Source organism: Rhea pennata, chromosome 9 (assembly GCF_028389875.1).
Source record: "Rhea pennata isolate bPtePen1 chromosome 9, bPtePen1.pri, whole genome shotgun sequence".
Lineage (NCBI taxonomy): Eukaryota > Metazoa > Chordata > Aves > Rheiformes > Rheidae > Rhea > Rhea pennata.
In genome coordinates this window covers 12,118,228-12,254,717 of record NC_084671.1, presented here as the reverse complement: position 1 = coordinate 12,254,717, position 136,490 = coordinate 12,118,228, and the positions used below count along the sequence as shown (strand labels likewise).

The window sequence follows — 136,490 nt, the reverse complement described above, 5'->3', positions numbered from 1 at the left end:
TTCTCACTTTTTCTTTCTCCAGATGAGGGATTTGATGACAGATACAAAATGGTTGTGCAGGTTGTGATTGGAGAGCAAAGAGGAGAAGGAGTAAAGTAAGTTCTGCATGTTCTAATTGCATTTCTATTGCTATTGCTGCAGGATTTGATTTTTTTCTTTTTTCTTTTTTTCCCCTCTGGGAACTGCTTCTGACTTTACATTTTAGCTCCTGCAGAGAGATTTCTGTATCTAGTAAAGCACTTTCTTTTCTTTTTAGATAGCTTTAAGCAAGTGAAGGCTTGGAGATACAATTTCCTTACTGCAGCTAATTAAGTTATTATGAGTCAGTTAAGCTGTGATAATTGACTGTATGGTGCTATATTCTTAGCAAGGTGAAATGCTGAGGAGCAATTGTGAGGAGTGTTACAGGAGGACATTTTATCTTGTATTCATGATGGAGTAGAACATGCGTGCAATGTTATCAAGGTGCTGCTGGTGCACAACAGCCATGGTAACTCTAAATCATGATTTAAGGCTTGATTTCCAAAAATACTTCCCTTCCATTTAATCTCCCCCAAATAAGCTTTTTTCACAAGTATAAATTTCTATAATCCCTAAGATGTGCTGTCCTGGAAATTTAGCCTCGGCTGTGAGTATTAAGCACTTAAAATCTAGCCCTGGATGCCTGAAGTCAGGGAAAAAAAAAAAAAAAAAAAAAAAAAAGTTCTCCTTGCTGATGTAGTGGGCTGTAGCGTTCCATTACTGCTGAGTAAGGAGAAGACAAAGGGGAACAGCCCACGAAGTGTATGTGCTTTATCTGCTGGGCTTATCTTTGTTATTGTGCCTGGGTACTTGAGTAGAAGATAAGTGCAGCAGAGCAATAGTCAGATCTGCTGCTTCAATGTTCTGGAGGTCAGGCAGGAACACCTGTACCTGCTGTTCAGGCTTTTGCCAGCTATGTCCATTTGCAGGGATGCTGCTCCAGAGGCACTGTATCACAGTAAAGGGTTCAACGAGGTGGTCTGATTTGAAACATCCAGTGCAGCAAAATGGATTGTAAGGAGCAGTTGGGGAAATTCCCTGGTTTGCAATAGGCAGGAGGCTAAACTTAAATCATAATTGCTAATAACCTCAGTGCAAAATGTTGGATAATCCAATCTTCCTCTGGAAAGTCTTGAATATTGGACAGAAAAGCAGGATGACTCTGAGGCATAAAGTAAAGGATGAAATTCAACGATAGAAATCAGTCATACATATAGGGACTAGGAGCAATACATTGCACAGCAAACAGGGAGCCTGTCAGCTGAGACTAGCTGGGGCAGACAAGGAGTTGGGCGATTGCAGTAGAGAAAGTGGAGTGTTGATGCCATTAGAGAGGGCAGCAGTTAGATCTCATGACATATCCTGTGATGGTCTGGTTGCTCATCTCCGAGGTAAGGCTCAGACTGAGGCAAATGCAGAAAAGGGCCCCCAGGATGGTCAGGAGGCAGAAAGCTTACATATTAAAAGGGTGGGAGAGCTCAGCTCACAATCTAGGAACATGAAGGCTGCCAAGCAATACGATAGTGACCTATAAATAAACTGGGAGTACGCACTACAAGGGTGCTGAAGGTGAAGGACAAAAACAAGTAAGCTAAATTGGCCACTGATATGCATAGTCCAGAAATGAAAAGATTCTTAAGCACCAGAACAGTGAGGTTTCAAGACCTCACTGCTGCACAGTGGAGATGGCGGGGCTGACAGCCAGCGAGTTAGGATGGACCTTGATCAGTGTACAGAGGAGGTTACAGAACGTAGTGGAATTCAGCAGTAAGGATCTAGACTCAGGATTCAGGAAATGCTTCCAGTTCCTTTAAGGGAAGCTCAGGTTGCTTTTCAGGGAAAGAATCTGTGATCACTTAGGTCCTTACTCATGGGACTGTGTGGATAACAGCTTTGCTCTATCTCCTTTGCCTAGTATGGCTGCACGATGTTTCTGGGATGCTGACACTGACAGCTATGCTCATGATGTTTTTATGAATGTAAGTATTGGCTGTTTTACCATGGAGAAGTATAAAGCTACTGCTTCTTGTGTGACAGACAGAGTGACTTTACAATATGCCACACATAAAAGCAACCACTAGACCATTTGGAAGGAGCTAATGCTGTGTCCAAAGAGATGTACATTCTCATTCACAAAACTTACATAGATATAATACCCAATATAGTAAAACTAATTTCTTGAGCAGATCACACAGTACTGTACAAAAGTCAGTATAGTCATCCCAGTTTTACAGATGGGAAGCAGAAGAACTGGAGATGCTGAAACATAAATCTTTTCTTGTATGCTTTGCTGAACACCTATAGAAGAGTTTGGCTAGAATCCAGGACTGAGGAAAAGTAAAATTTTTCTTTTAAAACCTCCTTGCTTACTATTCTGGGTCCATGGTTAGAGTACTTCCCAGGTTAAATTGTTTCTGAAAAGATTCAGATTCTGTTCTCATTGCCTAGACAGTGCTCTCGGGTACTAGGCTATGCAGTATTCGGGAATTAGAACATGCTTTTCATGAGCTAGAGAGTACAAGCAGAAACCTTGCCCTTTGGTGATTAGGGCATTCGTCTAGATTGGCTTTCAGTCATTGAAGCAGAGATTTTTTCATGCTTTATGCAGTTCTTGGGTCATCATTGCTTCTTTCTTGAGCTGCTGTTGAGCAGCTATGGAGGATATGGTGGGACCCACCACAGCAATGCATATGGATCCTGTATTAGGAAAGATGCTCTAAGAACACCGTTGAGGTGGAGCCCAGGGGGGGACACTCAGCTTTGGGTCCTGGAGAGGTGAAGGCAGCAGGCAAAGGTTAAGGTATTAAGCTCTGACAAGACTGAGACGTTTTTGAGTCCACACAGAAACAGCACCTTGACACCTCTGGGTATTTGAAAGGAGTAAATTGAGGTATTTTTGACGTTGAGACACACAGATCTGGGTTACTCAGCAACTGAGGTGAATGACACCAACTAAAAGACAAAATCTTACAATATACTACAATACAAGGTTATTAGCAATTTTAAATATCCGTGTCAAAATGTTAGCTGTTAGCCTTTTCAGTTAGGCCAGCAAAGAGTCTGCCTTTCTTAACACAGAGCCTTCCTCTGTTTTTCTCCAGGACAGCCTGTTTTGTGTGGTAGCTGCATTTGGCTGTTTCTACTATTGAAGATGGTGAAGGTTGCACAAAAGGACTGGGGGAGAGGAAGAGGGGATATTTTAGGATATTTTTTGTTAACATACTGTAAAGCAGCATGTCCTTCCTTTTTTAGAGTAACAAAGTACAGCTCTGCAAAGCACATCCTACACCTGTTACACTACAACATCCCTTCTTCCTTGTTGATATCAGTATGGCTTTCTTGTTGGTATCAGTATAGCTTTAAACAGGTTATTATGTCCTTTATTTAAATCACCCTTTGTTTTATATAAAGTCAACTGGTTTTGTTCTAAAAAAGCATACCGCTGATAGCCATTGTTTCTAAGATGAGCTAAGCTTTTGTCTTGAAAAGGTTACTTTTAATTTCCTGAGGTAAATGAAATATTTCTAATAAATGTAACATAATAAACGTATGTATTTACTTTTTGTCCCATATGCGTATACTTGCTGTTTCTACCATTTGTCCCCTTTTCTTCCACTCTACCCAATGCACCAACCTTGAATGCTTGTGTGAGCTTCTCAGATAACCATTTTCTGAGGATTCCTTGTAAACTAATCCATAAAGCTGACCTTATATTCTGGTTATCCAAATTTGTTCCCATGGCTCCTGTAAGAATTGGGCTGTCAATCTCAGCTAAGTGTCACAAGAGATTATGTTAATTTATAGGCAGATGAGATATTTATAACACTAGGAGAGGCCAGTAGCCTGCCCACCCACTGACTGCTGATACTCCTCTCTGCTGTAACTCCCCGTTTGGTCAGTGCACTTTGGCACCTGTTGACGCTGTGAGTAATCGGTGCCATTGCCAAGTTCAGTAGATACGGCGGTGCTTCCTCAGTCGTTCCCTCTGTGTAACTATTTGGGTTGCAAAGGTGGTGCTCGGTGTCCAAATCTGTTAGAGCTGTAGCCTTTAAAGGAATGTTTGTTTTGCTACTGTAAATCGGAAAGGGAGTGTTAGTCTCACCTGCCCGAGAGTACGCCATTCCTGAGAGAGCCTTTTAGACTGCTCAGGCTGGATGAGATGGTAATCCTGAATCCTATTCTCACCAACTGTTACAGCAGGACACTCTATCTGTGCGGCTTTTAGAAGGCCCAGAAATAACATGTTGTGATTTATCTTTTGGAATCATTCTCTTGCCTATAATCCTGGAACTAGCCCATTCCTGCTTCTGTCATATGTTTGTTTGAAAGCATGTTCATCTGATCTTCCTCTAACGGGATACTGGTAGCGACTTCCCTGGCCGTTCTACCACTGTTTGTGGCTGTCACAAGCTAAGGAAGCTGCAGAAATGATGCGAGAGCGCTGCTCGGGCTCTGTGTGATCCTGAGTGCCAGTTTGGTGAACAGTGAAACAGCCCAATAAAATTATTTGCCAAGAAGTGACAAATAACCCCAGACTTCTGTGTTATATATATTTTCTGTGTGATATATTTTTATCAAGTGACAGTGATGTATGGTGATTCTCACCTCCCACCTGCTCTGTTTGGGGGAGGTTTTTTTGGTTTTTTGTTTTGTTTTGTTTTGTTTTTTTTAACAGCTGCTTCACGAAGACGTTTTGTGGACCGCTGGTTTCATTCTGTGATAACTGACATGCAGCTAACCTTAACTGTAGCTCCATGGTAGCCTGTGCTGGGTATCTGAGGATATCTTTTTCCCTCAAGAAAGACCAGACTGCTGCTGAAGCAATGAAGACTAGTATCCTTAAGCTTTTGTGGTGAGCACAAACAGTCCTGCGCTGCAGCGTGCTGTGAAAAACTGCAACGAAGCCGCCGTTGTGGCTTCGTTAGATCTCCTTGGGATGGCTAAGCAAGCCATCTCTAGGCTTGCTTAGCTCCTTCCCTCGTTAAGCTGTGGAATTTAAATTTGGTGTTTGCTGCCTCAAGAAAGTCTATAGGGCAAAGTTGTGAAATGTGTCAGCTGGGGACAACGTGGCCTAAGAAAGTGAGATTTATGCAACGTCTCCTCGGCGTGTTTCCCCACGGGCTCGTCCCACCGTCTCTCTCCCGTTACTTTGGAAGCGAGCGGCCAGTTGCAACCAAATTTGGTAGCGCTTTCGAAGACGAGACATTGGGGCTGGGGGGTATCGACGGTCGGAAGCCGAGGAGAAGCGCGGCCCCAGCGGAGCCCCGGGCGAGGCGGCAGGCGGCAGAGCCCCGCGCGGCGCGGAGCCGCCAGCCGCCCCCCCCCCCCCCCCCCCCGCGGCAGCGGCGCCCCCCGGCGGCGGCGCGGGAGCAGCGGCCGAGCCCGGGCCGCGCGGCGGCGGCCGGAACGGAGGCGCGGGGCGCGGTTTCCCGGGGCGCGGCCGGTCCCTTCCTGCGGCTCCGGCGCGACGCGCGGCGGCTCCGCCCGCCGCCCCGTTGGCGTTGGCGGGAGCGGGGCGGGGCCGGCGGCGGCGGCACCGGCACCGGCAGCAGGGCCGGCCGCGGAGGTGCGTGAGGCAGCGCGGGGCTGGGGGGCCCTTCCTTGGGGGGACGTGGGGCTGGGGCGTCCCTCCCTAGGGGGCTGGGGGGGGCTGGGGGGTCCCCGTCTGGGGGCTCTGGGTGACTGGGGGGGGTCCCTCCTTAGGGGGCTTGAGGGGGCTGTGGGGTTCTTCCCTAGGGGGCTCTGGGTGACTGGGGGGTCCCTCCGTAGGGGCTCGGGGGGGCTGTGGGGACAGGCGTTGCTGCCCGGGCTGGGCTGAGCTGTGGGGCAGGGGTAGGACAGTGGAGGGCCCGTGGGGTGGGGGCCCGCAGGAGGTGGGGCACTCGCGGTGAGGCCGGACAGGTGCCGCCATGGGGAGGTGGGGAGGTGATGGTGGTGCTGGGCAGGGGCATGTAAGGGGGCTGAAAGCACCCCAAGGAGTCAAGCAGGGGCAGTGGGGCCCGGGGTTGGGGACCCTGCATGGGGGGCCAGGAGGAGCTGGCTGCAGATGGGCAGCGGCCCCAGTGCACTGGGGAGGGCCCAGCTGCAGGTGCCCCCCTGAAGAAGTGGGGCTGCTATAGGGTGCCGGTGGTTTGGGCGCTGGCTCTCATCTGGGGTGGACGTGGGCATGGGGCTGAGCGGGGAGGTGTGCCAGGGGCTTGCTGTGGGGCAGCAGAGCTCTGGGGAGTGTTGGTTAACGGGACTGTGGGGTGGCCAGACGTGAGGGGAGCACCTCCAGCTGCGCAGCAGGGAGAGAGGGGGCGTCGTGGGGGCCCTGAGCAGGGTCTGCTGGGGGCACGAGGCGCAGGGGACACCCGGCTCCGCGTGCAGCCTCCCCCTTTGGGGAGGGAAGCGGGAGAAGGCAGCGTGCAGGAGCCCGGCCGCCCAGAGGGAGAACCGCCCTGGGAGCCCTGCGGCGGCTGGGTTGGGGCGAGCTGGGCTGCCTGGGGGGCAGGCGCCCTGGGGGTTTGCCGGACTCTCTGGTACAGGGCAGCAGTTGGGGCCGGGCTGACAGGAGACAACAGCAGATGCTTCAGGAAACTTTTAAGTACATCACTGGGGCTTTGAGTGCTGGGGCTACTGGAGGCATCTTCTGACCTATGGGACACAGCCAAGGGCTGGGGAGAGAGGAACTGAACAGCTAGGAGGTGGCACTGCCAGGGGAGAAGGATGGTGTGACCCAGCTGCCGCACAGGCGTGTGTCCGCCAGAGTCTTGGCCACACTGATTAACGGTTTTGTAATTAGACTTAAAGTCCGCAGTAATTCCGAGAGCTTAGATGCTTCTCGCTAGTGCTTATTTTCTGTGAAGGGAGGTACAGACTGTTTCAGGTAGCTTTCTCTCCTCTTTTTCTGTCCCCACCCTGTCTTATTGCAACACCAGGTCTCCCAGCCAGCAGCTGGCTGAGACTGGCATTGTCAGATGCAGATACTGGTGGGTTTTTTATCCACAGGACTCCGGGGCCTAAAGACAGCCACCATTTTTACTTCTGAAATTCAGATAACAAATTCAGCCAGCGTTATCCTGGAGAAATGTCACATATGTAGAATTACTAAAATTGGTGCCTTGGACATTTCCTGATCTAAGATCTTGATTGCAATTGTCTTGAAATTATTGTCAGGAACAGACTTTCCAATGAGCCCCTAAACAGTAATTTTTAGAGCTAAGATTTACTATTTATGTGTAAACCTACTAAAGGAGGTTGCCTCCTCAGGTTTCAAAAGCCTCTGTATTTGAACCCTGTAGCAAATACAATATAATGCAAAACAAAAGTCAGGACAGAATGACTGCCCATCCTTGTACTTTAATGTCACTGGGCAAGCTCCAGATCTTCTCTGATGTTCTGTGTGAACCCTACTCTTGCTGCGTTGCTAACAAGGGAGACTCAGTGCCTTGGGACTGTGGGGTACTTAGGAGGGCTGTGAATTCATGGAGAACATCTTGCTGGCAATCTTTTTTCTGTATTTCGTAGCAGCTCTGCTAAGTGATCATGCCGCACTGTTTTCAGCTGTGGTACTGTTGGAGGGTTATCTTGAGCCATTTGGGACTTTGTTGGTGGAAAACAGTATCTTTTCATAGCTGCAGAACACAGGTACCACATTCCTAAGGAGATTTTCTCCATGCTTAATGATGCTTGGGTTCTGCTTGAAGAAATACTATCAGTCTGCCTATAGTAATAGGGGATATGAGGCTTGGAGGTTTTTTAGCAAGTATAGCAAAGATCCTGGTCTGGATTCTGTTATACAGTGCGTGGCACTGGCTGGACTGGAATCACTTCTTCGTTCATGTGACTGTTAATATGCAGCAGGATAACTACCTTTGCTGAACCAAAATAGCTGAAGCAGCCCATATTTTAAGTGTAAATAGGATTCGTAGTGCCAGACCCTGCAGTAACTTTCGTGGTGGGTTTGAGGGCTTAGACGCATCTCAGTAGAGCTAAGACATTGTGGGAAGAGCAGCCATGCTGCAGAAAGAATTGCAGTTTTCTCTTCAGGTGAGCAGCCTGGGTCACTGCCACTGTGCTATTCCCCCTCAACTTTCACATAATCTTTAAAAACACCCAAACCTAGTGACTAGATGATAGACAGATGCCCTCAGTCTAGGAAGTCAGAAGGACCTGGACCTCACAAGTCTGGTCTGTGAATTAAATTATCTTGGGGAAGATTGTTTAAGTATAGAATGAAGAAAGATCCTGATCTCTCCCAGTCATTATGGAGAGGTTAACCCTAATTCTGCAAACAGGCTTTGATTAGTTTCTAGAGAAGTCTGTGATGAGTCATTAACTTCTTCTGACATTAACCTCTTCTGAGTCCCTCTGTCTACAGCAGATCTCTACCGAGGTACATATCAGTAAGATTAATCACAGACTGAAGGTTGGAGATGGAGGAGAGCTGAGAAAAGAGTTACCAGAGTCTGTTCCCTGTATGAATGAGGAATGCCGGGTCATATGGATGCCTTACAGCCTGGCATGGTAAATTATCTGAAGTGACAGGACTTCTTCCTTTTCCCAGAGGATCTCACTTAGGTGTCTTCCATGTGTCACGGCTATTCTTCATTGCAGACAGCTGGCAGAATGCAAAGTTTGGTAGTATTTGCCTGCAGATGAGTCAGCAGAGGAGAAATAGCTTGCTTCTGCAAAGTGGAATGATCTTGTAGGCAGAGCAGCACATGACAGTGACATCTGATTATGCTAACACCTCCCAAGTTCAGAGGGATGGTATGGGAGCCTGAAAGTAGGCTGTGCCGTTCAGGGAACTCGGGAGCTTTGGTATCAGAGAGGCCTCGCTCTGCCAGTCTTGCACTGACTCAGTTCTCTGCTGGGAAATGCAGCAACTTCAGACTGGAGTGTTTACCAAGTTGTTGTACTCACCTTGTTTTGCACACACTTTGAGATTAAGTAGCAGGATTTATTCTGTCTCTTCAAGTAAATCTTCAAGTAAAAAAAAACAGCAGGAGTGACACAAGAAATTCTGCTTCTTCATGTAAATCTGCAAACAATAATATTCTTTAAGAAATTCCTTTGGACATAAAAACGCAAAGAATGCAGATGAGTCAGGTCCTCATTCCATCGATGTGCTTTGGGTGCAGAAATATCAGATCTGTTTTGTTAGTGTACTGTGAGGCAAATAGTTCTCTGACACCAAAAATGCATATGCTCAAGGCTAAACAAAACATCAGTACTGTTCGTGAAGATGCATTCATTGAGATAAGCCTCTGGCCAAGCAATGAGATTTACTGCACCTATTCTACGACTTTTTCCATATGCCAGAGGTGTTAGCTTTGGTGTTGTGGTTAAATTCTAACTCAGAATGATGCTGTAGTTAGCTCACAGGAAAAAAGTCTTAAATTCCATCCCTGCCTGTATAAATACTTGTCTGTGTGAATTGATGCCTGTCATTTTTCCCTCCCAGAAGTGGGTGCATTTTTATGTCAAATGACTTGAGCTTTGTGGCATTACTCTCAGCCCCAGTTTAAAGAAAATTCCTATTTCTTCCCTCTACCACTTCCCTCCTCTGTTCAGGATCTACGTTTAGGGGCTGAATGGAGTGATTGCTTGGCAAGGGGGGAGACTCTCCACCCGCCTGACAATCAGCTGCTCCTCGCAGAGCTCTCTCTCCGGAGCTGAGCTCGCTGGCAGGTGATGCAAGGCGCTTCTTCGATATAGGATGTGAACCAAAGAAATGAGTTTCAGAAGCAAAGCCCCAAGTGTCTCCTAAGTGGCACAGAGACTGTGATTTGCCCCATGGGCCCTTCGCTAATAGTTTTTTTTTTTTTTTTAACTTTGCTCCTGGTGCTCATATTCAGCACAGACTCAGTTATGCAAGAGTGATGTCGTAGACCAAAAAGAACAATGCTGATATTTTCCAAGAGAGCTCTTTCTTCTGATTAGGCCAAATTTTTATCTTTGAGATTTTCAAAATGAGCTCTCAAAGGAACCTTTTCTTCCCCCTTCCCCATCTCCTGCAAATATAATTAATTTTAGAACAGTCAAGTGTTTTGCTCATTTGGGGAAGCAAAGAGAGTGTATACTCATGTGTTAAACTCAGTTACAGATGCTGGTCCCGTTGTTACTTAGTAATTGTTTAGGGTGCTATTTTAGTCCTTTGAGTCAAAATAAAATATTGTAAGATTAGTAGCTTTATTGCAGCGAGGTATAGTTTATTTTTTTAAGAACAAGTTGTTCCCTTAATGAAGGCTGGTTTTGTGCTGGGAAGACGTCTGACAAATACGCTAGCCACAGGGTAGAGGTTTTAAAGCTCTGAAGAGTGGTAAAATTATTGTTTAATTTCTGCATTAATGTGAGTAATTAACAGAGCTGCGTCACTCACGAAGCACCCAGCCCATCTCTCTGGACACTGCAGCGGTTCCTTTAGCAAGATCTAGCCTGTAACATCAGAGCAGAGAGAGCATATTTACACCGTCCTCGAAGCAGGGATGTCTCCCTGGGTGGTTTGCAGGTGGAGTCGCGCCGGCTGCTGGCAGGCTGGGCGGCTGCCTTCCCCTGGGCCCTCGTACCAAAGTAGAGCGGAGAAGTGCCACCTCCTAGCTGCAGTGTGGCAGCACCTCTGATCAGATTGCCTGTCAGCTTTTAGTGCCTGACCTTTGCTGCCTGTGTAATACACAGCAAATCCATTCACTTGAGCTATTGTTTGCTATCGTTTGACCCTGCACACCCGGAGATGTGGGAAAGTGAGTTAAGGCCAGAGGAAAGAGAGTGAGTGGGTGTGGAAGGGGTTGAAAGAGGCTCTTGGAGATTTCTGCTGCGCTTGGACAGTGTTTCTGTACAGCAGCATAAAGCATGATGTCGTCCTGTGCTGGCACCTACAGTTCGTTAGCTGGTTGTGGCCAATGCACTTAGCAGCAAAATGCTGGTGGTATCTTGGAAAGAGAGCATGCTTGTGGGCTTCAGATGCGCAGAGATGTCTGGTTGCTCTGATGCGCCAGGCTAACATGGAAACAACCTTGCCTGTTGGTGCATGGAGGCTGATATATCTGTGCTTTAGCACCAGAAATGGTGCTTTTTAATATCTTGCTGAGGGATTGCTCTGCAACGTTGTGGAGTGAGTGCCTTCAGCTTGTTAACAGACCTTCCAGTTGTCTCCCAAGAGAAGGAAAGTGAGTGGTCAGGGAATGAGGTGACTTGGAGCATAGTGAAATCATTTTGACCAAGTAACAAGAAAATCTGCAGCTATTTCCCCTTATATTGTCCATGAATGTTCAGGTTACTTGAGCCATAGACAGAGGTCTGTTTGTTTTACTTGAGCTGAGTGGTTTCTGGTAAGACCATGGTGGTGAAATAAATCACTGATACAGAGTATGCTTGTGAGACGGTACTGTGCAAAACCTAAGAAATGCTTATTTCATACCCCATGTTTTGAAAGGCACTGTGGAAGCCACTGTGTTTGTAGCATCCCTGTGCATGATTGTTACACTGAAGCTCCAGAGTTACTTGCATGACAGCTAAATGTTTGCTTAAGAGTTTGAAGACATGGAGCTTAGGGCTGCAAACTCTCTGTGCCTGAGAGATTGCTTTTGCACACTCCAGTATGTTTGTTGTTAGGAAATAGTAAATAAATTACTGGAGTAGGGGAAAGTCAGCAAACTTCACTCGCAGGCATTGTGGCATGGGTGCTGGCTGGATCATCCAGTTCTGAAATGTCTGTGTGACAGCCTTTCCACTGATCCCTTTGGAAGAGGGTTTGGCTTTTCCAGCTATTCTTCACTGTCGCTTTTGTCTGAGTTTTGTTTTTTGTTTTTTTTTTTTTTTTTTTTTTTTTTTTGTCTCCTGAGTATTTTTTGACTTCCCAGTCATCTGAGATTGTCTTTTGTTTTTCTTAGTGGATCATGTTGGGTCTAACGTAGTGATTTGGCATGCCTCTACGCATGTAGCCCAAAGCCAGTTCAGCTGCGTTTGGCCCTAACATGGTTTGTGGAGTATCCTGTGGATTCTAGGTGGGGAGGTGTAAAGGAAATCTCTCTCGTTTTGGTTCACATGTTATTAAACTGTGCTTGATTTCTTACTTTGGAACATTCCTTAACTTGGAGTCATTTGTGCTTGATTAAGTGCGCTCATTCAATCTGCATCTGAACAGTTCTCTTTCCATAAAGTTTGTATTTCTTTGTCGCTGAACACTGGAGATTTGCCCCATTGCCCTTACTGAGGACAGTCTCACTAGTCCTGAGCGGGAATGCCTGGCAGGGAACGGGGCAGCTGCGTGGCCCGGAGGAGGAGGATAGCGTTCAGAAGGGCAGCTGCCCTCTTGTGCCGGGTGTTTTTGCCCCACCTAACACGTACCAGCACACCCGCTGTGTGTGGGTGGGGAGAAGCTTTGAATGCCGCGCAGCCCTCGTCGTTTGGGTGTAGAGGCATGCACGTAAGCATCATTCCTGGGTGGAGGGGTCATGCTGCTCTCGGGAAAGGCAGGACAGGAGTGCTATTTGCTGCCCTGGAGATCTGTATGCTTCAAGTGAACAAGTTGGGTAATACCTGGTTGCTACTCTTTAGTCTTAAACTTTGCAAATACAGCATCTGTTCCTAACTCTTGCTGCAGCAAGAGGCTGCATCACCAGAAAAAGGTAACGTTTGGTGCCATGCATTAGTATAAATCCCTAGCTTTCCTTCAACAACATGAAATGCTAGGCTTCCTAGTGGTGCATAGGCAGGAAGGCAGGGCTATTGGAAGGTAGCAGTGTATGAGGACTCCAGTTCAAAAGCAGGGATAGCTTAACTCCAGATAGCTGTTGTGATTTCTGTCCCAAACTAGCTGCCTGTCTCTCCATTCGCTAGAGAAGCAATTTAGTTGAACCACCCCTAATTACAATCTGGTACATAAAGAGAAGCCAAAATTAAGTATACCCCAATGTGTCATCCATAGCTGCTTCACAGCCAACTGAGTCACCACTGCAGTGGGAACAGGGGACAAGAGGGAAACATGGTGGCAACCCCCTGAGGTGAGCTGTCCCTCACTGTCACACAAACAGCAAAGCAAACTGCAAGCAATCTCGTTATTTAAGTTGTGACTTGAGGTTGTTCTCTCTTCCCTCATTTCCCCACCCTTATCGTTCTGCTTAAAATCACTGCCTTCTCTCTTCAGGACTGTTCAGGGACCTCGCACACCAGTCAGCTGGTTGGTCCTGAAGAGGGGGAGGGCAGAAGGGTACAAGAGTGTTTGCATTCAGTATCATCAAAATGAGAGCTGGGGGAGGGCTGAATGTGGACTGGGCATAGCTTAGGCTGCCTTTCAGATGCTAAAATAGCATAATTAGCTTTGTACTAATGATTTATAACTTCCATTGCAACTCTTGTGCGAGTTTGTCTCCAGCCAGCTGACTGCTGCATGCTTCTCCCTGCAGAGCAGCTCTGAGTTGCATTAAATGATTCAGTATTCCCACCAGGCACCGTTTGTCAAGCCTTGGCAGCTGATGCCAAATACAACTGGCTAAGCCTCTTGTTAGGTGGTTGTGTCTTTGGGCTGACCTTCGGTACACTGAGCCTGTTATTGACTGATTTTTGCTTTGGAAGAACTGAGAAATACATATTTTTTTTTCTTTTCTTTCTTCATTTTGTTCTAGTTCTTACTGAACGTGCTTGGCAAGATGGAGCCACCAACTTCCTCCAGGCTGAATTCTCGAAAGAGAAGAAAAGATGGATCTGGCCCCAATGGAGCAACAGAGCCGGATGGAATCCCTCCAAAAATGCCCCGTCGCTCATTTGTAAGTACGCAAAGATGCTGAGCTTTGGGTGCCTAGGAAAATTAGGATATTGAAGTTGTAACAGCAAAAAAGAGAGAAGTGGGGGTTTTTTGTTTTTTTTTTTTTTTTTGTTTGTTTGTTTGTTTGTTTGTTTTTTTGGTGAGGACACAGAAAACGAGGGGGAGGAAAGAAGCAAATGAGAGTAGCTATCCTTCTTGCAAAGCCAGTTTGAAATCTTCCTTTGGCTCATTCTAATAACATACTTACAACATGGGCTTAAATTAAGTCTGAGGCAAGCGTCGCTAAGCTGCTTTTGTGGTGTGTCCAAGTTGTTTGTAGTCACTTAATCTGTGCCCAGACTAGCATGCATAACAGCAGGCATACATAACAGATATGCACATACTACAAATAGGGAATAACAATTGTTTTTTCAAAGGTAGGTTTTCTTAGTGACCCAGGGGAGGGAGAAATACTCAAACCGAGCATGTTTTTACACATGCACTTAATAGGAAGTGTTCAGTCTTGTTCGAGTTAGGGGAACTGCGGTTGAGCTTGAAATTTGTGAGCACCTGCAGAAGAAATCTACTGAAACCACTGTTCTAAACACCAGGAAGATGACTTTGCTTTTAATTCTCCTGGTCTGACAGGAGACTCTATTTGTGTTGTAGATACTTCAGGATTGTTCCAAAAAAAAAAAGTCCTTCTAGATCAAGCTTGGGATAGCTTTTTGAAGATAAAACCAAAGTGTGTCTAGAATTCTAAAGACTGTGTCAGTTAATTCCAGTGTAAAGAGTTGACTTTATCTTGTCCTTGCTGCAATACTGTGGTGATGAGCTTTTTACAGCTCTCTTCCTGGGGCTCTCATGTGAATCACATGTTCTCTAGTTGCTCTTTCCTTATCTCTATCAGAAGCCAGCTGCCATCCAGTTCTCGTCATACAGGGTCATAGTCCTTGGTAAAATACAGTGACGTATTGAAGCTTTCCTCTCTTCCGTAACGGAATTTTACTCTTTAGGACTACTTCAGTCCTGTCCCAAGGTATTAGACAGATGATAATTAAATAAAAGCAGCATCAGCCTGCAGATTGCAGTGAGAATTGTTGGGGGCAAGCATTGGGAATGAATGCTTGAGCTTTTGAAGTGACTTATCCCACAGAACCTTAGTATCCTTGGCTTATGTCAAAACCCACTCTGTCCCTCCTGGAGACTCCATATGTTTCAGAGATGAAAGAGAGACACAAACATAACTTATTCCATGGGATTCTCTTGCTCTTGAGGTTGATGTCTGGCTTGTGTTAGAAATGAAGCATCTGTCTGGGAATGGAACAAAACAAGTAATACCTAGTCACCTTCCGAACTTCCCGGCTGCTTTTTTTTCTTTTTTTTTTTTTTTTTTTTTTTTTTTAACAACAAGGCTAATGTGGATCTCCTGACGAAAGATTTTTTTTCTTCCTTTTGTGAAAGATGTATTTAATGTAGCAAGAATAGTAGAGCTGCCTAACTATAACATTACCTCGAAGCCCTTACAGCTCCTGACTAAACAGCTGGCTGATGGAGTGTTCCCCTGAAGCAGCAGGGCTCTGCAGCAGATGGTAGTAACAAGCCTGCTGACGCACAAGCCTGTTGTATTGTGCATGTTAGGTTGTGTCCTGACCCTTGTAGGCAAAGCAGAGGAAGGGCATTATTGATAGGAGCTTTTGAGGACATTTTTTTGTGATCCTCTGAAAGTTTTGATAGGCGTTTGTCGTTTTATTCCTAGCTTCATATCAGATATGTGACAAAAGCAAAGAATCTGATTTTACTACCAAGTCCTAGGTGTAATGGCTGTGATGAAAGGAGAGGAGCACAGGCCTTACTTAACAGTAAAACTGCAAAAGTGAAAACAAAAGGTATGGAAGCTAGGCAGTTCATCAAAAAGCCAGTAAGACTGGATTGGGCAGATGAATTTTGCTCTTTTTGAAGTAAAAGCTTAACGTTTCTGAAGTACAAGCAGGTGTATAATGTTCTCCAGAGTTCTCCAAGAACCTCATGCAGTAAAATTTGGGATCTTAATAGAGAAGGTGATATATAGGAAACACGGGTACCAGAGCCTCAGTAAATGCTCTCATTATTGTAGATTTTCAGGAACATCACTTCACTTGAATGCAGTGGCCAGTGGTTGCTTTCCTGTGCACTTCTCTTGGAGATCTGTAATAATGAATAACATTAACAATAAGAGCAGCAATCTTTCTGGCTGCAGTGTTGCTGTGCACCATGGCAGGATGCTGTAGTGGGTCGGGAAATGAGGGAGAAAACTGCTGATTAGATTAGCTTTTTGCAGCTTAAAGGTGCTATTGTAATAATCTGCAGACTTGTTTCCTAGTCTTCTAGTTCAGGAAAGAGCAATCCATTGCTGCCTCCCACCTTCCCGCTAGAAGGAAATTGAGCTGTTTGTTCCATTATGGGAAAGGCAGACGTTTTGTTCCCATTCAGAGGAGAACATACTCAGAAACAATACCTAAACTTCAGCTGCTGATTGAACATACCACTGTATTCAAGGCAGTAGATTAGAGGAGATTTCCTAAGGCACTTGGGTGAGTTTTGCCACAGATCAAGATCAGTCTCTCGCTGTGCTGGCCCATGAGATGTGTGGTGTTGCACACATTCCTTGGGGATTTGTGCTGCTCTTGGTGCTGTTCTTTTGCTGGTTCATATACTCAAATCGAGGAGCCGTTAAAATCTGTACATCACAGCGCAGGCACTCGAGCGCAGTAAAGTGGCTGTCTTGCCTGGGTGGGCAGAGCTGAAGCTGTGACGGTGAAGTTTGCTGAAGCTTGACTTCTGCTGTTGTGAGCAGCTGTTTGTCAGAAGTAGCTGAGCCTGAAGTCTTTTTAGGGGTCCCAGTGTGAAATACCATCTCCTTAACTTTCTCTCATGCATGCTCTCGCTCGCTCTCTTGTGCGCTCACGCTTCCTCAACTCAAACTACTCACCCTGCAGAACTGTTCTGAGGTTTAACGCTAACTAGTCTTTCAGTATATGTATATGAATCTTGCAAAGACACAGTGAGTGAGTCACTTAATGGCACTGCTGTTGTATTGCTGCCACTACATAATGCATTCACCTTTGCGTTCTCATGACTAACCTTCTCTGGCTGTTTAGGGACTGAGGGAGCCAGCTCCATTTTCAGATGAAGTGGAAATCGATTACAGCAAGCCATACGTCAGAGTAACATATGAAGAAGCGATGAGAGGGACCCATTGTAAGTAAAACCATACTAGAAGGGCATTGTATAAATACTGAGTTTTGGCAGGGTGGTGGTTAGGGATGACTTGGGTTTCCCTGAGACTGATCCAACCTTATGTCTCAGACCATGTTTGCCCCCAATGATTTAGTTAATGCTCTGGTGATGGATGACTGTTTCTGTGTCAATTTGAGCATGCCAATCCCAACTGAAATTAGAGCCTCAGTTTGTGAGGAGTTGCACATACACCTGTAAACTGATTTAATGCAAATAAAAAAAAAACCATATTTTAGCTCTTCCTGTGCCACTGACAGCTACAGAGTAGCATCAGAGCTGAACGTTTTTCTGTACTACTTTGTCTGAGGCAGCTTAAAGTTAGGCAGCAATTTAGAAGTCATCTATTTGAAATGGACAAATGAAACTAATGTACACCTTTTCCCAGAATATCCTCTTCTTGCCTGGATTTAAATTAAAGTCAGTGTCATTGATCACAACCCCATAAGAACATGTCATTTTATTCTCTGAAGGAGACTGAGAAAAACACTATTATCTTTGCAAGCCCAAAGAGGGAGGCAGAGGGCAGGACTCACTCCATCTGGAGGGTGGCTACTCTCTCTTGTGAAGCAGAGTGTGCAGATGATGCTGTCTTTCTTGGCCTCTCTGTTACAGAGACCCTGAGACAATAAAAATACTGCACTTCTAATTACCTGACTGTTGCCAGTGTTGAGAGGTAAGCCAACTCTGACGGGGACCTGGCAGTGGTCTCTCTGAAGATCTAGTGCTCTTTGTAGTCCATATTAGTTTCCCAGCCAAAAATCTCCAGAGCCTGCACAGAGGTCTCCAATTTCAACACCGATGGCTCCTCCCACCTGCTGAGATTAAAATACACTGCATGCTTCCTTGCTGCTTTTTCTGACTGTGCTCAGGAACTGTAGCTGTTGCAGGTATGGAGGAGAGGGGAAAATGTCCCAAGCCGTTTTTCGAAACATGAATGCACTTTAATAAAGGCATGCAAAGACCAGCCCTCTTCTGGCATGCAGGAAGCTTTTACAGTCTTCAGGCATTCGATCTTTGGCTCTTTGGAGCCTCCTGGCACTATCAAACTGTGGTATTGTTGCCAAGTGATTGTAAGAGGCTGTCCTCAAACTGACTCCTCTGCTTAGCTTGGACCTAACATCCCTTCATTTCCATCAAGGCTTCCTCTTGCTGCCTCACGTGCTCTGCCTCTAGGCACCTTCAGGGCCCTACCTAGGTCTATGAGGGTACAGGTCTCCTGCTAGTTATCTCTACCCCCTTCCTCATTGCAGCTCTGCTGTCTCTCAGTCTGTGCTGCCCCTCCATGTCTGCTGGCTGAATTGGGCCACAAAGCAGACCATTCCCAAGTGTGTCAAATACCAAGAATGTGCAACTTTCTGTTATTAGCAGCAAGACAGCTGGAGTCCTGTGTAGTCCCAGGAGACCAGCAGTCCCTGAGTCTCCTGTTATTATGTGGCAGTACTAGACTATTTCATTTAACCTCAGTGCTGACTTTAGAAAGAAGAGCTGCCTTGACAGTGGTGATTGGAAGAAAGCTTTGTTCCTCCTTATTTATTTATGGATTTAGTTGATAGCTCCAATAGGACAGCAGAATGGGATTTCACATTCTTTCTGAATGGCCTACCTGGGTTTTCAGGTGCAGCTACATACATGCTTCATGGGACTAGAGGGAGCCCCTGATGCTGGTGAGGAGCCAAAACAACCTGGTCCCTTAGACTGGTAGCTGTGGGAGTGAGCTGCAGAAAGGAAGATGCTGAGAAGGTTCTTTGAGATGCCATCTCGGCTGGCAGGAGAAAACATTTTGGCCAGTTCCCCTCTGGTAGCTCACTGCTGTGTGGAAGTTAATGCTGCATTTGGATTTCTATAGGAGAGGATGATCGGAATTTGCTTTCCTTTTGATCTCCCTTCACCTTTTTTGGTGGGTATGTGGTAGGTTTTGAATCTGCTTTTGAATGTGGTTGTATTTCAGCTCTGTGCTCAGATGCATTTGTTTCCACGTGGGAAGGAAAAAAGAGACAGCCATTTCTTTTCTCTAATCTTTCCTGGCTATGGCTCTGCATTCTGACAGTTTTCTGAAGCTCCCTTTTGAGTTTCAGAAGGTCCCCAAATGCAGACACGAGCAATAACTGCTTCTCCAGCAATGGATCTTCACAAATGTGTCTGTCTGTCTCTTTGGCACAGTGGATCGCCCTGTCAGAGTTTATGCTGATGGAATATTTGACTTGTTTCACTCTGGACATGCCCGGGCCTTGATGCAAGCAAAGAACCTCTTCCCAAACACATACCTCATTGTGGGAGGTAAGGAGTGATCTTGTTGACTTTGGCTCTCTTAGGAGTGCCTCCAGTGTTGTGCATACAGATGGCACAACTGGGTTTTTGTCTTTTCTTTATAGTCTTGGTGGCAGTAACAATTGTTACAACTCCCACTCTGCTGTGGGAGTCTTGTTGCAATGTGTTGAGAGACAGGAAGTCTGCAGAAAGTAATCCTGTAGCAAGCGAGCACAGGAGGAAAAGACCTGTGACCCAACTGTTCTAACTTGGCCCCTCTGTTTTGTCACAGGTGGTGTTGAGTTGCGCATCTGAGTATCAAAAAATACTACAGGCAGTTGAGCATCTGCCTCTTGAATGAGACAGTTAATGAGGAACAAATTCTCCATAGCTGGTTGAGCTTTGCATAATCTTTACATCCTGCACATTCCTCTCCTTTTCCAGATCTCTGCTGGATTTTGCTTATGACCAATTCAAAAAGAGCATGGAGAGATAATAGTAGTTCCTTGTGCACATGATTGGCCCTGGAGAAGTCTGTGAGATTCCTTTTCTCCAAATAAAAGTTTCTCATTCTGTCTATTAGGCTCCAAGCTCTTTCGATGATACCAGGAGTAATCTGTGACTCCCTGAGATAGCAGAGGTTTTTCAGCCAGACCCCTTCAAAAATATACAGGGAAAAGAAACTTTCTTCTGGCTTCTGTCTTGTGCCGACTTCTGTCGGTACAGTGCCTCTATAGCCATGCTTTGATCCACCTTTCTGGTATGTGGTACCAAAAGCATGTCAAACTGTAGGTGTTGTCTATCACAAAGTAACCTCTAGTCAGTGTGCATAATAATAGTAAGATATCAGAACTGGAAATACGTCTAACTAGTTTTCTTAACTACCACTAGGTACCGGAAGCAAAATGAGACTCTGAGCTGTAATATAGCATTAATAATTTCTTCATGAAGCTTGTTTCCTATCACTGTTTCATTCATTGATGAAGGTTATTTGTTGTGGTGCTTCTTATATGTTTTTTGTGTGAGCTACAGTAGTGCCTAGAAGGGGATGGGAGATAAGAGAGGTGAAACAGTTGCTCAAATCTGTAAGATGCTCCGAGTTTAGAAATCTTGAAGGCTGAATGGCAGCTCAGTGTACATAAATGTTGTATATCAGTCAGAAAAATAACTTCAGGTGAAAGTATTGTTAACGTGTTAGTGTAACAAGCTGTGTAGACATGCCATCTGCCTCTGGGAGTCTGGTGAGGAGACAAGGAGCAATGCGCGCTGCTTTCCTCGCGCTAGGAACTGAGAGAGACAAGAGGCTACAGCCCAGGTGAATGCTGGCTTCAAGCTGGGAGCAGTCTCACCCTCTCTTTATCGTCTGTTTGTCCGGAACATAAATACATCCAATACCAGTGAGACTAGCAATGCCTTGTTTACTTTTAAGTCTGATAACTGAATAAAGCTCCTTTCTTAATGTCTTACATGTGGATTAAGAAGAGTTATTTGTTTACTTTCTCATAAAACCTGATCATTAAACTGGCTTGATTTGCTATGAACTTGCTCTTTGTTTTAGTATGTTTTTTCCCAAGAAATATGATATGATATTTTGTGAAATCAGAAACTGAAACCTAGGGAGGTTGAGAGTGAGGGGCTTTCCAGTTTCCAGAAGAGACATTCATAGGTAAAAAAGCAGGTTTATGCTAAGTAGAGCCCCAGGTGCCACTTCATACAGAAAGAGACTGGTTTTCTTGGTAACCATCATAGGCTGTAGAGTCCTGGAGGGTTTAGGGTATAGATCCCCAACTTGGACAGAAATCCCTCAAACACATGGCCAATTTCCTGTGATAAACCTGAGCAGAATTGCCCAACAGCTTAATGCCTTGCCACCACTCCCTGTTTCTGGTGCTTTGTGGCTGGAAGAATCAGGTTTGAAGGTGCCAACTTCTGTCAACAGCTGGAACTGCCTGGCTTGGCAGGTACGGCAGGGGTGTAGGCGGTCCTTTAACAGGAAAGCATTGGAGTAAATATCCTGGACTCACACTTCTCTGTGCCTGTTTCTTCAGTCTGTAGTGATGAGCTGACCCATAACTTCAAGGGCTTCACAGTAATGAATGAGAACGAGCGGTATGACGCTGTACAGCATTGTCGCTATGTGGACGAAGTGGTGAGAAATGCACCATGGACGCTCACGCCGGAGTTCCTGGCAGAGCACAGGGTAATATGGGGTATCTCATCTGTTTTGAATTTTGATTGTCATGCTCTTTGCAGCAAGAGTTTATCCATGGGCTCATTCTCTGTCTGAGCAACTCATTTATGTTTAAAATCCTTAAATACAGAATGAGCTAGGTTATGGGAACCAAGTCAGTTTCATGGGAGATTAAAAGCATTTACTGATCTGGAAGGCAGTGTTGAAATAAAATAGATTGTGACAAAGAAAAGAGGCCAGAGTGGGCAAGACAATTCTCACTGTTTTAAGAGAAGTTGATGCTAGTGACTGGTGTGAAACAAGCAATAGGGAAAGGATAACATGGGTTGAAAGAAATTCCTGGAGGTCATCTGGTCTAACTGACTACTTACAGCAGGGCCAGCTTAGATCTGTGTCAGCTTCCCTACAACAAGAAACTAGGCAAGCTCTCTTTTCATCCCTATGTCAGTAGGAAAGATAAAGTGAAAGGAACCTCTACCATTTGTTGACCTGCTTTGGGAGGTGAAGGAGTTAGGGTGTTCAGAGGAGCTTACTTGGTTTCCCTGGGGTACCATTAACAAGTCATTTCTTTGTGGAGTTTAAAGCAGCTGTACCTTACTCCCAGCTTCTCTTTGTTGTGTGCTTACCAGCTTGATGGATACGCAGTTGCCAGTGAGAACTTAGGACTGCTCTGCATTGCTTTTTCATTAATCAAAAGCACCTTGCTGTTCTACCTCATGCTCCTGCATGGAGTTGAGCAGGAAGCATGAAACCTGCATGTGCAATGTAGAATTGTGACTCACATTGCTCTCTTAATTTTCAGATTGATTTTGTGGCACACGATGACATCCCATATTCTTCTGCTGGCAGCGATGATGTTTATAAGCATATAAAAGAAGCAGGTGGGTCTGGGTCAAGTTCTCTAGGAAATCTTGTCAAAGATCTAAAGTTTCTGTTGTGCTCCTGTCAGGCAGAATTATGTCAGAGGAAGTGGCTGGCACTCTGCAAATGAGGTCCTCTCCAGGGAGCTCCGGGGCCAAGAAGGAGCCCAGATTTGGGCCCTAGTTCATAAGGCCAGGATTGTTGCACCTCCCAGGCTGCAGAATTGCCCTACATTAATTTCTGCTTCTAGTCTAGTTGTCATGATTGAAGTAACAACCACCTTTTTGGAAAAATATTCTGGCTTAGTTTACAGATTCTCACAAATGGAGAAATGGCATGAACTTTGCAAAGTGGTTCCTCTAGTTGATTGCTGTAAAACTTGGTGGAGGTGCAGCTTATTTAAATCTAGCTTCAAACCCAGCCACCAGAGCTCATTACATTCCCATCTGCTAAATTGAGAGAACCCCTTTCTCTCCTGTCCTTGTCTCCACACTGTTCCAAATACAGTGGGTTATAGATAATAGTCTTTAAACCAGCTGAAGTAAAGAGCTGTAGCTTTTAATTAGAAGGTATATTTTGACACTTGCTTAGGTCTTCCTTAGTTTCTCCTCATCCTCCCAGAAAGGAGGACCCCAGTGTAGTATATTCAAGGGCAGAGACACGGTGGGGTGAGGACAGTTGGGAAATGTGCTCTTGACAAGAGAGGTTCTTTCTAATAGAGGTGGCAGCAGCTTTTTGCCATCTATCTCGGTACAGCTCTCCAGAGTCCTGTTCCCCAACTTTAGGCATGTTTGCACCAACTCAGAGGACTGAAGGGATCTCAACATCAGATATCATCACCCGGATTGTGCGGGACTATGATGTTTATGCCAGAAGAAACCTGCAAAGGGGCTACACAGCTAAAGAGCTCAATGTCAGCTTCATAAATGTGAGTTGAAGTGTATCTTGCAACAAGCTGAATGAAGCAGAGTCTTAGTGTGTGTGATTGGAGATCCTTGCCTAGTGGGAACACAGTCCTGATGGTAAATGGCAAATCTGCACAGCTAAGCAATTGCACCAAATGATGTCCTTGTAGTAGAAGCCAGGCTTCTTCCTCCTCTTAAACTTTTCCTGTGAAGAACAGACCCACATGGAGGAACTGGGGTTTTGTTAACGCTGTCCAATTGTCAGAAATGACAATTTGGTGGAATTTTACCTGTTGAGAGAATTGAAGATGGGGTGAGATATATGTTTTCTTCAGTTGTGTGGTGTTGGTTGTTCATGGCAGCACCTGTTGTGTCCCATATCACTTCTCTTCCCTCAGCTGTCTTCATAAGGAAGAGTCATTCTTTTTAAGATTAAATCTGATCTTGTTCTCCTCCTTGAAGCTGCAGGAACAGCAGTGCTTGGGTAGAAGAGAAGGGCATGCTCTAGTGCTATACTGTGTAGCTCTTAGCACACAAGCAGGATATGGGGCAGAAGGCTTTTCTAATGCTGGAAATAAGGTAGTAAACATTTCTCTTATCACTAAGACAGATACCATATCTATTTTATAATATAATCAAATGCAAAAATAATGAAACTGGAGAGGTTATGGCTGCCTGGCCTGTCTTTAGAGTATATCTCTGCCTCTGTTTAGGAACACGCAGCAACCCAGCAGCCAGCAAAGACTTGTGCTGTCGTGATATGCAAAGTGACCTACAACAGGTCAGAATAGTCAAGCATGTTCTGTTTTTTCCTGACTCAAGCCTAATCTATATATTGTATAAATATTTTCCTCTTCCATGCATTGCTCTTAGATAGTGGTTATCTGTGGGTTTAGTCTCACTCTGGTCTGTGCCAGTGCCTGCAACAAAGCATCTCACAGCCCCACTATGTGTCTGCCGTGTAGTCTAGAGAAGAAGTCTTTGAAGTGAAAGAGAAGTGTCATGAAACTAATGGCGATGCTAAGTCTTAAGCAACTGTTCAGTTTAATAACATAGAGCAGCGATGGTCACTACTCAAATCTGGTGAGCCGTATTCTGATCCACCATTTCTCTGCAGGAGAAGAAATATCACCTCCAAGAACGTGTGGATAAGGTGAAAAAGCGGGTGAAGGATGTAGAGGAGAAGTCAAAGGAGTTTGTCCAGAAAGTGGAGGAGAAGAGTATTGATCTCATTCAGAAGTGGGAAGAGAAGTCCCGGGAGTTCATCGGCAATTTCCTGGAGATGTTTGGCCCAGAAGGCGCATTGGTAAGGCGCCTCTCTGGGAAAAGGGGGAAGGGAATTTCAGAGAGCTTAGCAGTCAGAGTCAGTTCTTCTGGAGCCCAGGCTCTGCGGAGCAAAGGCCTCCAGTTTGTCACAGCACTTGGTGTGTCCAGACATGTCCTGCCACAGGCCAGGGCAGCGTGGTTGCAGGGAGCCTTGCCAGCTGCCTAAAGCCAGTTATGGCAATAGCATAAGAAGTCCACGTTTTCCAGGAGCTGGTCTATAAGCTCCAGCATGTGTCCTGCAGGCCACTGAACAACCAAGAGTTTGGCGGTCACTTTGTCACTTACCTCGAATGGGTCTGAAGGTGTTTGTGATACACTGCTTTGCCAGTCCTGCAATGCTGGCAAAATATCACAGGCAGTTCATGCTAGAGGTGGTGGAAAGTGGGTGGTGATAAAACTGGCCAGTTTCCAAAGGCTTGAGCTATGCTTGGGCTTTTCCATGCTTTTATATTGCACGAGGTATTGGGGTGGGGGGTGACACCTCAAAATGTGACAAGAGCTGTAGGTAATGTTGTTTTGCATTAGTTCTTGAGCCATGTTAACTGCCTTCCTGCTTTCATCACTAGAAACACATGCTGAAAGAGGGCAAGGGCCGGATGCTGCAGGCAATCAGCCCAAAGCAGAGTCCCAGCAGTAGCCCCACGCATGATCGCTCCCCATCTCCCTCATTCCGCTGGCCCTTTTCAACCAAGACTCCTCCTTCCTCACCGGCCAACCGTGCCAGGAATGAGTCCACAGTTACCTATGACATCAGTGAGGATGAAGAGGATTAAGCTACCAGCTGGGGTTTGCTGCGAGTCGCTGATCGCCGAATCACAAGCCCAGACCCACTGGGGAACTCTGAATGAGTAAGAGAGCCATAGGAACAGGGCTGACGTTGGGCACAGGGTCCTGGAGGCACCCGTCGCTCTTAGCAAGGGCTGCTGCCTGGAAGCACATTCAGAAATCTCTTCTTCCCTTCTCCCTCAAACTCCCTTTTTATTGTTTACGTTCTAATGGTTTCCAGGGGAAAGATGGTTTTTATATTTTAAGAAAATACTCTTTTTAAACACAAAGAATAGCACTCAAGTGCGGCTCTTGTTTTGGTTTCTTTTCCCCTGTTAAGTCTCCAGGTGAGAGGGAGAGTGGGATGCTATGCCCAGACCCTTCTGTCTCTCCTTTTCTTCAACTCCTCTGTCTGATTCCCCCATGCCCAGGCAGTATCTGTGCTGCTGCCAAACGAAAGATAACATGGTTCCTCAACCAGTGTGACCTCGAAAGCATGCAGGAAGCAGTTGAATAGAAAGGCTATTAGGAAATGGAGACATCTCTGCTGCACTGAAGCTGATAGGGATCTGTCTGACAGTTTCTGTAGTGCTCTAGTGTCTCTTAGCTGAGCTTACCAGCATGTTGCAGTGAAAATGCACTGGGGAGTGGGATACCAACTTGGCATGCAGGAGTTAGGCCCTGTAAGAAGTTGCAGCACCACAGAATCCTTCACCCCGTAAGTGTGCAGCATTCACAACCCCACACCTGTGTGAGGGCTGCAAAGGAAGGGCCTTTCCAGCTTGTCTTGACAAGACTGCTAAGCCTGGAGCTAAAATTGAGCCCTCGGTTGCTGTTGGAGAGAAGAGCTTGAGTCTTTCTTTCAGAGCACTTGCTGTCTGCGTTCCTTGAGTGTGTGAGAGCCCACGTAGGAAATGAATGTATGTGCTTCTTTAAAAAGTTTCTTGTTTCAGTCTCTGGTGTGTAATACTTCTTACTGTCTGTCCAGAAGGCCCCTCAACACTGTGCTCAGTACATGTTTGCCTGCATTTTAGTTGCTGTGGTCTAAGGGCTGGAGCAGTCCTTTATACCGGTGCCGTGAAGTCGTTGCTGTAAGGACAAAACGTGAATTCATATGGCCAATTTGCTGTCTGTGTTGATATGTGCAGTTGGACAGATGAAGGGAATGTTTTACCACAGTTAAGGGTGATGGTCCCATGTGACAGTTACCTGGGTTGCACGTTAAATGCAAAAATCTATGCTCATTTATGCCAGCCCTTAAGGGAGGGGGCTGAAAGAGCATCAGAAAGAGCTGCAACTTTTTAAGATTTTAAACATATAACCCACTTGTTTGAAACCATGGTTCAAGTCCTGCCTGCTGTTGTGCGTAATAAATGTTGAGCTTTGTGTCCTGGCAGTGGCCTGCAACTTTGCACTGGGAGTTGTGCTCCCTGCAGTGCACGCCTGCATGCTGAGCAGGCCGGTGCCCTCAGTTCCGGCAGCCAGCGCGCGAGGGACAGGGCTCGCTGTGTCGTAGCCATGAAGCTCCCGCTTGCTTTTCAGTTACGGTTTGCCTATGGCATCCATTGGCTCCAGCTGGAGCTCCTGGGGTGAGTTGCCGGTATCCTCCTGTGAGGCTGGGAGCAGAGGAGGACGGGCTCGGAGGACAGTCAGCGATGCCACGGGGGAGTTTCAAAGCAGGAACGTAGGGCCCAGGGAACAGCGATCCCCAGGAGGTGCCTCGTCGATGCTGCCGCGTGCTCTGCACCCCAAGATGCTTCTAGGGAGCGCGAGCGCCCTGCGGGAGGAGCAGGCTGCCGCTTCTTCCCACTTTTAGTCTTGCTCTTTCTGTGTCACACCAGCCAAAGGGCTTGACAGAGACTAGTGAAAGAGACACCTCTTTACACCTTGCTTCTGTTGAGACCAGAATTGGTACGGGAAATGGTATTTTGGGGGTTGCTCCTGTGCTGCTTTGGCCTCTTGTCAGCCGAAATGCGTGCAGCTCTGGGAGCATGGCTGACTGCTGTTGGCGTTTAAGTTATAACGAGCAAATGTGGCCACTTGATATAAACCAGTTTTTAATTCCCTGGTTTACGAGTGATAGAGCACTTATTTTATATTACCCACATTCCCTCTTCCCTGATCTTCCCCACCTTTCTTCACCCTTCCTTCGGAATACTGTTAAGTTACTTCCCCGAGCTGGATCACAGAGGCCAGGCTGCCGTAGAGCCTCGCTGCTGTTTAAACCCAGGACACGTGGCGGGGTTCTGCAGGGCCGGTGTTTTGGATGGTGGTTTGTTCCGCAGAGACCTTACAAGTTTCCTGGTCTCTGCAAAACTTCAGGTGCTTGGTAAGAAGCCAGACATGGTTTTACCTATAGCTTGGCATAACAGAGCTGTTTCTTGTAACCAACAATTCCTGCTTCCTCCTCACGCTTATATTAAAATGGACACTCCAATCCCAGACTAGTCTGTTTTTTTTTTCCTTTTGGTTTGTTTTTTTGGGGGGTATAGGGAGTGTATTATTTTCTCCTGGGTTGCTGGACTGGCCACATCTCCAGGGCTGCCCTATCCTGTCAGGAATAGGACAGAGCTTGATCTTTGGGCAAGATGTGTAAGCTGAGTTCTCCAGGTGCATCTTGTCAGTGACGGATTGCTGCTCTGGGGCTGTTCACGCACTCCTAGCCTGTCCTGCTCGCTTTGAAAGAAGCATCCAGAAGGGAGGTGTTAGAAATAGGAATGAAGTAAGAGGCAGAGTGGAAAAATGAAATTTCATTAGCGTGCCTTGAAGAATGCACAGTCCTCATGTGGAGCTCGGTGCTGGTAAATCCAGAGGCATCAACTTCTGTGAACCAGCCCTGCCTCCATTCCTCCTCTGAGTCAGGCACGAGGCCGCTGGCCCTAGGAGCCAGCCACTGAAAGTGCATTTTCTTGTGGCAGGGAACCTGCAGCAGGGCAAAATTTAAAGATGCCAAGGATGCTAGCAGAAGCAGGAGTTAAAGAACGTAGCACTTCAATAGTGCGGTGGTAGGGTCTCAGGAGAAATGTTTTAATCTCTTGGAAAGTATGGCACACACCTGTGCTCACAAGTATTTTTTAGAAAGTTGGGACTTTATTGGGATCTAGTTCTTGTAACCTGAAGCAGATAATGGGGTAGTGAATACAGCTGGCTGTAGCAGTGACTTCGGTGTGACAGAGCAGGCATCTTGCCCCTGCTCTTAGGGAGGATGTCATGCTCCCTTTCGTAAAGATTTTCTGCCTGCTGTAGGTATGAGGCTGGGTCTGGCTGTCCAGCAAGGGGGACAAGTCTCTCATTTTGCTGCTTGTCTGTGTGTTGTATCTCATCAAAGCCATGAGATTTCTGGTGCCCAGCACTCCTGCTGGTGCCTATAAAGCTGTGTCAGTAAGGATCATTCTCTGTTACCATGACTCTCTCAAAACATGTTAAATTTGACAATCTTGTGACTAATCACCATTGTGTTTTCCAGGTGAGCAGTCTGAACACAGTCACTCACAGAAAGCTCAGAGTAGCAATTTCCCCCCCTCCTGGGACAGAGAACTTGCTTTTTCCCCGGAGTGAGTAAATGAAATAGATAATGTTTGGGAGCTTTGGATTTCTGACTCTTCCCCAAAATGTTGCCCTGTCCAAAGGTAACATGACAGGGAGGGATCGAGAGGGCTCCAAGATCCAGGTCACATGAAGCGGACCAGTGCTTCAGTGGTGCCCAGCAGCGGGCTCTGATTTTAGCACTGATGCTTGGGTGTCTACTGTACATGTTCCTCCAAGCTGTTTTAGCCAGGCCTTCTGCTGCCCCTTCTGGCCCCAGCGCCGTGGCTGCCTCGGGATGTCTCTTCTAAGTCAGTATTCGCTGTGGTGGTTTCTCTGTGTGGGCCTGTGTGCACATGCGTGTCTTACTGGCTTGTTCTTGAGTTGTTTTGGCTTTATGTTTAGCCAAATAAATGCAAAAGTAATTTTACTCAGTGTGTGCCAGATCTCTCTGCCCAGTGCAGCAAACTCTCATCCTGATCTCCTCAGCTGCTGTCTCAGGAATGATTTGAGTGAGAAGATGCTCCGTGGAGAGAAAAATGTACACGGAGGTTTCTATGTTGTCATTTCTGATGTCTGTTGCCACCTCTGTCCTAGGTGTAGAATAGGCACTGTTGCAGGAACAGATCCTGGGCAAGGCCAGTTAAAGCAGCATCCACTTAACACCTGGGCTGTATAAGGATTGGTCCCTCCTCTCCCAGTGCCAGGCTGGCAGCTGTGGACGCTCTCCCTGTGCTGTCTGGAGCAGTCCCCCCTGCCATGGGCCACTTGCCCTAGGAGAAAAGCCAGGTGCTCACATGTTTCCCTGTGCAGATGTCATGGAAAATGTGGCTGCCCTGGGATTGCCCTGGCCACCTGAACCAGGCAGCATGACTGGCAGGACCCTGCCTGCAGAATTGTTCCACCAGGCCTTCAGGGTCCATGTCGCAGCTGGTGTTCAGCATCTCTTCTGCCCCAGCCCACCTGTAACATCTGCCTGACCTATGTCACAGCTGTGTCACTCTGGGCTCCATCTTCATCCGCTCTGTGCCCTCCGTGTGCATCATCACCTACCCCAAACTGGAGAAAACCTGAGCCCGCAGTTGCCAATAAAAGATTCATGTACAAATTTATCTTTATTCAGTGCCAGACAGAATCCCCCGAGCTTAAAGGCTGCTTCACAGATGAACTTTGGTTTGTGTCCTTCAAGTTTCGGATCCTTTTAGCCTGTGCTGAGATGCCCTTTTCCCCTCTGTATTACTTGCTCTCAGCAGCTTCCTGGGGCCATACGAGCAGGAGGTGGATGGAGGGGGTGAGCCACCACCCCTGGCCTTGCTGTGCCCCTTGGCACCACCCTTTGCTCCCTCCTGCTCAGATCTTGATGTTGGTGTCTGTAGGTGTGAAGCTGATGGGCTGGTAGCCTGGTTTGTCATCCTGCTTGCGGTAGTATATCCGGGTCACCACAGCTATGATGAACGTTTGCGGGATTATTAGCTGCATATTCATCTCTTAGAGTGAGAAAAAAAGGGTTATTTGAAGCTGCCTTCATCAGTCATGCTTATTCTCTGCTCCCTGCCATGTGGTGGAGGGGGATTGGTAGGGAGCAAGTGACTCTACTCCCTTGTCTTACTACTTACGCTGCGACCTAGCCTTGGAGGAAAGGGGTGGCCAGCAGGCGATGCTGCCATTGTTGGCCAGGATGCTGAAGATGGAGGGCTGCAGTGCCGTCAGGATGAGGAGAACCTGCAAGTACAAAGACCTGAGGTGACCAGGACGGTACAGGTGAATTGCTGCTGTTCATCTTTCCCTGCAGCTAGCCCCAACTCTCCTGCAGCCAGGCATGGATCTCACCAGCAGGCAGCTCCCATCCCACTTTCACTCTCCCCATGTATCTCCTGATCTGCTTCCAGCAAGTTCATGCTGCAAAAAGCTCTTCTTGGTCAGGAAGACGATAAGCAAGGTGACAAATTACCTGGAAGCAAGCAAACTTGGCCCCAATGTTCTGCTCTTTCAAATGCAACCTGGCTTGCCGGAAGAGGATGCCCAGGGCCCACAAGCCAAAGATGGTGGAGACACCCAGGAGTGTGTTGATCCAGAGAGCCACGCTCTTCTCTGAGATCTGGGGGAGGCGTAAAACCGATCTGGGCCTGACAAAGCCGCAGTAGTGCTGGCCACGGCTGTGAGGCAGGGCTCTGCAGAGGCCCAGCCATGCAGGTTGTACGCTCTCTGTCTCAGAGGTGGCCCTGCCTCTCCCCATGCCCTGGCACTCACATCAGCAGGATTGTAGTTCCCATCAGCAGCCAGGACCAGCCCCACGAAGACAGCGACTGCCTTGAAGAAGGTGTACTGGTAAGTCCCCAGCAGCAGCAGTTGGAGCTTTTTCCTGCACAGTAAGAGAGGCCTGTGACATCCCAAGGTGCCCAGGCCACTGCCTGATGCCTCCTCTTCCTCACTGGCAGGCAGAGAGCCAAAGACAGGGACTTAAAAGCATTAGGCTGGCTGGCCTTGCCTGAGCATAAGGGCAGAGCCCAGCCCTGGGCTGCTCCCCGTGAGCCCTGCTCCTCCCAGGGCTGCAGGGCTGCTGCCCGGGGTGGGTGGTGCACCTGGCCCGCTCTGCTCTGAGCACTGCCATGGGGAAGAGGAGGGGGAAGGATAGTGCTGCCACAGGGCTGGAGGAGCAGTGTGTTTCAAGAAAGCCTCTTCTCTAGCTGGTCCCAGAGAGCCCTTGAGCTGTTCCAGTGCCCTCAGCTCCATGCCTGGAGCTGCCTTTCCAGGGGCAGGTGTTTGCCCTGACCCTCCCTTGGCCGACCTTGGGGCCCTTCCTCACCTGCTCATGGTGATTCGGGGCAGGCAGGGGCAGCAGCAGCAGCAGGGCCCGGTGCTAATCACCATGGGCACATCCTTCAGGGTGCTCAGAACTGCCTCCTTGCCCCCAAAGCCCTCCACCATGACCAGCATCAGGAAGTAGAAGCAGACAGCAAAGTACCTGGGAGAAGGACAGCAAGTGCAGTCAGGCTTCATCAGTGCCCCGCTCGCCTGTGCCCATCAAGGGAGCAAATACTCACGCTGTGGTCGCCATCTCCACCACCATCATGGAGCGGGGGATCCAGAGCCCAAAGCAGCTGACCACAGACACGACCTGGGGGAGATGTAGGCTTTGCACAGTGGTGCTCCTGCCTCCTGGAGTCTCGGACCCCTTAGGCAGCCTTGTCCTCGTGGTGCCTGCTTGCCTGCCTGCCATGAGGTGATGCCCACTGCTGCTCTCCAGCCAGGACTCACCGTAGGGGCTGAGCTACTCCAGAGGAGTGTCTTCATCTTGATGGGGCAACGAATCTTGCGAGTGAGGTAGAATGCCTCTTCCACAAAGATGGCAACCGAAAGCAGCGTCAGAAAGGTGGCAAGTCCCATGATGGAGAGTTCAACTACGTCCAGCTCTGCCAGGGAGGAGTGAGAAGCCAGCACCTATCCCATCCCCCCAGGGCCACGGGGCAGGGAGCTCCTAGGGAAACCACGGCTCTGCACCCATCTCCAGGCCCCTCTGTGGTACAGCTTGTGGCTGAGCTTGGGAAGCCACTAGCTGCAACTTCATCGCGTCTGGCCCTGCTCCTGCCGTGTCACCTGCCTCAGCACTGGCCCTCGGTTCTCTGGGTGCTCCCCATTCCCATGGACAGGGATGTTTGAAGTGGGCCATGGGGTGCCGGGCAGCTGAGACTCCAGCCCACAGCCCCACTGCCTTCCCCTCTTCCTCAGGGCTGCTCCCTGCCTGCCCCACTGCAACCACCCTCTGCCCAGCTCCATGCTGGGGGCAAAGGAAGGCCCCCAGCTCCCGGCGGGGGCCAGGCCCTTCCATCCTGCCCGTTCCCCCCCACCTACGTTGCAGGAGCTGCTGGGAGGTGGGTGGCAGGGAGAAGCAGGCTGCTGGGACACTGAAATTTCTTATCAGCATCTCCACGAGCGGCCGGGGGAACCTGCAGAGAAAGAGAGCGCTAAGCTGGGCTGGGGGGACCGTGGGGGCCACCTGGCGCTGCAGAGTCCTTCCGCTGTGTGCCCCCCTTGCCTGTCAGAGGGGATAACCCCAAACCTCGCCCCAGAAGCTGGGATTTGCCTGGCTGCAAAGCGACCCAGCGCCAGCGGGTCCCCACCACCCACCTGGGGTCCGGCGCCAGCTCCAGGGGGGGATCCATCCCGGCGTGCCGCTCTCCGCTCTGCCCCGCCGGCTGCAGGGCCGCTGGGCACCGCCTGCCTCGCCGGCTCCCCTCGCCGCCCGGCGGGGTCAGAGTCCCGGAGGGCAGGGAGCGCACGGAGGCCGCCGCGCCTCGTTCGGGTTCAACCAGCCGCCGGGCCTGGGCGCTCATTGGAGGGCCCCCGCGCGTCCCAGCCCGCCAGGAGCTCTGCCCGTCCCGGCCGCCCGGTTATCGACCTGGCTGCCGGTCGCTGCCGGAGCGGGCTGTCGGGCGTGCCGGTGCTCCTGCCTGTCCCCGGGGCTCATCGGGAAACCTGGAGTATGGGCGGGGTGGGGGGGGCGATGCCGCCGGGGCTGAGCCGGGACCCCCGTGTCCTCCTTCACGCCACCCTGCCCGCGGGGAGCCAACGGCTGCACCCAGGGCTGGAAGGGTCCAGCCCGTCCTGCCCAGCAGGGAAGTGGCCGCTCTCCGGGCCCCGCACAGGGGCAGAGGAGCCCGGGACAGCGCGTGGTGAGTTTGCGAGTGCTCGGCTGCCAGCAGGCTCCGGCTGGGCCTTGCTGAGAGTCGCGCCCGCAACGCTAGAGGGCAGGGCTGGCCTGCGACGCAGCACCGCGGGCACAGCACCGCGGGCTCAGCACCGCGGGCTCAGCACCCGCCTCCCGGCCCCCGCTGGGTTTCCCGGCCCGCAGGCACTGGCTGTGGCAGGGGATGCCGGCCCTGGGAAGGGAGGAGGGGGCACATCGATGTGGGCATAGAGGTCCCCTTGGCTGAGGTGGCCACCACCCATCCTTGTGGGTCCTCAGGGTGCCTGAGGCTCAAACGAGCTCTGGTTTCCACTGGGTCCCCTTTGAGCCCCTTTGAGCCCTTAGGCCCACAAGGGATCCTACTGAGGCCAGTGTGGCACCCACAGCCCAAAGAGGTCCCCAGCACCCTGGCACAGCAACGGCATTGTGCCTCGTGCCCCTACCCCTGCACGCCACGCTCTACACCCCTCACTACGTGTTGCACCTTGTGCCCCAAAACACCTGCGCTCACGCAGCGTGCTGCGCGCCCGCCCTTACGCACCGCTGCGCGCACAGCGCCGCACCCCCTACGCCCGCCCCTGCGGGCTGCGCCCCACACAGCCAGCCCTACGCGCTGTGCCCTGCACCCGGCACGCGCACCCTTGCCCCGTGCAGGCTCTGCCCCGGCACGCGCGGCCGCGTGCTGCGCAGCCCGGGCGGCGCACGCACGCCGCGTCCCGCACGGCCGCTGGGCGTGAGTCTGCTCCCTTGGCTGCACACCTCACTGCCCGCAGCCCGGGTGCCCAGCACCACCCGCGGGTGCGCGCTGCACACAGCAGCCCTAGCCGACCCGTGGCTCTTTCCTCCCTGACTTGCTGCTCTGGCATCCTGGCGGATCATCCTTGCTGCTTTCTGCCTGCACCTGCTGGAGTCCTGGGCCACCGTGTCACCCAAGCACGGCGTGGCCTGGGCCACCAGGTGCCGCAGCAGGGCATGGGGCCAGGGTAGAGAGCACCCTGCCAGCCCCGGCAAGGGCTGCAGGACACGGCACAGGGCCCCCCAGCCCTGAGCCGGGAGGGCAGCCCAGCATAGTGGTGCGCTCATGCCAGGCGCTCCCCGTGGGTGCAGACGCGTGCACAGGAGGGTCCATCCCTGCAGCACCTCGCTGCTCGCAGGGGATTTCCTGCAGCAGCCCTGCGAAGTCCCTGAGGGAGCTTCGGGCTTTACCAGCAGGGGTTTCCCTGCAACAGCGAGAAGTGCTCCCATGGGTGCTGCCCCTCCCTGAGCTCGCTGCTCACAGGATCAGTGCTCTCCAGCCAAAGCAGGCTTGCCCAGAGAGACCCGGGACCCCCTGCACCTGCCTGGGCGCCCACATGCACCACATTGGGCCTGGACCGAGATGGGCTGGACCAGCCTTTCCCCTCACTATGTCCTGGGACCTCTGGTATCAATGCTCTGCCTCCCCTGCCGGGGTCCCCAGAGCTGAGGCCACCGCTGCAGGCACTTCCGAGGCCCTGCCACCGGCCCGGGCACAGGGCTGCTTGCCCGGTGCAGTGGCAGCGTCCCAGGCAAGAGAGGCCCTGCAAAGGAGGTGACGCACACCGGCTCGCCGGCGGACAGCGCTGGGCACTGGGATCCCCCATTCCTGCCCTGACTCCCCTTTTGGCAGAAAGGGGAACCCGCACACTCAAATGGGAGCTCTTTCGCCCCACTGGGTCCATGGCAGAGGCAGTTTGAAGGCTCAAAGGGAGACACGATCATGTCAGCACTGTGGTGGAAGTTTTACTCTGGAGAGCTGGCAGAGGGACCATTGGCAGCGCTGGTGAACCTTTCTGTTTGTTTTCTTTATTTTATTTTTTTTTTTTTTTAGGCCAAGATTTAGGTTTTTCACCTTTGAAACCCTGCCCAAAAAGATCAATCAGACCCCTTTCAGCTTCTCTGCATCACCCACGCAGATGCTTTGTCAGCGTTCCCCAATACTCAGAAAAGTGCTTGGAATACAAATATTTGCATGGGTTTTTCAGACAGTTTTCCACCCATCTCTAATTCCCTGGGATTACAGCCAGAGAGGCCAGCCCGGGTGGGCACAGCAGGATCCCAGCCAACACCAAGCAAGCAGCAGGACCTGCCAGTGCGCAGGCACCCTAGAAGTGGGACACTCCCCATTCAGCCCCCCAGCCTGAGGGTGCTGAAGCCCTTCCCCACCAGGCCTGAGCCTGGTCATCCCCAGCCAGGGTGGGCAGAAGCCCCCAGGATGGGGAGGTGGGTTCAAGAGTCCCCATCCCTCCCGGTGCCTCCATGGCCAGACCCAGGAATGGAACATCCCAGTGTATCTGAGTCCTGCCAGGGATGGAAACATCAGCTGTGCCCTGGCTGGGAAGGACCAGGATGGGCTCTTCTCTCTCTGACCCAGAACCTGGGGGCATAGTAGGCAGCAGGGATACTGAGCATTGATTGGAAATCTCACACCTGCCTCAGGGGCTGCACCTTCTCCTCCACCACTGTCCTAGTGGTGCCCACTATCCAGGGGTCCCTGGAGATGGTGTGCATGAGAAGACACCTCCTTCACCCTGGCACTGAGGTTATTTTCCATCTGGTCAGTGAACAAGATCTTCACCTTGGGCTTCTCTGCCTGTGACTCCAAGACTCTGCCTGTGTCTGGTCCACAGACAGCCAGACCCCTTTTGTCATGTTGTGGAGTCAAGTGCCTGGAGTAAGAAGGTGCTGGGGTGCACTGCTAGTGATGTGGGTCTAACAGTGCTGTGGGACCAGAGGGGGATGAGGGTACCATGGATCATGTTTGAACCCACTGGGAACCCAAAATCTGACAGCACTTTAAAATCAGCCAGAACATCATTAGTGTGGTTAATCAGCACTGTGGCAGGTAAAGGCTCAGGCCGCATGGCCCTGCCTCAGTTTCCCTCTTGTGACCTTCATCTTGAAGGCCAAAACTATACCCATGAAGGGTGCTCCAGGATGCTCCTGGCCAGACTGTGTTCACGCCCTCAGCTCTTTCAGGCCAGGCCAGCTGCCCAGGATGCTCACTTCCAGGGTGATGAGGCTTTTATTTAGGGCAAATTCCTGCTCCTGAAGGTGAATGTGCCTTGCCGTGTTTGGCTGCAAGGTGAGCTGTGATGCCTTGAATTCCCCTTCCATCCTCCATGGGCTGAACCTCTCTGAGGACTGTGAATTTGCCAATCCTTTGGCAGTATCCCATGGGCTGGGCATTGATCTGTGCTTTCCCTCTTGCTCGTGGCAGCCAGGTGGGCACTGAAGCTAGAGGAGCAGTAGCTCCTCAAAGACACTACTTTGCCATCCTGAAACCAGATACTGTGTCCCAGACAGGGACTGGCAGTCACAAGGACGCACCAACACTGCAAACAAAGCCAAACCAGCCACAGAGATAAACAGCCCGAGGGCTCCTGATAGCAACAGAGAGGGGCTAAAGCACTGAGAAAAGCCCCATAAATATTGAGGAGGATGAGTGATGCAGAGTCCCACCTCCACGAGGGGCAGCTCTATCCTGCACCATCAGGTTGGGGTCTAGTGCGGGGACGCAAACGTGGGGCCGGATGAGGCTGGGTCGGAGGAGGCAGAGCCAGTGTCAGGGGCAGCAGGCTGGGATGGCTCATGCAGCGGTTTGAGGCCACTCCCGTGATCAGAAGGGCGGCAGGAGGGGTTGTAGTCACCAGCCAAAGATCATGCTCCCGAAGAGGAACCTGCAGACAAGCCCTGGCCCAGCAGGCACTAGTGCTGGAAGTCTAAGGGCCGTGCAGAGCAGAGGTGAGCACAGCTGCTGGGGCTGCAGGATCACATCGTACCAGCCTCTCCTCCTTTTTTTCCCCAAAGGCCCAGCTCTGAGGACAGAGGGGAACTAACCATGCACTGGGTTCATGATATGCGCCAAGTGCTGCTAGCCACAGGAAGGACAACAAAACGGGCCCTTCTCCACGCTCGGGCCCTGACCGCAGGCTCCTGAAGGATGCTTGGCTTCCTGCTTCTGTGGTGAAACCTCAAGCCTCCAGCAGAGCAATGCCACAACAGGCTGGGCAGCATCGGCAGGCAGGGATTTCAGGGAGAGGCACCAGGACCAGGCTCTGCAAGCAGCAGGGAGAGCCAGAGGAGAGCCGTCCCCACTCCAACCCTGCAAATCTCCCGGCGGCACCCCACAGAGCTGCTGGAAGTGGGAGGGTGGATGCAACTCAAAAGAAACAAATAAAACCTGGAGGCTGCTCAACTTGTGAAAGGGACAGGAAGGCCTTTCCCAGGGCGCTGGCCCTGCTCGGCCTCCCCGGCGCCCCATGAGCATCTCCCCGGCTTCCCGAGAGGAAACCACCAGCAAGTCTGGTGGGAAAGCTAAGAGGGCCTGGGGACCGAATCTTGCTCGTGGACACCCAAGGCTTGTCTACAGCGAGGATGGGGAAGCACAGACACGCTAGCCCTGCAGCAGGGCTGGAGCTGCCCTTGCGAGGCTGGGAACTCCTGCTGGGACCTGCCGTTGGGCTTCTTGGTGCAACTTAACACAGGACCAACCGCCTGGGCCATGTAATGGCTCCTGCTGGATCCCGTGCAATGTGGCATGGCTCTGCCCCCGCCAGGCTGCAGTGGTAGGGACGATTGTGAGGGGGCCCCAACCCCTCTATCATCACTACGCAATGGTCAGAGCGGGGCCATGGCAATGCCCCCCAGGCCAGTGCAGAGGAGATGGGGCTAGCTGTCCCGCAGCACGGAGGCAGGAGACGTCCCGCTGATAGGGAGCCCAGCCCATGGCTGGCCGGGCGATAAAGCCGACTGCCTGCGTGCCGCCCGCATGTTCCCCACTGATTGCCCCTGGAAGGCAGCCCGGCCGGGTGGGAGTTGCCCTACGGGGTACATATGGCCGGGGGGAGTATGGAGCGGGAGAGGGCAACGTGCCTGCCTTGGACGCTGTGACACACCAGCCCCCCGCGGGTCCCTTTGCGTGAGCAGGGGAAGGTGCTCTGCCCCCCGCCCTGGGGGGAAATCTGTGGTGTCTCCCTTGGGACTCCCTTGCAGAGCAGCAGCCCACTCAGATCCCCCCCTTCCAGTGGGGAGCAGTCCCTCTGTAACTGGGAATCACAGCCTGAAGCCCTGCAGATCCACAAGCTTCTTGCCCCATCACCCTGTGCTCGCCAGGAGGCAGGGCACAAGCCCCCCACCGTGCCTCAGTTTCCCTAACTGTAATATGGAGCAAGAGCCCTGTGGCATGAGGGCGGAGATGGCTCATTTTCTCAGCACTTTGGTGTCAGGGGAGAGATGATACCAAGTGTTATTTATAAACCAAGTTGGCATTTCAGATGGGGACGAACTGCCCTCAGAGCTAGCAGGCTGCTTCCACGCTACATCTCAAGGTCACAGCGACAAACACAGGCCTCAGAGGGGCTCGGTGGGGTTGCCAGCAGGGTTGGAGTCCTGCTGGCCTGAGCCTCCGCTTCTGGAGGAGGAAAAACACCCGTTGCCCCAGCGCAAGGTGGCAAAGATCGTCAGGAGCAACGTTTCTGCTGGAGACGCAGAAGTGAGCTTCCTCCTCAGCACCGGCAGCTCCTGCAGCCACCAGCCCCCGGCAAGACCGCAGCTCTGGCTGCAGTGAGGGGACACTCGCATGGCCGGGGGGGCCGCCGGGGCTGCTCTGGCAGTGGCAGGGCTGCGAGGACAGCACGGGGGTGGGGTGGGGGGGCGATGTAGCACCCTAAGGCAGAGCGTCACCGGTTGGGGCTGCCGGAGGGAGGGCTGAGTCACCCGTCCCCCGCCTCACCGTCCCATAGGTGCTGGGGCTGCGAGAGCGAGAGCAGGCAGGGATTTCTGCTAACCAGCTCAGCACTCCACTTCACGGAAAAACCAGCTCTCGGAGGTTTCTTCTCTTCCTCTGGCCTTCTCAGGAGGCAGAAGTGGTGCAGAGGATGCAAGGGCAAAATCCCTCGCTGTAGCCTGCTCGCAGGCAGCCCCAGCTCTCAGAAACCCTGCTCTGCTGTGGCTGCGGGGCCAGCTCCTGCACACAGCCCTGCCTGGCACCTGCAGGTGCTCTTTTGCCCTTGGTTTGCTGGTAGGTTTGGGTGCTGCTATGGATGCCACCACCCTGAACAGGTTCCTGTGCTGGAGCGCCAGGCTGGGCAGGGAAGGTGGGACGCTGGGACGGGAAAAGGCCACCCAGGCTTGCAGCACCCACTGAGGCTCCCTCAGCCCTAAGTCTCATCCAGAGCCCAGCCTGGAGCAGCTCTCTGGACACTCCAGGGCAGAGAAGAGCCCAGGGGCCTGCAGAGGTGAGCCACCAGGCTGAGGGAGACCCCCCTTTTCTGCACAAGCCACCTATGCTGCTACTCCAGCACCTGCTGGATGCTTTCACTGCCCCAGCTCAGGGTCCCAATCCAGAGTGTCACCACATCTGTCCTCCCCACGCTCCCTGGGTCTGCAGCAAAGCACAAGCTCCCCGTGGATCTCCAGTGTGGATGGGCAATGAGCCAGAAGAGTCAGCACGGCGGAGAGGGCTGGTGTCCTCGGAAACGTGAGCAAGCAGGCTGCAAGGCTGTCCCAGGACATTGCCTTGCACCGGGAGCTCCCAGAGAGCTCACATACAAAGCAATTCATTCACAGGACTTTGGTGACCCCAAGTCAGCTGAAATGAATAAAAAATAGGGGGGAGGGGTCAAATACCTCCTCTCAAAACTTCTTAGACAGTTTTTTGACCATATATATATTCATGGAAAGGCCACGGGCATATAGATGTAGAGAGAGAAACAGTCATATATAATATATGGTCAAATATATGTGAATTTATATAATGTATATGATCATATATATTTTATATATATATATATATAGCAATGAGCTAGGATGGGTGTGCTCTTGAGATAGGAACAGCTTACCCTCCTGGGCTGCTTATCATCCAAACCTTGGCCTCAATCACACTTTCCAAACCAGTGCTCCTGAGGGCTTGGCTTTAACATGGGGCAAGGGACCATCCTGCTTCTGCCAAGGTCCCTCTAGCACAGCATCCCATCCTCAGAGATGGCCCTGCATGGATGCTCAGAAAACACCATATTCAGTGCTGTCCTTCACAACACCCAGCTTCCAATCATTTTCTGCTCTGAGGGTCTCCTGGTAGGATATGGTCTATCTGCCCTGTGCCATCCAGCAGCTCTCTCCTCCCCAGGTGCTCTCCAGGTGCATGGCATGTCCCACGAGCACCAAGAACTGCACCAAGGGGGACAAAAGGAGGATGATGGCAAGATCTTCCCTGGTGCAGAAGGGGAACCCACAGGCTAGGGCAGTGATCAGGAAGAAGCATGGCAGAAGCTGGACAAAACCATCCTTCCAGATGGATCAAGGTCATCAGAGCAGCTTCAACTGATCTAGATTTCTCTTCCCTTTTGAACAAAACCTTGCAGATGAGGCACTCGATAACATCTCCGTCTCCATCTTCTGACAAACAGTTTTGAACTCCTTTCTGTTTGCTTTTACTCCCAGAAGACTGATGTCCAAAGGTGTTCTGCTCAGACTGAAAGGAAGAGGCGAAACCACAGGGCTCAGCATCTCAGAGGCATTGTGTCCTTCAAAGGCGACGAACAAACAGCCGTGCTCCTTTCCAGCCCCGTCAGGGATCCTGAGGAAATGCTGCAGTCAACACATTTGGGCGCTGCTTCCTCCGCACACCGAGAGCCTGTTTAAACACTTACTAATGTAAAGAAGCTTTTTGCTGCCGTAAGGCAATGTCTGTATTTCCAGCAGGCATCCTGGTTAAACACTGTGGACTTCTTAGAGTCACAGCCAGCCTCTGAATGAAAAGATACCTTGTTGGAGAGACAGAGGGTCTTTTTTCTTCCCTGGCCACCTAAAAATATTGCACGTCACTGCTTATGTTTTCATTTTGAGAATGATGAGGTAAAAACACAGTCTGCGTGGGCTAGGGACATTTTTTTTGGTTGAAAGTTTTATTTTCTTAATCGTCTGTCTCTTGAATGGAGCTCGCAGGTGAAAATGCTGAGGCTTTTAAAAAGATGTACCTCAGACCAGGACAAATATTTTCCCGGAGAGCCAGCACACACACACAAAGTGTTTGTGGAGGAGGAGTGCTGCTCTTCCTCTTGCCCTGAAGGGAGGGAGTCCATCGCAGACCCTTCCTGCCCCAGTTCCCCACGAGCTGGCCCTGTGGCCTGAGCGAAGTTCACCCATCAGCCTCATCTCTCCAAAGGCAAGACCTGCACCGGCTGTGGGTTAGCAATGCCATCGCAGCGAGCAGGAGAGCGTTGCAGGGCTTGCCTCGAAGCTCTGCTCCCAGAGGAAATCCTTCATGCTGCGTCTTCCTCATCTGGCACCAGTAAGGAGGTGGCAAGGCCAGGCATAACGCTGTCTCCTCTCAGAGCTGTGCCTTTGCAGGCCTGTGGTCACCCCAGATAGCAGTGACTTCGTGAGGATTTCATGAGCAATTCCTTCCATCATAGGTGGGAGGCAGAAAATGTCCTGAGTGTTATTCAAGGGGAACAGAGAAAAACAACTGCCATCTCCTTCCATAGGAGCCGGATCTGTGCCAGAGCACTGGGCAAGCATTCCTGCCACGCTGCCTGCTAGCTCCTGGTTTGGCAGGTTTGGCAGGAAATTCCTAGTTCCCTTATAAATCTGGGCTTTGTGTCTGAGTGTGAGATGGAGGGTGAGGAACCTGCAAGGTTCCTGCGAGGTACCTGCAAGGAGGTGAAAAGCAAAGCAAGGGTGTGTGTGTCCAGAGATGCATGGGTATCCACGCAGGTGCACCTCGTTGCATGTGTAGGGTGTGGGTCTGTAGGCATAGGCACGTACATATGTGTGCATGCATCGTACATGCCTGTAGACGTGTGCATGTACACATCTTCCATCTGGCTGATGCCCATGCTTGCGAGCACGGCTAAGTACAGGATGCAGGGAGCCGAGGCAGTGGGTGGGGGGTATCCTGATTTCCAGGGTAGCCAGCCCTCACTAGCTGACACCAGCGCAATGCTCACTCCCCACCAAGCCTGTCTCCTGGGTCTCACTTCTTCTCCCACATCCCTGCTAAGTGAAAAACAAAGGCATGAGGCCCCTTCCTCTGCCATTTGGGAGGCCCTAATGGCAGGGAGAAGGAGGCGAGGGAGGGCTGGGGCTGTGCAGTACCCAGCCCCCGGGTGGGAGCTCTGTTTCCTCCATGAGAACTGTAGTCCCTCTCCTGCCCCATAGCCATGGGGGCAAGCCTCCACTGGGGCACTCATTCACCAAGCAGGTGTCAGCATGTCCTCGCAGCCAGAGCCCCAGTTGAGCAGCTGCACTGTGACCTTTGTGTTTTTCCCTGCATGTAAGTGGCGTCTCATGGCAGCACAGTCACCTGGACCAGATCCAGCTTGGTGCATTCGAGGGATGCTCCCCAGGTCCCTCTCCTTTTCCTGCCAGCATGTTACCCACCAGAATCGGCCCATGGCGTGAATTTTCACAGTGCCCAGCTGTATCCTCAGCCCATCTTGAAGCTGTGGAAACGAGCTCTAGTCCAGGACTTTGCCCTGCAATGCTGGAGAACAAGCTCCCATCAATGCAGAATAGCAACAGAGACTTTCTTTCCCTCAGGAGTTCATGCACAGAAATGTGCCTTGTAGAGATCTTCACATTCTCCCTGGGCAAATCCTTCAGGCACAGAAAGGGCATGCTGGAGAAAATCTGGGATGGAGAAAAGCTGTCTCCGCCTGCTCCAAACACTGACATGGAGAGAGCTGCCTGCCTGTGTGCAGGGTCTCCATTGCTGCAAGAGTGGGGCAGACAGGCCAGGCTCAAACACAGCCCCGTAATCTCCCTCACTCCCACCAACCACGGTAAATCCAGCTGTCGCGGGGTGCAAGTGCTCAGCACATGACCCACAGCCGTCACTCCTCCTGCTCTGTGGCAAGAGTCCTCTCCTGGGCTATGGGGGCTCAGGGAAAGGGCCAAGACCCCTCTCCTCGGCAGGCAAATAGTGCAGTGGTGGCAGTAAACAGGCTGCAAAGTGTCAGTACGCATCCGTCCGTGCTTTTTGCATCAAAGGGTAATATACAGCCCAGGAGCTGTATTCACATCTGGAGGAAGCTGTAAAAGCACCTGGGACATACTCAGGCAAAGAAAGGCACTTTCTCAAGGAAGAGAAAATTATACCCAATAAAACGCACGGCTAGCTAGAGGCGAAGCAGAGAAAAGAGCCAAGGGAACTTGTGCCTGCGCTGACACAACAGGCTCAGCAGCCCCTAGAGCAATTCTTGCTGACAGACAGAGACAAGCTATGCAAAAGGAGAGATCGGTGTCGGAAACAGTCCCTGCTGACCATTTCCTTATGGGTCGAGGATGACTACAAGTCAGCAGGTCAAAACAAATATCAGACTGCTCATCCCTGAGGAAACAGGGAGGGAGCAGAAAATTTTGTTTCCATTGTCCTGAGCAGAGAGAGTTTTTCTAGCTGCAAGGATCAGAAAGATTTCAACTTTTGGGCTACACCAAAACAAAAATACAAACTTTTTTTTTTTTTTTTTTTTTTCGCCCCAGAGGAAAAGCTTTTCCCATCAAGTAAGCTCCTGAGTCTACTGTGAGTGCATCTTGAAGGAAGCCTGCCAAGGAAATGGGAGACAGGCAAGGTTGTGCTGCTGTGCAACCTGAGATGGACATTTGCTTTGGCACCTTGTGCCTTGGCAATCTGCATGCAGGGACAGTGCCTGCCCAGGGCAGGAGACTGCTGCATGGCAGAATAGCACAGACTGGAAGCTCAGCAATTTGGCTGGAAAGCAGGTCTGCTTATCTCCTATTTCCAAGAGCTGGGAAAGTCATACCCTATCTCCAGTCATACACCTCTTGGGAGATTTGCCCTTGAGATGCTGACCTGCTTCACGCACTACCAGCACCCTGCGGGGACTCATGTTTAAATCATTTGCACCTGCTGCCTCCCCTTCACAGCGTCCCCCTTCCTCCCATCCTGCATCTGGCACCTACAAGCTGGCTGGAAACTGCTGCCTTCAGGTTTCAGTTTGGGCCAGTCGAGCAGTCTAGGGAGGCCTGCAATAGCTCAGGCAAAAGGTATGAGCCCCTCAGGGCCCTGCCAGGCACATTGATGCCATTAGCGGCGCAAGCCAAGTGTGTCTCCACCACTACCTCTTCCAGGCACCCAGAGCCTCCGCACCCAATGCCCTCCTGCACCTGCAGAATGGCTAGCTCCAGCTCCAGCTGCCCAGAGCCAGACCACATGGTCCTCAGCACAGCATCTGAACACTTAATTTGTAAATAAACCTACAGGCCACATGGCCTTGCCTGGGTCCCTGACACAAAGCAGCCACACAGCCAGTCAAGGACAGGTTTTGCAGTCACTGCTGGTGCAGATAAGGGGCAATTAGAGGGTAAGAAAAGAGCTCCCACTTTCCTTGCTGCTTCCTCAGCCTGTCTGTGCTAATCCCACCACAATTAAAGCCCCATCTTTGCTCTCAGCTATTGCTCTGAGAGATTAATCTTCCCCAAAATAAGGGATTTGAAGCAAACTGAAAAGACAAAGAAAACTCTCGAATTGCAAAAGACTCAGGCACCTGCCTGGGAGCATTTAATTACCCCGACAATGACTTCAAAAGCAGAAAAGCCACCAAGACCAAGCCAGCCCTGCAATCAAAAAGCCACAGAAACGAACATTGGCTTAGCACCTGCGCAGCTCAGCTGGCACTATCCAGAAACTTGGGCTAGCGCCTGTAGGTTACAACAGTTTGCCAAGCGCAAACCCACAGTCCATCTCTCCTGGGGTCACTTTTTCCCCTGCAGAGTCTGCAACGCCAGGCAGGGTGCTGACTTCTCCTTTTTTTTTTTTTTTTTTTTTTTTTTTTCTCCCTTGGGCTCATCTTCTGCCCATAGATGTACTTAAAAGAAAAAAAAAGAAGTGTGGACAAGTTTAATCTCCTGAATAAACATGCTCCTTATCGGGGAGGGTGGTTCCCACCTAGCAGCCCCCAGCTGTCATTTATCCTGCTGCAGAAGCGTGCGCATACGTTGCAGAGCAAATCAGAGGCAAAAATTTCTCGAGTTTCCCTGCTCTTTCCCAGGCTATTTTGGGAGCACAGAAGAGAACAGGGAGGGATTGCTACAGGGCTGATTCTGCTGGAGGGGCTGCTCTCTCCCCACAAGGACAGCAGGATGCTGTGAGCAGGCTGGGACTTAGGGGAGATGGCAAGGAAGATGACAGGACCTGACTCCCTGCACAGAGACCAGACGCCTTCTTCAACCTCAGCGTATAGGGAGGTGGACACGGTACATCGTGCAGGCGGGAGCTGGCACTGACGCCTGAGCTGGCTGTGGAGGGAGACTGGAGTGTCGACAGAAGCCACACGTTCTTGGCACCTGTTAACGTCAGGCGTTTCAGGGCACTGCTTCCACGAGGAACTCTGCAGGCCATACACCAGATCACAGCAGGCCCCGACCCCACAGCATTAACTCTGTTACCACAGTAGCATACACACATGTTACAGGCATGTGACAGTATGTTACAGGCATGGTTCTCCCTGGAGCCAGACATGTGTTTCCAGCACAGCATTCATGCTCTCCTGCATGCCAAGATCCACCTAGAACAAATGTGGGCTGTGAGTGCTCCTCTGCCACCATGGCCTGCTCACACCCTCACAGTGCAGATACGATCCTCCACTGTATGTCACCCCCGTGGCATATCCACCCCTCCAACGGGAATCCAACAGGCCAGTACACGCTCCCTTGTGGGACCTCACACGCCAGGCCCATGCCCAGCATGCAAAACACATCCATCATATCTTCATGTCCCAGAGATCATGTATATGGATGCACACCCCTCAGTTTAATATGTTTACTCATGGCTCAGAGGCTCTCCTTTCATTACTCCATCTGGACATCCCTCAGAGCTTGGCTCTCCAAGGCCATTGGGTAACAGTCACTTTCTCTCTGGCTACACAGGCTTCCTGACTGAAACACCACAAATTGAAGACAGCAGCCTTGGCATTCTAGGACTTAAACCACGAAGTCAGCAAGGGAAAAACCCCCAAAGTCCCCATTTGTAGCAATCACAGATCAAGAAAAGTGATTGCAAAAGTGCACAAAAAGCACTCAGCAAAAATGGCCTGAAAGGATTCAAGAAAGGTGCTTGTGAAAGAGTACACAACGCATCAGCAAAACTGGCCTGAAAGTGCAAAAAAATAGGAAAGAGGGGGGCTGTGTGCCATGCTTGAGATACTGATCAGTAAGGGCCAGAACAAAGCGGGACCAAGGGAACTTGTGAGAAACCCATGATCTTGACTCAAAGAAACCCAGGGCTGCCTGTCCCAGCTCTAGTGTCCTGTACTCTTTCCACTGCTGTCTTTTCCCTTTCCGTTTCCCACTGCTCAAACTGTCTGCCTTGGGCCAACATATTTCTGGGGCCAGGTCCATGGGTAGTGATCAAACACGCTGGCTCTCTCAGGGACGTGGAGCAAGACGGGCCTTTGATGTGCCCCAGGACGGCTGCTCTGCGTCCCCTTGCTTTTCAAAGGCCTGTCTTTGGCTATTGTGCTCACATCCTGAGCTTGTTTGTACACTTGTCCAAGGCCCCCAGCCCTCCAGCCCCCCTGCAGGAGTGTGGGTCTCGCAGAGATAGGAGGCCTGACTCAGAGATAAAAGCAGCCAGGCTCACCGGGCAGAGTTGTTATCAGAGCAACAAGCAGCACAGGACTGCAGTGCAGCCACTGAGATAGGGAGAGCTCTGCCATGCTGACCCCACAAGACAAAAGGATCCAGGTCAACCACAGGTCCTGCTCGATCTCCGCCAGCCATGGCTCCCCGCAGCAAAGCTGCCTGGGCATTTTGTCTGTTAGTGGAGTGGTATCAGTCCAGCACACGCCAAGGATTTGTTCCAGTGCTGCTGCTCTCCCCCTTGGCTGCACCTGCAAAAGGCCAGGATCTTGCTAAAAGACATAATTAACGGCCTGAAAGCAACACTAAGGCTACAGCTGCAGGCTGTGGTTTTTCAGTGTGTAGGGTGGAGTGGGATAGTCAGCGTAGAGAGGACGACTCTGCGGTCTGGCTGCCCAGGCCAGAACGGCCAGGGGTCTCGCATAAAAACTGTAGAGCATCCAGACTGGGGTGCTGAGCAGAGCATCCCGTGTAGCCAAAATAGGGGAGAAAGAGGGTCAGTGCTGCCACTGAGTGTGACTATGTCTACCACAAGAGCCAGCAAACACCTCTCAGTCTTTGCTCTTTAGGAATTGTCTTTTCTTCCTGCATCTTCTGAACAGAGATAACCACCCTCCATCCTCTTTGTATGCAGAGTCAGGTCCTCTGGCAGGCAAGAAGCGCAGAGGGATCCTCAAGACTTTGGGGAAACTGAAATCCAGTCTTTGCAAGCAAGGAAGGAGCCAGTCTGTTTTAACCCCACTGGGGCAGAGTTTCCCAGTGTAAGCGTCTTTCCTGGGCATTTACACTAGTCCTTGGCAAGCAGAAGAGTAGATAACAAGCACCAACACATTTGCTTTTCTCCTTGTGTGGTCTGTGATGCAGAAAGGCAGGGGGACATAAGCCTTGTCACTGAAAGAAGGTGGGTATCACTGATGAAGGCAAGTTTGGGTGTCTTGAGGGAAAACAGAAGTCTCTGAGTAGGGGTCCATGGGACACCCCTAGTGCTGAACATTCACTTGAGAAAGTAACTCTGATGTCCTTGGCCTCATGTCCCTCTCTCAGCTGCTCAGTTATTTCTGGTTCCTCTCTGGTTGACACTCAAGGCACACCAGGGCCAACAGAGGACAATGAGGAGTCACGCTGGACCCAGGTGCTTCCCCTGGAAGGATGTGAATACTAGTGCTTACTTTAAAGGGAGGATTGAGCTGTGCCCAGCTCTCAGTGTTACCTGCAGCATCTCCACTCTCTCAAGCACTTTTTCCTGGCCCTGCATGGCCCACCCCTTGCCTCCTCTGCAGCCCCTTTGCTACAACAAGATGGACAACAGATCCGTAACCCTGTGCCTGCCAGGCTCCTCTCTCATCCTTCAGACTGCACAGGAGCAAGCCTGAGCCATGATTAAAGAACCAAAGCTCCTGAGCACAGCCACACGCATCTAGATTGCTGGGAGCAAGCAGGATGATGGTGTCCTTTTCTGATGCAGTGGCTCGGTAAGAAACTCACATTTATTCTGTCAGGCTCATGCACACTTTTTCCTGTGAGGGTCAGTTCCAACTACATCACTCCTCTTTCAGTCCCAGAAATTGAGAAAGCCAGCAGCAAAGGCCAAAACCACAAGACCTCCTTCTTGAGGCACTAGGAAATTCTTGGATCTCACACTTACGGCTGGTGATGGGACACCACCAAATGAGGAATGATCTCCTAGAAGCATGGATGAGCAGTGTCTCTCAGCCTCAACATGGAGATGGGTTGCAGCATGATTCACAAGATTGCAAAAACCTGGCTTTACCAGCTCCCTTCTGAGACCTATAAAAGCTGATTGCACCTCAGTGCAGCCCACAAAGTGAGCAAAGATCATAGCCAATGTATTGCTCAAATCTACCCCCAGAAAGGCAGGAACTGGCACTGTTATTTCTTCAAGTGTCTGTGGCCCAGAGGAACTGGCCCATATGCAGGCCGGAAGACCAAAGTCTTACGTTTGTCCCCAGGTGAGGCACCTGTTGTCTGCTTGGCCTTGCACCCTAGGGTGCCTCACGGCTAGAGGAGCTCCTGTTTTGCAGGGCCTGCAGCCCAAAGGCAGCCTTTGACTGCCTTGTCCAACCTTCCATCTCACAGGCCAATACAGTCTCTGCGACCCTTGGCCTGAACCCTGTAGTGTGCATTTAGCTGAGGCCTCTCTGGCAGCAAAGTTGCAAGGTCTTTGAAGCATGGGGAGGTCACTGCACCCACAACAGTTCATTCTAGACTTTAATCTCCTCTTCTGCTTGCTTTCAGAGGACTTTAGGAAGAGGAGTCTAATTTTCCATTTAAATTTATTTGGCACCAAGTTGCAGCACTTTGTTCATGGCTGTCCTATTCCTTACAGATTAAAGAGCCATGTTAGTCCTAGGATTTCACCAGGATTTTAAAAGTGCTCAGGCAGCCTTCCAAGATTGTTTTTGATAAACAGCTCATAAAGCACAAGGCACCTTCTCCAACCTGTTTATCTCTGTGGCCTTCATTTTCCATATATTTTTTAACTGCCTTCCTAAAATGTGGGTAGGACAGCTGGTCACACAAGCATCAGACATGCTGTAATACTGAAGTGAAACTTCACCCACATTTTGGTCTCATGTTTCAACATTAGTCCTGCAGGAGGGCAAGCATCACATGGTGGAGTATTGCACAAAAGCAGTATAGAGTCATCTGAACCCAAGTCAGGGGGCACCCCAGAAATTCAGAGAAAACAGAGAAAACATCTCCTAAAATACCAGGGCCAAGCTGCAATGAAGAGGAACAACCTGATGGAAGCCAGTCTATAGTAGGATGCCAAGAATAGCACAGAGGCCCCTACACAAGACCACAAGCAGGAGATGGGCTGGGCAAGGAGCAGAGTGGGCAGAAGCAAATAGTTCAGGGTAAGCTGCAAATATCCACAGCATGACACAACAGGGCTCAAAAAACAGTCTGTGGCATCCAGATTCAGAGTTTAAACACTTCTCAAAATCTGGTTTTTTTTTTTTTCAGGGGTTTTGGGAACTGGACTGAGATCTCCAGGTGGATGGCAGTGGCTCTTGATTATTATGGGCTTAAAGTATGCCACAATCATACGCAGACGGTCCATGCTTCTTACTGGACCACTTTACCTCAGCTGTACTAAATCAGAAGCCAGCATTCCTCCATCCATTGGTACCATGTTGCAGTTGAATGATAGTCTCTTCCAAGGTATTTCACTTTTATAGCTAGCTATGATACAAAAATACCTGAGTTTCCAAAGTAACATCTTTTTCCTTTTTTCCTGGCAAGTGTAGAGTTATGGAACTGCTAAGCACATGGTTAAACACATTCTGAGAGGGAAGAGAAAACACTTGCAGCATTTGTCAAGTTAGGCTGGGGCTGGTACTGTGTGGCACACAGCAGCCGCTCTGCTAGAAAGAATAGAGATGACAGTTGAAGAAGGACATGGAGAGAAATAAATCAGATCACCTCTTGCCAAGCTTGCATTTCAGCACCACTCCTCTGGGATCTCCTGCATCTGAGTTCTGCCACAGGTATCAGCTTCTCCCATTGGGCCTTGATAGTCAGATCCTGCTCTGCTCTGCTCTGCTTATTTTCCCTAGGTGTCAGAGCCCCCAGAGGTGATCACAGCCTTGCACCTGGCACTGTGCAATCAGCCACAGTACACAGCACTACAAGCTCTGCTAGACATGCAAAATGTTGGGGGGAAAAAAAGAGAAGAGACCAGTTTTACTAATGGGTAGCTGATGTTACGCCTGGAGAGAGCAAGTGGGTTGCATACATACAAAAACTTTCCAGGAATCAAACCTGGATGTGCCCTGTGGAGGAAAGCACCCTCCTCGCAGCATTGTCTTAGGACAATGCAGCCTTTTAATAGTGTTTGTCTTTTAACGTAACTGTTACCCATGCCTCACCCATGCCTGAAAATAATATGATGTGGATGTGAGAAACACCGTAACAGTAAGGGCGATGGTACTTCTAGCTCCATAAACAGCCCTCACAGTGCAGATTTTACTAATTTCTTCAGGAATAAAATAGCAAATAGGGGTAATACCCTCCCGCTCAGGGCTGGAGCCATTTTCCTGGTTATACCTGCCTGAGCAGCAGGCTGTCTCCAAACCTTTGTGTTTAAAAGGCATCAGTGTATCCATCCTCTAGTAATGATCTAACCCCTTTCTGAGTCCATTTACACTTTTGGCTTCCACAGAGGCATCCTGCAGCAATGAGTACCACAGGGCAGCCACACAGAGTGTGAAAATGATTCCCACTCATGACCAGCATTAGCACACCAGAGAATTACAGCCATGAGTTCTGTTATGCAAGCTCCACAAACTAGAACCTGGGTCTAACCTTCTCCAGCAAACTGAATGCTGGTCCATGTGTACGTTTTGTCAGAGAGCTCCTGGGCTCCATTTTAGGGGAGGCTTGTCTCCAGAGAGCCACATCAAGTTTCAGATCTAGTTAATCCCCCCTTTATCAACGCAGGAATGTATTTCTTTTCACAAAACATAATCCTCTTTGCAATCATGTGTTATGTCAAACTACAAACTTTTTGCTCCAGTCCTGCTTTCCCTGGAGAGAATTTGAGGCAATAATCCAGGCCTACCAACTTATTTCTTTAATGAGCAAGGGAAAAATGAACATAATATCACAGAACATGCACACACCAAAATCTTGAAGCATTACTCAATACTGACACTCCTTTGAGTGGCTCCCCAAGTTCAATAACTGAGGCTGAAAGCAGTAACCTCAACCCACACTGGAGCACTGACAGACAAGGGAGAGGAGACTGCAGTTGCAGACAGGGCCCGTTCATGACGGTGGGCAATTATGAAGACATAAAATGCCAGCATGTGTCTGATGAAGGCGAGATGTTCTGCAGGGCCCAGGCAGATGCCCAGGAAAGTGCAGGGTCTTTATGAGATTAACCTCCAGCAGAAAGGAAGCAGGGCAAATATCACAGCCCTGGTAGTCCTCAGGAACCAGTGCCAGAAAGAACATCTCTGCAGAGCCCCTGGAGAGAGGGGCTGAAGCTGAGGCCCGGCTACACCCCAGCGCAGAGCTCCCCATTTGCCTCTCTGGGGCTTGTTCGCTAATCTCTCCTCCTTCCTAGCCAGCAAGGCCAGCTAGTTCTCAGCAAGGGAAAAGAGCTAAACACCCTGGTCTCCCTGACCTTGGACTTCCCCCCATCCCTGGCGCTGCTCCCACTTTCCTGCAGCCTACTCTAGTTCAGCAGTTATGGTACTGTAGGACCCCACAGGGCCAAGCACAGTCTGGGGAGTGGGGACGTGCTCCCACCATGTAGGGGGCACACACTGGCACCGCAGTGATGCTGGCGAGGCAGTGTGACATCCCCACGCCACTCTCAGCCAGCAATTCAGGCTCTTCCCATGATACATATTGCCTGAATGATCTGTTTGTGTTTCCACTTACTTTGCTTGCTGAAATTCCTCATTGCTCCTGGAGTTAGTGCTTTTGCCACCCACTGAGGCTTAACCTGGCATTTTAGCGACAATTGGAGATAGATTTGCCAAAAATATGGGTGGTTTATGGGTTTCTTAAATTCCTGACATTATACTATTTACCATTTTTACCCTAAAACCACTAAGTTCTCTCTCTCCTCACATGTTGCTTCATTTTGTTAAACATACAGAAAGAAAAAATATTTACCAAATCTCTATTTTACCAAATGACCAATACATTTTAATTCTTCTCCATGTTCCTTAAAAACAAACAGGGCAGTACACAAGCTCACACCTGCCGTCTTTTAGAGACCGAGTTCTACCCCTTCATCCAAGACAGTGCCTGCTATCCCCCAGGAGGTTTATTAAGTCAGATCCTCAAACACTGAGCTTAATAGAGGAGGGCTACATACACCACACTCACTGCCACGTCTCCACCTTCCCACTCCTGGCCCCTCACCTTCCAGCCCCAGCCCAGGTCCAAGCCCTGGCATGCCCTGTCACACTACGCTTCCCCGACTCCCAACCTTCGGCCTTCCCACTCCGTCTCATTACACAGTGCTCCTGCCTCCCAGCCCTCCTCACCCACAGCAGGTTCCCCCTGCAGCGGGTGCTGCAGAGCTCTACAGAGGGTACTGCTGACCAGCTGCTGCGCAAGGACCACAGCAGGCAGCCTCTTTCTCTTATCTGCATAGTCAGTGTAAGCAAGTCAGTTACCCAGCAAGGGTTGATGGGTCAGGACTGGAGCCCACAGCCTCTTGCTCTCAGATTAAGGCATTGCTGATCTGCTGACAGAGGAAATATTGTGGGGAGACACAATGATAAGGCTGGCCTCTTTGGCCCAGCCTTATTCTCTCTCTTCCCCTCACCACTCTCTCTACATCCCATACATACGTCCCACACTACCTCCTCCCCTCCCAAACTCCTCTGCACGCCAGGGACTTCCCATTATGGTTTGGGGTTACTTTGCCTGATCTGAGGAGAAAGGACTGAAGTGAGAATCACTGGTATCTCAGGCTCACACAAACTATCTGGAGCAATCCTGTAATGACCAAGTGAATAGATGCTTTTGCCAGCACAATGCAGGTAGCAAAAGAAACTGCTCTGTGAGTCACAAGCAGCCTGTGGCCTGAACATTCGCTAGCATGTCAATAGGCTCTCTGTGCTTCTTGTATTTATGTACCCCACCTAGCACTGCAGTAGTAAGCTCTCACAAAGGCCTTCCACACTTCTTTCTGTACAAATAAAATAACAATTTCAGGCAGCGTTATATGAAAGAAAGTCATCCTGACTGCCTTTGCTTATTCAAGTATAAAAAGGTAGCCCTAAACATACATGGCTTGGAGGAAACTGAAGATCCCTGCCTAATTCTTCCCAAGAGAAAAATGAGTCCTGTGTCTCGTTTATACCACCCAGGGAGAAAAATGTTTTCCCCATCCTCTTCCTTCAAAATGCTGAGAAAGTGGGAATGATCATTTTGGGAGACAAAATGAATCTGTGATCTGTTCCTTCTTTTGACCCAGTGTACTTGAGTAAAAGCCTGTGAGGAGGTGTTAAATTTGCTTTCATACGCAGACTGCCGTGTCTTTCCCACGTGGGAAACTTGAACTTGCATCAACCCAGTAAAATATATGCCACCCAACAAGTGGCTAGTCAGCTATCCTTGGGGCATCCAAAAGCAATTTAAAATGAATTATCCACTGCAGCTTTCTTATTTTCCTTCCCTACAGCTGCGGCTATTTCATGTAGAACACGCTTCTGTTGGGAAGCAACAAATGGACACAATTTTGCAAACACACAAAGCTGGTGGAAGGAAGGCTGCTCTCTGCTGCTGTGGTATTAAGAGCATTAAAGCTGCCCTAATGAGGCAACTTCAGGTGCTCACAGCATTTGAGCCCTCAGATATAGCCCATTATTATGCTCTCAGTGAGCTAATCCCTTCAGTTCCACTCTTGTAAGCACCATGGACAAGATCCAGGCCACCCTCCTGCCATTTAAGTGCTGATAAAAATAAAAATTGTCTTCTAGCCCCCAAAAGAGAATTATGAGTGTCTCAGTGAGGTACCTGGTATGGGCTGGGGAGAAGATGTTAGTCCCACCTCCCGAGTGTAACCACCAAGGTGAAGGGATGTGCAGGAGTGGGGCAAGGGCTGGTGCCGCAGAAAGCCAGGCACCACTTCTGCCCTAGAGCCAGTGTGCTGTGCAACGTGGGCCTAAGCCAAAGGAGGCTCTAATCACCGAGCTGCACGCTCCCCTCCTCCCTCTCATCCTTGTTTTGGTCCCTGTTGGTATTTAACTGCCTCTCATTCAAAAATCTTGTAATTTCTTCTTTATTTTTGCATAAATTATCACTCAACAGATCAGCCAAAGGATCAATGCAGCCTTGCTGTTTGAGAGTTCCCCTAAAGCGCCTGTGATGAAAACTCCCTTGAGTGAAAATGCGATTAACTGAGTGGCGTGTGGGGGAGCAATGATAACACAGAGCGGGTTTAACCTTGCTCACTCTGACCCTGCTGCAAGAAGCCATGCTGTGGTTTAGTTTCACAGCCTCAGCGGCTGAGGAGCTTGCAGAGCTCCTCACCTCCTGCCGCAAACAGAGAGGCAACAGGAACAGCTTCTGCTCCTGCCTGCTGCGGCTTGAAGCCTATCCCCCAGGCCCGCGGCACGCAGGAGGCAGCCCGAGCGTGCTGGAGCTTGGCCCCGCTGCCGCTCGAGCGCCCCATTTGGCACAGTGGGCTCCCGCCTTTCACGAGGAGCCAGCTTTTCCACACAGCATCTCCCGAGGGCAGAGGCCATGTGCGCACGGGCCGCACCAAGGCAGGCTGCAGCAAAGGGCTGGGCACAGAGCAGAGGGCACACGCCACACTCCCCACTCACTGCCCCCACAGCCCCGCTTCGCGGATCCCCCTCGCTGCCACCTGAGGGGGAAGGACCAAGCCCCCCCGAGTGCCCTCAGAGTCCCTCGAGCCCCCTCACGGAGCCCCCTCAGAGCCCCCTCCGCTGCTTAATGCAGCTGTCTCAGATCTTCCCCTCAGTCCCCTCACGGAGCCTCCTAAGCCCCCTCAACCGCCTCACGGGGCCCCTCGGAGACCCCTCGGGGAGCCCCCTCAACTGCCTCAGGGGGCTGCCTCGGATCCCGCTCAGTTCCCTCACGCAGCCCCCTCGGATCCCGCTCAGTTCCCTCACGCAGCCCCCTCGGAGCCCCCCCCCGCCCCCTCGCGGCCCTTCCCGCGCCCGCACGCCGCCCCCTCGCGGGGCGGGGGGAGGGGGAGGGCAGAGCGTCCTTGGCGCGCGTGAGGCCGCACGGCGGGCGCCGATTGGCTGCGGGCGCGGGGCGGGGCGTGGCGCGGCGCGGGTGGGAAGAGCGGCGCCTGGGCGACCCGTGCCGCAGTCGGGCCGCGGCGCGGCAAGGTGAAGCGGGGGGAGCAGCGCGGCGGCGCCTGCGGGTAAACGGGCGGCGGCGGCGGCGCGCCGTGGGGGGAGGGGCGGCGGCCATCGCCGGGCCGCTGCCGACGTGCGGCGCGTGCAGGGCGAGGCCGGGGCGCGGCGCGGGCCGCACCGGGGCAGGGGGCGGCGCGGCGCGGCGCGGCTGGCGGCGAGTCGCGGCGCGGCGCGGCGGGCGCGCACGTGGCCGGCGGCTGCCATGGCCGCTTGATCCTGAGGGCGGGCCGCGCCGCGCCGTGCCGTGCCGTGCCGTGCCGTGCCGAGGCTGCAGGCCCAGGCGGGGCGCTCTCGGCGGGCGGGATATCGCCGGGCCTCCTTATCTGGGGGGCCGCAGCGGGGCCCTGCCCTGCCGCGATACGGGAGGCCGAGGCCCTCCAGCCGCCTGCCGCAGGGGACGCGAGGGAGGAGGCGCTGTCGCGCTCGCCTGCGCGGGAGGCGCCCTTCGCCCCTGCGGCGGAGGTGGCGGTGGGCTGCGGAGGGTCTCGCGGTGACTTCTGCCGGGGGGCTGATGCAGGCGCGTTCAGTGCGCTCCGGCTCTGCTGCCGCAAGCCCGCCCGGTGCTCTAAGCGCAGGGCATCTCCCCTGAAGCCTTCCCCGAGGGCAGCTTGTCCTCTACCTCCGGTGCTGTGGGGCTCTGGCTGCTGTGGGAGTGCCTGGGCCCTCCTGTCAGTCGGGGCAGGTTTCTGAAAGCTGCCAGGGAGTTTATCTGTGTGTACTCTTGCTCTAAGCAAAAGGTGAAACAACGGATGGCTGCCGTTAACCTTTGGTCTTCTCTGCTCTTGGTAGCCTGCTTATACTGCAGAGCTCCCGAGTGCAAAAATAATCTGTGTGCATCTGAACACTAGTTCAAATGCTCTGCCCGTCTTAAAACTCGCAGATCAGAGTTTCCTAGCAGCACTGCTCTAGGGCATGCTCAGAGTGCGTGCTCTCAACTCAGCCACTTGGCCCAGCTCAAGCTGTCTAGCTACTAATTTGAAAAGCTTCATCAAATATCTTTTCAGAAAAAATGCTTAAGCCAAAGTAACTCAAGTTTTAGTCTATCTTTCAGATAAACAGTTTAGAAAAATCCAAAATATAGAAGTCACTGAAAGACTGGTTGTGCCTTGACAAAAAGGCCCTTAGCTATTCAGGGCAACTGCTCAAATAGTGAAATTACCTTTATAAAGAGAGCAGGAACATAGCCATCTAGAAGGGACCTTATAATTGAAAGACCTCCTCATTTTCTGTAGAGTGAGAGATTGTGCTGCTTCAGTTTACAGCATTGTGCCACTTCTGGCTACTAGTCAAGCTCTTGTTCTGATACTGTCATTGAAATGGACCCCAGGAACCTTTGTTCAGTAGTGCCCTTTGTCACCACTGAGCAGCTGCTTCTTGCTAGCCCTCCCTAAAAGGTATTGGCTTTAAAATTAATAAGACCCTTGGCTGAATTTAGCCATTTGAGATTGTGCTCCTTGTTTTTATCCTCCTTTCCCATTCCTCAGTGCTCAAAAAAAAAAAAAAAAAAATCAGCATGCCCTTCTGAACTTGTATCTGCAGTGGGAGTATGTGAATTTATAGGTTGTGTTTCAAAGGTAATTGATGAGGTTGATGTAGACTAACTGCAACTATTGGGACTTACATGGAAGCATGCACATAACACTTCTGGGCAAGCATCCTACTCATGATGGTGACTGATCTTGGATCTCTTCCGTGGTGGAAGGGGAGCAGCCTGACTTGATGTGTTGTGTTTTAAACTTCTAGGGCTTTGGTCAGGTTGGTGGGAGCTCCTCCAGAAAGCAATGGACCATGCCAGAGCTGCAATTTCTAACTTGGTAAGACCCTCTGCCCCCTCATTTGTCTCAGGTTGGTGGGCTGACAATACTACAGCATCAGAAGAAAGATCCAGTGGAGTCAATGTCAGTCTCATGAGATGACAAATCCAAAGCACTGTTAGATATTATTTGCGGCTTGTGAGTCTGAGCTGCAGACTTCATTTTAGCTGCCTGGCTATGATATGGAGGTGGCTTAAAAGTTCAGTTCTGGCAGGGTTATCATTTATTGCTACAATGTCTTGAGTCTTCCAGGAAACTGAAAAAGTGATAGGGAGGGGAGTAAGCCTTGAACAATGTTCCAGGAGGAAGTACTATTGAGGAAGCTGATTTGATATCTATCAAGACAATCAACATATTCTATTATGTTACTTGGGGGTGGAGGAGAAGGGGAAGGGAGAGGGAAATGCACGTCAACCACAGTTCCAGCCTTTCAATGTGGTCTGTGCTTTGAAACAAGTATTCCAGGAGGCGATAGCTCTCAGCAGGCTTGACCTAACAAGCTCGTCCTAAAGAACTTGGACTGTGAAATGACCCTGGGCTAGGACTGCAAATATGTTGGTCTAGTCCCTGAACAGGTATGGAGGATATGAGGGGTTGAGATATGTCCTCTGCAAAGTGTCAGGGAAGCCAAAGTTCCCTGCAGCTGAGCAGGGAGACTCTTTTTTTGCTAGATTAAAGTGCAGTATAGCCACTCAGTTGTAGGTAGCATGGTCAGGAATGGAACCACAGGTCCGAAATAGCACGAGTTTAATCTTGACAGCATGTGAGCTGAGAACTCTGGATGAGCTACAGAGATTGTAACAGGGCTTGGGTGTCATCACCAGCTGCTTCCCCAGTACAGTGGGAAGAGGCTGTGGGACTTGTTGGTCCCAGAAACATTCGTCTAGCCAATCAACTGTGTATCCCTGCCATGTGCCCAAGCTAGGAGCAAGCTCAGCAGCCCTAATGCTAGTTCTGTGGTCCTAGTTAGTTCCTGGTTAAGTTTGTAATTGAGTTAATTGTCTGTTAATCTAAATTTCTGCACTACATGCAGGCTGCTGTTCTGTGTGCTGCTGGATCATGCATCACAGCTGTTTAGAAAAGTGAGCTCTTGACTTGAAGCTCTTCTGTTTGAGCTCTGATTTTTCTTCTTTTTTTTGGGGGGGGGGGGGGTTAAAAAAATGTCAAACCATTGCAACCTCAGGTAGAAGTGTGAGAAAAGTCCTCAGCGTTACTGTTAGTTGAGTACAAGGAAAGTAACAAGATTCCTTTGGGTCATCTCAGTCAGCCTTGCCATTTTACACTATTGACAAATACTACAATTTAAGAGTAGCCTGGGGCAGTTTAATGTAAGGTGATGCAGATACTGGATGAGATTATCTAGATCAAAGTGAATGTAGTTCAAAGGCACAACCATGGAGTGATTGTCTTCCCTTTTCTCCATCGTGATCAAAGTTCCTTTATGTACAAGTTGCTTGTATTCAGGTCAGATCAGTGCGCTCCTCCTGATTAGGACCAGGAGTTTCTACTTCAGTCAGCCTTTGCCACACAGTCATGTGGGAAATGCCAGTGCAGTGCTGTTGGCTGTGTCATATCTATTAGAGAGCCCAAGCTGGACTGTGACCAGTATGGTTCTGAACTTGTGCAGGGCAAATAGACACTAAATACCAATAGATACCCAGAGTGGGTCTGAGTCTGCTCAAAGCTGCCTATCTGCCTGATTGATAACTGCGCTTGGGCTGCACTGGGGCAGTTCCAGGTGCACAGTCTGCGTTCAGTTTGGAGCATAGGTGCAGTTCGCTGGAAAGGCTGTTGAGTGATGTAGCAAACTCTTCACTCACGTGATTGTCTTTCAACAGTTTGGTGGCGAGCCAATGTCGTACACACGTTTCAGCGTTGCTCGGCAAACAGATGGTGACAACAGTCATGTGGAGATGAAGCTGTCTGCTGATGATGAGGAAGGAGGGGAGATTGGGAGGCAGGAGCACCTGCACACCAGCATGGGGCAGCCACGGAGGACTGGCAAGAACCTCTGCTTTCTTGTCATTGCAGCTGTACTCCTCCTTTTGATTGGTAAGGACAGATGGGAGGGAACTGCATGAAGTGGACTGGTTTCAATTGTATCTGAGGCCTTTAACATTTGCATTTGTATTATTTCAGAATATAAATGTAAGAGCTTGGATCCAGGCTGCAGCTTCTTGTCACTAACTAAATATCTCTGGCTCAAGCTTGTGGTATGGAATTAGTAGGAATAATTGCCAATTTGACAGCAAAACCATGTGGATCTGTTTGCTGAAGGGCAAACTGGTCAGCATGGCAAGGGTACTAGTTTTCCCTTGATTGACTCTAAAGCTTCTCTAGAGATGCGGGTGAACGCATCAGTAAGATCTCTGGAAGCTGAAGCATTTAGTGTTTGCCAATTCTTCAAAGGCCTTTACCGTTTTACCAGCTTAAAGCAAACAGTCTTCTCCCTGGATGGTGCTAGAGAGACTCTGCCAAACACAAGATCAGATATACAGCGTCCTTTAAAATATCTCAGCGCAGGCAAAATGTCAGGCTGTGTATTCCTGTCTGTCCTTAGGTATCCCAGCTTTTAAAAATGGCGTGAGAACAGAGGTGCATCTGTACCCTAACAGCTGCTTTGAATGCACTTGTCTGATGTTGGCCTGGCTTAGTCTTTCTTGCAGCGCAAAGAAATACCTGTTCTGTCCATAGGGTTTCTGATTGGCTATTTGAGTTACCGTGGACGAATGCAGATGACTGCCAGGTGTCTAGATGGAAGTGGCAGGTGTGAGATTACTCCTACCGCGTCTTACTTAGCGGATACTGATGACACTGAAGAAGAGGTGCCGCAATCATCTGTCCTCTACTGGCCTGAACTCAAAAACCTTTTGTCAAATAAGCTGTCAGCGAGACGTCTTGAAGACTACTTGAGGTAACAGTTCCAGAAAGCTTAGCTACAGCTGAGAAAGAAGCACAGCTGGTGAACAGAACTTAAGCTCCTTTGGAGAACAAGGGTCTTAAAGATGTTGTGGGGTGGCACATCATTAAACGTGGCTTTAAATGGCCTGCCCAGCCTGGCTTTGCTGGCTGGGGTACTGTAGTGCCTACTGCTATGTTAGCCTAAACTATAAATCTGTTGCCTACAGGCAAAGAGCAAATAGGAAATCTTTTGAAGCTGGCCTGAGTGAAGATGAGAGCATGGCCTTCTACATTCATGACCAGTTCAACAGCTTCCTCTTGGATAAAGTGTGGAATGATGAGCACTATATTAAACTGCAGGTCAAAGGCAGGTATGTTAATGGAGAGTTGCAGATCTTTACAGCATGAATCTTTGTAGTCCAAGCAGTTGCAAAGATTGTGAGCTGGTTATCCTTCTCTGAAGGAAACTACAGTATAGCTCAGCAGTGGCTACTGCTGTCTTTTCACAGGCTTTCTAAATCCCAGGTGTCTGGTAGCAGGCCTCTGGATTCTTTCTGGCACAGCTGTTTCTTCAAAGCATACTTAAGAGCTGGAGAGAAAACAAACTATGTAAAAAAAGAGAAGCTGAAAGGCAGGTTTCTTCTGTCTAAAGCTTCTAGCATGGGTGGTTCTGTTGTGTGACTTATAAAGGTGTTGTGGACCAGGGTCTGGCTTCTCGTAGCTCAGGAGTATCAACAAGTATTGGATGACAGCTCACATTGGTGTGTCTTCATGTCCCTTTTGTGTGAGAGGAAAAAACGAATTTGCTAGGCTTCTTTCATGAAGGGACTAAAGAGACAGAGAAGCACAGACTATACTTCTACTGCTTGTCTTAAAAACTAGCCTTCACTAATGTCTCTGAACAGCCCCAGAGGTTGTTGCGTGAAGCTGGTAAGAGTCTACTCGTTTTAGACTACATTGACTTGATCTGAATTAAAAGGGCATAGACTGAAATACAAGACCTAGCTAAATATACAGACTGTATATGAAGAAGCGTAACAATGTCTCCTGACATTTAACAGCATCAACAACAAAGTGTCTATTCTGGAAAATGGTAGAGAAGAAGAACTGGAGAGTCCTGATGCATACGTGGCATACAGCAAAAATGACTCAGTCTCTGTAAGTGACACAGAAGATCCTGGAGATGTGCTTGCATACTTACCAGGTGGCAATGTCTTAAAAAGCATCCCTTGAACGTATGCACTGTATAAAGTACACCCTAGATACAAAGCTGGGAAGGGTGAGGGCGGGGAATGGATGCGGAAGGAGTGGGTCCACACAGTTTTCTTGTTTTAGCAAGATGCAGAAGTAGCTATCTGTTTAGACTTCTCTGCTGGGATCCAGCCAGGAGTCTTGGCAGAAGTGCTGCTCCAGCAGGCCCATTGCATTTGACTGGCGTCTGCGTTGCTAAACTCCAATCCATGCTGTTAATGTTGGTCTGATGTGTTCCAGACACTGTGACTTTTTAGACTGCTTAAAGTATCTCACTGGCTGAGGATTGCTGCATTTATAAGCAGTATCTCTGTTCCAGGGCAAACCAATCTATGTGAACTATGGACAGAAAGACGATTTTCAGAAGATGAAAAGTTCAGGTGTTTCTCTGGATGAATCTGTTGTCATCCTTAGAGCTGGAAAAATTACCCTTGCTGAGAAGGTGAGCAGTCTATGCCCTTGAAGCTTGGCCAATCTTGGCAGCAAGGAAATAGAAGCGTGCCTTTTAAGGAGGAAGACTGTGCCTGAGCTCAAGCCTCTAGAATTTGTCTGCGGGCTTGTCCTACAGGACTAGTCCTTCTTGTTTATGTTAAAATTCAAAATGCAAAACCCTGGACACCAAGGCTCAATGGAGCTAGTTACTTTTTGTGGGAGTGTTGTCCTTGGCCTCTGGTAGTCTGGTTGGGACAGCTGAATGTCCAGAACAATGGAGCTGAAAGGCAGAAGCAGGCAGCCTGTGATCCACAGGGCAAGGACCACAGGATGTAGAGCTGGCTGGTGTTGTTATAAGCAGAAACGGAGCTGTCAAAAGCAGAATTTTTTCATCTCTAGAGCACCTCTTGTTACTGCAGCCAGATACTTTCAAAGCTTGCTTGCAGTGTCTCATTTGGTCTCTTGTTGAGTGTTCAGTAGGTCCAAGCGTAGGTGCCAGCAGTGCCTGCCCAGCAAGCTGTCTTGTGTGTTGCTGTAATGCTCCCCTTACAGGAAACAAGACCAAATAGCCAAGCAGCCTAAAGGAGCCAAATTCTTCTGCGCACAAGCCTGTTCTAAGTCTGCCAGAGGACTGCAGCTCACATATGTCCTAGTCTCCTCACAAGCACTTAGGATTCTTCCCTACAGCATGCCAGTACAGCTCTTGTCTGGCTGTGTGCATCATAGACACAAACAGAGCTGAAAGGTGCTTCCACGAGTGGTTCTATACTCATCTTTGCACCTTGTAAACTGTTTTCTGGCCTTGCAAGAGTGTTTGCCCCTGTGGTGCATAAGCTGCAGCTAGGCTGTAAGTATATTAAACTGGGGCTTGACTTAATTAGGCCACTCCCCCCCGCTCCCCCCATCTTCTTTGTGAGGATGAGCCTCCGGTGGCTGCTTATCTTTGCTTGATACTAATCAAATGTTGGGAAATCAGACTGAGCATAATAAAAAATAATCACCTTATGAGCCTCTCTGAGAAACAAGTCTGAGTTGAACGAATTGTGGGGTTGGACACTAACCATGGAGAGCATCCTAATTCAAGAGGGTGTTAGGTATACTGTATCCAGAGTGAACTAGGCTACTTGCATTCAGCCTCTTTGTATTAGTGTCAGATGATTGTTAAAATCTGCGGAGTCAGGCACTGAGAAGCACAAACCTTCATACCATTCTTCAGTGTATTTGCCTTAAATCCCCTGGCTTGCTGTGCAAATGTGCAGCTGATGTTGTTCTTTGCTTCAGGTTGCAAATGCCAAAGAGGCAGGAGCAGTTGGTGTCCTGATGTACCTGGATCCACAAGATTACAAGAACACAGATAAACTTGTCCCCTTTGGGCATGTGAGTATGTGACTAGCTGTCTAGTCTGCTGCTGTGATGAGCCTATTTCATTGTGGACTGCAAACTGCAGTAGTCTTCCTGCAGGCCTCCAGCTTAGCAGTGTTTCATGCCCTTGTGTAGATGACAGCTCTTGATCTTCTGTGTGAGACCTGAGGGCTCTTCTTGCCATTTCACAGGCCCACCTTGGTACTGGAGACCCTTTCACCCCAGGCTTCCCCTCTTTCAACCACACCCAGTTTCCACCAGTTGAATCTTCGGGACTACCCTACATTGCTGTTCAGACCATCTCCAGCCAAGCAGTGAGCCGGCTGTTCAGGTAACAATCCCTGCTGGCTTGCAGGCTAGGCTGTTGGCCCTGTTGCTGGTGATGAGGATGATGTTGAGGTGCTGTGAGCCCAGGGAGCTCTCTGCTGGCCTCTGCCATGTATCACAGGGAGCACTTAGTAGGACTGACTGGAGAAATGTCACTTGTCTGATATGTCTAACTGCTTAAAGGCAGATCTTAATCTAGTATTAAGTTCCCCTTGGCCTCTCTCTGCCATCTTCACCACACACAATTAGCAGTACAGGATTGCAAGCTAACTTCTGAGCAGGTTCTGGACAAAGCTCCCCCTGCAGTTTCAGGCTTGCTTTTCTCACAGGAAAGGTAGATGAGGCCAGAGATGGACAATGAGCTCAAAGGATCTCTTTCCCCTCAGCAAAATGGATGGAGACCCTTGTTTTCTGGAGTGGAGAGGTGGGATCATCAATTGCAAGATGACCAGTACAACCAATAAAACAGTGCAACTGAAGGTGAACAGTGTCATGGTGGACAGGAAGATCCTGAACATCTTTGGTGCTATCAAGGGGTTTGAAGAACCAGGTAGGAGCAACTGGCTTGTGGGTCACATTAAAAGGGGCCTCTTACTGTTCTGTCATCTTCAGAGCATGACAGCTGTTTCCAGATGAAGGCAACTAGATCTCAGCAAAATAAAGCTCTTTCCCTGAAAGTCAAGGGAAAAGCTGAACTGAACTGCCAGTGAAAGTCTAAATAAAGACAGTGAGCCAGAGACAAGGGTCAGACTCTATACTGTGTTCATAGCATGGAAGTTAAAAGCTGCTTTTCTGATGGAGAATGTTTGCAGCATGAAGTTTGCGGCTCAGAGCTCTTGATGTCTGCTTTGTAGATCGCTACGTTGTGATTGGAGCCCAGAGAGACTCCTGGGGCCCAGGAGCAGCCAAGGCTGGTGTTGGAACTGCCATATTGTTAGAACTTGCCCAAGTGATCTCAGACATGGTGAAAAATGGTAAATATTTGAGCACAAAAGCGAGGGGGGATATTAAATCCTACAGAATCAGCTCTGTGTGTTAACACTGGAGAGCTCAGATGCAAACTAATCCCTTGAGAAGCTGCAGGAAACATGATAAAGCTCTTGGTGCCATGCTCCCTGACTTGCCCAGCACGGACAACTTGTCTGCAGTGAGCACTTGTTTCCAAGGGACTTACCTGCTTATATCCAGTTTAGTGCAGATGCAAAATGTCCTTGGATAACGCATGTTGAAAACCTCAGACTTGAACTGTGTATTGGGCAGCCAGCCCTAAAGGTAGAAAACATTAAAGTAGCTGAACAGCTGGAGGATTGGGGGTTGCTTGGTGGCACTCAATGCAAGTCTCTGGGGTTGATTCTGGGCTCTGACAGCTGAAGAGGAGGGTGGTGGAAGGGATTGGAGGTGGCATGGCTTCCCCACACAGCTCTGGAGAGATAAGGGGGAGTAGGGTATAGTGTCTTTGGTGTGACTAACGTGCAGGAGTGTCTGCACAGAGTGCTTCAGCTCTGCCTGTTGAGCAATAGATGAATCAGCAGCCCAGGTCCTCAGTAATCCATATCTCCATGGAGGAAGAGTATAGATACCAATCAATCTCTCTCTATTTGCAGGTGGCTATAAACCAAGGCGAAGCATCATCTTTGCTAGCTGGAGTGCAGGAGAATATGGAGCTGTGGGTGCTACTGAATGGCTAGAGGTACTTTTCTTTGACAGACTTCTATAATGACTGTTGATTTCTGATTCCCTGTTCCCATTAGTTAAACACGCTGGTGTTGCCCTGTTGCCATTCATCTTACACTTCTGTTTTGTTTTAGGGATACTCTGCCACTCTGCATGCCAAAGCCTTCACTTACATTAACCTGGATGCTGCAGTCCTAGGTAACTTGCCACTCTGTTCAGTTTCTTGAAGCCAGATTTACACCAGAATGGCTTGGTAGACATCCCTTAAGCTCCTGAAATGGAGACTGCCCTGACTCTGCCAGGGCTGGTATTGAGTGTTTGACTGAAAGTTGTCAAGACTGTCTTCATCATGGTCCTGTTGTCATTGAAGCTGGAAGGTTGCTGCAACTTGAGCTAAAAGGAGACAACTCTGCTAGGTCCAAACCGATTCTGCCCTGTGTCTGCCAATGATCCTTTGGGAACAGGCTGTAGATCAGTTGATCCAGGAGATGCTAATGCTGCTCAGTCAGAGAGCTGGGCTGCTCTAAAAGTAATGGTTAGCTGTGCCTGCATGTCAGACATCTTTCCTTTCTTGCAGGGTGGAAAAACATCAAGATTTCTGCCAGCCCATTGCTGTACAGCCTACTGGAGAGAACTATGAAGGGGGTGAGTTGAAGGATCTTGGGCGGACCAAGACAACTGGTTTCAGGAGAAACTGAAAGCTGCTAGAGCTGTACTGGGGCACTTGCTTCAGCAGAGCTGGCACCTTTGGAAGAGAAGCCCATTTAGGAGAAAGGGCTGAGATGCTCCTGAGAGCCCTGTCTGAAGACGGCTGGGCTTGTAGGTATTACAGTTTATGCACCTGGAATCTAAAACTAGCAGATGCCACAGTTCAGTGGGAGGTGAATGTCCTGCATGGACAGAAAGGTCAGGAGACATGGCATTTGCATAGTAATGTGAGCTCTGGAACAGACTCGCCAGCTTGCTGGCAGCCTGGAAGCCTAAGCAGAGGCCAGAACAAGAGCAGTGACAGTCAGTCTCTTTCCAGGTGATGGATCCAGCAAAGGCCCAGTCAGCAGATGCAGGAAGCCTGTTGAAGAGAGTTGGCTCTGACTGGGAAAATACAGTGTAAGTGTCTTGATCCTGCTGTTTGGGAAAGCAAGTCTCCATAAAGGAACAAATTAAACAGCTTCTGCTTTTCGTGCTGGAATGCAGAACTGCTGTTTGGGGCAAGCTCTACCTACTGCGACGGGGGTGGGCAAGTGTGGACAGCACAGCACTAGCTGTGCTTAGTGCTGGCCCAAGCTGCCTGTAGACAATTCAGACACCTTGTACAAGGCTGTTCTTGCCCTACAAAAAAAGACCAGTAGTCAGAAATGGACAAGCAGCCCTCAGCACTTGTCCATGTCTTCTTGCTAAAACCTGCCCTATCTAGACAGAGTAGGCCAGATGGTCCAGAGCTTCAACTCCACGGGCTTGTAGTTCTTTTCCTGGGATGTCTAAACCAGTTGACAACTGCTCAATACCTGTCTCTTGTAGTGTTCCCCTTGGCCTGGGTGATGCGGCATTCCCTTTCCTGGCATACTCTGGAATCCCAGTGGTGTCCTTCGGTTTCTACAATGTAAGTATTGTGTGCCTGCCTGGTGTATTTGCTCTGTGGAAAATGCTCCAATAGTATTTGCCCTCTAGGATGGCAGAGCATGAGGTGCTGCTCCTAAACTCAGCTTCCATTTAGGTGTGTCTCTGGGAGAGAGGAGACAGCATCAGGGCCTGGTGACTATGGTGGTACTCTCTGGGCAGGCTTCTCTGGCCTGAACAGTGTACAGTCTCTGTTCTGGAGCTTTGAACATCTGTGTTTTGTTGGGAGAGGGAGCCCTCTGTCTTCTAGAGGCTCAAACGTGAATGCTTCAGAAGCTAAATTCACTGAAAAGATGTCAACTTTCTTCTGCTGCTGCTTTAATGAAAGGATGTCGTAGAGCCTGCGGTTTAGGAAACAAAGCGTGCTGGCAAGTTGTATAACTAGCCAGAGGCAAGTACTAACTTGCTGTCTGTGTCTACTGCTGCAGCTTGGGGCTAGCAAAAATGACATCAGCTAGGCAGCTTGCTCTCTTACCATAGAGTCCGAGTGTGTAGCTGGGAGCTGAGCAAAGCTAGACTTTCTAGTAACAGCTTCCCTGGCTTACGAATGCTTGGACTTTGCTAACGTTGGACTTCCTGGAAAAAAAACCACTAACAGAACCTTAAGTCAACCCACTCAGAAGTCTTAGCAGGGGGAGGGAGGGGTTCTGCTAGCACACGCTGAACTAGATGCTGAGGTTTATCTGCTCATAGCTCTGCAAAGGAACTCCTGTAGGACTGAGATCTTTGTGTTTTCAGGTCTAACAGATTAGCAGAGCATCCTGATGATTACTGAAGAGTGTGAGATGCTAGCAGGCGCTCCCTTCCGCTGCATTGTGCTTCAAAGTTTTGCCACTCAGATCTTGCTATTTAAAAGCTTAAAAGAATGGGGGAGTGGTGGAAAACGGAGGCAAACTATAGTGGAAGGCAAAAATTCCTAGCATGAGAAGCATTCCTGCCCAACTCCAATGTCTTCTGCCCTGCAGAAAGATGAGGAATACCCCTTCCTGGGCACCACTGAGGATACTGTGGAGAATCTGAAGAGGATTGCCAACTTGTATGAGCTTATCCGTACTGCTGCAGAAGTGGCTGGACACATTGCTCTCAGGCTGACCCATGATCATGAGCTCTACCTGGACTTTGGGAAATACAGTGAGGAGCTGCTAGCGTTCCAGGAGAAGTTTTTGGACTATGATCAGGAAGTGAAGGTAAGACTTAGTGCACTGAATCTCTGTAGACTGTTGCAGTGTCTTGTGTTAAGAAGGCTCTATGGCTACTGAATGCAGTAGAACAGACGTCTTTCCGCCTGCTTGAGATGAGGATGTGGCACGATGTGACCGGAATTGGTGCTTCTTACGGAGCAGTACAAAGTAGCTGTGGCAGATAGACTTAGCTAATCTTGCTGTGGTGAGTTCCTGGGGAGATTGTTGTGGACGCAACTGGTTATCACTCAGTGCAGTGCGTCCTTGCATCTCATTTGCATCCCTACTGAAAGGGTAAAAAAACTGTGGGTGGGGAGGGATGTCACTGACGTCAGTGACCCCAGAAAAGACTGCCAGGAACTTGCTCTGCTACTAAGTTTAAACGTAATGGTGGGGGGAGGGAGGAGAAAAGAAAAGAAAAGCTTTCTGTGTAAGAGCAGTGAAAGAAGAAAATGAAGTTTGCTAACAGCATTTCCTTTGCAGGAGCTTGGGCTGACCTTGGATTGGCTGTTCTTTGCCCGTGGAGATTTTCAGCGAGCTGTAGATGGACTGAGAAGAGACATCGCAAACAGTGATAGAGAAAACAAGGTCATCCGCAGAGCCCTGAATGACAGGATCATGAAGGTGGGTCCTTACAACCAGCTTTCCTTTTTTCACAAAGGAGATGTGCTGAGTTTATTAGAAGCCGTGAACAGTGTGCAGATCTGAGTGTCTCCTGCTTGCTTAATGTTAATGTCACTGGCTTCTATGCCTGCTATCAGGAGATTTTCTGGCCCTTGTGGAACTCCTGTGGGAAGGGGTTTTATGGGAATGAGAGCTCAAGGATTAGTGATGGGGCATATTAGGGAAGAAATAAACATGGGAGGTGACAAAGTAACCCTAAACTTGCACCTCTACTCCAGGTGGAATATGACTTCCTCTCCCCATATCTGTCACCAAAAGATGTTCCCTTTCGCCACATCTTCTTCGGCAAAGGTTCCCACACCCTGCAGAGTCTGCTGGAGCACCTGCAGCTGCTGAAATCCAGCAAGAGCAGCGTGAATGTGAACAAGCTGAAAGAACAGCTGGCCCTATCGACCTGGACAATTAAAGGGGCTGCCAATGCCTTAGTAGGGGACATCTGGGATACAGACAATGAGTTTTAAACACAGCAAGCACCTGGCTAAGGTACAGAATTAGGGAAGCCCACTCCCTAACATGGCATTATATTTCTGTAGAGATTTTTTTTTGGCAGCAGATCTCTTTTTGACCAAAGTTGAGCTTAAATTTAAAATCTTACCTTGACAAATTCACAGGAGGCAGTTTTAAAGCAGGTACCAGAATTATCATGAAATTTCCTCTGACCAGGCTTCCCTCTGACCACAGTCCAAACCGGTCATGTACAGCTGTTTGTGGGGCTTGCTTTCTGGTGTACTTGAGAACAAACAACTCGGGCAAATCTTGAACTGGTACCTTAAGTGGGGAGGTGCCACATCTATTTAGAGTTTAAATTGTTGGCCTCCTAAACCTAGTGATAGAATAGGGAATGAATTCCTTTTAGCATTTATAATGAGGATCTCTTCCCTGGCAGGGAGCTGCAGAAACAAACCTGTAGCTTAAGAATAAAACAACATAGTAATAGCCTGTAAGTGCTAGATTATCAGCAAGCTCTGAAGTGCCCAGCCTCCCCACAGCTAAAGAGTGGTGGCTTAACACTGTCTTGGAGGCATGTTTCTTCTAAGGCAGGTCTCGATTCCCAGGGGAGATAAGCCAAAGACTATCAGATGCCCCCCTCTTATACCCTGAGCTGGCACCTCAGTGGGTCCTGTGGCATTGAGAAATGGCTCTAGATTGGCACTTCAGACCTTGCTGCTCTGGGGCCTTCTGTGAAATCGAGTCTCTTGCTGGCCAAACCCTGTTTGGCTGATGTCATTGTGCAGGATGGCTCTTGTTTGGCACTGAGATATTTATTTATTTGTTTATTTATCAGTGACAGTGTTCACTATAAATGGTATGTGTTTTTTTTATAGAAGATAATTATCGGAAGCAGTGCCTTCCATAATTATGACAGTTATACTGTCGTTTTTGAATAAAGCAGCATCTGCTATTACAATCAAACATGATACTGGAACTTTGCATTTAGAATATTTTAAATATACAAAAAAAATATTTGAAAACTAGCAATTAAGCTTTCTGTGGCAAAAACACCCCTTTGGAAGAAACTTGAAGATGTAAACCTGGTAATAAGTCTCTGGGTTGCATTCCAAATTGATCCTTGAAATGCTGAAAACCTGGGTGGAAAAATCAAATAGTAGAAATTTGGCTTCTATGGGGTGTCCATGCCTGTCAGTGGGGTTAGGCATCTCTTACCCCTCCCTTCCTCCTCCTCCTCCCTGTTTCTGGGTGCCTTGTGCTCACATGGGGAACACAGCTTCCTTCCTGCCTCTGTCCTTGGCTGAGGGGCAGAAGCACTCCTGAGGGAGGTGGTAAAAGGCATCATTATGTAGCCATAGCTCCACCCGCTATGACACACAAGTAAACCTATACCTCAGATTAGGCACTGGCCCAATTTTAAATGGCAGCTTTCTGCAAACTTCCAGTACCTTATGTATCATGAAACCTAACTGACATTATCGGGGGCAGTGTCTTCCATAATGTGTAAAGAACAAGGTAGTTTTTGCCTACCACAGTGTTATATCGGAGGCAGTGACCTCCATATGTTGCACTATGGGTGTACGTAATTATCGGGGACAGTGTTTCCCATAATTGTTCTATGCTTATCATGCAATGTCATCTGCAAAGCTGGATGGTTAGTATCTAACATGCATCAACTTCCTGCAGTCCTATTTTCTTTCTCACTCTCCTGTGGTGGTGCAGATACAAACTTCAGTCTGTTGTGTGCTTTTCAGACTCCACCTGCTCTGTAGGCTGAACTGTTTCAATTAGCTGTGCTGTCTTGAATTGGTTTCCTACTTCCAATCCTGAGACTGGTGTTTGAATGTTTTATGGAGACTAGGCTAGTTAGGTTGCGCTCTGTGATTTAGTGACCCTCCTTCAAATCAGTTATGAAGGCTTGGAGGATTAAAGGTGAATGTATGGTTTTGGGCTGACTGTCCAGAGGGCTCTGGTCACTGCTCTAGACAGGTGCAAGTACTACTTAGAGGCAGAGGTTGGCTTATTTTGATACTTTTGTGGTGAAGCTGGCATGGATGCATGGCAAACTGCTTGTCTCCAGTGAGACCTAGGGCAGGTAACTCCAGTCTTGCTGCAGGGGGTGGGGAAAAATCACTGGGACCTTTCTCGTGCTGCCTCTCTGCTCCCTAATCTGAAGCTGAACACTGCTTCTCTCTTCATTTGACATCTGGTAAACTGCAGTATATATTCCCCAAAAGCAGCTCTCTGTGGCCAGCCCCTATTTTGCAAAGAAAAAAAATTTAAACTAGCTTTTAAACTAAAGGATGAGTGACCTGAGCCTTGGCAGTAGTCATCAAAAAAATGTATATTGTTTGGTGGGTGGAGAGACCTGGGCTGGGTCCCACCTAGTGGTACTGTCACAAGGAAGGGGAAAGGACAAGCCCACAGCCTGTGGCTCCAGAGGGCTCACAGACTTGAATGGGATGGATTTTCATTCTCCCTTCTGGGAGACAGATGTCCAGGTTTGTGCAACTCTTATTTCTTGCTTAACTACCTTATCCTCTCTGAAACACATGTACCACCCTCTCTGTGCTGCTGTTTCCTACTGACGCTTCTCCAGATGGCATTTAAGAGCTGCTGTCTGGGGAGTCTTTGCTTTAGTGTTTGCATGCATCTTGATGTCAGACTTAATCATGCGCTTTGTAACCTGTTTCTTAGCTAGCCAACACAACTGTGACTACTAGGATCTCGGTATGCCTTGTTTGGTACTGGGATCTGACTTGGTGTGGGGTGTTAAAGTCTATTTCTAGGTAACCTGGTCTCTGATTGAATAAAGTTTTAATGCTTGAACACTTAACTCCTTGTGGATTCTTGCGAAGCTTTGACAATGTTACAGCAGCTGGTAAGCACAAGCAGCTGAAGGAAGGCTGTTTTCCTGCCAAATCAGAGCTGTTAATTACATAGTAGCTCTTAGCAACTCTCCCTGGTACAGGGTGTTTGCCAGCAAATGCCACCTCCTTGACTTGCGATAACAAGTACAAACTTCACTGCCCTGCAAGGAGTGCTTTGAGTCCTGCCTCACCATGGGAGTCTTGAATGAAGACTTTGACAGTGATGTGGAGGAGTAATTTATGGGAGCTGCTCAGGCACCCTTCTCCCTTCACATCCATCACCTGCTGCCTCAAAGTTGCTGTGCTGGCCTCAAACCAGGCTCTTTTAAGTCAAGAGTATCACCTCTGGCAGGGGGATACCAGGGCCTGCTGAATCGGAAGGAGGGTAAGAATGTCAGACTTCCCACTGGTCCAGCTTTGCATCTCGCAGACAGTAAGAGGCCCCTCTGGTGAGGGGCACTGCTGTGCTCAGGTGAGTCCATGCCCCAGGAGGCCAGAGCTTACAGCCTGGCCTCTTCTCCGCCCAGGCAAGGAAGCAGGGGGAGAATGGGGAGGAGGGAGGGATGAAAACTCATCTGCCCTTCCAGGAGGTAGCTGGGGCCCCTCAGCCCCAGCCATGGGCTGAAGGCAACTTCCTAACCCCTGCCCTGTCCCTGCCCTTCATTGCCAGCTTGGATCCCCTGCTAAAGGCCATAGGTAAAAGCTGGGGTAGGGACTGAGTGTGCAGAAGGAATGAGGCCGGAGCACAAATCAGTCCAGCTGAACTTGGTTATTGCTTAAAGACAGAGCAGGAGCTACATCACCCTGCTCTGAGGCTGGTACTGCTTCACTGGTTTGGGGCTTTCATTTTAAGCATCTCTCACTGAATTGAGGGAGCTCAACAGAGCTTCTCTGTGCTTTCTTCCCCCTCGCTGCTTGGATGTGCCCAGCCTCACTTTACAAGTGAGGTGGAGGAAGAGCAGGGTTTGGGGTGGGAGGCAGCATGTCTGGGAGCACCGCTACCTCCTGTTGACATTCCCAAGGCCCTAGGGGTAGCTCTTGTGCCTCTGATCCCAAGGCGGGCAATTTGCTTGTTGAGAGTTAGGCACGTTGGCCACTAAAACCTGGCTCTGCTCTTTTCTGTTCAGAGAGCACCCTGGGAAAGTAGCATTGGCCTAAGCGGGGCTGGGGCTTTGCAATGCTCTGCTTCTCGAGGAGCAGGGGCAAATGCCAGCAGGGCAACGGTGCTGCATGGAGGGCGAGTGCAGCCCTCCCTCCCCACGGGTGCAGGAGCCGTAGCCTTGTAGGTGGCTTTGGTGGACCCATCCAGCAGCAAAAGCAAGACCACCTCTCCGGAGCTTTGCTGCTCGGCCCCATCCCCTCCTCCCCCGCCCGCTGGGGCAGACTGAGGAGCGAGGGGCCGCAGGAGCGGGGCAGGGTGGGGATGGGCCGGTCCCCAGCGTGTAGCCTCCGGAGCAGGCTGTGGGGCACGGGCTGCAGGGCATTTCTGGGTGCCCCTGGCAGCCCGGGGGCTGGGTGCTGCCCCAGCCTCCAGCGCAGGGCCGAGCCCGCCTGGGGACGCGGCAGCCGGTGCTCGGGGCGGGGGAAGGCGGCGGGCTGCGCTGCTGCAAGCTCCGGCGGAGGCTACGCGCGCCGCGGGGTCCGCGTGTCCGCCCGTCGGTGCGTCCGGCCGCCCGCCTGCGCGCGCCCCTGCCCGTCCCTCCGGCCGCCCGCCCGCGCGCGCGCGCGCACCCAGCGCCCGCCCGGCGCCGCCCCCCGTTACGTAACGCGGCTGCGGCGCTGCGCCTTTAAGAGCGGCCCGGGGGGCGGGCGGGCTCCGCGCGCCGCCTCGGGAGCGCGCGCCGGCCGCGGCGGGGGGCGGCGGCGGGCAGGGGGCGGCGGGCGCGCGCCCCGCACCATCGCGGCGCCGGGGCTGAGCCCGGCGCGGGGCGGGCCGGCGGCGGCGGCGGCGGAGGGCGGCGGGCTGAGCGCGGCCGTGCAGGAGGGCGGCGGCGTGGCCGCGGCCGTGCAGGAGAGGGGCGGGCTCGCCCGCGGCGTGCAGGAGGCCGGGCTGGGCGCCGTCGCCGAGGGGCAGGAGCTGGTGGCGGCCGGCAGCGAGCCGGGCGGCGGCGGCGGCGGGGCCGGGCGGCCGGGGCAGTGGCACTGGGTGCCGCTGGGCGTGCGGGGCGGCCTGCAGGAGTGGGGCGGCCGCGCGGCGGCGGCGGCGGCGGGGCCGAGGCGCGGGGGCCGGGCGCCCCGCGAGCAGGCGGCCACCAGGCTCCGGCCGGAGCCGCGGGCCGGGCTGCGGCGAGCGCGGGGGCTCGGGGGGCAGCAGGAGGAAGGGGACGAGGCCGGGCGCGAGGAGGAGGGGGACGGGCGCGGGGCGCTGCCCCCGCGGCGGGCGCGGGCCGCGGTGCGCGGGGTGCAGGAGCGCGGCCCCAAGGCCCGGCAGGAGCAGGGCCTGGGCCGGCGAGCGCAGCAGGAGCGCGGCGCCGGGCGCAGGGAGCCCAGCCCGGGCGGCCCGGCCCGCTGGTGGCACCGCCGGGGCCGCCAGGAGCAGGGCGAAGCCCTCGGCGGGGTGCAGGAGGAGGGCGAGCTCTATCCCGGCGTGCAGGAGCAGCCCCGGTGCACCGGAGACCCCGGCGCGGAGACCCCGGGCGCCCGCCCGCCGCGCCGCCGCCAGGGCCGCCGCAGGGCCGCGCAGCTGTAGCGCCCGGCGCCCCGCGGCAGCCCCCGGGGACCCCCGCGCCGCGGGGCCGGCGAGGGCTCGGGGCGCGCAGCCGCTCGCCGCCCGCCACGGGAGCGCGGCCGCTCCGGAGCCCCGCGGCGTAGAGCCCCGGCAGCGCTCGGCCCCGGGCGCGCTGGCGGCCGCCGTCGTCGCCCCGCGGTGTCGCTGGCCCCGGAGACCCGGCACGCGAGCGGAGCAGCCCGGCATGCGGTGGCAGCAGCCGTGAGCAGCCAGGGACGGAGCGAGAGGTAAGGAACGGGCCTGCGAGGCTCGACCCGCTCCCGGGGGCGTGTGGGGCGAGCGCGGGTACGGCGGGGAGGTGATCGCCGCCCCTTGCAGAGGCTGGAGCCCCCTCCCCACTCCAGTGCCCGGACGCCGTGCGAGGAAGCGGTGTTGCCCAGCGGGTAGCACCGGGTTGCTCTTTCCCATCTGCATCCTGGCCGCCTCCGCCCGTGCGGCACCTCGGTCCCCGCCGGTGCGGTGCTGATGGGCGCTGCCTGGCACGGTGCCCTGCAGCACTGCAGGCTGCCGGCGCGGCGCCGTGCCCGGGCGCTGCGGTGCCGTCTCCGCCCCCCCCCCCCCCAGCCTCGTGGGGCCGAGGGAGCCCCAGAGCCCTGCTTTCCCCCAGGCCGGGGCGGGAGGGAGCAGCAGGGTTTGTAGCAGCAACTGCTGCTGTTCCCCAGGCCGCAGCAAGCGGGAGTCCGACGCCTTTGAACCCTCCCGGACCCGCAGCGGAAGCTGGGGGAAGACTTTTTGTTAAAAACAAGGCTCTGCTCTGCTCTTTCCCTTTCCTGGGCTCGTGGGAGCTCCGGAGCTGAACAGAGAGGATCCTTGTCCTCTGGGCTGCCCCGGGGCAGCTCGAGGGCAGGCTGGAAACGGCGCCGCGGCTCGGGGACGTCATGCTGCTGCCAAAACGCCGAGCAGCAGCCGAGGTGCCGGGACCCTCTGCCTGCAGGCTCGGGCAGGCGGCGTTGCATCAGTGTCTGGCCGCACCGGGGCAGGTTTTTCTCGTCCAAAAGCCTCAGGACCCTTTGGGTTTTTTTTTTTTATTATTATTATTTTTATCTTTTAAAAAAAGGTTAATCTCCCTCTGCGTGGCTGGTGACGTGCTGTCGGCAGCCGCGGCGAGGATCTCGCCCCGTCGGGAGGGCTCTGCTCCGATTCTCGTGGCCGCCCGCTCTGCAGGACGCGGCTGGGCTTCGCAAGAGATGGTTTTTAGCCAGGGTTTGCACGTGGCGAGAGGGGCCCGGCCTCGTCCCCGCGTGCCTTTTCCTTGCCGTGTCCCGGCGGGGTTTGGCCCGGAGGGCAGCGCTGGCGCAGGGCAGGCCAAGGCAGAGCCGAGCGCCGGCGCTCCCCGCGCAGCCGCCCTCCCCGGGGCCGCGGCGCCTCCGTGGCTCCGTGCGGCCTCTCTGCCTTCGCAGGGTTTCCGCAGGGCTCCGCAGAGGTGCTGGGCACCGCAGGTGGGTTCCTCCTCCGCGGCTTCACCTCCTTGCCCGGAGCGGGGATGCGGCGGGGCTCCGCGGTGCTGCAACGCTCCGTGCAAAGCGAGCCCACCAAACTTTCTGGCTCTGGGTCTTGCAAAACCTTGTCTTTAAAAGAAAGAAAGAAAAAAAAAATAAGACTGTATTTGGGGGAGCAGCTGGGACGAGAGTGCGGCACGGCCCCGCGGCACCGGCCCCATCTCGGTGCCTTTCCCGGCGGCGTTGCCGGACTCGGGAGCCGCGGCCCCGTGGTCAGCGGCAGCCCTGCTCCGGCTCCGGCCTACGGACCGAGCGCCGTCCGACCGGGAGCGGGCAAAGCGTCGGCTCGGGGCCCCGCTCGCCTGGCGGCCGGCCCCAGCCGTCCTTCCTCCGCTCCGTGCCGACGGCCCGGGGAGCGAGGCGGTGCTGCGGCGGGATTCGGGCTCTGCCACCTGTTGCAAGCCCCGGAGCGGGAGCCGGAGCCGTCGGGGCCTTGTTAGCCAGGTAGTCGTTAGCACAGGGCATGGGCCGGCCCTGCCGGTGCAGCACCGTGGGTACGGCAGTGCCTCCTCTCTCCTCCTCCTCCTCCTCCTGCTGCCGCCGCCCGGCTCCCTGGCGGCTGCCAGCCCTGCGGTGCCCGGAGCAGAGCGCGTGGGAGGCAGCCGTGACTCACCCTCCAAACGGAAAGGCTGGAGCAGCCGGGAGCCCGCTCCCAGCGCCCCTCGGCGCTGGCGGCGGTCTGCGCCCCACGGGCCCCTCGCCTCGGCCCCGAGGGGGCTTGGGATGCCGCGCCGGGCCCTTTCCCGCGGCAAGGAGAAGGTCTCTCTGCCGTCGCTCCGGCCCTTTGTGGAGCGCCGCGGCCGCGTTTCCCGAGCTGGGCTGCTCTCGGATGCCCGAACCCGCTGTGGGATGGAGGAGGAAACCGAGGGGAGAGGCGGCGCCGGGGCCAGGCCTCCCCGGCAGCTCCCAGAGGCAGGTGAGACCCCGTCCTGGCTGCGCCCAGCCTCGCGGGAGCAGCCGCCCGCCGGAGCGGGCCGCCTCGTCCCGCCGGCCGCGCTCCCGCGTCGCTCCGCGCTGCGGCCCAGGCGAAGGAAGGGGCCCTTCGGCCACCCCTCGGCCCCATCCGGGGCTGCGGCCTCCTTCCCGTCAGCTGAGCATCACCCCTTCTCCTGGCGCCCGGCAAACGCCCCTCGGCTCGCGGCGGAGCGGGCTGCGGGTACCCGGGTCGCTCCCCGCCGCGGTGCCCGTGGGGCGGAGCAGGCGCTCGGTGCCCCGCGGGGCCCCGGGCGCGATGCGGGCTCTAGGGGCCGTGCCTCGCTGCCCCGCTCAGGAAACTCGCCCCCGTGAGACTTCCTTCCCTCGTCCGCAGCCGCTCTTCCGGCTGCGCGGGGCGCCGCGCGCACGCCGGGGCCGGAGGCAGCCGGGGCGGCGCGGGAGCAGCCGGAGGGCAGCGCGACGGCAGAGCCCTCGGCGGGGCCGTTCGGCCGGCGCCGAGCAGGCGATGTGTCCCCCACGGGGGCCGCCGCTGCGACGGGTCGCGGGCCGCTTCCAGGCGGTCCCGACCCCGCGTGCGGCCGGCGACACCCCAGCCCCACCTCTCCTTGCAGGCCGAGCCCGCCGCCAGCCGGAGACGCGGCCCCGGGAGCGCCCATGGCTGCGCCGGAGAAGCCCTGAGCCCGCGGCGCCCTGCCTCCGCCTCGGCGCCGGCCCCGCCGGGGGGCACGGACCGGCCCCGCCGAGGGACCCCGACGGCACGGCCACCTCGGCCTGGGTAAGGGGGCGGTTCGGGGGGCGTCCAGCGCGCGGGCAGCGCTGGGGGCCTTCGGGCAAGCGTCGGCCTCGCGTTCGGGGTGCTGGCGCGTGCGTCCTCCCGCCTCTCCGCCGGCCGCCGTCTCGCAGACGTTCGCTCCCCTCCTCGGAGAGAAGCTCGGTGGCGCTGGGGGAGCCGGTGCCGGGGCGGCCGCGGTGTCGGCAATTCCCGGTCCTCCCCCGGCCTCGCGCCCCGTGGCCGGGCAGCCCCGGGCACGCGTCCCGCCCCGAGGAGCTCTCGTCCCCGGGGACGTGTTTCGGGAAGGAGCCCGGAGCGCCCAGCCCGGTTCCTGCCGCGGCTACAAAGATGGGAAGCGGCTCAGATGCGACTTGGGCCGACTCGCCCTGCCCGGCCCCTCCGCGGCTGCCCTCGGGCTCGTGGCCCGGCTCCGTGCGCTCCTGGCCGCGCCGGGTTGCGTGTTGGGAAGCGCGGGATGGGCTCGGCGCCCTCCCAGCCGGCCCCCGGGCCACACTTGCTGCGGCTCGACATACGGAGGGGATTTAGCAGAGGAAAGAGGCTTAGGGCGAGGATTAGGGTTGCGTGGGGCTCTGCCGGCGGGGATGCCACCGGGACGCGGGTCTCCCCCCGGGCGGCCGCCGCTCTCGGGCCGGGCGTCCGAGGGGTGATCTCCATCCTGGAGAAGAGGGGGAGGCCCTGGGACAGCCCCTGCCCTCCCATCGGCCCGGGCCCGCTGGCAGCACCCGGGGATGGGGCTCCGGCAGCCGAGAGCCCGCGACGCCGTCCTGCGGGAGTCCTGGCACCCTGCCCTCGCCGAGGCCTCGGTGCGGCCCCGTCAGCGGCACCGGGGTGCCCGCGGCGTGGGAGGCGAAGCGCGGGATGGCCTGGGGTCTTGCAGGGCTTTGCTGGGGTCCGGAGCGGACGTGGGGCAGCGCAGCCGGGAGAGCAGGCTCGGGACGATCCCCGGAGCGGATCTGCATCCCGGCACGGCTCCGTCCGCTGCCCTGGATTTGCCCCTCCCTGCCCGCCGGCGTCCCAGGCGTTCCCCTCCTCTCCCGGCTCGGGTGCCGGGAGCGAGCGCGTGCCCGCGCCGGAGCGGCTGGACCGGGCAGCGCGTCACGGCGGTTCGGGGCCTTCCCCGCCCCCGGGGCCCCGGGAGGGATGAGCGAGGCCAGGGCACCGCGGCCGGCCGGGCCGCGGCTGGAGCCGGTGAGATCACTTCCAGCGACGGAGCCGCCGGGAAGGTGGCAGGCAGGGCGGCGAGCCCGGGACCGGCCGGGCGCGGAGCCGAGCGCGGCGACGGGCGGGAGGCCGCCGGGGCCCCCGCTGCCCCGGCCGTCCTGCCGGCACGGAGGTGCGTTGGGAGCCCGATTCCGACTCCGGCTGCTTTCCAGAGCCGCTCCGACCAGGGAGGTGGGGATGGGGGCGGGGCGGGGTGCTGCCCCCCCACCCCCCCAGCCCGGCGCCCGGAGGTGCGAGACGGAAAGCGATGCGGGGACCGAGCGCGACGCAGAGGCGTGGGCGGCCGTCCCCTCCGCGGGGGGGGGGAGACGCCCGGCGGTCGGCGTGCCCATCACCGCCGCGGCAGGCCCCGCGGGCTGGCGGGCAGCTCGGCGGAGGCGGGGTGTGATGCTGCGCGCCCTGCGTCGGGGGGGCCCTTGCGGTTTGGTTTTCGGTTGAGCCGGGACCCGGTGGGTCCGGGGAGGTTTCGCGCGGTTTTGTTTTGCGAGCCGACGTTTGGGGGAGCTGCTCGCACTGGGTTTGCGCCGCCTGGCAGGAGTCCCGGCGGGAGCCGGCCGGCGGCCGCGCCGGGCGCTCGCGTTGTCCCCTCTGGGCAGCGCCGCGCTCGGGGACGTGGTCCCCGGGGAGGGGAACGCGGGCTGGCGAGGGGCGAAGCCCCCCCGCGGCGGCGCGGCCAGGGCCGGAGGAAGGGGCCGCAGGGCGATGCTGAGAGCGTGCTCTCGGGGCCGGATGCGCCGTGCCGTGCGCCCCCGTGCCCCATAGGTGCCCCACAGGCAGGGAGCAGGGAGAGCCAGGAAAGGGGCTTGGGGAGGATTTGGGGGGGTCTTTGGCAGGGGGCACCCCAGGGAGGAGGAGCAGCCTGCGGCACCCTCCTGCCTGCCATCCTCCGCCTGGGGGGCCGGCGGCGGTGCCCTGCCGACCCCATCCGCTCGCTGTGGGGTGGGATTGATCCCGCGGGGGGGGGGAATGCTCCTGGTGGCTGCTGCCCCTGCCCGGCCGCGCCAGCGCCGGCTCCAGCTCTGCAGAGGGGGGGCTGCGGAGCAGCCATCTTCCCGGCGCATCCCATCCCCCTCTGCCGGCACCGGCGCGGTGGGAGGGATGCTCCGGCTCCCCGGCCCAGGGATGCTGCAAGCCCGGAGGAGGGCCAGGTGCCCCCTGCCCACCCTCCCCGCTCTTGCCGCAGAGCCCCCAGCTGCCGAAGGATGCTCCCCCCCCCCACCGCTCCTCGTCCACCGGCACCGCATCCCTGCCGTGGGGCAGCGCAGGGGGCTGCAGGCTCGGCACGGCAATGCGGGCACCCGCGGCGCCGGGCTCGGGGGGTGCAGGCGGGCAGGCTGCCGAGCTGGGGGGCGAGGTGGGGGAGGATGAGGACGGGCACCCCGGCGGCTGCCGCCCTCCTCGCGTCTCCGGCTCCTCGGCATCCGTCCCCCCGCCTTCCCCGCCGTCGCGGTCACCTTCACCCTCTCGCCGTTTTCCGGAACTGCAGCAACTTTCTGCCATGTGATCCCGCGCCCGGCTCCAGCCCTCGCCACCCCCGGGCGGGCGCCGGCCTCTCCGCGGCCCCTCGCCCGCCGCCGCCGCCCTCACCCCGGCCATGGGCGACAGAGCCGAGTACCGGCGCCTGAGCAGCGCCCCGGACGACGAGGAGATGCGCGGCCCGCTGCCCCGCAGCCTCTCGGCCGGCGCGGGGCAGCGGGCGCCACGGCGGGGCGGCGGGACGCGCCGGCGGGTCAGTGCGGTGCGAGAGCGGCGGTGGGCGGCGGGGGGGACACGAGGATGCGGCTGGGCTCTGCCCGTCCCTCCTGGGCCCCCCCTCCGAGAGGGGCACGGCGGTGCTGATGCCGTGGGGCACGGTGAGGGGGGGGGAGTTGAAGGCTGTCGGTGGGGGGGGGGGGGTCGCATAGCACCGCTTCCCTGCACGGCATCTCCATCCCTGGCGCTGGCGGGTGCCCTGCGCCGTCCGGCAGCCCCCGCGTCCCGCTGCTCCTATAACCCAGGCGGGAGAGCGGGGCGCTCCGCTCGCCCCGCTGCTGTGTTCGGCCCCGTCCTGCCGGGGAAACTGAGGCACGGGGTGCGGGGGGGGGAGGGGGCCCTAGCCTCGCTGGAGCCGGGAGGGGGCCGCGAGCATCGCGGGGGAGCCGGTCCGCCAGCCGCGACGGCGGCTCAGGAGCGGAGCCGGGGTCCAGCTGGTCCCGTGCTGGGCAGCTGCAGCCCCCCGGGCCTCAGTTTCCCCAGCGTGGGGGGCAGGCTGGGGCATAGCTGTTCGGAAGGGGTCCAGTGCCGGGGGGCTGCTCGGCGGGGAAGAGGAGGGGCGCATCGCCGTCCCGCTGGGTCGGAGAGGCAGCAGGATGCGCGCGCAGGGGCAGCGGGGACCAATGCATCCCCGGCGGGGGGGGAGCTGTGGGGCACTCACGGGTGTGCGTGGGGGGTGTAGCTGCGTCGGGGGTGCAGGTGGAGGCGCGGGGGTGTCGTCGCGAGCAGGCGCTGGCTGCGCCGGAGCGGGGCAAGAGCCGGCACGTGGCAGCGGTGGGCGCCGGGCCCGGGTGCCCCCCACCCCGGTCGGCGGGGCAGCTCTGCCGGGCCATCGCGGTGGTGGTGGCAGCTCCTCCGCTGGGGATGCGCTTTAACGTGCCGGGGGGGCCGGGCGGCCCCCAGAGCAGCGCTCGGCCTGGCCGCGGGTGCCTGTCCCCGCTGTCGGGATGCGGCGGGGGGGGGGGACGGTGGGGGTGCCTGGAGCGGGAGCCGCCAGCATGCAGCAGGGCATCACGGGGGGCGCTTGGGGGGCGCATGCCGCGTCTTCCTCCCCCCCGCACCCTCCCGGTGCCTTGGTGCCGGCGGGGGGGTCGGGGCCGTGGCGGGAGGGCGCCGCGGGTCCTCCCTCTCTCAGGCCCGCGCGCGCCGCCGATCCGGCCAGCTGTTCTCCCCGGGGAGCCCGCGGGCGGACAACGGGGCTGTGTTCGGGAGCCAGCGCTTGGCCCTGGCCCCGCAGCCGCCCCCCCTCAGAGGGGAGCTGGGCCCCCCCGGCACCAGCAGCTGTGGAGGGGCCCGGCCCCACCACCACCCCGGCTGCCGGGAGCACCGTGGGGGCTCCGGCGGGGACCCGCCGCCCCAGCGAGGGCTTCGGGCTGTGCCGGCTGGGCGGTGGGGCCGTTTGCCGGGCGAGAAGCGTCCCCGCTGGCCTGGTTTCCCCGCGGGCGGATGCTGATGGGGTTGCCGTGCCCGTCACCGTGGTGTCTGTGCTCGGCGCTTAGGAGACTGCCGAGCCGTTCGGGAGCCAGAGGGCCGGATGTGCCTCCCACCTCGCTTAACGGGGTAAACTGAGGCCCGGCAGCTTTTCCCAAGGCCGGAGCGAGTTTCCATGGAAATGGGCCCCGGGAGCCCGGTCTCCCAGGCAGTGCAGCTGCCGGAGCGAGATGCCGCCGAACAACAGAGAAAGCAGCACATTGATCGCGGCCCGGCCCCCTGGGCTCCGATCCCAGCGCCGCGCGGAGCCGGGCCAGCGCGCAGCTAAAATAAACCCTCCTGGGAAGGAGGCCGGGCCGGGGATCGATCCCCGGGGCCGGGGCGGGGGGCAGCGGAGCCGCGGCGGGGGGGACCGTGCCGGGCGGCGGCGAGGGCGCCGGAGACGGAGGGGGCCGAATCCCGGCAGGAAGCGGGCGCTGCAGCCCGCCGTCGGAGCTGACCGCCGGGCCGCCGGTCGGAAAACCTCCGCCGCGACCAACGCGGCGGCTCCGTCCCGGCGCCGCGGCTGCCCCGGACCCCCGCGCGCCGCCCGCGCCTTCGCCCCGGCCGCGGCGCGTTCGGGAAGGGGAGGGAAGGACCGGCCGGGAAGCAGAGGCTCGGAAGCACGACGGGAAGGAGGAGGAGAGCGACAGCCCGCGTCCTGCCCGCCGGCGCCGCGGGGACGCCGCCGGCCCCTGCGCCGCGCCGAGCCCTCCCCGCGCTGTGCGGGGACGACGACGAGGAGGAGGAGGTCGCGGTCGGCCGGTGCAGCCGGGCGCGGGGCTCTGCGGCACCCTCGGCGGGGACGGGGACGGGGCAGCGGCGCAGGGGCAGGGTCCCCCAGCGGAGGGCGAGCAGGATGCGACGCTTCGAGGCTTTGCGCCGTTCCTTCCCCTTCCTGGCCCGTTTCCGCGTCTACCGAGTAAGTGCCGCCCCGGGAGCCCCCGGACCCCCGCCCGGGCCGTGCCGCCGCCGCGGCACCGTGTCCCCCTCCCTGGCCCAGGCACCCGCGGGTACCAGCCGTCTCCCCGCCACGGGGGTGCTGGAGGCCGGCGGCTCCTTCCACCCCGGCTGCCCCCGTGCCCAGCCGCTTGCTGTGTCCACCGTATTTTTAGCCTGTAATTGGCGGTGGCGCGGCCGGGACCTGAGGGCAGCGGGGAGGGCGGCGAAGGCCACGTCGTCTCCCCGAGGAGAGGGTGGAGGTGGCTCCGCAGCACCGGGCGCTGCCCCGCTCTGGGTTTGGGTTTGGGGGGTAGGTGTGGGGGGGAGGCGCGTGCCGTCTCCCGCGAGGTCCCAGCCTCTGCTCCTGCGCTCGGAGGTGGGAGGCAGAGCTGACGCCCCCTTCCCGGAAAGGCAGGGGGTCCGGCGGGGAGGGGAGGCGGGGGTGCGGGGTGGCACGGGGCATGTTTTTGGGGGGGGGCACAGAGAACCCAGGGTCGAGGCTTGGTACCCGTCTGGCGAGGCGCGGGGTGATGCCGCGGTGCCCTGAGCCCTCGTTCCCCGCACCCTCACCACCCTGCGTCCCTGTCTGTGCCCTCCTTGTGGCCACCCAGCACGGTGCCACCCCCTCCCCGCCGTGGCAGCAGGGACCTGCTGCAGGTGGCGGTGCTGAGATGCTTGTCCTCCCCCGGGGACAGCTGCCGCCTCCGCTGTCCTCCGGGCAGAGCCCACCCGGGCAAAGGGAGCCAGGACCCTGGTGGGCGCAGTGCCAGGCGCAGGGTGCCCCTTGCACGTGCGTGGTGCCCGGGTGCCGGGCGCCCCTTGAGCGTGCGTGGTGCTGGGGCGTGCAGCGCTCCTTGGCTGGGGCTGCCGGCCGCATCCGTCCCATGCCCGGAGGTTGTGCCGCCTTCTCCATCCCTGGCACCGCTGCCCGGGGACCGGAGCAGGCAGGATGGGCTGGTGTTTTACTGGGGCTGTGGGCACAACAGGGCAGAGCTGGACTTCCTACTCTTCCCCACGGGTCTTGCTGGTGAGGAGAAGAGCCCACGTCTCTCCTGGCTGCCCCGGGGGGTTGGGAACAGGCTCTGCACATCCCTCCTGGTCGCATCCCTCGCGCCTCTGGCTCCCTCCTTGGCAGTGCCCGTCCTGCCTCTCCCCGCAGGCGTGCAGGGTCTAGTCTTGGCTCCCAGCCCCTTTGGGCCATGGACGTCTCTTCAGAGCAGGACAGGACTCAGCCCTTGGGGACACTGGGAGCTGCTAACCCCACCGGTATCCCTACAGAAGCTGAGCTGTAGCATGCAGTCGGAAGAGGGCACGGACTGGCTGCTCGAACTGCTCACCGAACTGCAGCTGCAGCAGTACTTCCTGCGCATCCGGGACGAGCTGAACGTCACCCGCCTCTCCCACTTCGAGTACGTCAAAAATGAGGATCTGGAGAAGATCGGCATGGGCCGCCCTGGTGCGTATATCCCTCCGAAACCTCTCCTCGTACCCATCTGGCTACACGCCAGCCTTGGGGGAGCCCAGGCAAACATGCAGCCCAATGGGCTGGAGAGCTCTTCGTCCAGGGAGGGTTCAGGGCAGAAGTGCTGGAGAACATGGGGTCCTCCTCTGGTGTGCTGGGTTGGTGATGGTCCCTGTGTCCCTGCAGGCCAGCGGCGGCTGTGGGAGGCAGTGAAGCGGAGGAAGGCCATGTGCAAGCGCAAATCGTGGATGAGCAAGGTACAGCTGGAAGAGGGACATCCAGGGCAGGGGGAGCTTGGCGGGGAAACTGAGGAACACCAGAGGACTGGGATGGGCTTGGTGCCGTGCAAAGAGATGGTGGGAGCTGGGATCCTGGCTCCAGCCCAAATACGACATGTTTGTGTGCAATTAAGCCCCTCTCTTCCACCTACTTCCCACATGGTTCCCTTGGCCTTCTGCCGGTGCCTCCACCCCCTTGCCGTGGGTCCCGTGGGACGAAGGGCGGGCCCTGTCCCCAGGGGCAGGCAGGGAGTGGGGCACGAGTCCCTGGCCTGTGTCCTGCCTCCTGCATGACCCTGCCTGGCCCAGTACAGGGTCTTGGGTAACTTCCCAGCTAAGGATGAGCCTGCCACTCCGTCAGGCAGGAAATTCATTCCCTTTGCGTGATTTGCCTCTTCCAGGAAACTCCTTCAGAGCTAATTAGCAACAGAGCCCACGTCTCGCCCCAGCCAGCCCTCTGGGCAGCGAGTGGTGGTGTCCCTGCTGTCCTCCTCGTGGGGTACCACATGCCAAGGCCGAGCTTGCGCGGCCCCCGGGGACTGGCGCTGCCAGCACCCAGCCTGCCCGCGGCACCGGCAGTGCCCGGGCCCTGCCCCTGCAGCACAGGTGGGAGCCGAGTGCCTGCCGGGCTGGGGCACGTCAGGGCAGCAGACCCCAAGATGTGCACTCATACCTCTGATGCTTAGACCTTCCCTCTCAGCAGTTTTCCCCGTCGCTGACCCATCCAAATCTAGTGATGCTGCCACCTCAGCACCCTGGGCACCTCTACCTTGCACCCCCAGACGCCCATCCGCTTGCCAGCTGGGCTTTGGTTTCTGGCCTCTCCCTTTCATGACTCATCTGGGCTGAGCCGTGGCCGGGATGGGCTTTTAATAGAAGGCGACTCAGCCTAGCGCTGGGCAGAGAAATGCCAGCTCCCACCCCGGCCACATGCCTGGCCCGGCCCCTGCGTGGGGAGCGGCTGCCCCAGCTGCAAGCCTGTGGTGGGGTTCAGGGCTGTGAAGAGCCTCCCTGGCCACACAGCACAAGGTCAGTTCCTGCCAGTTGCTCTGAGAGGCTGATGGTGGAGCGAGAAGATGGAGAGCCCATCCCTGTCCCCTCCGGGCTGGCAAGGCAGCCTGGGCGGTAGGGCCAGGGAGCCGGCATGGGGGTGGCAGGGCATGCATGGTGAGAAGGGATGTCTCACCATGCTCAGCCCAAGCTGGAGGTTTCTCCCAGCTTGGTGCCCAGGCACATCTCGTGGCTACAGCCTGGTCGAGGAGTACCCAGGGCCCTCTAGCTACCGAGCTGGTTCACCAGGGCTTCTAGAGACCTGCCATTTAGCCATCCATGTGGGGCACGTGTTCTGCAGGGCCACTGCAAGAGACGTAGTCCAAAGGCAGCTGCTTCCCTTAGTCCATCCTGCATTGCAGCTCACCTTGCAGCCAGCCTGCAGAGAAACGGAGCCTGGTAGTGCAGCCAGCTTTCCCTGTGGAAGCACCAAGTGTGTGTGGGGGGGGTCATCATTAGGTTCCAGAGTGTACAGCCTGAGCAAGATGTTCTAGTACTACTCACCTGCAGAACCAAAGCGACAGATAGGATGGCCTGTTGGTGTGTCGTGTTTGCCCAGCCCCAGAGGAGCGCGGGCAGCTGTTGCCATTAGGGCAACTGAGGGGAAACTGAGGTGTTTCCCTGACCACTAGTCTGCTGCTGCCAGTCCATTCCCATGAGTGCGAGGAGTTGAGGGTCCCTGGGTATCTCTGCATCTCATATGCCTCCACACCTCATAGGTGTTCAGTGGGAAGCGCCCCGAGTCAGAGCTGCCACCCCAGCCCCAGAGCACCTTCCGCAAGCCGTCCACGCCACCCCCGCTGGAAGCTAGCGGCCAGCACTCCCTGACCTGCCTCATCAGGGAGAGGGACCTCTCGCTCTTTGAGAAGCTGGGTGATGGCTCCTTTGGTGTCGTGCGCCGTGGCGAGTGGTGCACACCAGCTGGCAAGACGGTAAGAGGCTGCAGCAAAGCCCCTTGTCCTGGGGCTGGTGCTGCTTGTGGTGGGAGAAGCGGGCATGAGACCACCTGTGGTCTGGATGAGGGTTCCTGGAGGAAGACGCTTTGGGAGACCCTCAGGAACATATCTGCCCCACTTTGTGGCTCATCCCTTTTTTGACCTTAGCTCAACGTGGCGGTGAAATGTCTCAAGACGGACATGCTGAGCCAGCCGGAGGTGCTGGATGACTTCATCCGCGAGGTGAATGCAATGCACTCCCTGGATCACAAGAACCTCATCCGGCTCTACGGTGTGGTGCTCTCCCACCCCATGAAGATGGTGAGTCCAGGGTACCTGCAGAGGGGGCAGCTGGACTCCTACTCCTGGAAACGGGACTGACCCTGGCCCCCAAATACGCCTGAGCCGTACTGCCCCTGCCACACCATGGAACTGCCCCTGCCCACCGAGCCTGGCTCCTAGGGCAGCAATCACATGCCGTGGGGCAAACTGAGCCATGGGGCAAACGGGCTCTCTTCCCTGGGCCCTCCCCAAAGATTGCCAGACCAGGGGCTCAAGGGGCTGGAAACCAGTCTGAACTGGGGTTTTCCTTGATCTGACCAACCTGTCTTCCCCTCCCTGTGGCCCAGGTGACGGAGCTGGCCCCTCTGGGCTCTCTCCTGGACCGTCTACGGAAGAACCAGGGCCATTTCCTCATCTCCACGCTGTGCCAGTACGCCATTCAAGTGGCCAAGGGCATGGCCTACTTGGAGTCGAAGCGCTTCATCCATCGTGACCTAGCTGCCCGCAACATCCTGCTGGCCTCCAATGAGCAGGTCAAGATTGGGGACTTTGGGCTCATGCGGGCCCTGCCCAAAAATGACGACCACTATGTGATGCAGGAGCACCGCAAGGTGCCCTTTGCCTGGTGAGCCTGGTCCAGGGGCACCCTGGAGCCCCCAGTGCCTTGTGGGGAGAGCAAGGGGTTCTCTGCCTAGCCCCTCTTGACACCCATCTCCCTCCCCGGGCAGGTGTGCTCCCGAGAGCCTGAAGACACGCACCTTTTCCCACGCCAGCGACACCTGGATGTTTGGGGTGACGCTTTGGGAGATGTTCACCTATGGGCAGGAGCCCTGGATTGGCCTCAATGGCAGCCAGGTGGGCAGTGTGGCGGGTGCCATCATCGGAGCCCTCCCATGGACCTGGCAGCACCAAGCCTTGTCTGGGGAGGGCAGTGGTGGGGGCTCAGGGTCTGGGCTGCTCCACATCCACTCCCTAGCTCTCCTGAGTCTGCCTCCTCGGGAGGTCCTGCCCCGATGCAGTCCCCAGCGAGGGCCCAGGAGGCTGCGCAGGCTCTCAGTATGGAGCCACCATCACCATCGTCTTTGACAGTGGGGTCTCAGCCCCGCCACGTGGGGCAGGGCTGATGGTGTTGCTTGCCCCACAGATCCTCCACAAGATAGACAAGGAGGGAGAGCGGCTGCCGCGGCCTGAGGACTGTCCCCAGGACATCTACAACGTCATGCTGCAGTGCTGGGCGCACAAGCCCGAGGACCGGCCGACCTTTGTGGCCCTGCGGGACTTCCTGGTCGAGGTAGACGGGCAGGGAGATCGTCAGGGGACTGTCCCTGGGGAGAGGTGCAGCAGCCCTGGGGGGCCCCTCTCCACCCAGCACTGCCTGAGCGGGGGCAGAGTTAAGGCTGTTATCAAGCTGGGAGGTAGTAGTTAATTTTAGGGGTGTGGGCCACCAGCTGGGGGTGGTGGCACTCTCTCATGCCCGTTGCCCAGGCTCCCCTGCCCCACATCCCCCGCTGTCTTGGCCACAGGGCTAGGACTTGGCCCCCAGACAAGGTACGTGGGGGGCAGCATCCCGTGTCCTCACCTCTGCGCTCCCCGCCAGGCCCAGCCCACCGACATGAGAGCGCTGCAGGACTTCGAGGAGCCCGACAAGCTGCACATCGAGATGAACGATATCATCACAGTCATCGAGGGCAGGTATCGTACGGGGGTCCCTGCCCCGGCCCCGCGGAGATCCGCCCCTTGGAGCGGGCACCGGCTGCCAGCCTGCATGGGATGGGGGACGGGGGGCCCCAAGCATGTGGGTGCCGGGGGCCACGGGCTCTGGCAGAGCTGTGGGGAGCGGGGACGTGAGCAAGGTCGAGGGGCTTTTCCAAGCCTGTCCGGCAGGTCTGGCCACGTCCCCCGCAGGCGGGCAGAGCCTGGCAGAGGGTTTGCAGATCCCCACCCACCCCGGTGCAGGGGGCACGGCCATGCCGGCGGCGCCGGGCTGCCCGGCCGTCTGCCCCCGCTGACTCACCCCACGGCGCTTGTCGGCTTGCCCCGGCCTTGCCCCGAGAAAACGCCTGCCAGGCAGCTGCGCGCCCCGGGGCCGCTCCCTGCTGATAGCGGCGGGGACGTGCCACCGGTGCCGTCACCCGCCCGGGAGGGACACCCGGGGCTCGGGGTTGCAGCGGGCTGACCTCGCTCCCCCTCCGCCGCCGGCTTCGTATAGGGCTCCTCCGGGGCAGGGCAGCCCCTCCATCGCCCTGCGGCCCCCCAGGGCCCTCGCGGACCCTCGGCACCGAGCTGGGGGGCCCTTCTGTCCCCGGATCCCCGCTGCAGGAGCGTAACCTCACCCCGAAGGTCCCTGTCCCCCTGCAAACCGTATCGCACTGGCGGGGAATGGAGAGGGGGAGCAGCACCTCCCGCGGGGGGGCACCGGGAAGCCCTGGGGCTTGCAGTGCCCACGTGCCAGCGGGGGCCGGGCACCTGGGTGCCCTCCAGCCCCGGTCAGGAGAGGAGAAAGGTGCTCTCCGCCCCCTTTCTCCCCTCTCCCCGCTCCCCGGGGCAGGATCCCTGCGTTTAGTCACAACCCGGAGGTGAATCAGGCCGGATTTGTGTGTCTGGAGGGACCAGCTTTCTCCCCGGCCGCCGATGACTCTTGCCCAGGGTCTGACGGTTTAATTGCAGGGAGGGGAGGGGAGGGGAGGGGAAGGGAAGCGCGGCCTCGGCGGCGCGAGGGAGGGAAGCGGAGGCGGAGGCGGGCGGCCGCGGCGCTGGCTGAACCAGTGCGCGCACATCGTCCCGCTTGCATCACGGGCCGGGCGGCGCGGCGGGCTCGGGGGGCCCCGTCCCGTCCCGTCCCGTCCCGGCGCCCGCGCCCGCCGCGGCGCGAACCCCCGGGCACCGCAGCACAGCCAGCCCCAGGTGAACCTCCGGGGGGGACGGAGCAGGGGGGTCGGCACGGAGCGGGGAGCGGGGGGGGATCCGGCTGCGCTGGGTTTGCACGGGGCTGGGGTCGGCGCGGGGCTGCGCCGGGGCAGGGGCTGGGCGCGGGGGGAGCCGTGGGTGCCGCGCTCGGGCTCCTCGCTGCCTGCGGGAGCCCAGCGCAGAGCCTCCCCTGCCTCAGTTTCCCCAGGGCAATGGGGCCGCTGGCCTGGGGCATCCCCCCCCCCCGCCACGCTGCCCTGCTGGGGGCTGGCAGGCGCCTTTTGGGGGGAGCGGGTCTGAGCAGGCGCCTTCGGGACCCGGGTGGCAGCCGGAGATGCGCCCGGGGCTGCACGGCGCTGGCGGGGGGCGAACGGGCAGGAGCGCCCCAAAGCGGGGTCAGGCTGGTTCGCTAGCCCCGGCTTTCCCCCCGTGCCTCAGTTTCCCCAGCAGAGCAGCTCCCCTGTGCTGTGCTCACGGCAGGGGCGTTCGGGCCGGTGCTGCGTTGGGGTTGGTGGTGCTGCGAACCGGGGGACGCGTCCAGCCCCAGCGAAGCCACCTGGGGTGCCGTGACCCCCCCCCCACCTCCTCCCCGCCGCCCCGTCTCAAGCCCCTGCGCGTCGTTACCGCAAGCGCTGGGCGTGCGTGAGGGTGCGTGGGCAGAGGAAGAGGCCCCCCCCCCAGCAGGACCTACCTGGGAGCCCCGCGGAGCCGGCGCCGCCGCGGGGGGAGCTTCCCAGCCACCCGCGGGTGACGGTGGGGGGGGGGGCGGGGGGTCCCGGCCGAGGGGTCCCGGCGCTGAGTGGTGCGGCCGGGTGGCGAGCAGGAAGGTAAACAGGAAAAGGGCTGAGCCGGTGGCCGGGGGGTGACTCACAGGTGACTCCGGGAAACCGCGGGGCCGGGGGGGGGGGGGGTCCGGCCCCGCTCCCAGCCGCCGGCCCCCGGCCCCGCTCCTGGCCGCCGGCCTCCAGCCGGGCGGGGAGGCGGGAGCCCGGGGGCCTCGGGCGAGCCGCGGGGCAGGGCGCCCGTGCCCTCCTGCCGCCGGTAACGCCGTCCTTTCCGTTCTGCAGGGCCGAGAATTACTGGTGGCGGGGTCAGAACAAGCGGACCCTGAAAGTGGGCCAGTTCCCCCGAAACACGGTGACCTCGGTGGCGGGGCTGTCAGCCCACGACATCAGCCAGCCGCTCAAAAACAGCTTCATCCACACGGGCCATGGAGACACCAACCCGCAGCAGTGCTGGGGGTTTCCCGATAAAATCGACGAGTAAGAACCCCGCCGCCTTCTTCGCGTCCCCCCGCGGCTGCGCCCGCCCGCTATCCCCCCTCGCCTCCTCTCGCTAACGGGGCCGCGGGGCCGCGCTCGAGCGAGGCCGTCGCGCTCCTGCGAGCGTCTCCGGCCGCTGCCGCGGGCTTTTGGCGCGGGAGAGCGGCCCCCGGGCTCGTCCTCAGGGTGCACCGGGGCCCCTGCGCTGACTCCTCAGCTCGCGGACTGGGGGGGGTGGGGGGGAGCCGGGGCGCAGCCTGGCCGCCTGCTTTTAATTGCCTGTGTCCTTTTAGAAAGCCAAAACAAATCAAATCCCGCAGAAAGAACCTTCCCCCCCCCAACCCTGCGCTCCACGCGTTTGGGGTAGGAGGGCTGTTTTGGGGGTGGGAGAACACGATTTCAAAGCCTGGAAAGACCCCGTTGGGCAGAGCCAGCACCTCCGCCCAGCTCGGAGGGTCCCTTGGGACATAGATCCACTTGGGACCCCAGCCCTGGGGTGTCCCCCCAGCTCTGCCAGTGCCCTTGGTCCCAGCCTGCCCCCCCCCCCCATGGATCCCCCTGGCATCCCGTGCTGTGGGCTGTCTCCTCCCCGCCCCGGGGCGGCTGTGCCCACGGCCCTGGGCGCGCTCGCCGAGCCGCCGTGCGCACGGAGCCGGCTCGTGCCCCGGCAGGCCTCCCCGCGCCCCGCTGCGTGGGCACGGGCCCCGGGTACATGCCGTGCGGGCCGGGGAGAACGCACCGAGCTCGGCACATGCCCAGGCCCCGGGGCCGCCACGGCCCCCATCGGCTCCCCGTCTCGCCGCGGCGGGCTTGCGACGGCTCGCCCGGGCCTCCTGCCGCGCTGCGCCCCGGCACCGCTCCCCGGCCGCGGCGCGGAGCACCGGGGTGCCGTACCCCGGGCACGGCGTCCTGGCCCAGCGCCCGGGGTGTTGCACCCCAATGCAGCGCCCCGGCGCAGCGCTCTGGGTACGGCACGCGGGGCACGGCCCTGCGCTGGACCTGGAGCAGGGCCGGGGGATGCCGGGGCAGCCCCAGGGTCTGCGCAGCAGAGCCCCGAGGGCAGAAGGCCCCTGGGGCACAGCGCCCCGTCCCCTGGAGCCCACCAGTCCCGGGGTCAGTGCTCGCAGCGGGTTGTGCCTCTTCTTGCCCTCGCCTGGGCCTGCTCCCCAGGCTTGTGGTGCTTGGCAGAGGGATCTCTGGGGCCTTCTGCACCTCATCCTTTGCCCCATCCCGTGGGTGAGGGGCCAGGACACGGTTCTCCCGGGAGCCGTCTGCCGGAGGCAGCGGCGAGCGGCCCGTGGGTGTGAGCGCGTGTTGGGTGTCCGGGGGCACGGGGGCCGTGCACAGTGCTGGTGCCCAGCCTGTCTCTCCTCTCCGCCGGCAGGCTGTACCTGGGAAATCCCATGGACCCTCCCGACGTTCTAGGTGTGGACTTGACTGCTGCCAGACCCACTCAGCTTCCAGGAAGGGCTAAAAGTAAGTGATTTTCTCCCCCTTCGTCTCTAGCCCACTAGCTACACGGGGCTGCGCTAAGCTCAGTCTCCTCTCTGCACCAGGGGCTGTGCCATGATGCCTGGGTGAGGGGCAGGACTAGCCTGCACTGATTTGCTGTCCCATCTGTCCTTTCTGCTCTGTCTCTTGCTGCCACTCGCTTTTCGGAGACCCGGAGGCACGGGCTTTTGGAGGGGCTGGGGTGCCGGGGTGCCGGCAGGACTGGCTGTGCTGTCACCCAGCCTAGCAGCGTCCCCCAGCTTGGGCCCTCGCGGGCTTGGCCAGCACAGCAACCTCCACCTCGTTGTCACTCGTAGCGCTGGGACAGGCCCCTCGTCCCCTCCAAGCCTCCCTGGTGAGGGCTCCGCATCACGGGGGACCTCAGCTAACCAGCGTGGTCAGAGCCGCAGGCTCCCAGGGAGGACAAGGAGTTTAGACACCACAGATGTGCTTCCAGCCCCCAAACATGCAAACCGGGGGGCTGCCAACAGCATCTGCCCCATGCCCACGTCTCCCACCAGGCCCCCGCAGCCGAGGCCGGTGGAGGGACGAAGCATGCGCCGCTCTCACGCTAAGCGCCTTGGCTCCTCGCTTGCTTCGCGCACTAACCCCGCGTCTCCCCTCCTCTCGGGCTCTCTCTTCTCCCGCAGGGCAGCCGCCTCCGCGCCCGCCTCAGCCTGCCATCCTGCTTACGAGTAAGTGGGGCTGTTCTGGGAGCCGCCAGCCCTGCTCGTGCCCCCTCTGTTCTCTCTTAGCTCCTTTCTTCCAAGGTACTCGGGGTGTGCTGTGTGCTTCTCGCCCGGGGCGGCCCACTCCCCACTCCGCTCCGCTCGGCACCGCGCGGGAGACGTGGCCAGGCCCCCGACGGATGATGGCACCATCTTGCTCTCCCTAGGGACGTGTCCGCTGCCAAGTGCCAAACCCAGGGCAAGGCCCAAGTGAGGTGGTCCCTTCATTAGGTTTGGCCTCAGGGAGATGGTGCCACCCTTGCTACATGCCAAATCTCACTGCAGACATATCCAAGCTCTTGGCGCTCCTCAAACGTCTCCCGTGGAGGGACCGATGGGGACTAACTGCTCTAAGGTGTTACCTGCTGCCAGTACTAACCCAGGTGCCACGTGGGGCTGAGTTGCCCCTAGGCCCGGGCATGGCTGTGGCATGAGCATGCACCGGGAGCGAGGGGGCGATCAGTGGCTGTGTGTGATGTGGATGGAGAGGCGTGGAGCCGAGCTAAGTGGGGGCCTGGTCCCCCAAGCCGTGGCACGAAGGGCAGAGGTAGCCCTGGGGCAGATCCTGCCCCAGGAGCAGCAGGGCGGGAAGGTGGCAGCCTTACGGCCAAGGGGGCGAAGATGAGAGCGGAGCAAGGAGATGCTCAGGCAGACGTGCTGTGGGGCTGGATGAGTGTTCTGCTTGCTTTAAGGATTGTAATCGGGGTCTTGGGGGCGGAGATGCTCTCCCACACCCATCATGCCCCCAGTGTTAGAGTCACCTCTGAGGAGGACCGTGCCCTCCTGCCACTTCAAGGGAGGCAGGGCACATGGGATGGGGATCCTGAGGGGTTACGGGGCCTGGCGGCACTCTCACCACGCTCTCTGTCACGTCCTAGAGCCCTCCTACGACCCCGTCAGCGAGGAAGACGACGGGCTGTCCGCAGGCCTCCGGAAGCTCTGCCTGAAGAAGCTGGGCCCAGGGAAGGGACTGCGGCTGGCGAAGCCCTCGGCCCGAGTGTCGGGCACCAAGGTGGGCGAGCGACAGCCCGGCCAGCCACCGAGCGAGGGTCCGGCAGGCGGCGAGGTGACGCTGATTGACTTCGGGGAGGAGGTACCCCCGCTGAGCCCCTCGCCCGTGGGGGAGCTCACCGCTCCCTCGCTTGCCAAGCTGGCCATGGAGGCCTTCTCACTGCTGGACAAGACCCCACCGCAGAGTCCCACGCGGGCCCTGCCCCGGCCCCTCCACCCCACACCCGTGGTGGACTGGGATGCTCGGCCTTTGCCCCCACCGCCGGCCTACGATGACGTGGCGCAGGATGAGGATGACTTTGAGGTGTGCTCCATCAACAGCCCCCCGGGGCGGCGAGGCAGCCGTGCAGGACTGTCCAAAGCTCGGGAGCGAGGCGAGACCAACTACGGCTTTGTAGACGAGGGCGAGAGGGCTGTGGTGCTGGAGGACAACCTGTTTCTGCCCCCTAAGGAGGTCAAGCAGCCCAGCCTGACACAGACCACTGAGATCTTTGAGGAGCTGCAGCAGGAGTGCATGAAGAGGCTGAACGTGCCCCTGGGGCCAGCTGCCTTTGCCCCCGCAGCCCCTGCTGAAGACAAGCCCCAAATCCCACCTCGCGTCCCCATCCCGCCCCGGCCCCTCCGCAGGAATGAGCCTGGGCGCTGGTCAGGGGAGCTGTCACCAGCTTCAGGAGGCGAGGAGGATCGGCCACCCCAGATCCCACCCCGGGACCCACTGTCACAGCCCACCTCCCGGACGCCCAGCCCCATGGCTCTGCAGGTGGGCTCTCCCCAGCAGCGTGCCACGCTCTGCTCCTACCTCTCCACCTCGCCAGGGAAGCCCATGCCTACCACGCAGAGCTTTGCCCTTGACCCCAAATATGCCACCCCCAAGGTTATCCAGGCACAGGGCAAGGACTGCCCCAAGGGGCCCTGTATCCTGCCCATTGTGAAGGATGGGCAGAAAGTCAGCAGCACCCATTACTACCTGCTGCCTGAGCGCCCTGCCTACCTGGACAAGTATGAAAAGTTTTTCAAGGAGGCCAAAAGCCCCGAGGATGTGCCAGCATCCCGCGTGGTCACCACGGCCACTGTCCGGCCCATGGTGCAGCAGCAGCCAGACTACAAGGCCAACTTCTCCTCTAACAACAGCAATCCTGGCCCCAAGTGCCTGGTGAAAGCTTCCTGCAGCCTCCAGAAGATTGTGTACGATGGGCCAGATGGCTACCGCCCCTCCGAGAAGATCCGTCTGGTAAGCGGCTTCCCTGGGGCTCCCCTGGTCATGTGGGGCAGGGTAGGTTCTGTCCAGGTGGCATAAGTCTACAGTCATGCTTATGCCGCAGACTCACTGCGCTGCCTTGGCCAGAGCTGTCCCCACTCTGTGCCTCAACTTTCCCCTCATCTGACACCAAGGGGCACTGACTACAAGAGCTCTGCAAAGAGACCACGGTGCAGACGTGTCACTGCAATGCCCAGATGGGGATCGGACACCCTTTTAATCTGTGTTAGCCCTGCCCCAGGGCAGGCTGTGAGCCATGGCCCCAGCTCCAGGCTGATGCAGAAGGCTGGCCACCACAGCCAGCCTCAGGGCAGTGGCTGTGGTCCCCTTGGGCTTAGAGGGTGAACAGTGCTGGGTTTGTCCCAGGTTGAGGCAGGAGGGGTTGAAGACCATGGGGACGAGGAGGGCAGGGGGTGGGGGCAGCTCCAGCTGGGCTGCAGAGAGGACAAGAGCTCACCCCTGTCCCAGGCAGGACAGGCACACTGGGATGTGCTGGAGAGGGCAAGAGGGTAGGGCCAAAGGCATGGGGGGGACCCCAGAGTCCTGCACTGACCCCCTGCTTCAGCCATGAGGTCTTTGCTGCCTTGGGCAGCTGAGTGTGCTGGGGGGGCAGTGGGTGCCCTGGCTACATGCCAGCACGGTCATGGCCTATGGTGACATGAGCCTTGTGCAGGTGCAGGACATGGTGCATGGTGTGACAACAGAGGAGTGCCAGACGGCCCTGCAGAACCACGGCTGGAACGTCCAGCGTGCCATCCAGTACCTGAAGGTATGCACCATGGCACCCACCCCCACCACCCTGGAGAGGGCTGGGCAGCCCCTGCCAGCCCACAGTCTCTCACTCATGCTCTGCCATGTCTTCTTGCAGGTGGAGCAACTCTTTTGCCTGGGGCTGAAGTCCCGCGTTGAGTGCCACCGGGTGCTGGAGATGTTTGACTGGAACCTGGCACAGGCCAGCTCCCACCTCCTGGATCCCTACAGCATGGCCCGGCAAAAGTAGGTATCCAGTCCCAGGAGGTGCCGGGAGCAAGGCGAATGTTTTGGGGAGGGTCTGTCATCCCAGCAAGGTGTAGTGGCCTGGAGCCGCTCTTGGGCAGCCAGCTCCATCACCCCTCCAGAGCTCACATCCTGTCCTCTCCTTGCAGGCGGTGACAGCAGGGCCTGGGTAAGCTACGTCGGATCTGGAGCGGGCACCTCGCCATGGGACCACTGCGTACTGTGGCCACCCCTATCTACACAACTTGCTGCTGGACTCTCACCTGAGCCCTGCTTGGGGGACAGGGGTCCTCCAAAATAGAGCCTGTGTAGGGCTCGGGACTTGCAGTGACCCCCATGCCAGGGTGACCCTGCCCTGGCTTTGGAGATGCTCTCTGTCCCTCAGCCCATTGTTGAATTGTTTTTGTAAAGAGAAATGTAATTTTAATATATACATTATATATATATATATATATATGAAATATATATATATAAAAATATATAAAAAATATTCTATGGAGAGGAGGAGGATGCCTGTGCCCATCTCCTGCGTTCGTCTCTGCCAGCACGTGGAGATGTGAGAGTCCCGAGTCCCCACAGCTCCTAGTGCCAGGCCACCACAGATTGTGGCTTCATCCGCACTGGCTCTCATGTGCATGTGTCCAGGACCATCTTTCTGGTGCCTTGGGGCTTCCTTCTTCCTAGGAGGATGCAAGTCTGCGGGACCTGGCAGAGGGACACAGAGACGATAAGAACAGCATTTCCCAGCCTCAGCTAAGTCCTGGCCCGGTAATCAGGTACCTGCACCCGTCAGCCCCCTGCACACTGTGGTCCTCTCGCGTCCCATGGCTGAGGGGCAGCACCCCAGGGCGGGCAGCAGGACTTGGGCACCTGCTGGTGAGCCTTGGAGGAGGTATAGCCAAGGGGCAGTCCTCCGTCCCACCCCACCTGGCAGGGCAGCCAGGGTCCCGGGGTGCAGCGAGCTCCCGGCTGCCGCGGGGGTCGGCAGAGCCCGTGCCGTTGCACGGCGGGAGCCCTCTCGCCGGGCGAAGACGTGCCCTGGGGGAGCCCCGTTGCGGGGCTGGCTGCGAGGGAGGGGATGCCCGGGGGTCGCCGCGTGCCTGGCGGGTTGAGTCCTGCCCAGCCAAGCCCCAGGCTCACGTGATGCCCTGCGGGCAGCTGAATTGCCGTGAGCGCCCGACCCTCGCGCCCGCTTTGATGGCTCCGTCGCGGCCCAAGTGTCTCCCGCTCTGGGGCTGCTTGAATTTGTTGCACGCTGTGTCGCAGACCCAGGACCGAGGCCTGGACACCCTTGTACCCCCCGCCAGCAGCCCTCGCTTGGCCCCAGCTGTTCCCCCTTGCAGGGGAGACGTCCCGGCACGGCCCCGGTGCCTCCCCCCCGCGCGCGCGGGGTTCCTGCCCGGGACGAGGCGCCCCAACGCCCCGCGGCAGACAGGGCTGGAGCCGCCGCGTGACTCATGCCCGGGCAGGGAGTGGCGAGACCTGCATCTCGCCGCCACCCACGCGCGTGGCAGAGTTGTGCAACCGGATACCACCGCGAAGCTGGAGCCAGGCGCCCGCGGCGGGAGCGGCCGGGCGGTGGGGGCCGGCACCCGGCGGGAGGCACCGTGCGAGGCGGCAGCCATAGCGCAGCCAAAGCGGGGTTCAAACCCCCTTCACCACGCTGGGCCGAGGGCCTGGCCTGCGGTCTGGCTCCCCGAGGTGCCCCCTTTCAGGATCGCCATGCAGGTGGCCTCTGTGCAAGGGAAAAAGGACCTTGGTACCCAAACTCGCTGGGCCCAGAAGTCCCTAAATCCAGCAGGCTCCAGGGTTGCATGTTCACCCAAGCAGAGCAAGCTGCGGTACGCTGCAGAGAGCCTGCAGGACCCGTGTGGTCTCCGTGAGGGGCTGGCGTATCTCCAGATGCCAGGCAAAAACTAGCGTTGCCGGGGAGCGATCCCAGACGGGTCGGGAATGTCAGCTGGGGCTGGAGCATGGCGGCAGCCGTGTAGCACCATGAGATCCATTGCTGAGCTGCTGGGCCTGGGCACGCCGGTGTCGCTGGGGCGGCATTAGCGAAAGCACCCCGGGCTTTGCCCCAGGCTCCGCCGTTTCCAGCCATCCCCGTGCCCCAGGCACATGCGGAGGCTGAAGCCTCGGAGGAGAGGCTGCCACGCGGGGGGCTCCAGTGCGTGCACACGGTAAGTCACCCGGCGAGCAGGGCTACCCGGTCTCCATGGCGCGTCCCTCCCCGTGGCTGATCGCAGCCCGGAGTCGGCGCCAGCTGCTTGTGGCCACGTCACCCGCGTGCCGTGCACACCCGGAGCGCTGTGCAGCTCCCGTCTCCAGGCCCCCCTCCCCGGGGAGGGTAGTAAGTCCTTTCTGAGCCCAGGGACAGGGAGGTTTGGTGGTGCTGCCATGGGCATGGCTGTGCTTGGAGCCTGGCAGGGTACTTAGGCTCTCCTGGGATGCTTCAGTGCTCCCTGCCTCGGTTTCCCCATGCACGGTGCAGCTGTCGTGACAGTCACCTCTGTCAGGTGGCTGCCAGGCAGGATGGCTGTAGCCAGAGCAAGGAAGATGCAACGCTTTAAGTGACTTTTCCCAACTCCCCTTAAAGCAACCCTGGAGCTGAAGAAGCAAACATTGGCTTGCCAGAACTGCTCCGGGAGGGCCTTTGAGCACCACGGTGAGTCTCTCCATCCTTTCCCCTTTTTAAGGTGACCTGCAAAGCAGAGGAAGGCCCAGCCCCCAGGTGCCCGTGTAAGAACAACGTGTGCACGTGCACGCACACACACCCTCCGCCTGGACTGGCGTGGGCGTTTGCAATGGGACGCACTCCGATGGCGCAGATAACCCCCCCCCCACCAAGCCCGCACGAAATGGCTCCACCAAGGTGATCAGCTGTTAATGCAACGATGTCCGCAGCGCACTCCGGGAAGCGCTGTCGGGGCAGAGCCGAGCACGGCAATGTCTCTGCACCACCCGGGCCGAGACGCCCCCGCGGGAGCCCCCGAGGACGGGAAAGGTTAAGCGGCGCAGGGACCCCGAGGCGGCGGGGAGCGAAGCGGGAGCGTTGCTCGCTTCCTTGTTCCTCCTTGGCGGCGGGCCCGCCGGGGCCGGGGGTTATCAGCCGCGCGGCCGTGCGTGGCCGGGCCCCGTGGGCGTTGGGGCTGGCGCCCGAGCCTGGGGCCGGGCTGATCCACCTCCTCCCGGAGATGCTGGGGACCTGGGTCCCCGCTTGCCGTCGCGCCCTGCAGCCTCTGCGGCAGGGAGCTTTACACCACCCCCCCCCCCCCCCGCGCCCCCGGTACAGAAAAGGGGGTTATCGTCGCTGAAGACGAACCCCGACCTCAGGGTGCCGAGCGCAGGGTCCCTGCGGAGGGGCTCGGTGACGGCAGGGGGGTCCGTCCTCGACCGCACCCCCCCCGCGCGGCTGGGGCTCGCGGCCCCGACCTCCAGCGCGGTGCGAGCAGGGCCAGCAGGACCCCGGCACTGCGGTGCGCCGGCGGCACCGAGCTCCCGCGGGCGGGCGGGCGCTCCGCGCGCTCGGGGCTTGTGCTCCTTGGCGCGGAAAACCTGGAAACCCGGCAATTTGGGAAAGGCCCAAAACCGCTAGGGGCGAAAGCGGTCGCAAGGCAACGGCGGCGGCTCCCGGCAGCGAGGGGTGCGAGGAGCGGCCAGGCCCCCGGCAGCGTCCCCGCGGGTCCCCCGGGGGCTCGGGCACCCTCGCGAGGGACGCGCGGCACGAGGCGTCCCCTGCGGGGCGGCCGCCGCTGGAGGAGGAGGAGGAGGAGGAGGAGGAGGAGGAGGTCCTGGGGAGGGGAGTGTTTCGGTGCAGGTAGCCCGCTTCGCCTCGCCTCGCCTCGCCGGACCGGCAGAGCCGCCAGCCTCGTCGCGGCGGCTGGAGGAGGCACCGTCGACGACGCCGGGAGCCCCTCGGCACCATGCGACGCCGGGTCCCGCCGTGGGGCTGGCTGCTCTGGGGGCTCTGGGCGCTGCCGGGTAAGTGCCGGGGTGGTTACGGGCGACGGGCTGCGATCCTCCCCCCCGGCCGCCGCTGGGGCCGTCGTTTCGGTGACGGGTTGCCAGAGCAGCAAACAGAGGCGCCGGCCGGCCCCGCTCCCTCCCAGCACCCGGGGCTCTCCCCATGGCAGCCCCGCGCTCCTGCCGTGCCGGGAGCGTCGGCACGGGGCGCTGAGAGCCAGCCGGGGGGCACGGGGACGGGCACGGGGACGGGCACGGGGACGGCCGCCCCTGCGCTCGCCCTGCCTCGAGGCGCCCCGGGGCGCTGTGGGGCAGGGACGGCCCCAGGGCTCGGGGACGCGTCCCGCTCCCCGCGGGCGGGCAGGCCCCGGGCGGCCCGGCGGCGGTCGGGGAAGGAGGGCAGCCCGCCGGAGAGGGGCACGAGGGGCGGGGGCGAGCGCCGGGCGGCCGCGTCTCGGCCGAGCGGGGAGCGCTTCCCCGGAGGCGCTGCCTCCGTCCCGGCTCGTCGCCGGACGCGGCGGCGGCTTCTCCCTGCTTGGCCCTCGCTAACGTGCCCCGGCAGCAGCCCCCGTCTCCGCGGGGCCAGCGGGGGGTCCGGGCAGCCCCTCCGCCAGCGGGTCGGCGGAGCAGCCCCTGGCACAGCCCGGCGGCCTCTCCCCGGCGGCCGAAGGCGCCAGCGCCGAGCTACGTCCAGACGCGTCCCCCGCCATGGCCAAACTGGGAATATGCGAGGCGTTCCCCGAGGCAGCGGTGATCCAGCCCGGGCACCCGCCTCCCTCCAGCCGGACCAGCTCTGGAGGTGGCCGGGGCTCAGGTGACGCCGGCCCCGTCCCAGGTAACGCCAGCTCGGGGCTGGCGGCAGGTTCATCCCTGCCCACCGGGGACACGGCTGGTGTTACTCCAGGAAGGGTGATCCTGTCTCTCCTCGCAGGTGACGTGGTGGCGCAGGGTGCAGGAGCGGCGGTCCCAGCTGGGACCAGCAAGGCGGGGAAGGTGCCTCCCAGTACAGCGGCAGCCCCTGGGCTTGCTGAGGGTAGGGCAGCACGAGACAGCCCCCAGGCAAGCGCAGGGGTTTCCTCTGCGAGTCCCGCCAGCCCCCCGACCGGCGTCCCTGCGGCTCCCGCCACCACTCGGCACAGGCGCCCTCCGTCCCCTGCGCCGACGGGGCACACGTCAGCTCTTGCCGTGGGGAGCAGCGGTGCTGGGCCGGCCACAGCCATGTCATCGCTAGGTCTAGGCATCCCCACTGAAGAGCGGACGGGCACACTGCCACCCTCGAACAGCGGCACTGATCTTGAGCAGGCCCTGGAAGCACCTAGAGCAGCTCCGGAGAGCATGGCTGGAGTGCTGGCCCCGGCGACAGCTGTCCGTATCCTAGAGGGAATCATAGTGAAGCCAAGTGCAGGTGCTATAGGCCCACTGAAAGGGGCCTTCCCAAAACCAGGTGGAGGCACGTCCCCCCCAATTGCACAAACCCTCGTCGTTGACCCAGTGCTGGGGTCAAAAGCGTCTTCCTTGGTCCCTGGCGAAGTCTCCGATGCTAATGGTTTGGTCCAGCTGGATGATGTTATCGCTATGGAAGGGACACTGGGGACAGCGCAGACCACGGCACTGTCTCATATCAAATCAGGCATGGGGTTTTCACCTTCTGCTATCAGCAGGAGCGCTGCAGCATCCCACACAGCTGCTGAGCTCCTGTCCCAGGAGATCACGTCGGAGCTGGACAAGGGCGCCTCCCCTCCCACCGCAGGGGCCGGCGTCTCACTTGCTTCCTCTCTGTACACGGGCATTGCCGTGGGGCCAACTGCAGGCCCACCTGGTGGTGCTGCTAACCCCCCGACGCCAGCAGCCCCCGTCGCATCCCCTCATGCAGTGGCAGGAGGAATAGAGGGGGTGACGCCACCATTTCCAGACCCTGTAAGTGCTCCCTCAGCGAGGGCCGTCTTCTCTCCTGTCAGCAGGACTACAAAGCCAGGGACAACTGCCTTACCTGCAGCCAACCGTGATGCCTCCCAGAAGTTCCCGACACACCCCACTCAGCCACCTCCAGCCATTTCTCCTGCAAGCCTTGGTGGTGCCACAGTGGAGCTGGTAGCAAGTGCCTCCCCTGTCCCATCAACCACGGAGTCAAGCGAAGGAGCGCCATCACCTGCCAGCAATGACACAGACCCTGGCCAAGGGACAACGCACTCATACTCACATGGGACAAATGTAACTGCTGGAGACAGGCCACCTAGAGCCAGCACCCCGCTCTGTGCTACTACACCAACTCTGGACACAGCAGCCACAGCCACTGGTGGGCACCTCATTGACCCAGCTGTCAACTTCTCTTCCTCCAATGTGGAAGTAACTACTGTAAAGCATGTCCCTACTGGATCATTTCCAGCCCCAGAAAAGGCTGCCACTGAGCTGGTCTCCAGTACAAGTAAGCCCATCTCCAGAGCAGCAACGGGCACTGCTTCCCCGAGGACCGCAAATACCCCAACAGGGATGGGCATGGCACCACTTCCCAGCACCGCTGGAAGTGCCCCGGCTACTGGCGCAGCATTTCCCAGTGATCCCAGTACCATCACTGGGCCGATGAGCATCCTCTCCACTGAGCCACATGGTGGTCCCTCTCCTGGGCCCTTCACAGGCATGGCGTCCTCCCTCGGAGACCCTGTTGGGGATCTGCCCACCACAATGGCCTTTACAGGCTCCGGTGCCACCTCAGTGGAAGCAGCTGCAGGTGAATCCTCTTCGGCAAGACTCAGCACAGCGACATCCTTGCTCCTCTCTGGAAACAGTGCTGGAAAAGCACAGATAGATGTGTCCTCTGAAGCCACTGCAGCACCATCTTCCCTCAGCAGGTACAGCAAGAAGACCAGCCCAGCTACAGACCTGTCCTCCTTCATTACCACGAGTCCAATCAGTGAAGTAGGTCCAGCCTTTGGAAATACCCCTGCTGAGGAAGGTCTGAGTGCATCTTCCGAAGCGGCGAGATATTCCCCTGGGCCAGACACTGCAATGCCCTGGGATGCCAGCCCCATGCCTGCTCTGCATGACACATCTCCCGGCCTTGACAGTGGCCACCTGGAGCCAGCTGTGGGCTCACCACTGCCAGCAGTCAGCATCACGCGTGACTCTGCACCATCCAAAGTGCCCAGAAATGGACCTGTGAGTGAATCAGCACTCCATGGGCCTTCGCTGCTCCTCACGCCATCCTCAGGCACGACTGCTCTCATTTTAGTCACCAGCAGCAGCAACCCAGACCTAGGCTCTTCTCCAGCCAAAACCAAGGTCTCTGTCAGACTCTCCTCCCCATCCAGAGATGTCACTTTTAACCCACCCACAGCCACAGCTGCTCTGGGTATGGACGCTGTGATGCCGCTGGTGCCTCAACATTTCTCAGCCCCAAATGCAGATGTTACCAGCGAGCCAGTTCCATACGCATACATGCCACACCGCAATGCCACCAGCCCTCCACCCACCTCCAGTAGTTCCACTGTCCCCACTGGTGGGGAGACCTGGTCACGCCTGGCTGAAGAAGACCTGGCAGGGCAGTCCCAGGGTCTGAGCACAGATGAACCAGGTGCAGGAGCTGCTGCCCCAGTCCCCAGCCCTGGGAAGCAACACGATCCCACGGTGTCCCCTCCAGCCTCCAGCAGTGTTGTTCCCACCACCATTCTGCAAGCAACAGCAACAGCTTCTGAACCCACGGAAGGCATAACTGCAGCAGCAACCACCATCGACCTTGTGGGAGCAGTCGGCATGCTGGAGACAGCCAGACCCAGTAGTGCAGCTGCAGCATCACGTGCAGGTGACCTCCCTCTCCTGAATGACAGTCCCACCACAGGGCCACTCCTGGAGGTGTCCCCATCCAGCATCGCCCTGAGGACAGCAGCAGCCTCATCACTGCCAGCACGTGGCAGTCCAGCCACCCTGCAGCCAGCGCTGGGTAGCGATGCCCACCAAGCCCTGCACAGCGTCTCCCCCAGCCCCAGCAGCAGCGTCACCGCAGCACCGCATGCCAAGTCCCCTGATGTGGGCCTGGAAGGTGACCTGGGGGCTGGCATGACCCACCTCCCACCCCGCACTGCCCTGACGCAGAGAGCAGCTGGCTCCCTGTCCCTGAGCTCTGGAAGTGCCGTGACTGAGCTGGCCATGGGCCCTTCTGCTCACGCAGTCACAGCCACCCCAGAAACAGGTTGGGATTCAACCTCAGCCAAGAGAAGGTTGTTTCTCATCACCAACGACTACGTCACCCACCCGAGTATGAGCCAGGAGGCATCTCTCCAGGGCCACCTTGGGGCTGAGCCAACTCCAGATGTGCCAGCTATTGCCCATGGTACCTGGCCAGCTTCCAGACATGCACTCACCAGTACTGAACCACCACCAGAGCCATCCACCGAGGGGGGTGATGCTCCCCCAACCAGGTCGCCAACAAGCTTTCGTCTCCTGGCTCCCAGAGGCAGTCGCGCTGCTCTGCCAGCCTCGTTAGATGCCGGCCCAGCATCAGACACAGCCAGTCTCCTCCTCGGCACCACCGCTGCTCAGACACCCCCACTCGCATCGCTGCCTGTCACCAAAAATGCAGCTGCAGAGGGAACCAGGAGCAGATCACAGCCAGCAGGAGACGGCAGCACCATGCAGACAGCTGTGGGCTCAAACCCAGTTGAAAATGCAACAGCAGACGCCTGGACAAGCAGGACAGACAGCGTAAACACCTCTCCTGGGCCAGCTCTGCACGCATCGAACCCCTCCAGAGCCAGCGTCACCCCTCAGCCACGCGCAGCCTTGTCAGACCAGAGTGACAGCACTGCTGAGCCAACAGCGGACACATCCTCCCCGGCCACCAGGGATGGGGCGGTGGGGCCAGCCCCAGGACAGCCCCCATCCATCACTGCTGGGGCTGAACTAGGTGCCCACCACATGCCTCCGGCGGTACCATCTGCCCCGAGCAGCAAGAGCATCACGGCAGGGGCCACGGTGGGTCCGTCCTCACCAGTGGTGCCCAGCTCCACCCCGGAACCGGCCAGAGCATCTTCCCCAGTGCTCGGTCCCAGCACGGCTGAGCTGGGGGGCGGCACATCCTCTCCCGTTCCTGGCAGCACCAGGCCAGTGGTGACGGCATTCTCTGGCATCACCAGTGACAGCATCACCGGGACGGCAGCATCCTCCTCTGCTGCCCTGGCTCCTGCCCTGCGTCTCAGCAGCAGGGCCAGTGCAGAGCTCATCACAGCAGCAACCTCCTCGCACGGCCCCCATGGCACCTCTCAGCCACCAACAGAGCCCATCAAAAGCACCAGTGAACCCTCCACAAGGTCTTCCAGCCCAGGCACCGACCGAGCCCAGCACAAGCCCTTGGCCGGGGTGTCCTTGCCAAGTGTGGTTAGCACACGCGCAGGAGAAAGCACAGCCACGTCCTGGGCAGGTGCCAGCAGTACCACGGCCCCAATGGAGACTGCCGCGTCCTCCCCGGGCCCCTCCGAGAGCAGGGCTGCTGGTGCAGCATCCCCCTCCAGCAGCAAGGACATCGCTGTGCCCATCACCGGCACCTCTGACACAGAGAGGAAGAGCAGCACGACACCCCCATCAGCTGATGACGCAGCCCCCATGCCAGCCACCGGTGTGCCCCTCACAGCCCCCGAGCGCACCGCCACGCTTCCACTGACTGACACCGCGCTCCCGCTCCGCAGCCCGTCGCCAAACCTCAGCACAGTGCCGCCGGAGCAAACGCCTTCCCTGCTCGCCCCTGACTTTACTGCTTGGCCAGCAAGGGGCACGGCAGCCCCTGGGGAGTCACCGTCAAGCACGGTGCCATCGAGCACCGGCTCTATGGCCACTGGGGCAACTGCAGGCGCAGCTGTGGTGGCCACGGCTAGCAGCGCAGCCCAGCCAGCACTGGACACCTCGTCCCCGCTTACGAACAGGTTAACATCCGCAACAAGCGCCACGACCTGGAGTTATGCTCCTATGGAGGACGCAGCTGGTCTGTCCTCTCCAGGGACTGGCAGTCTCCCAGCTGGACCACTGCAACAGCTGACGACCCCCGCAAACAGTGTCTCTGAGGCCGATCGAGCAGGTGGCACCTCACCCACCCGACCCACCACCACCAGGCTGCCACTGGGCAGAGTCCCCTCCAGTCACACTGTCATACCAATCGGCCCACCCAGAGGGGAGATGTCCACGGCTACCGCAGCCAGCAGGACAGCTGAGACATCAACTGCCAGAGCAGGGTTTGCCATGGCAAAGGCCGCCAGCACCAGCAATGCCCTGTCCCCTGCTTCAGAGCAACCCGTCACAAATAACCAGGCAGATGGTCATGCACTATCCAGCCCTGGTGGTGTTGACATAGGGGACGAAGGTGTGAGCCCAACTCCCGTGGCTGTCAGTGGGCTCACTGCTTCCCCAGCTGCACGTGGTGCTGCTGAGAAGGAGACAACTATGATGGTGCCTGACGATACAGCAGTTGGGAACAGCACAGGCCTGGCGCCTGCTCCACTCACACGCACAGCTATAGCCAAGCCCACCACCACCATGCTTGCAACAGTCGGTGAAGACACCACAACTGCATCACAGACCGCCCCAGCTTTGCCTGTCTTCACCCCCTCACTGAGTGAAGCAACCACAAGCAAATCAGCGTTAATCACAGACAGCGTCCCAGCTCAAACAGCTGCCAGGGCGGCCCCTGGGAGGAATGAGGTGGCAGCCAGCCTGCCTTCCTCGGTCACCAGCAGCACCCCAGTGCCAGAGGGGCCAGTCCCAGGCCAGACAACAGCCGAGCCAGCGACTGCAGCACTGGGAGCAAGAGACGTAACTGCAACCATCTCCCGAGCCTCCAGCACTGCACCAGCAGCTGAAACACTACTGGCCGCTCTCAGTGGGACAGCAGCAAGCCCCCACCTCAGTCCCAGCACGACTAGCAGTGGATCGGGATCGTCTGTCTTATCTCCCGCTATGCGCACTACAACGAGGCCAACCAATGGGTCCTTGGAGGTGCCTGGCCCCAGCCACGCCATCACGGTGCCCAGGACGCCTTTCCCCAGCAAGCGCAATGCAACAGAGGAGCCGATGACTGGGCCATCTTCCATACTGAATAACGGTGCAACCGCGGGGTCAGCAGCCTCCCTGGCAGTCAGATATGCTACATCCAAGACAGCAACAGGCACCTCCTCTCCCACAGCCTTCAGCAACCCTGCAGCAGGACAGGCACCAAGCACGTCGCCTCCCATTGCCCAGACATCCCTGGGGCAACCTATCTTGGAGGAGAAAACAGCTGAACCTTCCAGGAGCAGCCCAACCATCATCGTTCATGATGTCCCAGGCAGGCCAACAAGCCGCATTTCCTCTCCTGCGTTCACCACCATGACCAGCCCCACAGACACACAACTGGGAAATGTCACGGCTCTACCCAGCTCTCCCAGTGTCCTGGCTGAGCTGGCACTAATACCGACTTCCCCTGGGCATGGGACAATAGATAGCACCAGCACGAGTCCCCTTCATGTCCCCAGTGATGACACAGCCAACGAGCTGACCGCAGCAACCTCCCCCACAGTCCTAGACAGCAATGCAGTGGGGGCAGCTAAGGTTGAACCCCAATCTGGGGTGCTTCCCACACTTGCAAGAGGCCTCACCACCCTGCAGGAAGGTTTGGGGCCTTTCTCTGTCTTTGGCACCCATACAGCTGTGCCTGTCCTTGCAGCAGGTGGCCAGGCTGGATTGCAGCCTGCCTTTGCCTCCACGTCCATCCCTCCTGCCTCTGCCACCAGCCCAGAGCCAGGCACCACGGACAAAACCAGCCCCTCACCGTTTCTGCTCGTGTCAGCAGGATCTGGAAATGGAGTGGCCAAAACAGGGCTTGCAGAAAATGTCACCCCAGCGGCTCTCACCACCATGGCCATCTCACCACGCAGCAGGCTGCCCAACCCACTTGCGAGCCCAGCCCAGCCAACCGTGACACAGGCCAGCCCAGCTGAGGAGGGAGGAGGCCTCCTGGGAGGTGGCACTGCCACGGCACCAGGGAACCCACCGGCAGCCACCAGCCCCACTGCCACCACAGCTCCGACTTCTGGGACACAGAAAGAACCAGCCACAGCACCAAGAGCTTCTACCCATGCTATCTCTAGCCACAGAAATCCCATGCTTACACCTTTGCCTGAGCCCCGACCCACCCCAGGGCTTAGCAGTAAGTAGATTTTCTTCTTTCCTCCTAAGGCAGTGAACACGAAGGAGGTTGCTGGCCCAGCTGAGCTGCTGTGATTGCAGAGCTGGGGATGGCTCATCTGCGACAGGGGTCAGGCTGGGGGATTAACGGGAAAAGGTGAAATAGGGAACGTGAGAGCAGGTCATCTTACCCAACTCGTACGTGGAGCATGCCGCTTCCCCGTGGCTGGACAGCTCAAGTGCCCGGCGGCAGGGACCCCCTCATCTCTCGCAGATCAGCAGGGAAGAGCAGGAATCCTTGGCGGGAGGTTGCACACACACACACACCCCTGGCTGCATATAAAGCCCCTCCCAAGCCGAGGTCTCCTCTCCCTCCGTGCTCAGCACAGTCCATGTGCTCACAGCCAGTCAAGTCTAAAACCCCGCGGCCAGGTTTGTTGCCCCATCTCTCCCGTGTGTGCATTTTTGTCTTACCTTTCACAGCTCAGGTGAGGAAAATCATTTAAGTACCTGCCCGCAGCTTTGCCCGAATCCTGAATCGGGAAGGCAGGTTTCTTTGTAGGACGAGTGTCCGGAGGCAAAGACAATCTCCCTGCGCTATAGTGACGCTAGACGTGGTGGGACTGTGCCAGGACTGTCTCGCCCTCCCTGCAGGCAGCGGCACAAAAAGGCAAACCTGCCTTGGAGGTGCAAAAGGTGGAGCAGATTTAATTATTTTTTATTTTCTATTAATCACCTGCTTGTGTTAGTTCCAGCTGTGTCGCTATACCCATACGGCGCAGAGGAAAACGACAGAGGATACGTCGAAAGGAAGGTGGATTTTAATTCCCCACTGTTCAAACCAGAGATCGGATTCCCTTTTGGGAAAACACTCCATGACTCTCTCTACGTGAGTTTCCGTGGCTGCAGCGAACACACATGATAGATAGTTTGTGCGGGAGAAAAAAAAAAACAGCAAAATTGGAACAGAAGCCTAATGTAATACGGAGGTTAATTTTTCACAGTTTAAAATGGCTGGTTTCTGCCTATCCATGTGCAGGGTATAAATAAAAGCCATATTGCTGGGCAAGCACCACCTGGGGAGGCTGGTGGCAAGAAATAATGAATTATTTTGTTTAGTTTACAGATAATGGACAAATCATTTTCCCGCCTATGGAAAACTATGTCCCCTCCAACCCTAACCCACCTCCCCAGGGGTTCAGTGGCCATGAGAGTTTGCCGATGGTGGCTGCGTTTTGGGACGATGCAGATTTTTCCCAGGGTGACGGCACCACCTGGTACCAGGTAGGGGCCGTTAGTGACCTCCCCAGGAGAGCTCGCCTCCGACCTCCAAAGCAATCCCCTCCTTTCTAAACTCCTTCTCTTCAAAACTCGCAGGAATACCTCACCCTTGGATCTACCCGAAATGCCCTCGTCCATGATGTGGAAGTGAAGATCAAGAGATATATGAAAATTTCATACACAGCAAAATGGACCCTGAAGGTGACCTGGGAGGAGGCTCCAGCATACCCATCCCAGCAGGACGACAGTCAAGTGAGAGAAGGGGGTCAGGCTGGAGGGGCCACGACCAGGGGATCCTACCAGTGGCGGGGGGGCTGACTGCACCCAGTCAGGGCAGGCTGACAGGGCACTGCGGGTTTCTCTAGACAAACACATATCAAGTGGTCCTCACCACCGATGGGAACCAGGCCTTCGCCCTGCTCCTGTACCAAGACGGTGGCATGCGGTGGGATTACACCAAGCTCGCAGCAAGGAACGTGCTCATCGGCTTTTCCAGGTGCCATGTGTGTGCACACATATGTGTGCGTGCACGTGTGTCTGCACATGTGGGCATGCATGTGTGTGCATGTGAGCACACGTGTGTGTTCACTGCTGGGTGTGAGTAGAGGTGCCTGTCACTCGTAGCTCAGAGTTACACTCTCTAGACTGTTCCTCTTGCTTTCGACCATGGCCCTGTGGTCTGTTATGGTTCTGTGGGCTAGCAAGAAGGATCTGTGCTGGGCTGTAGCACCATCCTCTTTCCCCTTCATGCTCAACGGGGAGATGCAGCCCATGCGGTGAAGAAAGGAGGGAAAGAGAGATCTAGGGCTGTGTCAGGAGCATAATCTAAGACTTCCTCTCTTCACACAGTGGTGATGGATATGCCCAAAATAATGAGCTGACTGAAAAGCCACCAGCTGTTAAATACCGTCCTGACCAGTACAGAGGCTACGACATTGGTACGGCACAATGGAGGGAGGCCCTTGGTCCAGTGCTGGGTGGGCTGGAGAGGAGATGCATGCCCACAGGTGTCTGCCCAGGAGCATTCCCCCGGCACGTTTCCCTGCAGGGCGATGGACAGCAAAGCCTGTGCAAAGAAATAGCAGATGAGAGCAAGTTAGATCTGAAAGCGGAGATGAGCAGATACAACTGCAGAGCGCAGGTCTCTGCTTTCCTTCAGCCGAGGCTTTCCACTGCTGCCCCAGTGCAGGCAGCGTGGGCTCTAGAGGGAGCCTGGAGATCTCCCGTGAGAGCTTAATGGCAGGGGACAGTCTTCCAGGCCAAGTGCCCAGTCCCTCCTCTCCGGAAGGCGCACCGCCTCAGCCGGCTGAGGCTGCAGGGTTTTGCCAGTTGCTGTAGGACATTGTCTATGTTGTTCACCATTGGCTGTGTTATTTGCTGGTTGCTTCCCCAGATCTGCGTGGGCTCTGGATCTACAAGCTGGACAGTCATCCCCGGGTGAACTACAGGCTGCGCTGCCTTGCGTGGTTGGTGACACAGCCAGATCCAGCCAGCTGGAACAGAGACCTGCCACCCTGCCCCTGCTCGCGGCCCCAGGCAGAGCTGGACCCCCGCTACCGGCGGAGCAGAGGTGCTGAGTGCCCCTGCTTGGGGAGAGGAGGGTCGGGGAAGAGGCAACCAGAAACCTGGAAGAGGGAGATCCTAACCCACCATTGCATGGACTGCATCCCTCTGGTCAAGCCACTGTAGTGTCCCAATCCCTACGAGCTCAAAGGCACCCAGCACCTTCCTAAATTGGGCCCCTTCGCCCATCACTTCACTGCCCTTCCAGCCCATCTGGGGAGGGCTGAGGCCAGTGGATGAATGCCGTGGTGTGGGATAGGGCTGGGGCTCTCCTCCCGCTCTCAGGGCCCTGGATCAGCTCCCAGGGCAGCTGGTGACACCTCAAACCCTTTCAGGCCTGGTAGATGCCTCTGTGACCATGCTGCGCACCTCATCCCCAAACCAGGCTGGAGCTGGGGTCCGGTGTCTCTACCGGGATGAGAGTTTGCTCGAAGGTTGGCAGGAGAGGGTATGGAGCCTTCCCCTCCACCCCACCACCGGTGAGTGAGCACTGTGGCTCTCTTTCCTCAAAATACGACGAGCCATGAGAGCGGCTGCAGCCCCCAGCACACTCCTGGCAGTGAGGCCCATGTCTGTGGCAGGCCCTGTGTCCGAGAGCACCAGCAGCACCAGCAGCACCCAGCCACCTTCCTCTGCAGATGAAGAGCTGGAGGCCTTCGACTGGTGCTGCCAGCAAGTGGAGAAACCCTCGTTCTGCACCAGGTTTGCCGAGAAGAGACCAAGGGCCAGCTGTGAGGGATATGTGCCACCCACCCCTGGTGAGTCCCTAGGGCTGCCTGCACTGTCTCCTTGCTGTACCAGGACTGTTCCTGGCCCCAGCCTCACTAGGCCAGGAACACTGGTGCCATACGAGTGACACGGCTGTGCAAAGTCCCCACCGCGACCCCAGCTTTCCATGCTCAGCTCAGGACCACGGTCTGCTCTTCTCTGTTCAATGATGCCAGTAATTGCTTTTCTTCCTCCCTGAAAAATTACTTCATCCCCTTGCAACCTCAGCCAGCGCCTTCGGAGACCCCCACATTACCACCCTGGATGGGCTCACATACACCTTCAATGGGCTTGGCGACTTTGTCCTCCTGCTGGCCAGTGATGCCCGGACCAGTTTTACCTTGCAAGGGCGCACCGCCCAGACTGGCACAGCCCCGGCCACCAACTTTGTGGCTTTCGCTGCCCAGTATGTCTCCACCACCAACACAACAGTGAGTAGCAGCCACCCGCCCATACATTTGAGCACCTGATGGGAGAAACCCAGCAGACAGATTGGATAGTGCATCTGCACCACCTAGAAATGACTGGGGCCCGCAAAGCACCCCCTCTCCTCTTTGTGCCACCTCCCATGAGGAGCCCCAGCAACATGCTAAGTGCAGGGCTAGAAAGAAGAAAAAAGCTGACTCTAGCTCCTTGTGCCCGCTGTCAAGCCTTGGCCTGTAGCTCTACAGAAACACTATTTGCTTTCATTGCATAATCTTCACCCTGAACTCCAGTCTCCTCTGTGCTATTTGCACAGTTGCATACTCTCCCTTTCTTTGCTCCTCACATCTAGAGAATGTCAGTAAGTCAAATCCCCTGGTGTCATAAGAAGTAGCCCTGAGCAATTGAAGGACAGGGCTCAGACCCTGGAGCCCACCATGGCAGCTACCCACGCTGCCATGTCCAGCACAGCAAGCACGACCTCCAGGGCTGAGCTCCTCTGCAGGGTTCAAGGAAGACAGGGTCTAGCATGCATGTCCCCTGCAGCAGCTGGGGATGGGATGTCTCAGAGAGGATGAGTAGATGGCCCGACTGGGATATCCTCTGTGGTTTGCAGGTCGAGTGGACCCTGGGAAGGCAAGGCAACATCCAAGTCCTGCTGAACCATGAGATCATCCAGTTTTCCTACTCCAGAGGTGAGCAGGGCATAGTGTCCTCTACCAACCAGCTGTACTGCCCATGTCCTGCAAGGGGATCTCTCAGGGCAGCCTAGGGCGCTTTCTGTTAGAAACAGTGTGACTGCGCAGGGAGCTGAGGGCAGCCCTCAGCAGAGTCCACGTGGGAGCTGGGGCCAGGTTGATCTCTGCAGGGGGCAGAGCTTTCTGCCTGCAAGGGGACTGTGTCTGTGCGCAAGAAATGACATCTCCATTACTGAGTGGGCTCTGCTCACTCCTGCAGGCACAAGAATATCCCCAGCAGGAGCTGGGCCCCCAGGCCCTTCTCCATCTATCTTGGGCTAGCAAGTGGCTGGAGCGGGGGCTCAGTGAGGACGAAGGGTGTCACTACCCCTAGAAATCAGCCCTATCCTTAGCACAAAAGGAAACACCTTGAGCCCCATCAAATCCCTCCTGCCTGTACACTGTCGCTGACTTGGCTAAGGTGGATGAGGAGTCCTCTGCTCCCCAAATTCCGAGGTTTGTTTCAGGCCCCTGACTCCAGCCCTCACCTTGCGTGGTCTTTCCTCTCTGTGTTCATCTTTACTTGCAGACATGGATGCTGAGGTGTATTACAGCCCGGGAGTCCTGGTGGTCAATTCTTCCTCCATCACAGCCATCTTTGACAAGGCCGTCGCCGTCTCCATCTCGGCCACCTCTGGGATCCTCAATGTGGTCTGCAGCCTGCCCAATGAGTACCTCAACAGCACCAAGGGCCTGCTGGGTGAGGGGTCTGACTGGCACTTGTGCAAAGGCTGCAGGGTGAGGTCGGTGCTGTACAGGCCAGGGACCAGCCCATCCCCAAGGCTCATGGCTGCCTGCCCAGGGCATAGTTACCTCAAGCTAGCAACCCTGTTTCCTATCAGGAGGGGTGACAGGGAGGTATCAGGCGCTGGAGGAGCCTGGAGCATTGCCCAGGCCTGGGCTTGGGAAGCTGCAGAAATCCAGGGATAACCAAGCCTTGCTCAGAGCTAGGAGCCAGCTGGGCTGTCACCTCTGTGGCCCTGGCTCTCTCCGATGGTGAGCCAGGGAGCCACATCCCCTTCGTACCTGAAAGCATGCTGGCCAATGCTAGAGGATGTGCTTATGAGGACCCATCTGGGCCTCCCCAGAAGGCTAAACTAAACCCCGGACTGTGCTGGAGGGGGCAGTCAGCCAAGGCGTGGGGGACGCCAATCCTCCTGCAATGCTCTGCCAGGTGTGTGGGACCACAACCCAGCAGATGACTTCCAGATGCCGAATGGCACCAGCATCCCTGGGAACAGCAGCGAGGAGGAAATCTTCAGCTATGGGATGACGTGTAAGTCTGGGCTCAGGATCCATCCTGCCAATCCCCTGCTTCAGCACCTTCAGGCCTCATTTTGCCTGAAGAAATTTAAACACTTGCTTGAGCAAAACTGGTGCCAAGGATTCACATTGGTCTCTTTACTGTGGAAACCAGCACTAAAAATATGCAGCCTTAAAAACCCTTGGCCCATCCTGTGGTGTGCTCTCTTTTGCAGGGGCTGTTGGAGAGCACAGCCTGTTTGCTGAGCCACTGGCAGCTCTGGTAACGAACTTCACGCCTGTCTTCTTGTCTCGACTGCGGCAGGAGAATGAAAGCCAGTACCAGCTGGCAGCCTTGCAGTGCCGCGGGAGCAGGGAGTGCATCTACGACACACTGAGCACTGGGGATGTGGCCCTGGGCTTGGCCACCCAGAGCCTTGCAGCTGATTTCCAGCAGAAGAAGACAGCTCTAAGTAAGTTGAGCAGATGGTGATCTCCAAGAGGGCATGGGTTTGGCTCCCTGGGGATTGCCTTTCTTCCTGCTCGGAGCTTCCTGCTCCATGTGGAGGCAGGAGAGATGCCAGCCGAGGTCTCTGAGCTGTACTGCCCATCTGGCTGATTCCCAGGGACTGGAGACACCACAGTGCAGTGCAACATGAGGGCTTCATTGGTGGGTGGCCATGGCCACTTCTGTTTGGGGTCCTGTGCTTGCTTGCCAGGAAGGGTGCAGAGCCGTGGGGCACCATCGCCACATGACAAACACCCGGGCTGCTCTTTCCTCAGACGCTTTCCCTCCTATCATCACCGGTGATGCTTCGCTCACAGCCTACAGGATGGAAAGGGTGACGAGGCAGTACCGAGCGGAGGGGACAGGCGCGCGGTTCGTCCCCCATGTCTCGCCAGAGCTCAACATAACGGGTAGGGCAGGCGTAACGGGTAGGGCCCGCTCTGCCCCTTTCCCTGCGCCTTGCCACTCTCTCCTGCCACCTCCTCTCCTTCCCGGGTCTCTCCCCACGCAGAGAACGGCACCCTCACGTGGGAGCCCACCAGCACGGCCCCGTTCACGGTCAGCCTGGAGGCCATCGGAGCCAACAACCTCTCCGCCATCCTTCTGCTCAGCTTCACTCTTTGCAACTGCAGTAGGAGCCACCAGTGCGACTACAGCGACACCACCACCGTCAGCGGCTCTTCCCTGCAGGTAGCGGGGTTCGCGCAGCGCCGCATCCCCAGGCCACGCGCCAGCCCGGAAAGCTCCTCCATGCCCTGTTGTCCATCTGTGAGATGTCCCTAAGCCGGCGTCACCGTCCCCTTGTACAGCTCGCAGCCTGCAGGTGTGACGATGGCTACTCAGGTCCCTTCTGCCAGCACCCGCCAGACCCCTGCGCCCAGGGCTGCTTCCCCGGCGTGAGCTGCCACCCGCGCGCCGGCTGCGGCCCCTGCCCCGCCGGCCTCACCGGCGACGGGACGCACTGCGCAGGTGAGGGGCGCGGAGCCCGGCTCGCCCCGGCGGCCAAGCCCGGCTCTCACTCGGTGCCACGGGGGTCTCGCCCTGGCAGATGTGGACGAGTGCGCGCGGGGGACGGCGTGCCCGGCGAACGCCACCTGCACCAACACCGCGGGCGGCTACGCCTGCGCCTGCGCGCCCGGCGAGGCTGGTGAGTGCCCCCCGCGCACGGGCAGCCCCTCCGCTCCTCCTCGGGATTAAAACCAGCCAGAGAGGAGGGGAGAGGGCCTGGGGATGGGGGAGCTCGGCACCCGAGCCCCGCTTACCATCCCCGTCCCGCTCCCCGCGGCGCTCGCAGGCGCGGGGCCGGGCTGCACGGCCGCGTGCGGGTCCCGCGCCTGCCCCCCGGGCTACTGCAGCAATGGGGGACGCTGCCGCCTGGAGCCCGGCACCTGCGTGCCCTCCTGCCTGTGCCCCCCCGCCTTCACCGACCGGCGCTGCCTGGTGGCAGGCGGCAATTTTCAGCCCCCGGCTAGCCCAGGTGGGTGCCCGCGGCCCGCGCCGGGCGGCCCCCACGGCGCCAGACCGGGCGGCGGCAGGCGGGAGCGACCGCGGCACCTTCCTCCCCGCAGAGCTGCCCCGGCGGAGCGTGCAGCTGCGGGTCCGGACGCTGCAGAACGTCACCGCTGGGGACGTCGACGGCACCGTACGTGGCGCTGGGCCGGGTGCCCGGGGAGCCCCGTGGCTGGCGGCGTGATGACGGTGGGGTGCTGCTCGGGGAGGCGTTTTTGGGGGGGGACTCTGTGCCTCCAGCACCCGCTGCGGCACCCTCCCGCCGGCAGGGACCCGGGGAGGTGGCACCAGCCTGTGGGGTCCCGGCCAAGCGCCGCAGGCGGCACCCGTGGCCGCTCGCCAGGTCGCCCATGCGTGAACAGAAGGGCAGAGCAGCCCTCGGGGCTCGGGCGCGTCGCCCTTCGCCACCATCCCGCCCTCCTCCGACGCCGCCTCCCGCTCGCCCTGGCGCAGGTCGCGGCCGTCCTGGCGTCCCTGGAGGTGAAGGCTTTCCGGAGCAACACCAACGTCACCCGCACGTGAGCGAGCCGGCGGTGGGCTTCGCGCGGGGAGCGGACGGGGCGCCAGGCGGCCGGGTTTGGGATGCGAAGGGTGTCTGTCCCCCTGGGGCCTGTCTTTTCAGCCCCACGGCTGATAAACACCCAGAAAGGGGCGTTTAGGGGGAAAAATGGGGAAACCGGGACATAGCAAGGCTTGGCCGCTCTGGCAAAGGGGCAGCGAATCCGCCCGCAAACCCCGGCTGCCGCTTTCTTTCGCCGCAGGGACGACCGTGGCGGCTTCACGTTCGCGGTGGTGTCCGAATTTGCCTACAACAGCACCGGCGCTGTGATCCGCTTCCTGAACGAGGAGCTGCGAGGGGCCATCACGGCCGCCTTCAACGGGCCGCCCGGGCGCGGGCGGCGGGCGGCGGGCGCGCGCGTCGTCTTCCAGCGCTTGCACGCGGATAACGTCACCGACCTGGTGAAGCGTGAGTCGCCCTCCCCGGGGGCCGCACGGAGGACCCAGGAGTCCCCCCCGCGCCCCGTGTCTGGGTAACGTTGCGACGGACGCGGGTCGGTGGCAATTCCCTATCCAACGTGCAGCTCCCGCGGGGGGGAAAGCCCTGGGATGGGGGGGGGGGGAGCACGTCCCGGGGCGATGCTGCTCCCGAATCCAGCGACGCCGTCCAAGGCGGGACCGCGCGGACGAACGCCCGCTCCCGCCGTGCCTGCCTCTCCCCGCAGTGACGGTGTCGGAGCTGAGGCGCTATTTCCCCTGCGGCCTCTCCGGCTACCGAGGCTACCAGCTAGACTACGTGGCGAGCGTCGGCTTCCTCTGCGTGTCCCCCTGCAACACGGGCTACTGCCGGCACGGCGGCCGGTGCCAGCACCTGCCGGACGGGCCCACGTGCAGGTAGCAGCGCCGGACGGGGCAGGCAGGGGAGGACGTGGCCAGCCCTCGCCGCGGCGTGTTGGCCACCTCTCCCCAGGGGTTTCATGCCCCCTCTGTCCCCCTCCGCAGCTGCATCCCCTTCTCCATCTTCTCCCCCACCGGTGAGCGCTGCGACCAGCTCGCCGTCAGCCTCGGCGCCTTCATCGGCATCTTGCTGGGGGCGCTGGCTCTGCTGTCCCTCCTGATCGCCTCCGCCTGCCTGGTGGCACGGCTCTGCCGCCGGCACACAGGCACCGAGGGGTAAGTGGCGCCCCGCGGCCTCCCGCAGCGGCCAGGAAGCTGCTCGCGGCCGGACCCATGCAGGGATGGGGGCTGGTCGAGGGGCTGTCAGGCTCTGGGTAGAGCGGAGGATTGAGTTTGGGTGTCAGGAAGAGCATTACTCACTCCAAAAAATGGGTGGCAAATTCATCATTGGAGGGTGACTAGCTGGTCAGACACATTTTCCCCATGCAGAGGGTAGTGGGGTGAGCCTGCCTCAGGTAAGCGGTTGAGCTGGGTGATCTTCCAGCAGCTTCCAGCCCCTTTTCCAGTTACCTGCTGCTCAAGGCTCCAGTTACTTCAGTGAGTTGAAAACTAGATTCTTTTCTTCCCCATTTCAGAGAATATTTGCATTTCTTCCTCAAACCACCCAGACAGTATTTGGTTACAGAATGGATTTCTGTTTAATTTTAATTTGAATAAAGCCCAAGTAATTTCCACTGGAACTCCTGCTTCCCTGGGAAGAGTTAGTTTGCAGCAGGAAAAGACTATTGCAGGAGTGACCCTTGCGTTTCTGCACAGAAGGGAGTTAGCAGATGGCTGATAAAGTGCAAGGCGGGGGGGAAATGCCAGCACCTTCCTCCTTCCTCTCCAGCCCTTGGTCCCAGGCCAGAGGGCTTTTCCGTGTTAGCAGGAAGCTCAGTGCCTTGAGTCCCTTGCACTGGCCAAGGAGGTGCTAGAGCAGGTCAGAGCAGGACTGGGGCCGTTCCCTGTGCTCGTGTGGGTGCTGCGCTGTGGCCTGCACCCACCTCAGGCTCCTCCATTGCCCAGGGGCAGGGGCTCAGGCAGAGACTCACCACGGCAGCAGGGAAGTGCCTCTATTTATTTGCATTTGTGTCAAGCAAGAAAGTCTGTGCACGCAGCAGTTGGGGCTGTCCTCCTCTGTTGTCTCCCTCCCCCAAATCCCTGTCTCCAGCCCCTCTCCCCAGCCCCACACCTTCCTGCTCCCAGAGTTCAATCACTGCTCGCCACTCCGGTCAGACCTGGGCGCCAGTTCAAGGCAGGGGCTCACCCAATGCGCTCTGAAACATTGTCTTGTTTCTGCTCCCCTCGTTTTAGGGCCAAGGAGTCCTTCTGGAGACCACGGCCGTTCTCCTGTGAGTATATCCAAGCAAAAACGTCCCCTGACACTGCTTCACTCCCTTTAACTGGCCTCAAGCCAGGTTTCAGCCACTCGTCTCTGAGTCGAAGCAGGTTTTGGGGGGAGCATTGGCTGGTGGATCTCCGCTCTCCCTACTTGCTGAGCTGCCCTCGGCTCAGCCTGCCCTCCCAGGCCTTCCCCCAGCTCTGCTCACGTTCCCACTCCAGCTCTTACCAAGGCAGAAGATGGAGCAGAAACCACCCCCTCTGAGGCCTCTGAGTGGTACTGGGCACAGCAACTCCAAGCCATCGACCCGTCACTTCAGGTCTGCCTAGGGTTTATTTCCCAGCTGGCCAAGGCCAGCTGTGAGTATTGGGGTGGCATGCTCAGGCTAGTGCTCACCTGCCTGTGGGCCAAGTCTGGCTGCCTCAGAGCTCCAAGTCCACCTTGGAGCTGCTGGTGCTGTGCCTTGTCCCAGAGCAGTGGACATCTCCATGCTGCTCTCAGGGGCTGAAATGGCACAGGGAGCCTCAGCTCTCTACATGGCCACATTTTGGCTGAGGTGTTCCTTGTACAGCCATCAGCAGGCAGCCAGCCTGCGACAGGGTCAGTAGGAGGACGAGGACCATGCAAGAGGAGCATGTGTTCCTCCTATGGGCTCAGCCTCAAGTTGAGGCCTTATACCAGCCCTCGCATGTCTGACGGTCTTTGCAGGATTTTTCGCTAGCGTTCGGGTCTGAGCTGCGCTGCCACTTGAGCTCATAGCAAAGGCCAGGCCTGCTGCAAAGTTCTTGCACAGAGTCACTCAGCTATAGCACCGCTTTGTTTATTATTTACAGATAAGGATCATGAGACCTCATATTCGGCCTCTAAGCCAACCAGCTCAACAACTGTAGCATGCTGCAGTCTCCAAGGCAGCTGACTGCGGCTGTTCCGTCTTTGCCACCTCCGGCTGCGTGTGGGGAGTGAGCTGCCTGCTGGGTTGGATGCTGTTGCCACCACAGATGCCTCTGCTCTCAAGATTTCAATCATCATTATGTGTGCAGAGCAGGGAACAACAGTCTGCGCTTTGGGTTCTGGTTGCAGGAATGGGACTTTGGGCAACAGTTTATCTGGGAGTGATGGCAGTGGAAGGAGACGTCTTTGCTGTAGTTCATGTTGGAAGAGATGCTACTTTTGATGGAAAACATGTATTTTTAGGGTGGGTGATCAAAGTGAGGGGATTCTACCTTCCACTGACAGTTGGGGTAGTCCTTGAATGGGTGAGTAAGGAGGTAGTCCCTTGTGCAACGTAACTAGACCCAGCACAGCCCACTGAGAGCAGTCAAGTGGGACAATGCAGTGATTATAACCCCTCAATGAGCAAAATAGAATTAAATACATATATACATGGCACTTTGCTAAGTAAGTTACATGCACTGTGCAGTGCCTGTGCACTGACCCCACTTCCCTTTTCCAAGCCCTGGAGCACCTAGTGGTGGATTGTACCTATGGCATCAAACTAAAGATGCTCGTAGTTAGTGTTGCTCCATACCAGTTCCCACCCCCAAGAAGCAGGTCTCACCTGGAGCTAGCTCAAATCATAGCTCCAGGAGCCTGTGACCACATCCTTGCAAACACTCTGCTGCTCTTCACCCATGTTGGGCAAAGATGAGTCCTTGGTGCAGGACGTGCATCAGGCACAAGGCAAGAGCCAGCCCCAGTCCCTAGTCCTCCTTTCCTTGAGGCTGGCAGGGGACAGAGCCCAGCTGCAAACATCCCACCCAGCTCACCATACCACTGCTGTGCACCTGCCCCCATCCCTCGGCACAGCGGGAGATGTGGTTGCCATAGGATCAGAGATGCTTATGCCCCTCAGACACTTTATTGAACGAACAGTATTTGACAAAGATTTTTTTTTTCTTAAGAAATAGAGATGCCCTCTCACACACACAAAAAAAATTTCTACCTCCCTTTCTGATTGTGGGGGTGAATTTTGCCCTTACATATCCAGTAGAGACATCAGTCTAATTCTGGACTAGTCCTGCGAGTTGCTCCTTCTCTGAGAAGCAGGAGCCTCTGCACTGCCCGAGAGGAAAGGCTCAGGACAAGAGTGGGATGCAGGACACCTAGATACCACCAGCCAAAAGGACCATCTCAATGGGCCACCAGAGGCAGTGACACGCTCAGGGGTTTGGCTTCATCCAGCCCATACGAGGTGCAGAAACCCTTTCCCACTTGCTGGGACACAACCATCCCTCCCCTCCTGCCTCTCCTGAGATGCAGGGAAGAGGAGACAGTTGACTGACACAGCTCAGAAATACTTGCCCGCCTCCCCAAAGGCAGGGAGGGACCTGGTTTGTTGGAGCAGCCCGGCACAACAGGTACCCACAGGGCTGCAGCCAGGATAGGGTGAGTAAAGCAACCAGCTCCCTGTGACTTATCTGGGAAAGAAATGTGAACTTCTACCAGCAAATGCAACTGCAAGCACCCTGCACTGAGGGTACGGGATGATTGTGGCTACAGCAAGCAGGGCAAACAGGGTCACGCAGGTTTCCTGCGTGGGAATGGGAGCAAAACGCTTGTTGGAGGATCAGCCATGGCACAGATCATGGTGGACGAGGAATGGTACGAGTGTCAAGTTATACAGCCTCCCCATCTGCAAGAAAGAAGCAGCAGTAAGTGCTCACTGCCTTGAATGGGGTCAGAGCCTCCCACCCTGGCTGTAGCCCCACACTTTTCCCCTGGGCCTGGGACACCCTGGGTGCTTTCTGCCTGCTGCGGCAGGGGTGGGAGCAAGCAGTCCTGCGTGCACTCACCTTACTGCTCGTCTGAGTAGCTGTCTGCCTCTTCCGACGACCGCCCTGTCATTCCCAAGAACGATGACAAATCAGTTTATGCCAAAGAACCACATTGTCCATGTTTCTCCTCCCCTCTTGGTGTCATCATCCCCAGACTATACTGGTTCTCTCCCAGGTAGCCTACGTCCAGGCCTCCAGTGCTGGACAACACAGAAGGCGTTTGTGCTCCCATGTGTTGAACCCATCAGCTCCCCAGGGAGGAGATGTTTTGGATTGTGTCAGCAATGAGATATTTTGGGTTGTCAGCAAGGAGCCACCACCGTTGGCCACCCCATTTCCTAGGCTTGAAATATCACCTCTCTGGGCTCTCTCAGGGAGTGAAGGGTTTCCTAATCTAGACCCTTGCTCCAAACCCTCCTCTGCTGACATCTCTCTTCCAGTCACCACTGAAGAAGCCTAATCCCAGGCAGACCAGACACGTGCCAAACCCAGCACTGGCCAGCCCATGCTTGGACCCCCTGAAACCCCTCCCACACCCGCTGTGGGCAGTCTTTGCATCAGCCACATGGAGACTGAGCAGGTCTCCCACCCCAGCACTCCACTGGCTGGAAACCCACCGGTGCTGCGTGGCTGGTATCCATCACAGCCAATCTTTGGTCTCTTCTCGCTGTACTTGGCACAGAGCTGGGCACTTCCCGCCTGGTTACAGCACCAGTCATGCAACTTCAGCTCCTGGTCTAGAGGCAGAAATTAGAGCAAGAGGAGGAAAGCAGGAAACACCAGCTCCAAGCAGGGCAGCGTCAGCTCGTACCGGCCGCAGCGCGTGGTGCAAAACACCATGTTTTGCAGGTATCAGATTATCCATGCTCCCTCCAAGGGCAACAGTATGTCAGGAAATAGATTTGCATGGAGATTAAAATGATTTAGAGGCTATGGTGACGCCAACCTCAGCCACGCGACTTGGCATGGGGAACCCTCCCGCCATCCCAGCCCACCCCCGGTGTCACAGAGGCAAAGGGCAGAGGAGAAATGGTTGAATTCACTCACCCACAGCACCAAGCCTGGTGAATCTGTGTGCATTTCAAAGCCCTTGATTTACTGGGGTAAAATCCCTTCTAGATGAATATCACACCTATCCTTTATAAACCGCAGTCTCATTTCACACCAATTTCATGCCTTGTCTGATTTCACACCGATTTCCCCTCCATAAGCTCCTGGATTTATTGCTGCCTTGACTCACCTCCTGCTGGCTGCAGGAGGCTGCAATTAGCTGGGCATTAGCGCAGTGCTGCTGCATTAGCTCGGCATTACTAAAGCCTTGGGACATGAGGATGCTACTCTCAGCCCTTTCTCCACCCTTTATCCTGCTGGGCTCCAGCTTCCCCAGATGATAGATACAAAATACAGCTAAGCCTACAGGTCAAGCTGGGCTGAAAAGCCTGTGGGTGCAAGGCACAGTGCTGGAGAGGGAGCTGGTCCCTGCCACAGCGGTGAGCTCTGCAATGCCAGCGCCGCTGCAGCTGGCGAAGCCACACGCCAGAGACTGGCAGCAACCATGCCCTGGCCAGGTGGCCCACGAATATGCCCAAGCAGCTGGCAAGCTCCCCGCAGTGCCAGGCACCAAGCTGGAAAATACCACAACCCTTTGCTCGTCAGCCTCTGATTGCCACTGCCAGCCCAGCACATGCCAGCCTTGTGCTGCTTGCCCTAACATCATGTCACCTCTCTCTTGGCACGAATTTAGCTCACGGCTAAAGATATCAAGGGGCCTCTGCAGGAGGCTAATATTCCTGACCCGCGGAATAACGCTGCCGTGGGTTAGGGTCGGGAGAGCCGGGCTGCCTGTGCTTACCACGGTAAGGGGACGCCAGCCTCAGGAACCGCCAGTACCTCTCCTGCCGCCCCTCCACGAGCTGGCTCTGGCTGTCGTAGAGGCACCGGACCCCGGCGCCATACTGGTTCGGAAAGGCGGAGTGCAGCATCGTCAAGCGGCCGCCCAGCCGGCCTGAAACGGGGCAGCGGTGAGCATCGCCGCGGCGCCTCCGGTCCGCGGCCCCGCAGGGAGGAGAGGGGCTTCCCTTCGCCATCGTCCATCGGTCCTGCCCCGAGGGGCAGCACTGCCTGCATCCCCCCTCCTCGCTCGCCCCGATGTCCCCTGCCTGGCACACTAGCAGAGAGCCCAGCCACCCCGCGGGGGTCCTGGGGAGGGTCCGGAGAGCGGCGGCACCACTTGCCTGCCCGGGCGCTCCTGAAGCGATGGTCCCGCCGCCCTTGCTGCAGGGAGCACGGGCACGCGGGCAGGCCCCGGCTCCACACCCGCGGCTCCTGCTGCTGCTCCGTCCACGCCAGGCACTTCAGCCTGTAGTTGATCCCCCAGCGGCTCCCCAGCTTGTATATCCACAGCCCACGGAGATCTTGGGAGAAGCAGGGAGAGAAACCAGCAGCTGACACCTCCGGCCAAGGTTGCCTTTGGCTCAGTACGAGAGGTGACTATTGCTGATGCAGAAAGTTAACCCAGCACGGACCCCCAACCCTGAATATAACACTGCCAAACCAATGCCAGGGAAATGGGAAACAGATGCTTTTGCCAAGAAGAAATCCTGGACAGAGCCATTTCTAAAGAGCAGAGCAAAAAGTGCCCGTGAAGATGGTAGGGATATTTCAAGCACGTAGATCAACCTTAGGACACAGCTGGTACTTGAGGGGAAGTCTTGGCCTTGGTGACATCTTGTTGCCTCCAGCAGGCCAGATTTTGATGTCCCCGGGCTGCGCATCCCTACCTGTGTTGTAGCCCCTGAACTGGTCAGGGCGGTATTTAGCAGCTGGAGGTCTTTGAGTGAGATCGTCGTTGTGGTAAAATCCATCCCCGCTGTGTGCAGAAAGAAGAGAAATAAAGAAGTAAAAAATCAGAGACTGCAATTCCTGGAGCGGGTCGGATTCTGCCCGGCCTCAGCCCATCCCTGGGCCACCCCTTCGCCCGCCTGGAGCTGCTCCCGGCCGGCCCCGTGCTCTCCGAGTTGCGGCGCAGTGGGCTGCTGGGCAGAGGCGCAAGCCGTGCCAGGCTCCGCGTCCCTTCCACGAGACGCTGCGAGTTTTGGTGCAGCTGAGGCTCGGGGCCCTCGGGAACTGGGGGTTGCGCTGTTTTCACAGCTGGGACGCAGCGTGTGAGCGCTCGCACACAAACGTGCGTGTGCACGCTGTGCTCCTCGCCCCGTGAGTCTCATCTTAACCCAGCAGTAGAAAACCACTAATAACCGGATCCTGGAGACTGCCAGTCTGTGAGGCCCCAGCACAGAGCGAGGGATAGTGTAACCAGGGTCAGGAAACGCCTGCTCGAGCCAAGCAACTGGAAATCCCTTCCGAGCAGTGCAAAGTTCATTAAACACAAGCTATTCCCCACATCTAATCCTCGAACTGCCAAGGCTCTGCCAGTCCCGGGCTACAGCGGGATGTGAAGATCTTATCGTCAGCATAGCCCAGCACATAAGGGTTTTGCGGTGCGATCCAACTAATGGGGCAAACACCCGTGTGTAGGGCTGTTAGGCCACAAGGGTGAGCAGACCTCAGCTGGGCTGCCTCATCCGTCCAGTGCGCTTCGGTGGGGAAGGATTAAACCAGCCAGAGCCTGCAGCTCAGCTCAGCCCGGTGCTCGGAGAAGGCAGGGGGTAGGAAACCATCCGTACGGCCCCTCTGAGCCACAAACAACTACCTGGAATAGCCGATGAGCACATTCGTAGCAGCAAGTTGGGTGTAATCCCATTTCATGCCTCCGTCTTGGTACAGGATCAGGAGATAGGATTTGAAGCCATCAGTGGTGAGGACGGCTTGGTATGTGCTTGTCTGTGGAGATACAAGGCAGTCGGCTCAGAAACCAAGCAAAGCTGCTGGGTTTAAGATTAGGGGTACAGGTCTGCGCTTGCTGCGGATGGCGAGAAGCAGAGGGGCTCAATTCCTAAAGCGCGAGGCAAATGCAAGGTTGGTTTATGTTCTGCATGACAAGCATGACATTTTTACTTCAATGTGGTTTCATGAGAAGCCTCAAAGTCAGACAGTGTTTTGTAACTGAAAAAAAATAGCATTTCTGGTACACAGTGAACTTGCCTCACATTAAAGAAAGATTTTAGAGAGCAGAGGGAGTTCAACTAACAATGTTCCCCCCAAAAACCTGTAAATCACCAAACATGGGTGTAGCCCATTGCCTTTTAGCACAAAGCTTACCAATACTGAGCTTTTGCACAAAATCAGTTTCTTATTTTCAGGCACAGGCGATGTGAGTGCCCGTGGGCCGGCAGAAATCTCCACAAAAGAAAGCACAAGCATCAGCCCGGGCTTGCAGCAGCTCTCGGTGCCGACACCAGAAACAAGGTGGACTCTGCACCAGCGCCAGGAGTTCACTGCTCAGTTTGTCCATCCCTCCCTCTTAAACACTCCCAAGGATTTTCAGGAATCAGCTCAGCCCTCTGGCAGGAAAATCCAACCAGCATATTCAAACAGGGGATCAGTATCCTAACCCCCCCACACACACACACAGAGCCCAATTTGATGGCAATCCCTTAAGCTCCAGCAGTCCCTCACCCTCCTGGTGTCAGTCTGTGCTGTGTGGGCAGGAGCCTTCTCCCAGGTGACCTTCAGAGTCCAGACCGCTGAGTACGAGGTTTTCATGTACCGCCGAATCTTGGCTTCCACATCGCGAACGAAGGGAGGTGTGGCAGAGTTCAGGGTGAGGAACTCCTGCGGGTTTGGTATATGCGTGTGGACGTTATCTCTCAACAAAGCAAAGACATATCTAAATTTGGCCCATGAAGGGAGCAGCAGTAGCCCAGATGCTCTATCCGAGAGGGCAGAGCCTTTCTGCTCTCAGGTCTGGCCCAGTCGTGGGAAGTGCCACTCATTGGCTCGGTTGATTATACATCGCAAGGGGCATCCAAAAAACATGTAATGAGTTTATTATCAAAAGGTGCTTAATGCAATAGTCCTCAGAGCAACCTAGTCTAGCACACAAGTGGCTTCACTGACCTGGTAAAATGTGGTGCCGACCCCTCTGGAGAAGTCTGCATCATCCCAAAACACGGCGATCATGGGAACCTTCTCATGGCCATTAAACCCACCGGGAGGTGGATTGGGGTATTGGAAGACGTTGTTGTCTGAGGCTGGGAAAATGATTTGTCCATTATCTGTGAACTGAACACAGTGATCCATCCATCAGTTCCTACATCTGACGTGAAGTCAGGGCCGGCAGGACAAGCTGCTCAGATGTTTGTGGGCCAGGCTGATGCCCCTTGATGCCTGTTGGTTTGTGGCAGGCCCCGATGCCAGATGCAGCCTGGTGGGACCCCTGGGGCCCCACGCTGACCTGACGGGGGCTGAGAACAAAGCAGCAACCCATGATGGTATAGCATGGAAACCATAGCATGGGGGAAATGATTAAGGCTTTTGGTTAACCTCTCTAATGGGCTCTACCAAATCAGACACTGGAAGCCACTTTACAAAATAGGGATAGGAAGGGCCCCAGCATCTCTGTGGTGGCAATCAACAGATGTTTGAAATTTCTGAGAACCAAACCTGAGGAAGGCCACTGCCAGACCCCACTGAAACGGCCACAGAGTCACCTCCCACTATGAACAGGCACTGAAAGCATCCTGCTTAATTCACCTCCCCAAGGCACCCATCCTACGTCCCCAGCATCCATTCTCTTCCACCAGGTTTTTGGGTGATGGCCATCTACGCACCAACAAGTCAAGCAAGTTAGACTCACGTAGAGAGAATCACGCAGGGTTTTCCCAAATGGGAATCCAATCTCAGGCTTGAAAAGTGGAGAATTAAAGTCCAGTCTCCTTATAACATACTCGCGGTCGTTTTCCCTTGCTCCATATCCATAGAGGGGCACTGCTGGAACTGAAATGAAACACTTAGAGCAAGGGACTGCAGCAGGGAGACAGCAGTAAGTTAAACATCCCACACCTGTTTCTAGAGACTTTTACAGCCTCCAGCTCCACTTTTATGTCTGTTAAATAAAGTATTTGGAGGGGATTTTTTCTGTACGATAACAGGCAAAAAGGTCTGCTCAGCCCAATGGAAGAGCCAGGCTCCTGCTGTGTGTGCTCAGCATCCCATGCCCATCCAGACACCATGGGAGCTCCTAGCAGCACATCTCCCACCAGCATGCTGACCCCTGTCCAACCATCTCAGCTCTCCCTCCCCGTCTGCCCACTGCACGGGTTGAACCCTACTGCTGCTCCCACCCCAAGTCATCCTCACACGCCTCCCCTACCTGTGGTCACAGACATCAGGGCTTCAGGCCTTCCCAGTGGAGCTGGAAGCGTGATGGATGATGCCTGGGGGAGAGCAGCTGCCCCATTTACTCCTGGCCTGGGGATCACCTTTGCACCACCATGGAACAGGGCCAGTGGGGCCGGTCCAGCAGCTGTGGGGCTGCAGGATACGGTCGGGCGTGAAGTTGCTGGTGGCCCTCCCCAGGCTTCTCCCTGGCCTGGGAAGGTTGCAGAGACACTCGATCCGGCAGCAGCAGAGCCCGCAGCGGCTGCACTGGTGAGTCCCGTGATTGCCTTGCTGCCTGAGGAGGGCTGCAGGGCCATGGGTGACGAACCGCCAGCAGATCCTAGTCCCGTGATTTTTGTTGTGGGGTTTCCAGCAGCAATCCTGATAGCAGCAAGGCCAGGGGACCCCCCTACTGCTGGACCTTGCACTAGTGAGGGTTGAGCAGGGGGCTTTGCAGGCGCTGCAGGAAGTGGCTGAGCTGTGACTCCTGGCCTCATTGCCACACTGGAGAGCCTGGGACTCAGCTTCCCTGGGCTATCTGCATCTCCTCTCCCTTCAGCAGAGAGAGGGCCAGACAGGATCCCAGGGCTTTTGGGCTGGAGAGGTGGCAGGAGCAGGGCAGATCCACCAGGAATTGCTGAGGCTACCCTAAGATCTCCCTTCTCCAGCGTAGATGGTCCTGCTGGCAAGTCACTTGTGGAAACTGGAGAAGAAAATCCAGAGCCAGCAGACAGACCCTCAGCAGCAGGAGGCACAGCTGGACCCACACTAGGAGACACAGGGGCAGCCAGGAGCTCTTCTCCCAAAGGTACTGGCATTCCTGAGGCTGTCTTGTCATCAGGAGACCAAGGAAGGGTACTTCCAGCATCAGCCAGTGGCCCACTGAGCACCTTTGCTGCGGCCAGCGGTATGCCTGCTGCCACTGAGCTGCTACCACTCTGGATACCGGAGGGAGAGGCGGGGGTTTCATTAGGCACCAGCCCTGAGCTTTCCCTCACGCCTCCCAAGGAGGCAGGCAACGCTCCAAGTCCATGCCCAGGGAGCAGCAGAGAAGAGCCCAGCAAGCCAGCAATACCAGCAGCGGCAACACCAGTGTCCAGAGCTGACGGGACCAGGATCTGCTTTTGCTGTGGGGAGGCAAGGGTAGATGATGCTATTTGTTTGATGGCTCCTGCCCCATCTCCTAAACTGGTACGAAGGGAAGCTTCATCACCAACCGAGACTCCTGTTTCTCCTGCAGGCAGTTCCACCACATTGACCTGGCTCAGTTTTGCATCAGAAGGTCCAAGATCTGAACCACTCTGGATGCCAGGGGAAGACATAGGAGAGCCCTCAAGGCCTGAAGACCCTAGGCCAGAAGCAGCAGAATCTGTGTTCAAACCATCAGCTCCTCCACTGGCATTGGGAAGGCCTGCTCCTGCCATAGTCATGCCAGCTGTCCCAAGTGATGAAGCCCCTTCAACAGACAGAGAGGAGGGTGCAGAGTGCTCCATAGCTCTTACTGCTCCATCAGGGGCTCCCAAAACAGATGTTCCTTCCACAGCAGGGCTCTGCAACTTCCCTGGGGACACTCCATCACCAGGAATTGCCTCAGCCAGTTTATCTGCTTCTCCTGTGGCAGGAGGGACCTCAGGCTGAGCACTTCCCAGGGTAGGTTGCAAAAAGCCAGGGGCACTGGGCTCCCCAAGGTTGCTCACACTGGCATTTTCCAAAACCGCAGCCACATCATTGGCAGAGGCAGGACTGGACAGAGACCCAGCACCAGGCAGCTGATTCATCCCAGCCACTGTCTCGCTGCCCAGAACGGAACTCAAAGACGGCTCACCCTTGCCTCTGCTGCCACCTTCTCCCAGCACCTGCTCTGCCATGCTGGCTTTGCTCCCCTCTGCTGCCAGCAGACCCGGACCAGTGCCAGGCCAGTCCATGGGGACAGGTAACACAGGTCCCACCAGGCTGAAGGATGCTGAGCTGGGGGCATCTAGTGCTGAACTCAAGCCAGGACCTTGTCCATTGTCTCCAGGGAGTCCTGCTCCCTCAGAAGTGCTGCCCACCAACCCCTGTAGCTCTGACCCTTCAAGAGGTGGGAACACAGGAGTATTGAGGTTTGGACTTGCTGGCATCTCTGCTCCATCTTCAGCCCCAGAAAGGGTGCCAGCTACAGCACCTGGGGCTGTCTGAGGAGAGTTGGCAGTGCTGAGGGTTTCACTGGGCAAATCCCCTTGTCCTGCAGCTGCCCCAAGGCCAGGCTCCAGGCCAGAACTGCCAGGAGCTGCAGAGCCTGGTGAGGACATTTCTCCCAGGGTTGTAGCCACTCCTGCTCCATTCCCAAGAGACGATGGATGGGACAGTTCGGCATCCGTCAGAACTCCTGCTTCTCCTGCTGACAGCTCTCCCAGGACTGCAGGATCCTGCTGTGGGCTGAAGGCTGGAAGACCGGTGTCCACATCAGGGCTCGAGCTCTCTGGATTTCCTGCCCCTGCCACATTCCCTGTGCTCTCAGCCCCCAGATCTGCAGTGAGGTCTGGACCACCCTCGCTGTCCAGAGAGGCCCAGGAAGGGTTGTCAGGGTCAGGAGCTGCCTCTGGGATGGGTCCTACTCCATCAATCTCCAAAACAGAGGATGCTGCCACCCTATCATCAGGGGAGGCAGAACTGGACAGGGACCAGGCTTCAGGAAGCTGATCTGTCCCAGTTGCTGTTCCGCTGCCTCGAGTGGAGCTCAGGGATGGCTCACCTCTGGTCATGCTGCCACCTCCTCCTAGTGCCTGCTCCACTGTACCAGCTTCACTCCCCTCCACCGCTGGTAACCCCAGGCTGCCACCAGGCCAGCCTGTAGGGACAGGCAACACGGGTCCCTCAGGTCTGAGAAACATTGAGCTGGAGGCATCCAATGCTGGATTGAAGCTGGTGCCTGGTCCACTGACAGAGGGGAGTCCTGCTCCCTCAGAAGCATCACCCACCACTCCCTGTAGCTCTGACCCTCCAGAGAACAGGGGCACAGGACCAAAGTCAGGACTGGCTGGCACCTCTGCTCCATCTTCAGCCCCAGAAAGGGTGCCAGTCCTAGTGCCCAGGGCCAGCTGAGGAGAGCCAGGTGCACTAGGAGATTCACCAGGCAAGTTCCCTTGTCCTGCAACTACTCCGAGGCCAGGCTCCAGGCCAGAACTGCCAGGAGCTGCAGGGCCTGGTGAGGACATTTCTCCCAGGGTTGTAGCCACTCCTGCTCCATTTCCAAGAGACGATGGATGGGACAGTTCGGCATCCGTCAGAACTCCTGCTTCTCCTGCTGACAGCTCTCCCAGGACTGCAGGATCCTGCTGTGGGCTGAAGGCTGGAAGACCGGTGTCCACATCAGGGCTCGAGCTCTCTGGATTTCCTGCCCCTGCCACATTCCCTGTGCTCTCAGCCCCCAGATCTGCAGTGAGGTCTGGACCACCCTCGCTGTCCAGAGAGGCCCGGGAAGGGTTGTCAGGGCCAGGAGCTGCCTCTGGGATGGGTCCTACTCCATCAATCTCCAAAACAGAGGATGCTGAAACCACATCATCAGGAGGGGCAGGACCAGATGGGGACCGGGCTTCAGGCAGCTGATCCATCCCGACTGCTGTCCCACTGCCCAAAGTGGAGCTCAGGGACGGCTCGCTCCCTGTCGTGATGCCACCTCCTCCCAGCACCTGCTCTGCTGTGCCAGCTTCACTCCCCTCTGCTTCTGGCAGCCCCAGGCCCAGGCCAGGCCAGCCCCCAGGGGCAGGTCCAAGGGCAGCTAAGCTGGGGATATCTAATGCTGGGTTCAAGCCAGTGCCTAACCCGTTGGCTGAGGGGAGCCCTGCTCCCTCAGAGATGCCAGCTGCTGTCCCCTCTGACTCTGCCCCCCTGAGGGATGGGGACACAGAAGCACTGAGCCTGGGGCTCGACAACATCTCTGCTCCATCATCAGCCCCAGAAAGGGTGCCAGCCACAGCATCTGGGACCAGCTGAGGAGAGTCAGCAGTGATGGGGGAGGCAAGGGAGGCCAAGGACCCAGCAGGGATGTCCGCAAGGGATGGCAGACCAACAGTGGCAGTGTCCCATGGAGCAGGGTACAGGAAAGACTCAGCTGGAGCCACGGTCCCCACAGGCGGCCGCACTGGGTGCTCCAGGAGCAGTGCAGCGACCAGGGAAGTGGCGGTGGTACTTTGCACATCGGTCTCTGCAGGTGCTGCGAGAGCCTCACTAGCTGCAGGAGATGGGGCTGAATTAGGCCTGTCCAAATACACCTCTGGAGACCTCTGCTCATCCCTGTTGGGTCCTGATAAAGCATCAGGGCTCAGTTCTGTCTCGCCAGCAAAGCGGGAGGTTTCATCCGGTTTTCCCACTGCTCCCAACACCATCCCATTCCCTGGAGCAGGATGGGACAAGTCAGATGTGCCAAAAGCACCATCAATTGCATCTCCTACAATTCCAGCCTCTAAAGGAGTGGGACCTTCCTCAGCAGCCGGGGCCGTTTCTCCTGTTGGCTCCCAGATGAGGCCCGTGGTCTCACTGGCGTGCTCGTCCTGCTGTGTTGCAAGCAGCTCTCCAGCTCCAGGGTTTGGAGTCAAGGAGGGGGCACTCGCTCCGCTTCGGAAATCCACAGCGAGGGTTACACCTTCCTCACTCATACCCACCGTGGCTGTATCCAGCCCTCTGCTTGGTGGTGTGGTGATGCCAAGACCCAAGGGGCTGCTGACAGCCTGGTCCCCAGTTGTCCCGGGGATCAGCTGCACCCCTGCATCTGATGGGGAAGGGAAATTTGGGATGGATGCAGTGACAGCAGAAGGCTCCAAGTCCTCTGCTCCCTCTCTTGCCACAGATGCTGAGTTGTTGGTGGGGTCCACAAAGACCAGGGAGGCTGGGGTAACCCCGAGGGATGTGTCAGGAGCAGCTTCTGTTACATTAGGCTCAGCATTTGGGGAGGAAAGGGGCTCATGTGTGGAAAACGAGGCAGCATCTGCAGCTGGAGCATCCAAACCCCGTTCATTTTCTTGAGACACATTAAGGGACTTGGTCACATTTGTCAAAGCTTGGGGGTCTCCAGCAGGCACCTGTGTTTCTTCTGGACCTGAAGGTGATGGACTGGCCTCAGCATTGCTCCCTGCCACTGAGCGGGGGCCGTATTCGTTCACAGCTGTCACCAAATTGCTCAGCTCTGCCCCGGTGGGGAAGGGCAGGCTCGTGGGGCCTCCAACAAGGAGGCTATCTGCCAGCGAGGCAGCGATTTCAGCGTTGGTTGTGGTGCGTGGCAGCAGAGCCACTGAGGTGCTCGTCTCTGCGGTCCCCGGCACCAGGGCGCGGGGCAGTGAGCTCTCTGCGGTGGAGGGAGAAGCCGTGTCCACCCCAAACGGCCCCTCCGTGGTGACAGGGACCGCGACGGCAGCCCCGAGCCCTGCAGAGAAACACAAATCAGAGCCAGGTTAAGGAGCATCCTCCTGCCACGCTGAGCACCGCACATGGCCCCAGCTGTGCAGCCCTGGGCACTGCGCCAGGCCCTGCCCCGGGGGAAGGAGGGCAGGGGTGCTGGCAAGGAGGAAGGGTGTCCCACGTGCCGGTTTGGGGTCGGCCTAACTGCTATCACATCCTTCACACAGTCCAAAAGCAAGCAGGTGGCAGCCGTAACCCAACCTCGAGCTGAGCGTGGTGACTTTGAGGTGCTTGGGGCGGGGGGGGGTGAGAGAGCTGGGCTTTGCTGTGGAAATGCATGGGGAGGCAGGGGGGAAGGGACTGGGGGGCAGAGGGAAGGGACAGCTTTGGGATGAGCTGAGGCACGGGCGGGGGGTGCGCAAGCTGAGAAAGAGCACGGCATGGTAGGGATGAGTGAGGGGGAGCAGGGTTTGTGTGTACATGAAAGGGGACTTTAGAGAAACGCCTGAAGGTGATTTTGTTCCTGTGTTTCATGATAGGGGGCTGAGCTCTTTAATCGTGAGCACCTGGCCACAATTTCTGCAGCAACATTATCTCTGAGCATCCTCCCACAGAGCTGCTAAACCACAGGGCTGGGCCACAGCCAGGGCAGGTTATTTGCACCCTGCTGCGTTCCCCAGCAGACCCTGTTAGGTGAGCTGCAACCCGGGCCTGCCCCTTCCTGGGAGGGCTGGGGAAGACAGCTAACATGCCCATGGAGCTGCTAAAAAGCAGGGAGCTTTTCTAAGCCCCGTTTTCTCTTGCTGCTGCCTTACAATGCACCATCTGATTGAAGATACAAGAAGCGCAATCCAGGCCATCGTGTACGCAGCAGGTTGGAGATGGCACGGCAGCTCTGCAGCATCTTGCATCCCACTGCGTTAGCAGCAGTTGACTGACGCAGGATGCAGTTCGTTCCAGGTCAGGGAGAAATGCTTGCGTATGCACAGGCACAAGGGGCTACGGCTGCTCAATACCACAGGATGCTGCAGCCCAACCCAGATAACGTTGTGAAGGGACGGCACCGCCTGGCAGTTGCCTCAGAAGAGCTGGGGACCAATAAATCTAGTTCATACCCCCAAGAGCATTTCAAAGTGCAATCTTAGGACAGCCCTTAGCGCTCTCTCCTCTTTGCAGAGCCACCCCAGAGCATACTTATTTCTGCAGAACCTCTCTGGTTCTTACGTTTTTCACCTGTTGGGTGTCTGGGATGCATTAAAATACACATTCTTTAAAGTTTTTTGACAGGTGAGGAGTTGCAGCTTAGTAAAGTATTTATTAATTGCACATGACTTTTGATTCATTGCAATTAAGCCAGGTTCATTAATCCTTTCCTGGGGTCAGAGCCTGTGCTCTCCTGCTCAGTTCCCACATATCCCATGAGGTGGGCTAACACTTAAAGCTGTCGGTGGAAGCTGAGGGGTTTGGTACCCTTGGAAGAAATACTGAGCAGCTCCTAGTCTCCTTTTAGGATGGGGATGCAGTTTCTGGAGAGGCCAAGATAT

The 136,490-nt window shown here is 56.5% G+C and overlaps 6 protein-coding genes across 12 annotated transcripts in view; 5 read left to right on the top strand and 1 right to left on the bottom strand.

Moving 5' to 3' along the window:
* Nucleotides 1–3,579, top strand: part of DYNLT2B (dynein light chain Tctex-type 2B) — a 6,212-nt gene extending 2,633 nt beyond the window's left edge. Inside the window, exons 3-5 of the mRNA XM_062582729.1 lie at nt 23–95; nt 1,937–2,000; nt 3,123–3,579. Coding sequence (XP_062438713.1) covers nt 23–95; nt 1,937–2,000; nt 3,123–3,170 — 185 coding nt within the window. The 3' untranslated portion in view covers nt 3,171–3,579. The remainder of the gene's footprint in view (nt 1–22; nt 96–1,936; nt 2,001–3,122) is intronic.
* A 1,925-nt stretch (nt 3,580–5,504) lies between these two features.
* On the top strand, nt 5,505–29,279 carry PCYT1A (phosphate cytidylyltransferase 1A, choline). Of its 4 annotated transcripts, none has more exons than XM_062582802.1 (9): nt 5,505–5,587; nt 13,632–13,772; nt 16,891–16,990; nt 19,190–19,306; nt 21,325–21,476; nt 22,270–22,348; nt 23,114–23,256; nt 24,351–24,539; nt 25,126–29,279. In XM_062582802.1, the coding sequence occupies exons 2-9, from the start codon at nt 13,656–13,658 to the stop codon at nt 25,330–25,332; spliced, it is 1,104 nt and encodes a 367-aa protein (XP_062438786.1). In that variant the 5' UTR covers nt 5,505–5,587; nt 13,632–13,655; the 3' UTR covers nt 25,333–29,279. The 4 variants fall into 4 exon arrangements, with proteins under 4 accessions (XP_062438786.1, XP_062438789.1, XP_062438787.1 ...); XM_062582803.1 differs by lacking the exon at nt 5,505–5,587 and adding an exon at nt 12,992–13,010; XM_062582804.1 differs by lacking the exon at nt 5,505–5,587 and adding an exon at nt 13,494–13,514.
* Nucleotides 29,280–30,199: 920 nt separating this feature from the next.
* Nucleotides 30,200–33,012, bottom strand: SLC51A (solute carrier family 51 member A). The gene is made up of 9 exons (XM_062583159.1): nt 32,978–33,012; nt 32,702–32,796; nt 32,108–32,262; nt 31,894–31,967; nt 31,656–31,814; nt 31,100–31,211; nt 30,801–30,947; nt 30,466–30,571; nt 30,200–30,336 (listed from the first exon to the last, which is right to left on the bottom strand). The coding sequence occupies exons 1-9, from the start codon at nt 33,010–33,012 to the stop codon at nt 30,200–30,202; spliced, it is 1,020 nt and encodes a 339-aa protein (XP_062439143.1).
* Nucleotides 33,013–55,984: 22,972 nt separating this feature from the next.
* Nucleotides 55,985–72,567, top strand: TFRC (transferrin receptor). Its single transcript, XM_062582748.1, has 19 exons — nt 55,985–56,043; nt 57,782–57,852; nt 59,691–59,904; nt 60,547–60,766; nt 60,981–61,124; nt 61,815–61,911; nt 62,324–62,446; nt 63,718–63,813; nt 63,990–64,129; nt 64,512–64,675; nt 64,980–65,099; nt 65,730–65,815; nt 65,934–65,997; nt 66,377–66,444; nt 66,827–66,906; nt 67,318–67,399; nt 68,382–68,603; nt 69,081–69,221; nt 69,500–72,567. Exons 2-19 carry the CDS (start codon nt 57,820–57,822, stop codon nt 69,740–69,742), a joined length of 2,337 nt encoding a protein of 778 aa, XP_062438732.1. The 5' UTR covers nt 55,985–56,043; nt 57,782–57,819; the 3' UTR covers nt 69,743–72,567.
* Nucleotides 72,568–77,596: 5,029 nt separating this feature from the next.
* On the top strand, nt 77,597–98,106 carry TNK2 (tyrosine kinase non receptor 2). 4 transcript variants are annotated; one of them, XM_062582743.1, is made up of 17 exons: nt 77,597–77,744; nt 78,376–78,539; nt 85,221–85,398; nt 85,591–85,661; nt 87,452–87,664; nt 87,836–87,988; nt 88,297–88,574; nt 88,678–88,804; nt 89,094–89,240; nt 89,547–89,641; nt 91,924–92,118; nt 93,503–93,594; nt 94,260–94,304; nt 95,216–96,579; nt 97,280–97,375; nt 97,475–97,602; nt 97,752–98,106. In XM_062582743.1, exons 1-17 carry the CDS (start codon nt 77,678–77,680, stop codon nt 97,756–97,758), a joined length of 3,420 nt encoding a protein of 1,139 aa, XP_062438727.1. In that variant the 5' UTR covers nt 77,597–77,677; the 3' UTR covers nt 97,759–98,106. The 4 variants fall into 4 exon arrangements, with proteins under 4 accessions (XP_062438727.1, XP_062438726.1, XP_062438728.1 ...); XM_062582742.1 differs by having other exon boundaries at nt 94,260–94,379; XM_062582744.1 differs by lacking the exon at nt 94,260–94,304 and having other exon boundaries at nt 77,598–77,744.
* Nucleotides 98,107–99,324: 1,218 nt separating this feature from the next.
* Nucleotides 99,325–121,472, top strand: MUC4 (mucin 4, cell surface associated). The gene is made up of 32 exons (XM_062583042.1): nt 99,325–99,511; nt 100,199–100,267; nt 101,460–101,583; nt 102,180–102,400; nt 102,497–102,598; nt 102,797–109,732; nt 110,460–110,599; nt 110,830–110,994; nt 111,088–111,243; nt 111,357–111,487; nt 111,841–111,929; nt 112,385–112,561; nt 112,890–113,033; nt 113,193–113,312; nt 113,551–113,753; nt 114,362–114,440; nt 115,012–115,182; nt 115,657–115,758; nt 115,961–116,197; nt 116,508–116,642; nt 116,744–116,922; nt 117,042–117,201; nt 117,281–117,379; nt 117,527–117,709; nt 117,801–117,874; nt 118,195–118,259; nt 118,503–118,708; nt 118,965–119,133; nt 119,242–119,412; nt 120,490–120,527; nt 120,739–120,836; nt 121,351–121,472. Exons 1-32 carry the CDS (start codon nt 99,325–99,327, stop codon nt 121,405–121,407), a joined length of 11,187 nt encoding a protein of 3,728 aa, XP_062439026.1. The 3' UTR covers nt 121,408–121,472.
* Nucleotides 121,473–136,490: the final 15,018 nt, after the last annotated feature.

Excerpts from the sequence above, each read along its gene's own strand:
- PCYT1A (XM_062582802.1), top strand. The coding sequence starts at position 13,656 with ATGGAGCCACCAACTTCCTCCAGGCTGAATTCTCGAAAGAGAAGAAAA. Across the intron at positions 16,991-19,189 it reads AGCGATGAGAGGGACCCATT|TGGATCGCCCTGTCAGAGTT; the intron begins GTAAGTAAAACC and ends TCTTTGGCACAG. Across the intron at positions 19,307-21,324 it reads CACATACCTCATTGTGGGAG|TCTGTAGTGATGAGCTGACC; the intron begins GTAAGGAGTGAT and ends CTGTTTCTTCAG.
- SLC51A (XM_062583159.1), bottom strand. The coding sequence starts at position 33,012 with ATGGATCCCCCCCTGGAGCTGGCGCCGGACCCCAG. Across the intron at positions 32,263-32,701 it reads CTCCCAGCAGCTCCTGCAAC|AGCTGGACGTAGTTGAACTC; the intron begins GTAGGTGGGGGG and ends CCTCCCTGGCAG. Across the intron at positions 30,572-30,800 it reads CCAAGTTTGCTTGCTTCCAG|GTTCTCCTCATCCTGACGGC; the intron begins GTAATTTGTCAC and ends TTGTACTTGCAG.
- TFRC (XM_062582748.1), top strand. The coding sequence starts at position 57,820 with ATGGACCATGCCAGAGCTGCAATTTCTAACTTG. Across the intron at positions 63,814-63,989 it reads AACTTGTCCCCTTTGGGCAT|GCCCACCTTGGTACTGGAGA; the intron begins GTGAGTATGTGA and ends GCCATTTCACAG. Across the intron at positions 66,907-67,317 it reads TCTGACTGGGAAAATACAGT|TGTTCCCCTTGGCCTGGGTG; the intron begins GTAAGTGTCTTG and ends TGTCTCTTGTAG.
- TNK2 (XM_062582742.1), top strand. The coding sequence starts at position 77,678 with ATGGAGGAGGAAACCGAGGGGAGAGGCGGCGCCGGGGCCAGGCCTCCC. Across the intron at positions 88,805-89,093 it reads TTGGCCTCAATGGCAGCCAG|ATCCTCCACAAGATAGACAA; the intron begins GTGGGCAGTGTG and ends CTTGCCCCACAG. Across the intron at positions 93,595-94,259 it reads GCTTCCAGGAAGGGCTAAAA|GGCAGCCGCCTCCGCGCCCG; the intron begins GTAAGTGATTTT and ends CTTCTCCCGCAG.
- MUC4 (XM_062583042.1), top strand. The coding sequence starts at position 99,325 with ATGCAGGTGGCCTCTGTGCAAGGGAAAAAGGACCTTGGTACCCAAACT. Across the intron at positions 112,562-112,889 it reads CCGCTACCGGCGGAGCAGAG|GCCTGGTAGATGCCTCTGTG; the intron begins GTGCTGAGTGCC and ends AAACCCTTTCAG. Across the intron at positions 116,643-116,743 it reads GCCAGAGCTCAACATAACGG|AGAACGGCACCCTCACGTGG; the intron begins GTAGGGCAGGCG and ends CTCCCCACGCAG.